Genomic DNA, 144,179 nt, shown 5'->3' on the forward strand with positions numbered 1-144,179 from the left:
CCAAAGTAGGGAGGGGGAAAAAACATGTCGTGTGTCATGTGGGTTGAGTTTATAATTTAGTCCTATGAGGCCTCAGGGTTGGTGACATCATCACAGCATGGAAAAAAAAGCTCCCTCTTCCCAAAACTGTATATTAGATGGATCCAAACCAATTCCTCCATCTTCTCATAATATTCAAAAGGGGAGGAGCAGTCTGGAAGAAATCCCACATATTCCATCATCTTCTGGATTTAATTTCCATAGTTTTCTGCTTTCATATTTTTAACATTAACACCTGGAGACTTGGCGCTTCCATCTGTGCTAAGTAACACACTTAACACTCTACTTAGCTAGATATTACTAGTTATTTATCCAGTGGAACAAAAGTGCTTATAAGCTGTTGCTTGTATTAAAACTCTCCCTAAATTCATGCATATTTTTCTTAACTCATTTCCCCCCATTTAGTTAAAACATGCTTTGTGAACAGATGAAGGCATCACCAAGAAACACTGTTGCTAAAGCTCAAGCTTGACACCTGTGCACAATCACACTAGTTTCCATCTTCGAAGATGATGATGGATTTTCTTTGTCATGCAAATTTTAACAAAATCATACCTTCACTTTCCAGTGTTACAGATGCGCTTATTCCCTGGCAGTATTCTTGAATAGGTCCTTTGTGGAAATTATAACTTGGAAGAACATTTGTTTCCTAAAGGAACTTATGAGTTTATGTAAATTTGACATCTAAGGCAACTCACTAATGTGAGCCTTGACTCGTACCATTTTATGGATGTAATTTTACTGTCAAATTCAAATGACTTATTTATTTCAATTACATGCACATTTCCACAGGATTCTGTGAAATTCGGTCATTTCAGAATAATGGCTAGAAAGAAAACTATCCAAAACAAATCCGTAAATTAAAGACAATTAGTACAAAGGAAATTGATGAAAGTAATTGCACCCTATGAACGTGTGTGTATGTGTCAATGGTAGCCAGGATAATAATAACTGAAAAAGATTTTTAGCACATTTACATACATGATTACAAAGAAAATCAGTTCTGAGTTACTGAACCATTAGATAATCTGGCAGAATTTTTCCTTTTAGTTGATTTGATGTGTGAAACATTAAAGTAAAGCGTGAAAATCACATGGAACATTGTGTATCACTGATTTCATTAATTTCTAAACCAGTTCCAAACCAATTTCTTTGTTTCATTTAGTTTCCTTTCTCCGCAGTTATCAAAGTTCTGCTATTTATTTTGGATTATTATGGACATTTATAAACAATAGCTTGAATTTGAACAGGAAGTGTAAAGCAACTTACAAGAGCGCTTAAATGTTAATCAAAATAACAAGGTTAGAAAAGAAAAAGAAAAGACGATTGTGATGAATGTGAAGTTTGTGGGTTTCAGATACTTGGAAGACAGTTGTAATGTGGTTTAGTACTAAAAAACAATTTGACCGTTTTAGCAATAAACTAGACAATTTCATTACTTTTAATTACAGTGGAATGCACACTTGGGAAGCAATAAAATCGAAGTGTGTTGCATCACTTGACTAAAATGCCACGGTGAGTGAAAAGTCTTGTGTTTGAGTCTAATATGTTGCATTTTATGTTCTGATTTACTGTATGTGCTTCCTGATTTATTGCTTTAGGAACCACAAAGAGAGGCAACATGTGTCTTGGACTCATGTTTGGGATAAGCTTCCTCTCCGATTACATACATGCTTTAGTCTCCCCATAAATGGAAGGATGTGGATTACAACACAGCACCCGCAGCTTTTATAACAAACGCCAAACCAGCACAGAAAAACAGCGGACATGGTGAAAAAAGCAGAGGGGGGATGATTGTGTGGAAAAATTGGCCATGAGGATAAGAGGGGGGAAGAAGAAAAAAGGCCTCAGAGTCCCACGCTGGTACTGGTGCCTGAGAGCATAAGGTGATTTAAAAGACCAAGTAAGCGAGGTTTCTTTTTTAAAAAAAAATCTATCTCTCGTCGAACAGAATAAATATGATCACGGCTTTTTAACCCAGCTCGGAGCAATCAGCGAATCAAAACATGTTTTAAATCATACCGCATTCTGGAAGCAATCAGAACATATTTTCAAGTTCCCAAAAACAGGCAGAAAAGCAGTTTTCCATTAGAGAATGCAAATACAAAACAGCAATGTAGGATGGGTAAACACTGGGCTAACCTCTTAGACATATGGCTCGGCATCGCTAGGATTAGTTAGCGTCCGTACAAAAAAAGACCCAAAAAAAAAACCCCATTCAGCTTGTTTTATTTCACCAAAGCTGCAATTTCAGCTTTTTGTACTATCACTTTGTAAGCTGCTTCATAAATTATTTTTACAATTTAGGAAGAAATTTCCACTGGTGTGCTGTTAAAAGGCACATTTAACAGTTCACATTCAGGATTAACTGAATGCTAATAATATATATACTCTACTGTAACGTGTACCACATCGGCTTTGCTTGTTTAAGGATGATGTCATGAAATCATGACACAGATCACTGTTCACTTCATTAAAAATCTACAAAACGACCCAGCGGATTTTCAGGATTAGAGTTTCTTTTTTTATTTAGCGAGCCAAAAGGGTGTGTACTTTTCTTCAAAAAAAAAAAAAAAGTGAGCTCACTCAAAAAATGGCCCCCAGACAAAGTTATATAGACAATTAAAGCAAAATTGTCCTCGTCATCTTTAATAGCTTTGGTGAGATGCATATTTCTCTGGCTTCTAACGCAGTAATGAATCACACTGTCACTGGGTGTAGCTTTTAGACAAGTTTATCATTAAAAGCGACATGGTGTGTGTGTTCTCGCCGGAGATTTATGGCTTGTTGTTCTACCTGTCTGCCCCTCCCCCGCCCATACGTAGCGTGGAAACGGATGCCGCTACGGCTTCACCCCAGTGAAAACCAAAATCGTATCTCATTTCTTTACAAGCTTATCTTACTTTTGATGAGCTCTGTCATTTGTGGTTGTTTTTTTCTCCCCAGCACACAGAACGCCAGTTAAGTACAAACGCTTCTTTTTTCTTTCCTTAACCCGAAGTCAAATGGAGATCAAGCTGTAAAAACTGAACCTCTGATTAGATGACAAACACAGCTGCTAAGACGTTCCGCAACTGAAAGCGACTAATCTGTAAGAGCCCGCAAGTTTATGTGGATGATGTAAAGCAAAGAGTGGTAAACAAATCAGATTCACGTACATAACGAATCCACGTCAAACAAGTAGTAACCAAATGAACTTAACCATAACGTGACACAGTCAAAGCATTCCATTGCTTTAACCCTGTAAACTTCGCTCGGGTAATAACAGCATTCATAAATACAGCAAGAAGCTTCAGCACAATTCCAGCCCAAGAGAAATGTTTGGCCGTCATCTTCTGGAACATTCCCAGATGTACACTCGCTTCGGGCTTGAAGAACTTGACAGAAAATAAATCAAATTTTGGGTTCTGTGGTGCTCTTGAAAAAAAATGAAACACTCGTAAATCACGTAGAGTAAATTAGAAACCACAGAAAGAGGCCTAATTCTTAATGTCCTCATGGCTGTCTCTGCCAGGAACGGGACTGAATCAGATGGAAATCCCATTCTGAGTGACACAGAATAGGGACCCCCTTCATCACCAAAAAAAAATTATAAAGCAGGCTGAGAAAGAGCAGGAGGTCTTCTGTTGGTCCTGGCTTTGGACAATGAGTCCATTTTCCCAAGTTTCCAGACACACCACATATCCACCCTCCCTCCCCTCCTCTTCACCTCTGCAGCACAGGATAACTAAATAAATAGAAATGGAGATTGAACCTCAGTCCAAAATGAGAATGAGAATAAAATGTGATGGACGGTCAAGATGTTGTGCATAACTCAAATTGTTGCACTGACTTTGAACGCAGAAGGAAAGGTCATCCGCACAGGAGCCTACAAGGTCAAGCGTGAGCTTCTTTGCAGTTCATCCACGTCTTTCTTGCAGTTTCTTGTCACAAAGAAAACACACACACACACTTGTATACTTGCTGACAAGGCATTTGACCTGCATTCACTCATGTGTGACTGATTTAATTGCTTTTCCAGTGCCTGGTATAACACACTCATGCAGCTGAGCCAACAGTTAAACTCCACACACTCTTCTGATGGATAGTTTTCCCTCAAGTCACTATGCTGGAATTGGTATTAAGGATTGTTTTTTTTTTAGGATTCCGGATGACATTTAGGCTGTAGATAAAGTTCAAGTCTTGAGTTCCAGAAATCTAGTCGGTAATACCGGTTGGTTTTGAATTTCCAATAGTAAACAGTAGACAATAGAAATAATAGCAAACAGTATTGAAATTATGTTTCCTAGAAATAATACAGTTGTAAAGACTAAAGGAACATAATCAGGACAGAAAAGACAACATTGCAGTCTCAGCATTTTCAAAAGGATATATACATTCTCTCCAGAGAACAGTAATAGTAATATTTTGAATCCTCCACTTTAAAAAAATCCCATCCATCCAGATAGGGTTTCGTACCTCACTCACCATTAGAATAATATTTTGAGCTGCCTGTTAAGTGTAAGAGAAGGTAAAATGTTACACTTGAATGCAAAGTTGTATCCAAGATCTCCATTTGTACCATCAGTTAATTGGTTAAGCAATTGGAATTGTGACAATTTTTTGTGATTGTTGTTATTTATTCATTTATTTATTTATTCCAAAATTTGCAGTGCAAATTGTGAATCTTTTTTTGTTTTTTATTTATTTATTAATTTTTAATTATTATTATTTTATATTTTAAATTGCAAGCAAAGGATCCTTTCAGACAATGAAGACACAAGTAATGACTTTCTATGAGAGCTGTACTTGTAATCTAGCCATGGGGGTCACAGTCCAGACTTCTGTGCCGGTCCCAAGCCTGGATAAATAGAGTGGGTTGCATCAGGAAGGGCATCCGGCGTAAAACATTGCCAAATTCAATCATGTGAATCGTCAGTACTCTGTATTTCATACCGGATTGGTCGAGGACCGGGTTAACAATGACCACCATTGGCACCGTTGACCTACAGAGCGCCAGTGGAAATTGGGCTATTGTTGGTTGAAGAAGTAGAGAGTAGAGTTGGTTGAAGAGTAGTAGGGAGGAGAGTGTGTAGACAGAGAGAGAAGAGGAAAGGTAAGAGTTGAGAATAGGAACTCTGAATGTTGGTACTATGACAGGGAAAGGTAGAGAGCTGGCTGATATGATGGAGAGAAGGAAGGTGGATATGCTGTGTGTACAGGAGACCAGGTGGAAGGGTAGCAAGGCTCGTAGTATAGGAGCAGGATTCAAGCTGTTTTATTATGGTGTGGATAGTAAGAGAAATGGGTAAGAGAGTGGTGATAGGAGCAGATTTTAATGGACATGTTGGTGAGGGGAACACAGGTGATGAGGAGGTGATGGGCAAGTTAGGAGTTAAGGAAAGGAACTTTGAAGGACAGATGGTAGTGGACTTTGCTAAGAGGATGGACATACAGTGAGGGAAAAAACTATTTGATCCCCTGCTGATTTTGTACGTTTGCCCACTGACGAAGAAATGATCAGTCTGGAATTTTAATGGTAGGTGTATTTGAACAGTGAGAGGCAGAATAACAACAAAAAAAATCCAGAAAAACGCATTTCAGAAAAATTATACATTGATTTGCATTTTAATGAGTGAAATAAGTATTTGATCCCCTATCAATTAAGAGCTTAATAGATTAAGAGCACTCCCCGAGAGTGCTCCTACTGTAATCTCAGCTCGTTAACTGTATGAAAGACACCTGTCCACAGAAGGAAGCAATCAATCAGATTCCAAACTCTCCATCATGGCCAAGACCAAAGAGCTGTCCATGGATGTCAGGGACAAGATTGTAGACCTACACGGGGCTGGAATGAGCTACAAGACCATTGCCAAGCAGCTTGGTGAGAAGGTGACAATAGTTGGTGCGATTATTCCCAAATGGAAGAAACACAAAAGGACTATCAATCTTCCTCGGTCTGGGGCTCCATGCAAGATCTCACCTCATGGAGTTTCAATGATTATGAGAATGGCGAGGAATCAGCCCAGAATTACACTGGAGGATTTTGTCAATGATCTCAAGGCAGCTGGGACCACAGTCACCAAGAAAACAATTGGTAACACACTACGCCGTGAAAGACTGAAATCCAGTAGCACCTGCAAGGTCCTCCTGCTAAAGAAAGCACGTGTACAGGCTCATCTGAAGTTTGCCAGTGAACATCTGAATGATTCAGAGGAGAACTGGGTGAAGGTGTTGTGGTCAAATGAGACCAAAATCCAGCTCTTTGGCATCAACTCAACTCTCTGTGTTTGGAGGAGGAGGAATGCTGCCTATGACTCCAAGAAGACCATCCCCACCGTCAAACATGGAGGTGGAAACATTATGCTTTGGGGGTGTTTTTCTGCTAAGGGGACAGGACATCAAAGGGACGATGGACGGGGCCATGTACCGTTAAATCTTGGATGAGAACCTCCTTCCCTCAGCCAGGGCATTGAAAATGGGTCATGGATGGATATTCCAGCCTGACAATGACCCAAACCACATGGCCAAGGCAACAAAGGAGTGGTTCAAAAATAAGCACATTAAGGTCCTGTAGTGGCCTAGCCAGTCTCCAGACCTTAATCCCATAGAAAATCTGTGGAGGGAGCTGAAGGGTCAGCCACAAAACCTTAATGACTTGGAGAGGATCTGCAAAGAGGAGTGGGCCCAAATTCCTTGAGATGTGAGATGTTTGCAAACCTGGTGGCCAACTACAAGAAATGTCTGACGTCCGTGATTGCCAACAAGGGTTTGCCACCAAGTACTAAGTCATGTTTTGCAAAGGGGTCAAATACTTATTTCACTCAATAAAATGCAAATTAATGTATAGCTTTTTTGAAATGTGTTTTTCTGGATTTTTTTGTTGTTATTCTGTCTCTCACTGTTCAGATAAACCTACCATTAAAATTACAGACTGATCATTTCTTTGTCAGTGGGCAAACGTACAAAATCAGCAGGGGATCAAATAATTTTTTCACTCACTGTAGATGTGGTTAACACTTATTTTCAGAAGAGGGAGGAGCATAGAGTGGAGGTAGGAGCACACAGGTAGACTATATCCTATGTAGAAGAGGCAATCTGAAAGAGATTAGTGACTGTAAAGTGGTATTGGGAGAGAGTGTAGCCAGACAGCATAGGATGGTGGTGTGTAGGATGACTTTGATGGTCTGTAAGAAGAAGAGATCAAAGATAGAGATAGAGAAGAAAACCAAATGGTGGAAGCTGAAAAAGGAGGAGGCTGGCTCTGGGTGGTCAGGTAGTGCTGCCAGATGACTGGGAAACTACAGCAGAAGTGATCAGGGAGACAGGAAGAAAGGTGCTGGGTGTGTCATCTGGAAGGAGGACAGAAGATAAGGAGACTTGGTGGTGGAATGAAGAAGTTCAGGATAGTATTCAGAGGAAGAGGTTAGCCAAGAAGAAGTGGGACATGGACAGGACTGAAGACAATAGACAGGAATACAAGGAGTTACAGCACAGAGTGAAGAGGGAGGTGTCTGAAGCCAGTCAGAAGGCATTTGACAAGTTTTACACTAGGTTAGACACTAGAGAAGGAGAAAAGGACTTGTACATGTTAGCTAGGTAGAGGGATCAAGATGGGAAGGATGCACAGCAAGTTAGAGTTATTAAGGATAGAGATGGAAAGGATGAAGTCAGGAAGGCTTTAAAGAGGATGAACAGTGAAAAGGCAGTTGGTCCTGATGACATCCCGGTGGAGGTCTGGAAGTGTCTAGGAGAGGCAGCAGTGTAATTTTTAACTAGTCTGTTTAACAGGGTTTTAGAGAGTGAGAAGATGCCTGAGGAATGGAGAAGAAGCGTATTAGTGCCGATCTTTAAGAATAAGGGTGACGTGCAGAGTTGCAGCAACTATAGGGGGATAAAGTTGATGAACTTTATAGCCATACAATGAAGCTATGGGAAAGAGTAGTGGAAGCTAGGTTAAGGAAGGTAGAGCAGCAGTATGGCTTCATGCCCAGAAAGAGCACAACAGATGCAATTTTTGCTCTGAGAATTTTGATGGAGCAGTAGGGATGGTCAGAGAGAGTTGCACTGTGTGTTTGCAGACTTGGTGAAAGCGTATGACAGGGTGCCAAGAGAAGAGCTGTTGTACTGTATGAGGAAGTCAGGAGTAGCAGAGAAGTATCTCAGAGTGGTGCAGGACATCTATGAGAGGAGCAGGACAGTGGTGAGGTGTGCTGTAGGGCAGACAGAAGAGTTCAAAGTGGAGGTGGGACTGCATCAGGTATCTGCTCTGAGCCCCTTCCTGATTGCTATGGTGATGGACCAGTTGTCAGAGGAGGTCAGATAGTAGTCTCCTTGGACAATGATGTTTGCAGATGACATTGTGATCTGTAGTGAGAGCAGGGAGCAGGTGGAGGAAAACCTGAAGAGGTGGAGGTTTACGCTGGAGAGAAGAGGAATGAAAGTCAGTCATAGTAAGCCTGAGTACATGTGTGTTCAGAGGAGGGAGAGTGACTATATTGGTAGGAGAATGTTGGACATGGCGCTGCCAGGCAGGAGGCAAAGAGGAAGGCCAAAGAGGAGATATATGGATGTAATAAATGAGGATATGAAGCTAGTGGGTGCAAGTGTTGAGGATGCAGAAGTTAGGGATAGGTGGAGAGAGATGATTCACTGTGGCGACCCCTGAAGTGAAAAGCCGAAAGAAGAAGATGAGAGCTGTACTTGTACTTGTCCTGGCCCAAATCTGTGAAAAACTTTGCTGTAATTTTGAAAATCTCCTTGATCACAAGTCACAAGATTGCTTTATTTTCACAAAATTGTGAAATCTGGGAGCGACTGGCAACCAGTTCAGCAGCCGTGATTATTTGATTCCTAAGCACATTTCTAACAAAAAAAAAGAAGTTTAAAATTTTCTCAACATTGCTGAAGTTCATGCTGGAATTCAGTCCTAATGTTTTATTTCTGCAACAATGCTAGAATTGCTTTGCACTTGAATCTTTCCCTAAATTAGGTAGCTGCTAGGTAGATGACAGGCTGCTTTTATATCTTGAATTATTAGATAGCTAGCAGTAGCTATCTGCATGCAGAAAGTTTTCAAAGCAATACCAACATTCGCTTACATTAGTGCTAGTATTTACACACACCTTTGATCATACATATACAAAAGTGGCTAGCGGTTATTAACAAGTGTAATGTGTTCCCTCAGACTGTGTTGCATAGCAGCTTGTTAAAACATAAAGCTGAACTGCTAATACATTGAATTACCTATGAAAGTAATTAGTGCTAAATACAAACAAGTTTGTGGTTACGCTCCAATTCAGTAAACAGCTATCAGAGTCGGCGTGTTAATGAATGCAGCATGGTTTATCTCGCTGAATTGGTTGATTTTGTGAATTGTGCCATTCTCAGAGAAAGTTTGTGACAGGAATAAAACCAAATTAGCTTATTATCAGATACCAATTCCAAAAAAACCCATTAGGGACACATTTGTGGCATTGAAGTTGGTCTTAAAATTGGTAAACACAAGTCTCACAAAGATGAAGTGATGAAGTGAGGGTGTGTTACATTCTTTTCAAGGCTCGCAACAACAAATAATATTTCAAAATAATTCCTCCACCCTTAGCTAGTATTGGTGCCATACTATTTTGACATACTACATTTTTATTTGGCTTTGTATGTGCTGAAGAAATTTTATGTAACAGGCTTGACTACTCAGGAAACAGTGCTGGTTCAAATGAGCAACTATGTTTTATCAGACTTTAGGAAGGAAAAAAAGGAAGAAAACAACATGATCTTGTCTGTTTGAACTTACATATAACAAAGCCCCAGAATGAAAAGGAAAGATTGTAGAGGGAGGAGATGGACAGAATAATAACAAGGCTGCCATTGCCAACACACCATGCGTTCCTCATTAAACACCAAATGGAACCAATGAAACCACAAAGATGTTGCTTTGTGGGAATGAGAGAGAGAATTGCACCAGGTTGGAAGAGTTCCCATTCATTTGTATTCAGTGCAGAATGATTGTCAATGGGAGGTTAAATCACATGTCAGGCTATTGTCAGGTTAAAATATGTCACCGCAAGGCTGGCTCTGACTCTTCTCTGAGCAGAAAACGTTGCAGCATCTTGTCACATGCAAGCTGATTTACTAAGGAGTTGCCAAGGAACAAAACTCAAAATGAAAAAGAGATACCACAAAAGTCACAATGCAGCCATCTGTCACACTGAGAAGAAACTTTTTTGAAAAATATTATGTTTTAGTTTAGGTTACCATTGGTGATGCTGGAACAACAAATACAACAATACAAAAAAGACACAAGGGTATCTGATACTTCACAATCTCCTGGGTTGATCCTGATCTAGGGTTATTTTCTGTTATTTGTGTGTCTCTGTGGGTTTCCTCTGGGTTCTTTGGATTCCTCCCACCTGCCAATACATGCTGGTAGGTGGATTTCTGATGGCAAATTACCCTTAGGTACCCAAAGTCCCATGTAATGGCCTGGGGGTATTCTTGCCTTATGCAAGGTATTCCTAGGATAGTTTCTAGATCCACTACAACCTTGACCAGGATAAAGCTCTTACTCAAGATTTGTATAAATGATCAAGACTCATTGTGAAGTCCTGAGAATACCATGAAACATTTTATGCAAAATGGTGTACTGTCATGCTTAGCCACTAGTCAGCAACAATAATGTACCTGGAATAACAATACTGTTACAGTTTTTAGCAAGTCATTAGTTAGATGATTGTCAAGACATTTTTACAAGCAGAAAAATATCACTTCTAACATTTTTTCAAAAAGTCCATCAACAGAGACCTGAGTTTCTTCAAACCTATAGCTTTATTTAACCTAAAGCCCAAGTGAAATGTGCTTAAGGTAGATATTTGCACAGACTAACATTAAACAGCGTCTCCCAGCGGGGGAAGGGGGAGTCTGTTTAGCATCTCGTAGAGTGTCCCAGCCTAATGCTTCTGGCCGAGCTCGAGAGCCACCAAAGCACATGGTTTGGGGTCTGGTGAATTTCATGCCTCGGCTGGCCTAATTCCTTCGGCTCGATTTATTCAGCTCGCCCATGTCCTTAAAGACCGAGCGAGGAGGAGGAGGAGAGGCAACAGATTAGTGGTGTCTGTCAGGGAAGTTTAAAAAAATCACAAACTTTGAGGTCATAACATTCAATTGCAAGGCTATAAAACTAGCAATGTATCCTGAAATAAGACAAGAAAGAGTGAATAAATTTTAAAACCAGTGGCAGCATCAGCAATTTGGGTCAGTAGGGAAGAACCTGGACCAGCAAAACAAACAAATGAATCTTTAAGGAATGTGGCAGTTCACATATATTTAAATGTTTAAATATATATATATATTTATATAAGGAAAATCAGTAGAACATGTAGATTTGTAGATGAACATGTTTTGCTGGCTGAAATAGAGCAATGGAAGTGTGTGTGGAAGTCGGTTTAATCATTCCCAGATGGATGCTCTGTGGCTGGAGAATCCAACACAATGCACAATGCGAACATCTCTTTCACTGATTATTAAGATGTGGCTCCCTATATCAATCAAAGAAGGGTGAATCCCCCCCCCCAAAAAAAAACAACAAAAAAAAACAAAAAAAAAACATTTCGTCCTGCATTTCAGACTCATTACCTCATAAGTCAAGAGTGATCTCATAAGTAAGATCCGGGAAGCGTTAAAAAGGACGCCAAAGTTCACATGTGGCCTTTGCATTCTTTCTTTGAATTGTTAGCCAGACACGACGTGACTCACCCACGAGTTTTAATGCAGCGGCAGGAGGCTTTTTAAAAAAAAAAAAGGTAAACATGGCCGCCGAGAAGGATAAAAACTAGGCTGCATGTGGATCGAATTAGCAAAATGCCGACCTCCTAACACCCAAGTGACATAACAGGACACTTTGTCAGTTATCTAAAGGAAGCCGGTGGACAGAAACGGTCATAGTCATTGACGAGCCTTGTTCAAGGAAAGAGCCTCCGTGTCAGAGGGCTTTTCTCTGCTTTCTTTGGCCCGGAGCTTCGAAAGAAAAGCAATAGCTTGTTTATTTTGCCGTTTCTCTTCATTCTCTGTCTGGCCTGGGTTGCAGAGAAGAGCTCAACTGAACTGGCAGAGTCGCAGAGACATGCTGTGCTGGATAGAATCCACACACTCTCTCGCTTTCTTTCTCGAAAAACCTTCCAGTGTTGCAGCGAGACACCAAAAATCAGATGCCGACACAAAGCTTAAGAGCCTTGCCCCATTAAAGACATTGAGCTGAAATATTGCCTCCTGCTCAACTTAAAACCACATCGCCCAAATCAGTGCGAGGAATGTGAGATCTTCTTACAAGAGCGTCCAAGCTCTGGGCTCAGTGTTCACTTCAGGCATTTTTATGAGGTTAGGCCTGTTATAATTTACTCTTTATTCTAGAACTGGTTCGAAGTTTCACTGGCAAGGCTGCAACACCCGATTAAAGCTCTTGTGTGTTTATGAAAAATACCAGTTGCTATGATGAATCGGTCAAAGTTGAAGGGAGTCGAAGATTAATATGTTACATGGGTGTAGTTTTGTCTGTCAAAATTATAGACTTACACCAATTGGGGCAAAAACTACTTTAATCCGTTTACACGAACAACCTGAATTGGCTGTTGTGGCTCTTTCTCTCTCTCTTTCTCTCTCTCTCTCTGACTTTCAGCTCTGTAAATGTTGCTAATTATCTACATTAGTCATGCGCATCCAGGCAAGTCACAGATCGCAGTAACACTATGGCTTACTGTCTTGTGAAAGTCCCAGGAGGTGTTAAAACAACTCTGTGTTTAATTAGCAGCCCTTAATCTTTCATTAAGCAACCTACATAAAGCAATGCACGCTTTCTGTGTCTATGTTCCTGCATGACCAAAAAAACGTTCCTCCAATCATGGTTTTATGTGATTTTTTTAACATATTGAAAAAAAATTAACCCTACTTTTACCTTGCACAAAGCTCTCCAGGTAAAGTCAACGCCCCCTTTGGCATTCCTGCATTTGTCTTCCTCCATTCACCTTTAAATGAGGTCAAGTTCCTATGCTAAATTGTTGTGTTTACTATAACATCAGGCCATCTGTCTGGCCGAATGTGAATATAGCTGATAAAGATCTCCATTGTGAGTCAGGAAACAGCTTTGCATTAAGAGCAACGGTCAACCCAGAAACCAGGCTTTGTTAGTTTAAAGGTTATGTTAAGAGACCTACTGTTGGGTCGGTCTTCTATTCACAAAGCCGTTCAATTAGCATTGATCGGCTGTAATGTTAGCTTAATCAAGTGCTTTCTCATTCACACCTCAGGGCTAAGACCTGCGAAGGACTTCAATTACTGAGCCTGAGAGCCGTTTTACTCTGCAAACGTCAACCGTTTGCCTCAATGTTGTGTCCTGACCAAAAGCCATGCCATTAGTAATGAGGCTTAAATAAATGTCTGTTTAGCAGTAGGGGTTCTCCACAGGGTTCCTTACCCAGGTTTGTATTAAGGAAAGCCTTGATTGAAATATGTAAGGAATAATACACTTGGGGGGGATGGGCTGTCTATTGGAAACTAATCAAGAACAGTGCAGTGTGATGAAGTGGTTATAAGATGATTTTCAATAACAGCATATCCATCAAGATTTTATTTTTTATTCACTTGCTTATTTTTAATATACAGGGCAACACGTTGCACTTTTTACCAATTTATAGTTCATGATAAGTTCCTGCACTATTGTTTCATCACCACAGTCTTTTTTTTTCTCATTAAGTTAATAAACAAAAACAGTATGATATGGTCCAAAAAACTGGGAAGTGTAATGTGCTAATCTTACTTAATGTGCTAACATATTACGCATTAATTACGTAGTTACACATTATTTAAAAATGCTTCACATCGATGCTTTTTTATAAAAACACAATATATAGATATTTATTTAAATATCTATACCTGTTAATTTAAATATTTATTTAAATAAGATTTAAATAAGTCCCTGTGGAGGAGTGTTACCATAGAAAAGATGATGTATTATAATTAAATGGCCTGATTTTAGCCAGAATTCAACAACGCTCTGCTATAATCATTAATATCAGATGTATTTCCCTGAAGTTTTAAAGCAAGAAAACAGATAAAGCAGAAAAAGTGTTGTGTGTTGAAAACAGATGTTAGGAATAAACGGTGTGCATGTGCTCCAGACTCTCCCAGTGTTTGTTAGCACTCTGCTGATTGACTTTTTCAGAATATTTTTGCTTAAGTTTTTTTTTTTTTTTTGGATGGAAACCTAACGATTCATGTGAACGCTTCGCTGAACATAAGGAATCAAATGCTGGAGTGCACAGAAAGTCTGCAGTGTCTCCCCACGCCAAAGGAGACCAAATGTCAAAATATTTAGACTCTATTGTCTGAGAATACATCATAGCCCTACTTTCAGAAAGAGACATGACAACTTAATTGAACACAAGTATATATGTACAGACACTGCACGTTATTGATTAATTAACATTTATTATGAATTAATTAACAGTAGGCGGATACATATTATTATAATACATATTATTATTATTATTATTATTATTAAAACCATATAAATAGCTTTTTTTAAACAAAGGTTGAAAGTCATAGTTTTTAAAATTTCTGCATTCAAGTCATTCATCATTCTAAAGGTGTCAACAAGAATCAAACTATGCAGACAACAATCAACTGCCTATCTAAAGTTTATACATCTTTAATGGTTGGATGTTGCATTCAGTGTTTCTTAAGTTTGAAGATTATTTCTTCTTTTTTTCCAAATACAAAGACATCTGCATTGCCTGGAATGACTTGTTTCTCTCTCTCACACACACACACACACACTTACAACCATCAGGTGATATTGTGGGTTAAGCTGATGAATTGTAATCGATTATTTTTTGTTACACTCTTAAAGCAAGTCTTCATAATTGTAATTGTCGTTTTGTTCGTATTGATCTTTATGCAAAAAATGTGTGTATTTGCATCATATAAATAATTCTTTTTTTTAATAAATGCAAGAACAAAAGAAGTAAACAAGAACTCAGACATTATATATACATATACATTTATTAATGACCCCCCCCTTCTCTCTTTATTGTGTTTGTGATTGTATGTGATTAGGGTGATTTTGACACACCACTCAACAACAAAGGGTTAATAGCCTCATGAGCAAAAACACCGGCTGAGATTGGTGAATTTTTATAGTTTAAACCTTTGCATCTCCTCTTCATTACAGCAGAGGGAGATGAGCAACAAAAATAAAAATCACTACAACTTAACAGATCTATTAGCGAGGCACTTATTCTGTTTATCATTTATTGACATTAAATTAAAGTAAGCTGTTCCTGGACGCGACTTCAACCCGCAGTGAAAAACTAATAAAACAATCTCTAATCAGATGTGCTTTTGGAAAGTGTCGTATACAGAAGATCGGATTTCATCCTGACAAAACACACACACACACACACACACACACACAGACAGACAAGATCCAAGATATTATATCCTTCACTAGTTACATTTTTTGTCACGGAATATCTTGAAATCACAGAAAAGGAGAAAATAACCACGCAACATGCTTGATAATAAAACACTAACGACAACAGCAGCAATAAAGAACTGTTATAATAATAATAATAATAATAATAATAATAATATACGAAATGTTTACTTATTCTGTTTTTCTTCATTTACAGAATAAGAAAAACAGTGTTTTTTTTTCCTGTACCATTTTCACCTCTCGAACATCACGCACAGACTGTACCAAAGCGCACACAACCTTACCATAAACCTTATTAAAGCAGCTTATGTATTGTCTATACAACACTGGCTGCGGTGTTTGAGCGCGCGCGCTGGTGCGGGAGTTTGTCTCACTGAAGCACGCGGACTCAGAAAGACTCCGGTTTACTGAGTGCAAATGGGAAGAGGGGTGCAAATCACAGGCGGGGTGGGGTAACCGTTTTTTCTTTTTTTTTGGCCAGTGTGTTTCATTGGTTCCTCACACACCCAAAAAACGCTGAACGGTTCCTATTGGCCGGCGCTGCGCTCGCGCTCCCCCGCTGTCTCGCACTTCCACTCATTTTTCAAGCGCAGGGGTCCCTGGCAGGCGGCCTTGTGAGTCAGCAGGAGGAAAGCGCACACACTCGCTCTCTTTTTCTGTCTCTCTCTCTCTCTCCCTCTCTCAGTTGAATACTGTCAAGCTTTTAGAGGCAGCCTTCTGAGCTCATTTAAACCACTCATGTTTATTCCTACTGGGGAAAATTTTCTGACCCATTTTGGCTTTACTGACTTAGAATTTTTAATTTGAAGGGACCTGAAATAGGACCTTTTGGGTTTTTTTTTGGTTTTCTTTTTGTTTCTTTTGCAGGAGGACTCTGTACCAGTGCCTTTGTTTTGGCAGTGACTAACATGATGAAGCCGGTGGCATCCTTGCACTTCTGGAAGGCCACCACTGTGCTGGCACTGATGGTGAATCTGGTGCCCCTGAGCCTGGCAATGGAGTACGAGTACGTAGGCTGGAAGACTGATTCGTTCGGTGGCGGGCGAGCTTACGACAAGCCTCCTCAGTGTGTGGCCATCCCAGATGATCTGCGGCTCTGCCACGGTGTCGGCTACAACCAGATGCTGTTGCCCAACCTGCTTGAGCACGAGAGTATGGCCGAGGTGAGGCAGCAAGCAGGCAGCTGGGTGCCTCTCGTGCACAAGGCTTGCCATCCGGGCACACGTATCTTCCTGTGCTCTCTGTTTGCACCTGTCTGCATGGACCGGCCCATCTACCCGTGCCGCTTGCTGTGTGAGAGTGTGCGCCAGGGTTGCGAACCCATCATGGAGGCGTTCGGGTTCCCGTGGCCCGAAATGCTCGCCTGCGAGAAGTTCCCTCAGGGTGATGTTTGCATCAGCACGCCCAACAACACTGACACGTCCCCAGAGAGCGGTGAGTTTTTAGACATCAAACCTGACAATATTAATCTAAATTGGTAGTAATAGAGTAACAGTGAGCACTAAACGTGGGTTCCACCCTAAAACCAGAACACCTGATCCAGATTAGCTCTTATAGGAAGGTAGACATCCAAGAAAAAAAAAGGGTTCCCAACTCTGGTCATTTAGAATCTGCAAATTGTACAGACAGGGTGCTGGGACCCTTTGAAAGGTCTTACTAGTTTTTAGCATCCTCATGTCACAATCTGAGTCAGAATTGGTGTTGAAACTCCAGAGCAGCTGAACACAGCACTCAGAAGAACTGCCTCCTGTTTCATTTGACCAGAATTCAAAAATGTCTTTCAGTATCATTTCCAGTATCTCTTGTGAGTCATGTAGAGCGCATGTTAAACCCACACACTGCTGCTGCTTGCATGTGAGCCTGTTTTTGGAGTGTGTATTCTTGCATTTAGTGTCACTTTCCCCACACTCGACCTTGTCACACCTTTTGCTGTGTGTGTGTGTGTGTGTCAGAAACGACACTTGAGCTCCCTCTTAAAAGGCAGCGTGATGTTGTTTCAGGATCTGGCATCTGTTTGAGGCTACAGTTTAACCACCTTTTGTTACTTCTGTAGTTTCTGCTAGTTCTTCATTTATTCTCATGCATGATTCAATTACAGCTGCATCAGACAGTCGAGCCAGTTTGCTCAAAAAGGCATGAAAAGATTCATATTTGAGCATTTGTTTGCACCTGGGAACAATTGTCAGAAGGATGTCAGCAGCCAAGATGGGATTTCCTCCAAAAAAGCATTATGTGCATTCTTTTTTTTCCTCTTTCGCAATGTCTGCACATGGTTAAACTAATTACTTTGTTAGAAATAGTTTCCCATTGTTTGTTTGAAGAGGGCATTTTTTTTCAGAACTACCTTTAGTTAAGCCCCTGAGAGAACAGACCTGCCATTAGCATATCATAAAATAATGCAATAGTACAGGGCTCTTAATGTGGCACAGGGATGAGGAGGTGGGGCTGAAATGGCTGCTTTTCACTTGCAATACATAAGCAAGAAATTTAATGTAAACATCTAAAAAAAATTAATGGAATAAAATTTGACCCCAGAATACTATGTTCATGCTTGTTTGTTTTAGTTTGCTGTAAGGTAGGTAGAGGTTCTATGGAAAATCGAAGTTGAGGGAGCGTTAGAGAACGGGGGAAAGTACAACCAGCTGATGTAACCATCTCATAAAATTTTGCGGGTATTTCCAAACATTCACCGAGAAGGAGGAGGACAAAAAACAAGCTGTAACAAATTCTAACAGAAGAAAGGTGCAGAGTGATACAACTTTTACATTTGGAAACTATAGTATTGAACCTTCAGCATTGTTTTCTATATATATATATAAATTTAAGCGCAAGGCAGTGAAACTCTGTGATACATTAAGACACAAATTTTGCAATGGATTAAACGTGGTCTTGATTAAAGTTGATCTCTTGTTGGTTTTGCATCACACAGTGAACCCTAGTACGTGGTGCCTAGTGTCAGTCCTGTTTTTTTTTGGGTAAACCTATATCTATATGAATTAAGAGTAAGTTTGAATAAAAGTTGCAATCAAAGTCTTTTGAAGCTCAAGGGACTGGACTATTAATGCACATCTGATTGTTGTGATACACAGAACAGCTTGGAAACCAGATAAATGAATAATTAAATGGAAAGCATTTGACTAGACATTTATGGAAGCCGTGCATGCTTCGGGGCTCCAGGAATAATCTGAGATCTCCAGCCGTTCTGACTAGTTCATGGTGCTGGAGAATAAATAGCATGCTTAGCACTGGATGTGGGGAAAAAATGAAAACATGTGCTCTTGGCAAGAAAAGGACTAGATACTGAAATGTTCGGCATGTTCATATTGGACAGCTATTGAAAATAGTCAAGCGGCCAATGGGAATGGATTCTTGAAGGGAAAAATGCCAGTACTGCAGATTTTTTGCTTTCTACATTACTAGTGCTAATTTGTGTAAAAGACATGAATTTTGTTTTGTTTTAAAATGTTCATAGCAATATGAAAAAACCTGCTCCGAATAAGAGAAGTGACCACACAGTCAGCACAATAAAGATAACTAATGCTAATCAAAGAATGATTGAACTCTTAACAGAGTCTACAGAGATAAGAAGCTGTAATCTCAGCCCCATTTTTTCCCTTTCCATGACCTCAGGGGGCCCCTTCAGCTTAATGTTTCTAATAATTACAGTTGGCCTGGGGTCTTTAGGGTCTTGTCTCGAACCCTGTGCTCTTTTCACAGTAAACCGAAGAACAGCTGTTGACATACATGTGTAAATGATGTGGTTTTGGGTTTGTCTTCTGCTAATTAGCATGACAGAGAGACAGAATGGAGGAATTGGGGAGGAAAGCAGGATTAGCAGGATTTTGATCCTTAAAATTCATCCTTGATTTAGAATTTAAATACATTGGGAGAAAAAGTAGAGTGGGGGAAAGATCAAGTGCCAGATAAAGCTGCATTAACAGTAAATTCCTTCACTGTGATTTGACAAGTGGATTACAAGCAAAATGACAGGCTGAATTTCCTTAACATTTCCCTTCAATCACAAGACTGTAAAGTTTGTCCCCACTGTTTACACTCATACGCAAACTTTCCGAACACTTGGGAGGACGTAAATGAGTTGCTTAAGGAAACGAAGGGAAAAGACATTTGGTTTCTATTACCGTGGCTCACGATGTTGATTGGGTATCTCTGTGCAGCATATTGGCCCTGACATTGTGCATTGCTCTCTGTCTTAGGTTACTCGCCGGTCTGCCCACCATGCGACAATGAAATGAAAACCGATGCAATTCTGGAGCACATGTGTGCCAGCGAGTTTGGTAAGTGCTCCGAAACACTCCTCTCTCTCACACACACACAAACACATTTCGCGGTGAAAACTGAGATGCCACTTTCAAGACAGCCAAAAATGTTACATTCCTGCTGGATGCAGAGCTAAAACATTTTCAGTGCAGTACATATTACCAAATTCTGTTCTTACTTGTAAGCGGAAAGTGGATGTACTTCAGTCACCATCTGCTGAATGAACATCACCATCTGCTTAGTTTTAATTCACAGAACTGAGAAACTCGACTGTAGAACTATTTTCATTGCCTACTTCACAATTCCGTAATTGTGCAATTTGTGTAAATTTACTATAATTTAATATAATTACTTTGGAGGGGAGGCCAACAGCCTGACCAGTACATGTCTAGTCACTGAGTTACTGAGTAAACTTTCCTTCTTTCTTTTCCTTCACTGGACAACCCAGAATTTCACACCCATGCCCAGGTTTATTAAGTAGTCAAGTGGACAAAAAAAGATACACATACATTTGAGTAAGCTTGGAAACATTTACATAAGCACTGCAATATATTAAAAGTGTGCCTTTTCACGCATTTTCCTGAAAACAGTGCAGGATATTGATTGTTACCTTTATTAATTTCATAACTTTCTAAGTACATATATACTCATATATCACAAGACCTTGCACTGGCCCTTTCTGACACTATTTCTCGGGACTGCACGAAGTACACTCATGTTTTACAATAGAACAATACTGCTGTCTTCAGTGCTTAAAATAACAGCTGCAGACTCTTTCTAGCCCTTGTAAATCCATGTCACAGTTTGGATGACCCTTTTAGAGACCACAACTCTGTGACTAATGAATTGAGGTAATTCACACAGGTCTAAAACCCTTTATTTGGCCACTACTCAGAGCTGTAAATCAGGATGTTTGTTTTCCTGTCTGGTCCAGTGGACGTGACAACAGCACCAGAGCTGACCCCTATGCAGGGGTCAAATCAGATTTATCTTGATATTCTTCCAGCAAATAAATGTAGTGCTGTGGTACAGTTTCTTACGAATGGTGCAGATAAATAATACACTGAACCAAATTTAGCATGAGATTTAGCTTGAGTTTTTCAGCAGTTTTTATAATCCCCACCACTCCGACCCTTGTGTTTCGCTATAGATTTGTCACTTTGTTTTATACACTCAGTACTACTCTTTTTGCTGCCAAGGTTTTGCTAACATCTGTCAAGGCTTAGACATCTGTACCTTCTGCATTAACATTTGTTCCAGCCCTCCAAGTTTCTAAGGAAAGCAAAAAAATTGGAAGAATCTATCACTCCTGGGCCACTATTTCTTTCCTATCTTCCAGGGTCACCATCAACAAAGTTTGGACTTCTGGTTTTGATTTTTGTGTTCATTTTTAGTTAATCTACACAGTCTGAGGGATGGCTACTGACCGTAGCTGTTAAAACAGCCCATTACGCCTGCCATTAGGGCCAGTCCCAGCAGGAGTTGCCTCAACAAAAGGAGGGTGCTGCACCAAGCGCTTCCTGCTCTCCTCCCAAGAGGAAAACAAATGCTGGTTTTGGTTTGCCTCTTAGAAAACCATAAAGGCTCATTCAGACAAGGATTCGAAGAGACTAAGCCATCTTTGGTAAGCTTCCATCTTTCCTCTAGACAGCTTTGTGTAAACCAAGCCCACTGGCAACCCCCTCTGTGACCTCTGGGCTGAGCTCTAAAGCCAGCTTTTGTCAGGGAGAGAAAGCGAGAGTGGTTCGTCAGGTTTCTCATTCGTGATGAATTGTCATCACTGACCTGTCACCTGGTTTGCATTAAAATGTTTCTGTTAAATAAGCTGAACAGTTTCATGCCTTGCACCAACCCACTGGATTTGGCTTTACAGTGGTGAGAACAGTTTTATCTAGTATGGGGTTGGTCATGGAATCACTTGTTGATTACTGGAATCGAAGGCTGTGAATCTTTACAAATGCCACTTTTGCTGTTGAGGTTAAGCACAGGCATCCCCCCATACAAAGCTTCAAGCAAGTGATAACAAGCAGACATTTGAAATAGCATGGGAGATAACGAAATCCCGACAGTCTTTCTTAAAGCGTTTGTTCTTGACAAACTGGCCAGACTCACTCACTAACCACTTTGCTAATAAACAGCAATGGTTTTATGGGGAATGCTGTTCATGTCCAGGACTGGCTTTTATGATCCCTCTTCCAAACCAAACCTCATGGCCTTCCACTGAGCACTTCTCTTCTCACACTTCTGTTGGCCGTTCCTTCTGCGGTCAATGGCACATGTTCACTTTTAGAACAGTAAAAGTGTACGGCTTGGCCCTGAGATTTGGATTCCACACACATTTATGCATTTGAGACTGTGAAGGAAGTTGTGTTTGGGACTGTTTTCATCCCAGACGTCCCCTGCTGGGTTTATGACACTATCTGATACGTCTGCATGTCTGCCTCTTGTCTCGTGACAGTACAGAATGCCAAGTCAGGGAACAGAGACAGAGATTAAAAGCTAAATCTCTGGAAACATTTATGGGTACAATACAGGGTTGTCCTGCTCTTGAAGACCCACCAGAGTTCATTCCCAAATTCCACTTCTGAAAGTCTTCCAGACCCTACTTGCAGTTCTTAATCTTACAGACCTCATTCATCTAACCACAGTCTCCCAAAACATCCAAATATTAGTCAGGTGGACTAGATATTCCAGAAGGATGATTTTGGAAACATGCAAGACCTAAATCATTTTTCATTCAAAACATTCTGTGCTACTTATCAGTGTTTGAAGTCTGCTTTTTTTTGTTTACTTTGTAAATGATGTGCTGTGAATCTAGAGGTCACCAGCTGCTGAACTGAAAGTTGAATGAAGAAATATTTATGAGAACTATCAAGGATTATGTACTTATTTGGTGTGACAGGCATGATGTTTGAATAGAGATAAGAACTCTACATAGCTTTTTAATAATTTGTTGTGTCAAATCTAGGTATAAATATTTCTAAAGCTTAGTGATTAGGAAAATTATGTATATTCAGTTAAATTGGTCAATTTATAATGAGTTACTCAAAAACCTATTCACATTCTCTACTTGTCAGTGGTAGACAAATTATAATGTCATTATTTATTTCAATTTTTAGGTTAAAACTCCAATGTGCTTCTCAATGTCCAAACTGATTCCCTGTCACAAGCGAGTTTATCTATCCAATATAGTTTATGTAGATTATGTAACCACATAATGGTGATGTTTGAACTAGCATCTTCATATTTTCTCACTGAAGTGTTTGAATGTGAGGTGACTATGTCTTGTTCTGGTAAAATAGGGTTATATAACATTGATTTGCATAATGCATTTTGCATCTGCATCTGTTCAAGCTCATTAATATGCCTAGTATAAAACAAGTCCCTGCTAACAACCAGACCATGTCTTTAGTGCATTTGCACAGTGCAGTTTTGTCCCAATTGCCTGGGATAACACCCTTCTGATTGCTATGAACCATTGATCTGTCATTTTGGGACACTTGTGTTTCTGAAACATTATTATTAATAGAATTTCAAGAGTCTTTCTTCACACGTTCATTGCACTTGTTGAGCATGAACTCTGTTAACTCTGTTGTATTAAAATGACTGGTCAGGAATAGTTTGGGTGTTATGGGTATTAGCACAGTAAGGCTATATTTCAATTGTGGCTTTGCTGCTAAGTGCACTGCGACTATGTGGATTACAGTTACAAATGCCACAAGGTGCGTAGAGAGTTCAACCAAGAGTTCAGGCCGCATTTAAAGCCCAGAAAGGTGGACTTTCCTGACTTGAGAACTCTGAAGCCTGACCAATGCTTTTATTTCATTAAACATTAAGCCCTGTCAGAAAGCCTGTTTATGGAGCCGAGCCTGCAGATCAAGCCCTTAATCCTTTCCATGTGCAATGTTAAATCCTGAACACTGGACCATGCTTTTCCGCAGTGTTAATTTGGTATGAGCTGCTAAAGCACTTACAGTTACCATTTAAAATAATATAATAAATCTTCTTAATGTGATGCAACACTTTCAACACTATTTTCATGGATCAATTCCAAATGTTTAATGAAGTTCAATAAAAAAAACTCAAATATATTTATAAAATGTTGCCCTGGAGCAGCATGTACTGTTGCCATCTCATAGCTCTAGGGTCCCTGGTTCATTCTTCAGCTCAGGTTACTTTACCTGTGTGGAGTTTTGACATGTTGTCCCCATTTTCACATGGGGTGGGTTTCCATCAGGTTCTCTAGTTTCCACCGGAAAACATGCTGGAAGGTGGGTTTGATGACTCCCTGCATCCACCAAAACCGTGAGCAGGATAAAGCACTTACTGAAGATGAATGAATTCGAGTATTTCCCCAATCTTAATGTTTTTATTTTCTAATTTTTTAAAAATAAGAATTAATTCCAGCTACAACTCTCTTTGGAAACAGTGGTGCGTTTCATTAAAATTCGTCTAGCTACTAATATTCAACACCACACAGGAAGGATTTAGTTTCACTGTGGTCTGGTTGCTGACAGCTGATGGAGAATGATCAGCTTGTTAAAGGCTAATTAGCAGTAAATCATAATTCATATGTTTTTCCATGGAAAGCTTTTTGTATGGGTTTTTGAGTAGAGGGTGTCTAATTAGGATAAATACCTCCAGAGGTTCACAGGAGTGTCAGACATAATTCCAAAGTATTAATTCATGTTATGTTTGCGGTATTACATTAGAGCAAAATGAAGTTACCTGAAATGTTCTTATAGCAATGAGCAAGACCACCCTCAGTGACTTAAGAGCAGCAAAATGTTAAGCAAATGATAAGATTAGGAGATTAATGCAAGGATGTGGGTTTCCAAGAAGCAGAGTTTTCCCAGAATATCAGCACACTTGATCTTCCCTCTTCATATAAGGCAGTTTTAAAAAGGTAGAGTTCAGTCATCAAAATTTGTTCTTGCATGCAAGTGTAGAACTTAAACTTGTATAACAAGTATATGATTAGTAGTGCTAATCTAGTCATATTGCCCATGTTTTTTCAATGACCAACTCTGATGTAAAAATGTTACTCCTCCTGTTCAGTTAGAAACGCTTTAGCTATAGCAGAACTGATTCTTGTCTACTTCAAATATGCTTATAATACATGGAACAAGACTTGCATTGAGTTACAGATCAAGTTACATCTGGAGGACCACAAGGCAGACAGGGCTGCAATTTGTGACATTCCTGCCCCTGGGAAAGCAGAGGGCAGTAGGGGCATATTGATTTACATGGCTGAGGCTTTATCCTGATGAAGACTCTTAAACTTGACAAAGCCTGAGACAGTGATACCTGGGTCATTATGAAGTGCTCTGGGACTCTGTCAACAGGAGCACCTTGGTATTGATTACAACTTCCCTTGTTGACCCCCTCCCCATCCCTTCCTCCAGTTTATCCCCTCCTTTGTGGTCTGGCTCTGACTAGAGCTCTGTGTGACCCCTCTGCAACCCAACTCCTGTTCTCTGTTTAGCCATTCTGAGCCCGGCATACATCTCAAGGGGGGTTCAGTGACTTTCTGCTTCCCAAAATGTTTTGCTGACCCATAAATACTTTAAGAATACATGTTAAACCTTTGCCCTACCTCGCTATACAGGCCTTCCAATGTTGTCTTTTAGGCATGGAGGGTTTCTGAAAAATGGCCCCTGAGGTGAGCCGGTTTGGCGTGATCCCAGATTTGTCCTCTCTGTAGCATGGCCAAGCTTTCTAAAAGCTAAGAGATCAATTTTAAAGTGTCTGGGACCTTAGTAAAGTATAGTTTGCTTGGGGCTCTTGACTGTCAATCATACTGTCTTTCCCAAGCATATATGATTTCGTAAAATTGACTTAGCTTCATCTTTGTGTTCTTTCCTCCAGCCATCAAGACCAAAATCAAGGAGGTGAAACGGGAGAATGCAGACCGCAAGGTGATCTTGCAAAAGAAGAGGAAGGCTGTGAAATTGGGATCCCTAAAAAAGAAAGACCTGAAGTCCCTCACGTTGTATCTGAAGAACGGCGCTGATTGTCCCTGCTCACAGCTGGACAACCTGAGCAGCGCCTACCTCATTATGGGCCGCAAGACAGACAGGCAGTACCTCATCACCGGCATCCACAAGTGGGACAAGTCCAACAAGGAGTTCAAAAAGACCTTGAAGAAACTGCAAAGCCACAAGTGCCCTACTTACGAAAAAGTCTTCAAATAATCCAGCAGCCAGAACAACATTTCCATCCTACTTTTGAATGAACTTGCACATATGAGCAACCAGAAAAGCTCCCATTTGTTTATATACAGCCTATATTATATATTTCTATGTATGTTTCAGACCAACACTTGTAGGTTTATTTTGTTTGTGCTGTTTAAAAAAGAGGACACTAATTGGAGTGATTTTATGATCGTACACTATCCAGCAAAGTATGAATCATTACTAATGTATATAGTCATGTCGTCCAGAATGTGTTCAAGAATGACCAGAATTCCTCACGAATGTATGATTATTGCCTTTTTTTCCTCTGTAAACATATAGCTTATTAGGACCACCCTTCTTGGATCATTTGAAAAGGTACTTATATTTTAAACTGTGAACCCTGCACACAAGATTTTGAGCCTTGAATGTTATCAGATATGTTGAACGTTATGTCTCACATTTTCGGGCAGAACTGTTTTGCTTTTATTGTTTTTTTTTAATCATTATCATACACTTTGTTACGTAATCCACAACATAACCTGTATTCAGTAATCAATCCAAAGATAATCAAGCTGCTTTTGTATTCATTATGCTGTGATTGGTAGAGAGTAGATGTCCTGGTTCACAGTTTCATGCAAAAAAAAGACCACACACTATTCTAATACTTAACCAAGGACAAAAAGCAAGCTTTGTAAACTACAACTATACATTATTATCTTTTTAATTCCTTTTAGATCTACAAGATTCTGGTCTTGTTTGTTTTGCTATTATTTTGGGGCTACGTTTTGTGTGTTTTTTGAAAATTGCAATTCATACAACACCATATTACAAAATGCTTCTTACATAGTGGTTTAAAATGCACAATACACATATCAAACGACTCCTTTTTTTAATTCAGTGTAGCACTATTAGTTTGATTTTCATTCGTGTCTTTTGTAAAATTGTCCTTTGCCAATCATTTTGTACATAAAATTCTAACACAAATATAGAATAAAAACTGTGACACAAACACAACCTGATTCACTTTGCACCTTATTGCTTGCTAACAAATAAATGTTAATTTAATAGCATTATTTTCGATGGTATGTATTTTATGGCACCTGTAAAGCCTTAGTAAACACTCTGGGAAGATTAGCTTCTGTTTAGCTAACACTGTAAGATTTAGTGTTATATCTTTAACATGTAAATACATGTCTAATATGTTCTATAACCTGTCAGGACTAAATGATTAAGATTAGCTAGGTCGCTAGCAGATAGATTAGCCTATAGCAATCAGCTAATGCTTAGTTACAGAATTAGCTCACATTTTTTGCCAGGGCTAGCAGTTCTCCTAGAATCGATGTAGGAGTTTTATTAAGATAGAACAGCTTTTTCCTTCTGTACTCTTTGGAATTGAAAGGTGAAAATATTTGATTCTCCTTAATGTAATTAATTGTCCTTATTATGCTAGTTATTTGACTAGTTCAGCTTTTTCTATCAGGAAGATATGCTAAAATATCTTTTCTATTTAAAAATTCGATATTTTAGATTCTTACTCTTACGGTTTTAAATTTTGCGGCAAAAGTGTTCCAGTAATAGCTTCTACATTTATTAACATGAAAATTTCTGAAAGAATCTAACAATAAAATCCTGCTTTTTGAGTGACTTTATAAAGATCAACTAAATAAAAAGCCTAAGGAACAAGAGACTTTGTTTGACTTTGTTGCTGAATTCCTGATTCTGATTGGAATCAGCACTTTCTAACTTTCAGATCTTATGTCTTTTGGGTTTTTTAAAACATGGGAAAGTCCTGAGGATGTTTATGCTTTTTGCGGTTTCTTTGTAACAAAATCGCTTTTTGTCTTTCTTTTAACAGGAGCTTACTGGACATTCCACAATGGTAAATGTAAGTATAACCGGATTTAAAAAATGATGTTTTTATTTAATACATTTTTATTTTTTAAAATAATAATCGTTGGCAAATTGCTGTTGGGTTGTTGATTTGTTTCCAATAACAGCAGAAATGTTTTATTCCTCCCTTATCCAACTTTCCACCACTACAGTAAAGGCGTTACTTACTAAAGAAAAGTTTTGTGGATTTCATGGCTGATCTCATGCCTGATGAAACGTGTACTCTGAGCTACTCTGGACCATTTCGTTTTTTCCCTCAGTAAAGTCATTCTATTACTGAAAGGATAAATGATACAGATTTACAAATAGATTTCACTCAGAATTACACTAAAACCTTTTGTTCACTTGAAAATAATAATAATAATAATAATAATGTGAATAAAAATGTTTTTAAAAAATGTGAAAATTCCACTCTGAAAATTGTATGTATTTCTTTTTTAAATAATTTTTAAACTTAAATTTAATGACATACTTTCAATGGGAACATGGCTGTTCCTCAGCTTGACAGTTGTTCTGCAAGTTTTAGGAAAATTCTCCTTCCTGGAACAGAAAATTGGTCCCATATCAACAGGAGCAGAGGTTACGTCAACACGGATATTTTACGATCTGCGTCTTAGACGCGGCGTATCCGATGGTGGCCATAAAACAGTGGAGTTCAGATCCTTCAGCAGGTTTTTTTTTCACACACTGTCTCCAGTTACACTTTGGGGCTTCTAATTCCTGTCTAGAATGTTGCAGCCATCTTAAATCCACAAGGAATAACAGCTCTTCAACAAAACCTGCCACTGGCCTGCCATGTTGCTTATGATTTATGACTTATTCTGACCAGGCTAAAGAAATCTTTGTATGAGTGAACCGACAGCCATGTCTCAGATAATTATAGCTTATTTGACTGCAGGCATTGCTGCTGGATATTATGGACATCCCTGTTTTGTTTTGTTTTTTCATCCATCAGTCGCAGCTATTTATTCAGCCTCATGCGTAGCTAAAAATTCATCCATCTGCACCAGCGCTATTAAGTTAACTCGGACGTGTCTTTAAAAAATCTTGCAGATCGAATGCTGATTAAAAGTAAGCCATGGTTTTAATAAGACATCTTTTTTTGATTAAGCTCAAGCACAACTAAAAACATCAAACAAGACGCAATTAAGACCAGCCAGTAAGCACAAATGACGGCATAATCCGAAGACGCCGCTCCAAAACCTCGAACCTCATGTTAACATGGGGCGAGCAATAAAAAACAAATCATAACACTGTCTTCTTTCTTTCTTTCTGTCTTTCTGAAAAGAAGGACGGAAGATACCGGAATGTCGAAAAGGCAAAAAAACCTCAAAAAAAGTTGTCTTTCAGGCCATGTGGTTTTAGTAAAGGCCTGCGATTTGCCAAATATATTTCAGATGTGGTTTAATCTTTGTGACAGTAACTGAAGCTGTCCCGGAAAGTGTGCCTGGAAAGGTTTTTTTTAAAAAAAAAGAAGATGGAAAATATCCAAGATGCAAGCTTTGTGATATGCGGGAATTTATCTTAGAAAAAAAAAAAAAACAACACCAGAAAAGCAGACGATGATTTTAACACAGGAGCCATCTTTTTCCTTTCTTTTTTTTTTTATTCATGAATTTAGTAGCATGAATGAAAATCGTGAACAAGCATTAGTCAGAGCAAAGGGGAAAGAAATGACAAAAAAAATGTTCACAAATTTTTCCTTACAAATTTTCAAATTCTTAATCAAACACTTTTCAAATCAAATGATTTTTTTCCCATTATTCATATTTCTTATTGTTTTTATTAACTCCTATTTTTCATTCAGTTTCTTAAATGTAGTTTATTTACATGAACAACTCATTCAAAGATCTACAGGCCGAGTTTTCATTTCCATGCAAGTTAAAAGATAAAAACGTATCTTGAAATCTGAGCTTTTGTACAAAGCAGCAGTTAATATATCCCATATCACAAATTTGTTTTATTAAATTTAAATAGAAAGCTAGAAATAGTGCAGAATCCTGAATATTACATTTTTAAGATAATGAAAGTCTACTTTGTTTTGAATATTCCAACAATCCATTTGTTTATTTCAATTTTAAATTGATAAACAATAAGAGGCGTGATCTATGAGGGAAGAGTTTTGGGAAAATTGTGTGTGGTTTGTATTTCGAATATATGTGTTCATCCTTAGAAACTGGCTGTTTCTCAGTTTTTCTGGGTGCATTTAATTCGTTTTTAATTACAGATATTTAAAGCACTGAAGAGACACAGAGACTCATATTGTGTTACACCCTGAGTGTTTACTTATTATGGAAATAACTGAGATTGATTTTATTTCCTTGTTTGCGACATTCATAATTAAGTTTGAGGTTTGTGGAGAAACCGTTTTTTTGTTTTGTTTTTTTGTCACCGCCTGGCTTAAGATTAAGGGACTGAAAATAGTGTTTTGAGCAACATAAAAGTAAACATTTCTATTTTCAGAAGCAGATGATTTGAGAAAAAAAAAACCTTGTGTAGACCAGATGCATGTCTCAGAGCCATCGTTTGGTTTTATTTCTAATATCTTTTTGATTGTTTTTATTCAATTAATTGAGAATGAAATCACTACATATGTAGCAGTTGATTCTGTGTAATTAGTGCGTTTTTGTCTTTCAGCTGAATTGCAATTGTATTTAAATGTTATTTTTTTCTCTTTTGTTTTCCCTTTTGCTTCTCAGAGGTGTGTGTGTGTGTGAGTGTGTTTTAAGAACCCTGTAAAACAAAGTGAACATGTCTCCTTAAAAAAAATATTTTAATAAAACTCAGGAACCTCTCGTTTTTTTTCCCACAGCATCAAATTGGATAAAAGTCTAAGCGGAAAGGTTTAAATCAGCGTTCGAGTTGTAATCAGGTCATGAGAGGTTCTTCTGCTAGAATTCATTACATCTCTGTGACAGATGAAATATTACACAAATAAAACGGAGCCGTATTTTCCCCGGTGAAGTGGCACGTACCGGGAATGATTTATTGGCGTATAAAATGGGTCTCCTCGCATGTATAGCAGCAGAGATTTGACTAAATAAAACAAGCTATTTCCAAGGAAAGTCCTTTAAAAGGCTGCTCGTTTTATATAGTTTTATTAGAATCGCTATTAACTGTTCCATTTGCAGCAGCTAGGCTAGTCTTATAGAGGTTCTTGATATTTAAAATTTAAGATGCAATAAAATAGGAATTAAATAAATATGAAAAGGAAACTGATCTGAAGGATTAGTCACTGAAATGTCAGTGAAAATAAAATACTGATATTTTATTTCATTAGTCAAAACACTTTATTTATTTATTTATTTATTTATTAGTTTGTTTGTTTATTTATTCTTCTTCTACTTCTTCTTCTTCTTCTTCTTGTAAAGCTTTTGCTTCCACAACAACTGGTTTTGTTGCCATCATCATTGAATTCTTCCCAAATCGCAGACTTACCCCTAGCATTATTCATGCTATTTATTCTGTAGTATAATTAGTCCAAATTGTGTTTAGAAGAAAAAGTAGATATGAATCAGTAACAAGTCATGATATTTTCAGCTTCACACATGTAGCAGAAAAGCGGCGAAGCAACCAGGCACTGATGTTGGAAGAGAAAACAAAAAGATGGCCGACTCTCTTGCACAATATGCCTTACAGATATCTTCTAATTTAGCCCATGTTATGTGATTTATTTTTCAACATTTTAAAATGTCACCATTTCTTATGCATTATGTTCGTTTTGCTGAAAACTGGCTACTTTGTTTAGTAATAAAGCTTTCGTGTTCTGTTTGAGACAATATTTTCCTAGATGTTAGAGTACATAGTGTGTAGTGAAAGTGTGTAGTATGTCATTTGGGACACAGCCTTAATTTTCCAGGGTAGATTCCCAGGATTTGGTCCATCAGTGTTTCAGAGTCCTGGAGATTGCCCACTCACTTATTGGTTTGTCTGTCTGGGGAAATCTTAAAGAGTGTACACAAAATCCTACAACACAAGGTTTCAAGCACAGCAGCTTAACCATCCAAAGAACCTTTTGTACATTAGAAGAGTGTATACTCTTCCATGCCAAGTTTTCTCTTTGGCTCTCTATCAGTGGAATGGTGTTCAATGGTGTTTTATGGTTGCTGGAGCTTTGCCGTTTCTTGTATCGACCTCTGAACCCCTGCTTTGAAAATGCTGCCAAGCACTGAATAAAAAGCTCCAGCATTTTCATCAGTTTCAACTTTGACCCTTGATTGGCACTCTTGTCTCTGAATTGGGATGGTCAGAAGGGGGTGATGAATATTTTTTAATAAAAGCAGCTCTGACAAGAATGTTTTGAAGAAACCGATATGGTCAGTTTTTTTCTGGAATGATACTTTATTTAACACAGAGGACAAAAGAAAAATGTGTGTAATGGTGGACGAGCTGTCAGATGAGTCCACACCATTAAGTGTAACTATTAATGGATAAAAATGCTTGTGTTATAATTCTCCCAGAAGTCAAAAGTGGAGTTTGCGCCTGTTTTGTTGTGTCCATGTTGATGATGTCCCACTCCACACTTGTGCTTAATATGAAGCTCATATGAAAGTAGACACTCAGGTCTTTAAGAATTTGTACTGTTTCATAAGTATTTCTGTTTTTCCCTAGCCTACTAGGGTCAATATATTCATAGACCAGTTCCAAAACACTAAAACGGTTAATTTGTTTTAGCACAAATGTATCTATCTTCATAGTAAATGTTATCAAATCCATTGCCGCTCTCTTAGATCCTTCAAGCATCTAAAATTTGAAGGTGTTTATCTTCAACCACTAAAGTTCTGTGTAAAGTTATCCAACACACATCTCACACTGAAAGACAACAGACTCCTGATTCATTTAATATCAGACTCACAGCCAGAAAATCGAATGACTTGTTTATAATGATTGTAAATGGCCCATAATTCCATTAAGATGCAGGTACAGATTTGCTACCAGAACTGACAGACCTGGAGATTTTAGGTATATAGTTTTGTCAAAGCTGAAATCTTTATTCGAACATTTTTTCCATCCAGCATGTCATCAAGTGTTTTACCTTTCCAAAGGCTTCCAAAGGCTTTTGGTTCCTTGCACGCAGCAGGTTACGATCCTTCACTGGAAAAAAAAAAAGCTGACATCAAGTGAGTGACCTTATTAATCTCTCCTGCTTAGACTTCTACATGCAAGATAACACGGATTCCTGGCCGCATCTCGGATATGTAAACACCTGGAACTGGAAAGATACTTTGAGATAATGCTGAGTCTGACGCAGAGCCACTGGCTTATCTTCTTGTGAGGGCTGAGGGGATATTCGTAATTTCAGGTTTGGTCTTGCCAATATAGCTAAGGCTTGATGAGTGGACTTGCCAACATGGCTGAAACTCGATGAGTCTCTGAAAGACATCCTGGAAAGGCATTTCCTGCATCTTAGCAGGCCAGAAGGTGCAGCAACTAGACACTAAGCAAAACATCTAGCATCTGATTCCACCAGATTTTCAGATAAGGAATATTTCCATGTAGGACTCATCACCACTTCAGGACACTTCAGCTCCGCTCGGAACATTCTTCAGCTCATAGTTCTTCACTTAGATCATGTCCAGAATTTGATCTTTTTAAATGAATCAGCATGGTGCTTAGCGAATCCATATGCTACTTTTCTTGGACTGTTATTAATTTGGCAGCGTATCTACATCCATCTTAATATTTATGACATCCTGCCACTGCTCAGAAGTGCTTCCGCTCACTCCCGTTGATAAAAACTCGATCTAATGAGCTTCACATTCACCCCGTGCTAGATTTATCACCCATGAAGCTTTCCTAAAACTCACTAGCCAAGCCTGAATTTACAGCACTTCTGCTGAGACTGCATGGCCAGTCCACAAATTTCCATTCACCAATTTCCAGTTGAGGATTTATCATTTGGATCAAACAGTTACTGGCCAGCATGAAACTTTCCTTTCCAGTGAAACTGACAAGCTGCAAAGAGTTTAATGAGATAAATTCAAGAACAGATTCTTTCTCACTTTCTAACTTCCGATAATGGTTTGTCTGATATATAAATTTAGAAACTCTTGTTCTTTCTGGACTCATTACTGCTCATTACTGCTGTTTTATTGATTTCATCTTTCTCGACATTAATCACAGTCCCCCATGCTGTCGTCTTTTTATTTTCTATTTACTGCTAGCTATAATTCAGCATTCTCAACTCAACCTGACAGAAAACCGAAGGAACCTACATGGATAACTCTACTTTTATTTTATTACACAACCAAATTACCAATGAGAATACAACGGATGAAGTAAAGGAAAGCCATCTTACTTTAAACAACAGCACTACAGCTGGTTTCGCTTCATTTAACCCTTTTTCCCAGTATCCTGGCGTTCCTGTCTGCCGATGGAATGGAAATCATTTTAGGGGACGTTTTCAAACGGTATAAACAAATGAATTTTTTTCTGGGTGCAAGTCTGACAGAAAATGATGGCTTTTAGCATGAGAGGTTTTAACTCTGCTGTTTAACCTTCACTTAAGCTTGAATTAATGACCAGCACACATACATACCGAGACTGATTTAAAACAACAAAAAAAAAATTGCAAAAAATGATGAGGCTAAATTTTTTGTTTACAGCAACACTTTTGAATGCTGTCCTTCCTGTTTCTAGAACATACTCATTTCTGCTTGGTACAAGTTCTGTTCATATGATGTTTTTTTTTATTATTTTATTTTATTTTATTTATTTATTTATTTATTTTTGGTCACACATTTTTTGGTCCAACATTCTGGGCTGGTTTGGAATTATTATTTGTATCATTAAAAAATAGTATTATTGTGAGCTGTTTTTGAGAAACTTAGCTTTATTTATTTATTTGATTAGGTTTTTTTTTTTTATGACTGATGTCTTGCTATTGTGCATCTGCCAAGTTTGAAATACTTTTATATTTAACGATATATAAAAATTTAATTGCTCACACTTTTGCCCAAATGTTACTTACAGCCCTCAATAAACGCATGAATAAAATAAAATAATAAAAAAAACCATATCCATAAAGCCTCCAGTTTTCTGGAAAAGTGGGACACGGTACTCTGGCAAGCGGTGAGCCTTTTAAAAAGGTCGCCGGCCATTACGCTGATTTGTGCTTTCGCAAGGAGAAAAATGAATTTCTCTGAGCGTTTGTATGTTCAGCTGAAGCTCTGCTGTTGTAAGGTTCCTCGGGGCATTGCGAGGCCCTAAATGGAAGAAAAAAAAAATTACAGTCTGAAATGTGTTGGTGGAAGGAGGGTGGGAGGGGTGGAGGGAGGTTAAGGACCAGGCTCTGCTGGATTTGTCCATAAACATTAGGCAGAGTAATGAAGTGCTAAGTGATGGAGGAAATTTAGCTTGGTAGCATAAACCTATAGACCTGAGTGAGGCACTTAACATTAAGTAGACGGATTTTGGAAAATTTTGGAAAATTTTGTACTCTCGTACAAACAGTACAACTAGTTCATGTACAAAGGGTATAGTTTAAGCTGATACATTTTTACATCGAGGAATATTCCTTAAACAAAAAAATGATTTACTCTTCAAGTAGTATAAACAGATAAACAGTCACCAGCATCACTTTAATAAGTTAACAGGAAAACATGCTCGTGTGACATACTTCCTACAAGAGCTGACACTGGAGACTCCTTCCATAAATGATTTATAAACATCTCCTTATATAAAAACATTATGAAACGAGTCTGTGATTTCTAGCAGTCTGAAGTCTGCTGTTCTAGGAAATTACTTTTTGACCAGGTCTATTGGATTTTCTGTTTCTTTTAAATCCTTTTTGCCTGCTCAGGTTAATAATTAAAACCCAGACAAATGACCCTAATGACATAAAAAAACAAGGATCACAGAAAGAGCACGAACGAGGGGGAAAAAAAAGTCAGCCAGAAAGAGGTTTAACACTCCATGTTGCTTTATTAAGTGTCTCCCCCGAATGCACTTTCAAGCCCCTTTTGTTTATTCTTCTCGCTCCATCACCTGCTAAGATCCTTCCTGGAGGATGGCCAGGAACTCAGCGGTGTTTGCAAGTGACGAGTCGTGCCTAGAGGCTTTTATACAGATTTATACAAAGCAAAGAAAATTAATTAAAAAAAAACAGGCATGTCTAAAGCTTATATTAATGCATTTTTTTTCTCTCTTACTTCATAACAACCCCAGTTTCACACTGCTTGCTATGGCACTAATGAAAAGGCTTTAATCACTGACTTCCAAGAAGCATGTTTGTTCTTTCATCACACTGAAGTGAAAGTGCCTTTTGCAGTGGCACGACTCCATTGTGGCAGTCTGGAGTTATTTACTTTACTGACTGTAGCATTGTTCTTAAGTGTTATGGATTTTTTTCCCCTCCCTAAATGACGCAAGGCAAAGCAATCAGGATATTCCACAAGGTGCTCATAAGAAGCAAGTAATTAAAGCACCAAGAGCTCTGGACGGGATCGTATTCCTCACGGCTGAATGGAAGAGTGAACTTTTCATTAGCTGAGAGGCATGGGGCAAAAAGAGGGCAAAGAGAAATGGGGAGAGTGTGTGTGTGTGTGTGTGTGTGTGTGTGTGTGTGTTTGGGGGTTGGGTAGATAGTGATTAACACATTTTAGAGGAAAACCTGAAGATGATTGGGATAAACAAAAAGAAACAGGAAAGAAAGTAAAACCAGCACATGTTCTTCCAGGGAAAGAATTAACAAGCAATGAAGCAGAGTTACGGCTCCCGCTGTGAAGTTTTCCAATAACAAGTCACTAAAAACAACACAATACACTTTTATCCATTTATAGTTACGTTTGTGGAACATTCACAGGCTGACCAGCTTCTTTTATTTCTGTCTCTAATTACTATTAATTCAGTGCAGCACAGTGGTGCAGTCACTTTGTTAGAAATCACCTGTCCTACCCCTCCACCTTTCTATCCCCCAGCCCCCACACCCCCTCAAAGCTCCAGGGTCTGGGGTTCAGTCCTGATCTCAGGTTACTGTCTGTTTGTCTGTCTGGAGTTGCACATGCTCTTCCCATGTCCTCTAGTTTCTCTGATTTTCTTCCTCCTTCCAAAAAACAGGGCATTTCAATTCCAAATTGCCCCATGTGTGAGTGCGTGTGTGCATGCAGGGAGCACAGCAATGGGCAACAATGTCCCAAATAACAGTCACGACATTTTTTTTTAAGGATTTCCACACAAGCCGATGTGCATGTGTGTTTAAAGAATAATATAAATTTATTAAGCTATTAAAACGTTCCCCTTTCAATGACTTTGACTAGTAAGTAAGAACGATCAGTTGCACAGAGATGCCTGTTAGGTTGAAGGACGAATGGCGAAGTGTGTTTAGTCTGCATTTGTACCATCCTTCCTCAGGATCAAACCTCAAATTTCTGCAACATAGCTCATGTGAAACAGGCAGAAAATGACTCTGCTGGTAGAGAGAGAAAGAGAGAGAAAGAGAGAGAGAGAGAGAGAGTGAGAGTGAGAGTAGGTTTAGATTCAGGCTAATGAGGCCTAAGTGGACTCATACCTGTGTATGTCTCCTTCAACAATGTCTCTTTGTGAACGCTTTGGAAATGCAGTAATATCATCTTTCCAACTAGCCCACGGTTCCTGAAACATGGAGCGAGAGCAAAAGCAAGTGAGCGAATATGAGAGAGAGAAAAAGAGAGAGAGAGAGAGAGAGAGAGAGAGAGAGGATTCCCATCTGTGTGTGTGTGTGTGTGTGCAGATACCCATCTGTAATGAAACTTTTTCCCCAAATTGGACAAAGAAAGAGAACAAGAGAGGAAAAAAAGCAGATATAGAGACTTCATTGTACCAGAACGTGGAACATGCCAAGTGTCTGGAGAGTTCTGACTCCCCCTTTTGGGCTGAACTGCACTTTAGAGCTCAAACCCATGAATGTCTTTCTGATTTATAAATATGTAAAGTGTACTCTTGTAATATGTAAATCTTTTTTTGTGCATTAACACCTCATCCTTAAAACATCCATTTCCATAAATCCTCCATTACCTGTTATAAACAATATCCATTTAAGTTCATTCACTCAGCACTGTTCTCACTGGAATATTAGCTATTGGACTATTCCACAGGAAGTCGCCTTGTTTCTTGAGGATAAAAGGAAATGAAGTTGAAAAAGTTAAGTTCTTTCATTCGTGTTGCTTTATTTTTGTGATATTTAGAACAATCACCATCTTGTTACTCATTTAAGAGCAGCCTGTAAGCATTTTGACAGAGAATTTGCACATAGAGATTAATGAGGTTAATACACTTTTTAAGTTTGTGTGCATCAGGTTGGTATCCTGTCCAAGGAAATCCTTAAAGTCTGTTAAAAAGCTTAAAAGACAATATTGTCATTCAGACTTTTTATTTAAAACATCTTTAAGTTTTTAAGTAGACTTTGTCACCTATTTATTACTGCACTGTGAAATTCTTTCTTCACATATCCCATCCTTGGAGGGTTGGGGTTGGAGTGGAGGGTCAGGCATGATGCAGCACCCCTAGACCAGAGGGGTTGGTGGACTTACTCAAGAGCCCAAGAGTGGCAGCTTTGCAGTGATGGGGCTTGAACCCAGAGCCTTAACCACTTGAACTAGCATTACCCTTAACATTGCCAGTTTAAATAAGTCTGGGTTGCTCATCAAAAGGTCAGGGGTTCAAACCCCAGCACTGCCAAGCTGCCACTGTTGGGCACTTGAGCAAGGTCCTTAACCATCTCTGCTTCAGGGGAGCTATACCATGGCTCTAAAAAAACATTACATCTTTATCTTGTAGACCGTCTGCTATATGTCCATTAAAAAACCATAGAACCATAGGAATTGTTGCACTAGCACAGGTTTGTAGTGCCATCTAACCTTGAGCAGACATGATAGATTACCTGAACACGCCAGCATTTGATGGTATCTCAGAACTCTTAAATTAGAAGAGGATTTTTGGGAGGGGTTTGGTGTTAAGCCAAAAGCAAAAAAAATATATATATATTTTTAACTCAAGTGCTGACTTAACAGCCCTATTGAAAGCTACAGGACAATGTGATGAAATTTAGTGTCTAACTATCCAGACAATCAGCAAGGCTGGACCTTCAGGGTATAAAGGTTAATAATAAGCCACAATCCAAATATTTCCTGCTCAATCACTACCTAGGATTTTAGCCCTCTTCCGCATGCATAATCTCACAGACAGTGATTGAGATGGGAGAAAGAGTATATCCCTCCCACCCAGAGAGCACATTTTTCTCCAGTAAATTCATTGAGTTTACTGTTTTCTCTAAATGCATCACATAAGCGTACCTACATCTGTAAATCTGCAAATGCTATTGTCAAACTTTACTCTAAAAATGGCAGCAGTTAGTTACTGTGTAGTAAAAATTCAGATATCAGGCGAGCTGGAACGGATTTTGCAAATGAATCACTGAAAGCTGCAAATCTTTCCTTTCCAGGAAGTTAAATTTCTCAAAGCCTGTGCGGTTCAGTTTTTTTTTGCTGGCTTGAGTTATTATAAATGGCGCAAGACAAAGTGGCGTGACACATTAGGATAGTCCTCCAGGTGCTCCCAAAAATGTAGTCTTGTTCCAAACTCTAAAAAAAAATAACTAGTTGCAAATGAATCTGTCTTACAGTATTTGGACATTCCCTGTGTTCAAGATGGCTAAGTGACCTGCATTACACTGAAGGCTTGTCATTGCAGTAGATAAAACTTATTCCACCCTAGCGCTGTTGAATTCTCAGAATTGGTCAGAATTAAATTTTCTAAACAGTAGTGCATCTACTAAACACAAGTATATATTAATGCGCTCATTTTAATAAGCTGTTGTTGCTATAGTAACAGCTTATACTTGTAAGAATGAATGGATCAAAATGTATTTGTTTTAATAAGTATAGCTGCCATAACATAAGTGACAACAGGAAGTAACTTACTAGCATTACTGTGAAACACTATTATAGGAGCAAAATAGTATCTAAATAGTACTAGCTGCTTAAAATGTCCTGTATATCTTCATTTGGCTAAGAATTTTATCATCCTAACAGCTTATGTGGTTACATCATTGCTGTAAAGAATGTGTAAAAATTGTATTATATTACAGAAATGATGGTTAGTTTCAGAGGAACACAGACAAAGTTATTATATATCTGAGCCAAAGTAGATCATTTTAATGGATTCACACAAATTCACTTTTGCCTACAGTGGTAATCATTGACATGAAGCTAAGCTGTACAGGCTACTGCATTGCAAAAAAAATAAATGTCCACCAAAATACATAATCTTTAGCAACCAAAGACTGTCACTGGGTTTTTCTAACCCAGAGGGAAAACTGTAAAAATGCCTTGTGGCCACAGAGCCGGAGGTGAGACATTGTTGGACATTTGCACCTGAACCTGATACTCCTCTTGGGAGAAAAAGACGGGAACTTGTCGTCTCTCCAAGCCTGAGGAATGAGTCAGGACTGATCCAAGACTAACAGCCGGGGGGCGCTGGCTCCAGCTTCACGCTACAGTGCCAAATCCTCCTTGGCTTGTACTCTCTACTTTTTAGGACGCATATTTTACCTCACTGCTCACGCTTGAGCAGGACTTTGGGTATTTTTTGTTTTGGAGAATGAGAATGAGGCATGAAGTTTTGGAGCCAACAACAAGCCGATGCACCCTGCCGTTTAGTTCTTTGCTAAGTACTCTCTTCCGCTCAGTTTCCTCTTCGTTTCCTGCCATGCAGGTTTTGAGATGGAAGTCGTTTAAGCTTTATGGTTTCTCTGTGACATAACAAAGTGAATTTTTTAGGTCTAATTAACTTTAAGAGAGAAAAATAAAAACCTTGGGAAAAGAAAGAGGAGACCCCAGGGCTAGAGAATCCAGTCAAGTCCATCTATTGAGGAAACTCATCCATGAAAGATGTTTTTTTTTTTAAAATTAAGCACATTATTAAAATGTACACAATTGGCTTCTATAATAGTGTGTTGTTGTTTTCAAGATGGCGTTTAGTTCATGGCCCCCTGAGGTTCGAGGATGCCTCGCTGAGATCCATTGCACTACTATATAATATATTAATGCAGTAATATAACATATAGAGTCAACATACATCCATGTATAGAACATGAAGGTTAAACTGACACATGTAGCACTTTCATTTTTCTACTTTACAATATTTCCAAAGCTTTATAAAGCCTTATAACGGCATGAATGCGTGTCCTGTGCAGCCGTGCTTGCAGGTCATAACCACAAGAGGGAGCTATAGTCATATGCATGTACATGACACAAACAAAAGGGGAAAAATAATAATAAATTCATTTGGCTCCGTTGGACCAGTCAGATATTTCCCCTGAATCTGACTTGTACCCATTACATCATCATATTTTTTAAAGGGGGAGGGGGAAGTGATAACACATCTCCTGCTCTAACAGTGCATGAGGTGTGAGGTGAAATCAGACACCACTATACATGTGGTATATTATGGTACAGAAGATAAATCCATTCGTTTATCCAGCACAGGGTCGCAGGGAGTCTGAAGTCTTTCCTGGTGGAGTCAGGAATCGAGCCCCTCAACCCTCAAGGTGCAAGACGAATGTGCTCAAAAGCAGAGGGTTATACCAGTTTTTACCACAGAAACCAGTGTCACTGCTCTAAACTGTAAACTATAAATTGAAATACAGTGTACCCTCCCTGGCCAGTTTAATAGGAACACCTGTTTACTCATGAAGTTATTCGATCATCCAGTCATATTGACAGGCAAAGCTTCCTAGGCTTCAGCTGTCCAGTTTCATTGTATCCACTGGAGCCTCAGTAAGTCCTCTTTATGAATGACAGGAGTGGAACCTGCCTGAAGGTTCTCATAGTTTTGTGTATTCTGAGATCCTTTTCTGTTCACCATGCTTTTTAATCCTGGACTTACAAAGGAAGAACACGTTTGATCCTCCTGACTAAAGCAGTCCAGATACAACAGGACTATTTTTCCAAATACTCAGTGAGAAAAACTCACTTTTATTATGAACTAAAGAAGAATTATAAACATATTTCTTCTTAATGATTAGATTTCTAGTCTTCTCCTAATCCTAAGGACAGTTTATGGAAGGGTGAAATACATGATATTTTGGTGACAATTAGCATTTCATGGTCTCTAATAAGTAGTGAAGTGTTAGCATAAAAATATGAATGCACATGAATTTATATTCGGTTGGAACTAAACTGGTCACTTTAAAATTCTCTTACTTTTTTTTTTTTTTTTTTTAAATCAGGTTTTATAAACTTTATTTTGGCACTTTAGGTATAACAGGGACATAGTGTGCATTTTATTTCTGGCCCTTGTAGATATATAGAGACCTAAAAATGCTGAAATAGAGTGTCCTGATTTACACCATTCTCTGTGTGTGTGTGTGTGTGTGTGTGTGTGTGTGTGTGTGTGTGTGTGTGGGCTGATTACACACTCTGCCCACCATCTTTCCAGAGGCCGATGACTCACACTCACTAAGATCACAGTGTGATGAGCTGGTCAGAGCCCAAGCTGTGAGTCAGGGTGAAGAAAAACCCACAATAATCTATCAGCCGTTTAACTGCAGCCACAGCTTAGTAATGACAGTCGTTATCTATCAAGAAACCAACATTCTTACAGACGCACCGCTCTCAATAAATAAACCACCATCCCAAAAAATACATCAGCTGGAAATGCGGTGGCAGACGTTTTCATTGTAATATTTCTTTAATTTACGCTCCTGTTATTTTATACATGTACCATGCGTTGGCTTTCATTATTTTGTGAATTCTTTTTTTCTCTCAGAAGAAACCACAATGTAATTCTCACAACCAGCTACTAAAAAGTCTCACGAGCCACACAAAGCTGCACAACAGAGTGAATTTGGAACCACAATAACAAATTGAGAAATAAGAAAACCAATTTGTGAGCACACAAGCAACAACAAACCACAATGCCACAAAGCCACAATGACAAATTGAGAAACATGGCAACAATTCAAAAACTAAATAGCAAATAGAGAAGTAAGACGGCAAATTCGGAAATGAGACAATAAATTCCGAAACAAGACAGGAAATTTGAAAACGAGACAGCAAATTCGGAAACTAGACAGTAGAAATTAGACAGGAAATTCGGAAACAAGACAAAAATTAGAAAATGCAACAGCAAATTCAGAATGAGACCACCAATTCAGAAAGTGAGACATCGAATTTGGAAACAAAACAGCAAATTTGAAAATGAGAGCGCAAATTCAGAAACAAGACAGCGGAAACGAGACAGCAGAAAAAAGACAGGAAATTTGGAAATGAGACAGCAAATTTGAAAACAAGACAAGAAATTCAGAAATGAGACAATCAATTGAGAAAGGAGACAACAAATTCAGAAGTGAGACAATAATTTGAAAACGAGACAGCGGAAACAAGAAAGGAAATTCAGAAACGACATAGCAAATTTGAAAACGAGACAGCAAATTTGGAAACAAAACAAATTGAAAATCTGACAGCAAATTCAGAAACAAAAAAAAAACTGGACCTATGACAGCAAATATTGAAACAAAACAGCAAATTTGGAAACACAACAACAAATTCAAAAAGATTACAGAAAAATCCACATCACTCTGAAAGCTGGTGGAAAGCGGAGAGTTAGAGGAGGTTTACATTAGAAATGCTGAATTTAAGCCAAAACCAAACTAATGATGGTGCTTGTTGTTATCAAGAGAGTCTGTATGACATTATTTTAGATACTACATCAACTTTATAGGACTATATGAACACTGTGAAGCCTCCTAAATGAACCTGGGTTATTCTGAAGAAAGAATTATTCCTCACTGGCCTAAGAGTAACATAAATGAATGAGTATGATGGAGCAATCCATATTTTTCATATCAACACTTTTTACTCAGCTAAACAGGGAACAGAGGCTTATGCTAACTCAGGGCCCTCATGTAAAATATACGAGGCAAAATACTAACAATGCTTGGTCTTGCAAAATAATTTGGTGGCCAAACTCCAGAGTTAGCAACAAGACGTTGCTGCTCTGTTGAAATAAAATTACTTGTGGCCAGAGTTTAATTATCTCATCCCGATGCTAGTGTCAGGGTGTCCTGGGCTTCATTATGTTTGTTAACAAGGCTCATCAGCAGAGATGCCAGTTATTTACATCAAACACATGTTTCCCAGATTGACCTCATTAGACCAGGTTATGTATTACACACAAGGTGATCATGGAAAGGTTAATTGTGTTTCTTTAGATAGGAAAAAAGCCTGATACACATTTTTCTGCAAATTTGCTTCTGTATGTCGTTATTGTACGTTATTGTGTCTTTTTTTCACCCTGAGTCACAGCTTGGGCTCTGACCAGCTCATCACACTGTGATCTTAGCGAGTGAGTCAGCGGCCTTTGGAAATACGGTCGACAGAGCGTGTAATCGGCCCACATGCGGATTGGTGTGAATCAGGACTCGCATCCGTTTGGAAGGTTGGAGTGCTCTGTAATGCGGAAAAACACACACATTGCATTTTTGTATGGTTTTAATTCGTTACTGTAATGAGTGATTCACAATCAGCATCTTTTTTTCCATTATCTGTTTATTCCAGTTAATCTATTCATATATTTATTAGTAGTGGTGTATCCCAACATATGATCTGTATGCATAAGTGTATGTTTTAAAAACACACAAACTGGCAAGAAAATAGCAGAGTAGGAACACTTTTCTGCTTCTATTTAAAGCTAAACACGCACGAGGATCATAGTTCCCGAACGTCTGTGAAAATGTTTCAGGAAAAAAGATACAAATCCCGTCAACACATAGATCATCAGCGGAAACGGAAACGCCTCGCGTGATAGCTAGAGGTTTTCACGTGCAAATGACTGCGAAAAGGCGGACAGAATTTCACCTCAGCGTTATCAGCTACGTCTCTAAAGGCAAAGTTCTGCGCAAATAATCCTTCTGTGCACCTTAAAGCATGGCATCTTCCTCCTCGTCGTTATCACCGCCATCACTATCACGCCACATCCAAGTGTGAACTTGATTTCAGAGGATAAGTCATTTATACTCTGCTGGCTTTATGCCAGAGTGGAGGGAAAAAAAAGAACGATCATGGTGTCTTATCCTCCCTCACAAACTTTAATTGGGCTTCTGAAAGACTGACAGTCTGCCAACAAAACCTATCACAGATGACGCCTCTTTCTGTCATGCTAATTAATTAAAAGCAGCAAGTCGCCTTTTCACAGCACTCGGGGGAGTAAATAAGCTGAACACCGTTGCATTAACATGCTAAAAACATTTGTACTTTTTTTTTTAAAGCTCCTGTATATGGAAAAAAAGTACTATGTTTAGCAATCCACCACAAATGACATGCCTGTGATCGTGTATAGTGTCATGGTCAACCCGAGCAGATTGTGTTTTCTATTAGCAACTACAGAGCTCTCAGTGTTACTGGGGTGCCAAAACCTTTGCATAAACAGAGGAAAGTCATTAGGCTTGGCGCTAGTATGATTTAAGAATATAAATAAAACATCCCTTATGTCATTTGTACATGTAACAGAGATAGATATTGTGGATTGAGTTTTTCTAGAATTAGCTATATATAGCTTGGTCTAGGCTTGGTTTCCCTAATATTAGCTAGTTCACTTGGTGTGGTAGCTTAGTGGTTAAGGTGCTGGACGTCTGATCAGAAGGTTGTGAGTCCAAATTCCAAATCCACCATGCTGCCAGTGTTGGGCCCTAGAGCAAGGCCCTTAATTCTCAATTGATCAGTTGTATAAAAAATGAGATCAAATGTAAGTTGCTCTGAATAAGGGTGCCTGCCATATGCCAGAAATGAACATGGTATAAGGTTTTCTTTAACATTAGCCAGCTAGCTTGATTTTGGGTTTTCCCTAATACTAGATACTGAACTTCAATATTGTTGTTGTCACTAACATTACCTAGCTTGATTGATTTGGGGTTTTCTTTAATATTAGATGGCTAGTTTAATACTGTTGTTGTTGCTAGCATTAGCTAGCTAGCATGGTTTAGAGTTTTCTTTAACATTAGCTGGCTCATTTAATTTAGAGTTTTCTCTAACATTAGCTAACTGGTTTGGTTAAGGGTTTTCTCTAACATAACTTGCTTGTTTGGTTTAGGGTTTTCTCTAAAATTAGCTAGCTCACTTGTTTTAGGGTTTTCTCTAACTTTAGCTAGCTAGCTTGCGTTGTGGGTTTTTTTTCTAACATTAGCTAGGTTCTATGTGAAGCATATCTTGAACAGTACTGGCATTTTAACACACCATTTCTCTGACTTCCTGTTTCAAAACTAATCAAACCAGAGCTTTCCAGCTTTGAGAACTTTCACCAGGTTTAAAACATTTTCACTGGCCTTCTTTTGACCTTCATTATGTATTAGCCTGTGCTAAGCATGGCTGGCTGACCTCTGACCCATGCCATGGCTCCGCTCTGACTGTGATGTATTTACATCCTTCTCCCTTCGCACATTGATACAGCTAATGGAAATATTATTAATAACGCTGACAGCTGTGTCATTGAAGTGTCAGGGGTTAGGAGACAGATATATATTTGTACGACGTACGTCACACAGAGGTTGACCTCAATTCTTTTCAAATTAGCATGAGATACACTTTCTCCCACTATGAGCTGCTTCTTTAATGTCTTCCTAAGTACTTGTCATTTTAAGAACACTGTAAGTCTAGTAATGTGTTCATGCCAGAACAACCCTGCGTGAAATCGTTTTCATAGATCGCAGAACTCGCATAGATGGCTGAACTCGATAGAACAACTTGTTCGCTTTGTCTGGACACCAGAATGAATTTAAATATGCATGTAAATACTTAAAGGTACAGTCTGTCCAAGATTCCTAAAATAATAATTAAAAAAAAAACAACATAGAAATACTACGAATAGATCTTTACATCTCTTCAGCAGTAAAATTTAATGGATTACTATCAGGATAATCCAATCCGGAGATTTTTTTTTTTCCTCTGGAAGGAAGTCCCACCATTCTGTAATGGTTATTATCTAATAAAACCAGGAATTGAGTTCGCTATGGTTTACTTGGAAGACTCGCTGTGGTTTAGTGAAACAGCTGGAATTGAGATGCTAAATGAGAAGACGTCTTTTTCATTTTCATCCCCTGGACCGTATTTTACTGCCTAACCATCAAACTCATATTGGATTGTATAATAACTATAACATGCTGTATTAAAATTCTATATTTTAATGGATGCCAGTATATCAAGTCATAAGCATCGCTTTCTCTAGGAACTCCATCTCTATCCATCATGCACATTTACTGCTCTAGCTTTCCGGCATACTGATCTCTTTCTCACTCTCTCTCGCACACAGTCTCACACACACACACACACACACCTGTATCTCAGCTCACATAATCAGTCTATACAGTATATGCACACCTCACATTGCAAGTCTTGTTCGTGTTTCTTCTTGTGTTACAAAGGCCCTGAGGTCATAAATCCGTACTTGGACACTGATAAATCGATTTCACTTCATACTCATGAGGTAAAACATCACTACTGGCATTTATCAACAACAGGACACACACAGGACAGTTTTTTTCTCACGTTGTTTAAAGTAAATTATGGAAAATACTTTGTTCTTTTATATGGATTCTTCAAAAAACTATTAAACACTAGTGAGCTTCGTTGCTCCCTGGTTTTTTTGGAGGATTGTGGGATTTTTTTTAAGGAAGCAAACGTCCCAGTGCACTGATCAGTGCCCTGATTATTAAACTCGTGAGATGACTGAGACGCAGCCTAAGTCTTCCTCATGTCTTTTTGACCCTGAATTCCTCTTCCAGTTTTGTTTTCTTGCCTTTTGGATTCTTTGTCCAATTCTCTAATAAAAAAAGCCTCTTTTTGTAATATCTGTCAGTTATATAACTTCACTTTATCTTGAAATTCCGATCTTCCTTAAAATATGCCAGAAGTCCGTTTACCATCTCATTCTATTCACTCTTTTCAACCAACTCAATCACCCCTATGAAATATTTGGGACGGTCCATAAGTCACATGTTCAACAAGAAAATGAATCAACCAAATTTTCTGAAGAAAGAAAGCTTTTGAAAGGTTTACAACTATTTATTATTTGCCTTTTTTCCAGCAGCATTGTAATATTGGCTGATGAGGTCACTTTCCTGTTCATTATAGATGGAAATTAAATAATGAATTCACTTTAAGTATATCATTTAAATGTCCTCATGGTATAATTAAGCACATTCTGAGCAAAATGTACAATAAACAAGTTACACAGAAAAAAAAACTGTTGTGTAATTGTGTCCTTCTACAAACCAATTAAATGCCAGAGTAAAATTAGCACAGTAAAATTAGTGGACCTAAATATGGGCATGGACAAATCATGCAAATGGTGCACAAAAAACCAAGCAGCAGATAAGTAAACAGATCGATACTGAATTAGCGAATGAAGGATGGCGGAGCTAAATCTTCTCAGAGACTTTCCATGCTTTTTTATAGGCCCGAGGTGTCTGAGAGTCGGGGTAGTTCCAAAGCAAGAACTAATCCTTATACATGACTGCAGCAAGTGTAACAAAAGTCATTAAAAAGTCAACAGAAAAAGTTTAAACAAGATTCTTATGAATTTGTCAAAGAGTTCTGGAGTCCTCCAGGGTCGGGTTCTAAGCTCAGTCAAAGTTTTGTTTCTTCTGGGTTCTCAAAATTCTATCTCCCCAAAAACATGGCAGACTGAACATACAAACCAAGGAATAACATTACAACAGACAGCAAAAACAGACTCTGGGACATATCCTGGAATTCAGTAGCATAGCAATGACAAATCGAAGGCACTCAGGCGATGTGCAGTGCTGCATGATGTCAGCCTGGGAGAAGGGATCTTTTAGACAGTCCTTAATGAGCTGGAAATAAGATGCAGGTGTTAGTACTCTGGGGTAGGATAGGGCGCAGGATGGAACTTTTAGATCTTTACACTTTCATACAATAATTTCACCATCGTCATGGCTACTGACCAGATTGTGTTTTTTGATTTGTAATTTCTGACATTTTCTATCACTTTATTTACTTATTACACCCTCGTGTGGAGAAACATTAGAATATGCTTGACTTCTCTGGAGTGCATGTCTTCTGGCTACAATTAAACCACCAGTAAAGATTTTGGATTTGACCTGAGAGAGCTAGCAGCTAGTTGGACAATTCCCAAGAGTTGCTTTTCCTCTATGATTCTTAATATGCAGCTATTCAAGTTTAGGTGTTTAGATATTTATTTATTTATTTATTTGTTCATTTATCACAGTCACTGTGGACTAGGCTGGCCTGATCACAGTGATTTTGGAGTGGAGATTGGAATTGCATTGAATAATGGAAAGGAACACATCAATGGTACAATCTTTGACCTGCACTTTTTTGCTCTGACTAACCAAACCCAGACCTGTACTGTATTTCCAGAACCTTATCCCTTTCCATATGCAGCCTCAAACTACTGTTCTGGGAGCAGAATCTAATATGGGATCACTCGGAGATGCTTTTCGGCGCAGTATGGTTGCACAGAGTGGTTATTTAAGTTGATCCTATCAGCGTGAACAAGTTTCCCAGGAGATCTTCTTAAACCAGCCTGTCTTGCATTGACAACAATTTTTTTTTATTCTGATATGAACTTTAATCAAAGCTCTTGTCTAGTATGTGCATGATTGTGTGTATTGCATGTGACTGGCTGATTGTATAGCTTGCGTGATTGAGGTTTAGGTGTTCCTAATAATATGGATGGTGAGGGTATAATCTGCTCCAAAATATGGACAATTTTAGAAAACTATACCAGGTTTGACCCTGAGCACCAGACCCAGATGTTGGTGTCTCATCAAGGCTTGAGAACATGATTCTTATATCTATCATGTAAAATTAATATGCGTATAGGTTTAATAATTAATATGGGTATATATTGATATTCATGCATCAGGATCAGATTGCACATTGTATGGGATTGTACGGGTTAATTATTCACACCCCATTCAATTATGCATGCACTTGGAGTCCCGGTGATGAAGCACTACAACAGACGTCAACTTGTACATCAGGGATGCTCTGGCTCTGTGTGGCATCACAGCTGCTGCAGATTTAGCCAGGATTAAATGAGAAAATATTGCTGTAGTATTTCCCTGGGGGTAACAAGCCAGTCGTCCTCTATCTGTCTTTTATTCCTTCTTTTTCTCTGTGAAGTGAGAGAGATAGATGAGATAGATGAATGCCTCAGGAGCGAGCTGTCATATTATTGGGTAACCTTGACATATGTGTGTGTGTGTGTAAAAGTTTGGATCTTATGGGGACATTTGGCTGGTCCCCACTGCTAATAAAACTGAAAATGCTTTTGATCACTGAGCTTATGTTCAGGGTTAGGTTTCAGTACAGCATTAATTAAATGCAGTAGTAATTATGTCCATGGAAAGTCCTCACAAAGTGTGTCTGAGTGTGTGTTTGTGGCCCTTAAAATATACTGTTTGTGTTCAACATTAATTCTCAACAGTAATCATTATGTCAATAAAAAGTCCTCAGTAGGATAGTATGACGTGTGTGTGTCACATCTGGACGCCCCCGCCCTGTGCAGGGCTCGAACTCGGACCTCCGTGGTGGTGTGTGCACCGGCACACCATGGAGACAGACCCATACACAGGATTCCAAGAAGTATAGCTTTTATTCATGCAGACAGTCAGACATGGGGAAGACTAACCTAACACTAACTAAACTGAAACAATCAAAACCTTCACCATAAACTAGGATATGACTTTACCCGGGCCATAGTACATGAAACACTGAACAATAAACAATGACCGACAAAGACAGGTACACAAGGATATCTATTTATAGGGCTACACATTATGGTTAATTGGGAACAGGTGACACAACAGGGTAGGAGAACAATGGGAAAGGTGTGGCACAAAATACACACAAAGAAGCAGGCTTCCAAGGTTTACCTGCCAGCACCCTCTCCAGGCCTGGCAGGGAACTGTCCAGCTTTTCCTGACGGTGTGTGTGTGTGTGCTCATGTCTTTAGGCTTTTGCAGATACAAAAATAGACCAAATGTCCAAAATATCACCCAGGCTTTAGAAGAAATTGTGTTTGTGCTGCATAGCAAATAATAGCATTAATTCTCTACAGTAATTATGTTATGGAGGGTCCTATGGAAAAAGGATATTATGAAAAGTGTGTGTGTGTGTGTGTGTGTGTGTGCATGTGTGAGTCACATCTTTAATCCTTTGTTGGGACCAAAATAGATCAAATGTATGAAAACCATGTTTGTTTGTGAACACATTGTGAGTTATTTTTTGTGGACCAAAATAGACCAAGTTTATGACAAACAAATTTGTGTGTGTGTGTGTGTGTGATTATACATCTTTAGCTTTTCATAGCTACCAGAAATGACCCAAATGTATTCACAAAATGCTGGTCTTCACAAAATATAGAACAGCATTTAAAGAAGGTTACGTAAAACCTGTGTGTGTGTGTGTGTGAGAGAGAGAGAGAGAGAGAGAGAGAGAGAGAGAGAAAGAGAGAGAAAGAGAGTGTATGTGTGTGTACACGTCTTTAACTTTTTATGGCAACCAGAAGTCCTCACAAACCCAAATATCCTCACAATAACCTGGTCCTCACATTATGTGTGTGTGTGTGTGTGTTTTATTTAGCTTTTCATGGCAACTAGAAATGATCCAAATGTCCTCACAATAACCTGGTCCTCACAATATATAGCATAGCATTTAAAGAAGGGTTTCAATATGTCAAGTGTATGTGTGTGTGTCTGTGTGTGTGTAAGTATGTGTACATGTCTTTAGCTTTTCATGACAACCAGAAATGACCCAAATGTCCTCGCAATAACCTGGTCCTCACAATATATATCATAGCATTTAAAGAAGGTCCTCTGTATGTCAAATGTGTGTGTGTGTGAGTGTGTGTGCATGTGTGCATGTGTGTGTGTGTGTGAGAGAGAGAGAGAGAGAGAGAGAGAGGGAGGGTGTATGTGTTTATACATGTCTTTAACTTTTCATGGCAACCAGAAATAACCCATATGTCCTCAGGATAACCTGGTCCTCACAAAATATAGCATAGCATTTAAAGAAGGTCCTCAGTATGTCAAAAGTGTGTGTGTGTGTATGTGTGTGTGTATATCCACTCAAGCATGCAGCCCTGTGTAGGAAGTGTGAAGTGGAACACAATGCCTCAAGCTTCAGGATGGTGGACTCTGGATGTTCTCACATCTTTCTTGTTATTCCTGGTGGGATGATGTGTTGTGTCCATGCATCATCTCCGTCCATCCATCCGTCAGTCTGCATCTCCTTCTTTTGAAGGAAATCCTTCATGCTTCATTTACACTTTATAACACTACATTGACACCCGCTTGGTTGCGTCTCCAGATAATAATGTTGAATTTAAGTATAAGTGGGTGAAGGAAATGATGTAATTCATTCACAAATAAAATATTAGTAGTATTGAGCAAATTGCTTTAGCATGAAAGAAATGACACTCATTATATAGTAAAAAAAACAGTAACTCCGTTCCATCACACCACCACATTTTTGAATATTTTCCTTTAACAGCACACCTCTGAGCTTTTGTATCATTAATAATCTGTCTATAATACATCCCACATAATAAAACACTGGATATTTCTATACATCATCCAACAAACAGATAAACTAAGACACAAGACACCTAAAGCTCCTGAAAATCCTAAAAATCTTATGATGAAGTATGAACTTCCTGAAAATGGTGAATGTGTTTAAACAACATAAAGTAAAAAAAAAAAAATTAAACAAGGCAAAAAATGCAAAAGGCCCAATAAAATATTCTAGCAATTTCTCTTTCTTTCTTTTTCTTTCTTTCTTTCTTTCTTTCTTTCTTTCTTAAGTAGAACTGACAAAATTATTGAAAAAAAGTTTACTAATAAAAATATAAAAATTTTGTCTGTAATTAACTAGTAAATAACAATTTAAAATTTAAAGTTTTTATTAATTAAATGAATTTAATAATTAAATGTTATTTATATCAATTATAATATACCAATAAAATTATAAACTATAATATTAATATAATTATTATTAAGTGATTAATAAAAAAACTTCTACCTCAATGTTAATACCTTAATATTTAATAATAATTAATTAATTGTGTAATAATTATTATTTTGTAAAGTTTTTGTATTTATTTTTAGCAATGTTTTTCATTAAGCTTAAACTATATTATTTGATTTTTTAAGTTAAAATGATTTTTAATGTTACCTTCGGTTTACTTGTTCTACATTGCTTGTTGTGTGATTTATTTTTTATAATTAATTAATTTACTTTCACATTTTTTGCTATTTACCTTTATTTTATGCTTTGTACAAAATTCTAAAAAGACAACATTTTATAAAATCGAAAAACGTTTATTAATAATTTTGCTTACCATTTCATTATCTGTAATCATTTAATAAAAAATTTGACTTGAATACTTATATTCAAAATTCATATTCAATACGTACCATTTCACATGTTCATTTGAAATAACCAGATTCCAGTATATCTACTTAGTTTTAAGATTAGTTTGCTCTATTTATTTGAAAAATTAATGGTGGCTAGTGATGTACAGATGTGACTGAAATGATCAGGAGGTCAGCAAACTAATTTACCTGTTTAAATCTTGATTACATGCAACAAAAAAAATCTTATATGTATATATATATATATATATCATGTGATTAGTTTAACCCCCTCAACTCTGCACTCTACCTCCAGTCCCGAGTGTTTAATGGAGATTGTGTTGATTGCCTTTGTGATGTATTGAGATTGTTCCAGATGGTGAAGTCAATGATTGGCTCAAGTCAGAATGTGACCGATGCTCGATACCAGCGCATACTGTATGCTTAGCCCCGGAGCCTGAGGAGAATACAAATGAGATTCCCGATGGATTGGAAAGAGATGGGAATGAAAAGAGGAATCCACTAGGGACGATCCTGTTTGTCCTGGGAATACTAAGTAGGAGGATGCACAGGTAAAGGTCCTGAAGTGACTCAGTTTTTTCAGATTTCCCTGCATGATGAATAATGCGATTCAGCCTTCTTTGTTTGTCCACCTGATATTATTTATGTATTCGCCCTAAATTGCTTTTTAATGCTCCAGAACTTCTGGAGCTTGTGCCATTGCAATTTTCTACAATTTTCCTAATTACAAAAACTGTAATAAAGGCATGAATGCAGCTGTTAATTGAAAAAAATAAAAAGATTAAAATGCTATTTTGTGTCAAATTACCGCACAAAACCAAGCCAAACAAAAGGTTTGTCCTTTTCACTTATTCCACTCCACTATATTGTCTTCTGTAAAAGGTCACATCCTGCAGCCGTCACTCTATTTCCGGTTATTTTCTACCAACTATAGACGTTCCAGTGTGACAGTTCAGGTGAAAAAAAAAAGCCCTTGGTTGAGGATCACTGAGAATCATGTATCTCCTGCCATGCTGTCACATATCTCCCGGTTTATTTCCGTCTTCTGTTGTATTCTTCGTCTCGGGGAGGATTCTATAATAATTTTGTCAGGGTTGTGGATTAAGGATTGATTCGCAGAGACATTGGCGACAGCACCATAGAGCAGTTGATATGGAATGGAAAAATCTTGATATCATACTAGGTGATGTATGACACCATATGGCGTATTTTTTGTGGTGTTGCAGTGCAGTAGGTTGATGTATTTGGTCCAACGGGAATGCTAAAAGGAAAAGCCATTCTGGTCTTGCTTGATGGGGCCCTGCCCCTGAGTCTAAAACAACTCCCTGAATGCCTTCCTTCAGCACCTCTAACGTGTCAATATTTTGCCTCTCCTGCACTTTTTATATAACCTCAATTTCCTGTGTGAGCGGCGCGCCGAATTATTATGATAGCTCGCGCAAAAAATGGCTGTTTCTGTCAGCAGGAGATTGGACACCATGCATGTGGATCCACAAAATAATTCCACTTGCTCAGATTGTCTTGATTCATACAGTAGCTTCAGACAGTCGCCGGGCCGGACTCTATTAATCATATTAGTGCCACCGTTAATCCGTCGGAGAAGGAAATCAGGTTAGTGTGAAGCTGAATACATTAAGAACACATTACAGTTTTCAAAGTCAAACCCAAGGTCATTAGTGAAATTGGCTTAATTCAGGTCAGTGGTCTGATTTCTGTTTGTCCTGATGGGTGACAGTATAATAATAGCATTTCGGCACAGCAAATAAATCCAAACCCAGGTCCCGGATGAGTGTGAGCTGGAAAACCTGGATGTGAGTCAGGAATATGTCACATTTACACTCTTATTCACGCCTACAGGCAATTTAACAGAGTCAGTCCACATAATAGAGGGAAGCCCAGATCCCAGGGAAGAGCCGAATAACCCTTTTTATTAAATTCTCTTTCTAATATTTCTACATTTCAAATACCAAAACCTTAGCTACTGCTGTGTTAAATTTATATTCAATTCAAACGTAATGTTAGAAGGTTTAACAAAGCTGTTAATATGACCTGACCCAAGCCACCAGTTAACAAACAGGACAAGAAAGAGCTTCTGAAAAAAAAAAACAGGCAACGATCACGGCTCAGCAAAGTGCTGCTCACCTCAGCCTTCAGCACAGATTTGTTTCAGTCACTCACACACACACACACACAGAAAGAGAGGGAGAGAGAGAGAGAGAGAGAGGGGGAGAGACAGACAGACAGCAGACTGGGAAGGTGAGAGAAAGACAGAGAGATCAAGATAGATGAAGTCAAAGAGGGAAAGACAGAGAGCAATGTGACATAAAGGAAGATAGAGAGAGAGTGAGACTGGGAGATGGAGAGAGGGAGAGGCAGACAAACAGAAAGATAGAGAGAGAGAGAGAGAGAGAGAGAGAGAGAGAGAGAGAGAGACAGACAAACAAAGATAGTGAGACAGAAAGATAGAGAGAGAGAGAGAGAGAGAGAGAGAGAGAGAGACAGACAGAGAGGCAGACAAACAGAAAGATAGTGAGACAGATGAAGAGGCAGACAAACCGAGAGACAGACAAAGACAAGCACACTGACAGACAGAGTGGCAGAAACAGAGGGCAGCAAGAGGAGAAACAGAAAGAGAAACAGAAAAAGAGAGAGAGAGTGAGAGAGAGAGAGAGACCAGAGAAGGAAAACAGACAGAGAGCCTGAGGGGAAGTGTGAAGATGCCTTCTGGTTGTAGTGCAATTATAGCAGCTTGTTTAAGCACATTGTGTGTGTGTGTGTGTGTGTGTGTTTATTCATGCTGTAACTAGATAACTGCAGTATCAGGTTCTCTCTGATGACTCATGCTTATGATATATTCATAATGTGATAGAAATTCTAAAATGGAAATACGAATATAAACTCGGATAGAGAGTTAAAGGATGGACACACACACACACACACACACACACACTAGTTCCATTCTGTACTAAACATAGAAACTGTGTGAAAGTGTGCACAGAAAGTGTGTCATGTGGGTCCAGCACTGCAGTTACACACACATGTACATCAGGTTGGATCTGAATCTTAATAAATGTATGAAAACATCCATGTTTACTGATATACTGTGTAAAAACCTTATATTAAGCTCAACTACGTTGGGGAAAAAAGCAGAAATACACCCTGGACATCACAGGGAAGCTTGTAGCATGAATCCTCAAACGTCTCCGAGACAGGAAGGCTTTCGGAAATTGAATATAGTTGCGTTTTGATGGCTGATGGCAGACTGATTGAACTAAGTAGATTAGTTCGGATCCATTTGACGTTTTTATTAGCCGGTTTTGTATAAAAGTTTGATTAATCGCTCTTGTGTTGGTGTTACACATAAATAGTTTGGTTTACTGTGGAGCCAAATCCCTCAAAGGTCCTTCAATGGAGAGCAGATTTCACAGTGCTGCTTTAATACTGCGGGATCAAAGTTAATCATGTTCTTAATGCCACCAAAAATCAATTCACGTGGCCTTGTTTGTTTCACTACAGCTCACCGAGAGTTTTCCTTCTTTCAGTAATGAAACCAAAACGTTTAGATTTTACTGAATGTCAAAAGTATTTGGACGAATACCACCACTTTTCTAGTAAGGTTTTCCACTAGATGTTGGATTGTGATCATTCAGCTACAAGAGCATTAGTTAGATCAGACACTGATGTTGTAAGGAGGTCTAGGGTTGAGTCTGTGTTCCATTTACATTTCTGGCATTTGACAGACACTTTTAACCAGAACAACTCACAGTTTATCACATTCTGTACAGCTGAACAATTGAGGGTTAAGCACCTTGCTCAGGGGCCCAGCAGTGGCAGGTTGGTGGACCTGGGATTTGAATTTACAGCCTTTTGCTCTGTAGTCCAAAACCCTAACCACTAAACCACCACATCCCGAAGGTGTTTAGTGGGGTTGAGTCAGAGTCAGGGCTCTGTGCAGGAGACTCCAGTTCTTCCACTCCAACCTGCACTTCCACACCATGACTTCATGGAGCTTTGTGCACAGGGACATTGTCATGCTGGAACAGGATTTGAGTCTCCACTGAAAGGAAACTGTAATGCTACGAAGATTTTCTTTACAACAGTGTGCTTCCAACATACTGGCACCAGTTCGGGGAAGAAGCACATACAGTGATGGGCACATTCTTTTGGCCATATTGGGCTATAGTGTAAGAATAAGAAAGAAAGTACCTAAATCATCCCGTTTACCGATTCAATGCAGAATAAATAAATACAGGAATAACAGGTAGCACTGCATGTAATTCATGTTCTAAATTTTGTTCCTGGACCCGGGATGACCTTTAAACATATCAAACAGCCCCTTTAATGAGCTAGATCAGATGCATGTTGCAGCACTGACAGAGCCTTTGCAAATCAGTTCTACCATTCACGTGCAGCCGCGCTTGTGCGCGTGGAGCGAAAACAAAAACAACTCTATCCCGACGGCCAATGAGACGCGAGCGGCGGGGCGGAGCGTTTGACCCCCGAGCGAAACGGCAGCGCGCGACCCCGCTTTCCACCCGCCAGTACCGCACGCACGCGCTCCACCGTTGCATGGATTACGCCGTTTCCCTGCAGCTTCAGCACGAGCTCGCCGAGCCCCCGACGCGTTTACACCGCGACTACACTCTGCAGCTACAGGTACGCGCGCATTCACTTGCACACACGCATGCACACGTGCACACGACCATGCGCTCGCGTTGCAATGCATTGAGACTTCTTTTATTCTCTTATTGCGCGCACATGTCCTTGTCTGAGGCAAGACACGCGCGCCGCATGGTGTTCTGTTTACAAGCATGAAGATAATGACAATGGACATCACTTTCCACGTTGATGCACTTTTATTTATTTTACAAAGATTATATGCAATACACAAAAGCGATAAATTAAACAGCATGCATACAAGGATTTGTTTTTCTCTCGTGCATTAAATCTCTTGGACAGTAGGAACACAGACGTTGCATGCACAGGAAGTGCATGCAATAATGCACAGCATCACAAGCTTCATCTCTTCACCCCACAGGTGCTGGAAAGTGTGTATGATGAGTTGATAACTGGTGATGGTTATATGTAATGTCTCTGGATTGTCCACTATAGCACTTATTTGGAGCAGGAATAGGGATACAGTTGTATCAGTTCAGTTGAGTCTGTGAATAAGGTTAGCTTCGTGAGACAAAATTCCCTGTTTTAGCAAGATCAGATAATGCTTTGTTTTGTTTTAGTCCAACAAAGCACACTTTCTAGCAAACTGAAGCATTTTCTAATTACATAGCTGCTTTTACATGAAGCAGGGATGTTTATCAGAATTCTGTGTAATGGACAGTTAGATATGAGATATGAACAGATGTGAATAATTGATGTCTTGTTGACTTTTTTCCTGCAATGAGAGATGCGAGGATGGCCTTTGATTTCCTTTTGAAGGGTTTTTAAGCATGGCTGTTTGCTTTTTCTCAAACCCCCAGGCAGAGCAACTTTGGGATGGTTTGCATCTTCACTCATTCATGATAAATAAAGCCCAGAGAAAGCTTTTTCTCTGTGAATCTGTCAAGACAACATGAAAGACTTATAGCTCTGTAATGCTATTTGTTCACTGTAAGAAATAAAACCAGCAAACTTTTCTTTTCATTCTGGTTTGGTACTATTAGGAAAACATCCTTTGTACCATTAGTAACCTGTAACACTTTATGTTGCACAGAAACTTAAAGGATGAAGGTAAAAATCCATAGAAAACATAGCAAGGATGTACTGTGAGCTGGCTAGTTTATTGTCTTCTTGTAACACATCTCCCAGTAAAATTGTTTCGGAATGTTCTGGGCTATGGGTTTGTCATCTGTAAAAGAAAATAAGTTTAAATATAGCTATATAACACTTTTGTTTTAGAGTTGAGGAGTAAGGTCCTCTTTTCCGATGTTGTCTACTTTGACGCAAAATTTGCTTGTCCTGGCTTCCCAGGCTAATGATTTGTTCACTCCTAAATTAAGTCTACAAATCCAAATCTAATATTGCGTAGGTCCCCATTGTGCTGCTAGAGTGATTCACAGTGTGTTCTGACACCTTTCTGTTATAACCAGCATTAGAAATGAGCTTTTCAGGAATTTGTGCTACAGTAGCTCTTCCGAGGGATCGGACCAGACAGACTAGCCTTTGCTTCCCATGTGCATGAATGAGCTTTGAGAGTCTGTGACCCTGATGCCAGTCCCTTCTTTGGAACTTCTTTTGATATCTGCTTACCACTTTAATACCTCGAGCACCCCACAAGACCTTTTCTTTGGAAGATGCCCTGACCCCATCACAAATTCAGATCAGAGTTGCTCTGATCCTTACACTTCATGCTTCCAACTTCGAGAACTGACTGTTAACTTAGTGCCTAACTTATCCCACCCCTTGACAGGTGCTAATGTAACACGATAATAATGATATTAACGTCACCTGTTAGTGGTTTTAATGTAATAAATGATCAGTGTATATTAATTTACTTTATATTAGCATCCATTGACTTCTACCTACAAACATTAGGCCACCAAAGTAACACCCAACCCCATGAGGACGACCCTCGACTGAGCTTTATGACATCGTTTTTTCCCAATGTTTCCTAAAGGGCTGGTGGCTGGTGTGCGATTATTTATGCATGCAGTTGGTACAGTACTAAACTTGAGGCTGTTATTTGCCAACAATAATTTTTCAGCTTCCGAGCAAAAGTAAAGAAGCAGACATCAGGCTGATTGAGTGCATTTGCATTTATCTCTCTGAGCGCAAGCCCTTTTAATCCTGTACTACTGTACGGGTGAATTTTAAATAAAGACGCACCTTGAGGAACTGCAGTGCTGTTAACAGGAACCTGAATCTTTAGTGGCAGGATGTTCATAGATCATCTCTTCATTTTTTTTTTTTTTATTTGACTTTTTTCCCCGATTCCATTTTTAACCATGCATTTGGCCTCAGAGGACCTCACCGTGCTGTACAGTCTCTGTGGACACTTTCCTGCTTTCCTGTCCGTGCCTCCCTGCTAATGAGAGGTTATGTGGCATGACTGTCACATCCTCGACACTGTTTATTTTATGGTTTTGCCATGAAATGAAGTTTAGGACCGTAACTGCCTTATCCACGCAAGCATACAGTTTATTTGCATAAAGTTGTGCTTATTAATTAGAAAGATATAACTAGATCACAAAGTTGGGTCATGCTACCTGATCCGTAGGTGCTGGGATACAGTATGGTGTGAAATACATAATAATCAACCTTCTAGAATGAGCTATCTTGGCTTTAAGAGCTCTGACAGCAGCTGATATTATTAGACACCATTATTGATGACTGGATGTTTGCTTTGTTGTGTTTTGGCCAAAATTAAACCTTTTGTCTATGAACATCATCATCATATATGGTGAAAAGAGAAGGAAAGGCTTTGGGGCTGGAGGCAGGAGAGTTTTGTTGCCTTGTTGATTAGTTTAAGACTGGGTGGGTTTTCATTAAAAATAACAAACTCAAACATGCAACCAAATTAATTCTGTGCCCAATGTAGCCCTAGATTCTTCTTTATGAGAACAATGGATCCCAAACATGTTCGTAGCATCTCCACTTCAAGCTTTTGTGCCTTGTGAGATTCTTTTCTCCTCACCTTGGTTGTAAAGAGTGGTTATTTGAGTTACTAAGGGTGTCTGTCAGCTTTTAACCAGTCTGACCGATCTCTTCTGACCCACAGAACGTTCACTGAAAGTTTCTGAGATTCTGAACTTCTCAAACTGGCACCAAATCTCTGAGATTACATTGTTCTTTATTCTAATATTTAATCTGACAATTATCTGAACATCTTGCCACATAACTGCACGAAACAGCAGATTAGGGGGAAAAGACTACACTACCCAAAGTGTGTTTAAATACAGAGAGAAAATTCCTTCATCTTCAGTAACCATTTCATCCTTTTAATACTGCTTTTGAAAACAAAATACATAAAAAAGTTTCCTCTTTTAATATGCATCTAACCATTTCTGTCACGTCTTATATTTACCAGAAGACCAATTTTTCTGCCTCATTTAAACATAAAAATATTTCTATATATGACTTTTTAACTCCTTGGGGCTTTTCCATTTGATTTTTATATAAAACTCAGTAATGTTTGACTGTCTTATACCCTTTTGGATTGCATCAAATGTAGCATGCTTGTGATTAGCATGCTAAAACTAGTTGGGGAAGATTGCTAGCATGTGAGTAAGCTAACATGATTGTTTAACAGATGGAAAGCTAATAACAGTACATTTTCACAGCTACAGATTTGTACATTATGAAATGAGAGGAGGTCATTTTCTCTTGGATATGTGTGTGTGTGTGTGTGTGTGTGTGTGTGGGGTGGAGACAGCTGGGCTAATATCCTCCTGCAGTGTTCAGCTACAGCATAGATTAAAATGGCAACTGGGGGTCTCTGAAAAGCTCCAAAACTCAGTTCCACAATTTGGCTTGGGTGTGGGTGTGTGTGAGAGAGATATTGGAGATGTAAACTGGTCCTTGAGGTTCATCCCTGCATATTTGTGTTTTTAGATGTGTGACCGGCTGGCGCTGGCAGCTGGGGATCTGTCGCTGTCGCTATTGGACAAAGAAATCAAGTTTGATAACTTACTACTGACCAGCTGCTCTAGCATTTCACTAATAACTTATCATCTGCTCATCATCTGTCTGTAATCGCTGCTTCTGTTCATGCAGAAAATTGTATTTAAGTATGCACTTTCTGCTTGGAGAGTGTTTCTTGGTTGTGCTAAAGAATGAGGTTTGTAATTAACACCTGCCCTTGAGCATCCATTGCTGTGTGGCTGCCAGTGGAATCTGTAGATGGTGAGAAAGTCTGAATGAGAGAAGTGAGCTAACGGCCGCTAATTACGCCGAGCTTAATTGACTTTGTTGCTTGCTTGGTGCTTGCCAGCATACGTCTGCTTTGTGTATGAAAAGGCTCGCCAAGAATATTTGGAATTTGTTAGGAATGACAAATGATTAGAATTAAAAACAATTTTGTATTTTGGTCTCCATGCAGTTGGAGCAAAAAGGCTAGAACTTTCACACTTCTGATGAGTTGAGTGAAAACGTCCGTTTATAATTTTAGCCACACTGGCTTTTCGGCCTCCGCCATTTTATTCACGTTTACTGTAAGATACCTATGCAATGTTTGCTTGTCCTGGTTAGATGATGTTAGCTTTGTAGCTAGCGTAAGTCTGTTTAGATATTAGCTTAATCCCATTAAATAAGCCGTGGGTTTAAGCCTGTTGAAGATGAAGCTAACTTGGCTGAGTAATATCACTCAAGTCTATTATATTTTATATTTTGTTATTTTATATATTTTTGTACCCTAATTTGTTTTTTTGTTTTTTTTTTATGGTATTTTTGTTATATTCCCTCCTATTTTATATATTGTCTATGGTTGTGGTTACTGCTGGAAACTGTGAATTTCCCTTTGGAATAAATAAAGTATCTATATCCATCCATCCATCTATCCATCGAGCCCACCAGACAAGAAAAAACCCCAGTAAACTCTCCAGGCTTATGTTTTGGTTGCATAAATATAATCACTGACATCAAGCTAGTTACCTTGTTCACTTTACTGTGTTTTAGATCATGCAATGTCAATCGCTCCATTCTCATGGTTGGTAGCATGATCTCAGCTTTCTCCCAGCATAAAATATGACGCGTGACTCCACTGTCTGCTCTATGACAAACAAACGAAAAATCTTCCCTTGTGGTTTTCAGAGTCCACAGGTGCTACAAATTTAAAATTCATGAAGCCAGGACAAAGGGGACATTGTTCTTGAGTACAGGCATCATCCCCTAGATAAGAAAAAACCCTAATGAGGAGAAGATGAGCATCTAACTGCTGGCTCGATGAATACTAGCATTTCTGACATTTGATGAATAGTCTATAGGGTTACAGGGGGTTGATGAATACGCTGTGGAGTAACTGAGTGCTGATTGATGCCAAAAGGGTTCCTGGGAGTCGTATAAATACTTTCTGGGGGTTGAAAAGTTGCTGTTAGACATGGAATAATGCTGCACTGCATTTTTCCTAGTCTCTATACAACCTGTACATTACCTGAATAATATCTGGGAGGTGTTGCTATGGCTGAAACCTTTTTGGAAAAGAAAAAAATACAAGACAGTAAAGAAAATAAAAGCATGCAGTGATGGAGGGAGATTAGGTTTTAGCACTTTGCTGCATTTCTCTGCATCTTAACATGGTAGGGTTTCAATAATGGTAGAAAGCTGATGTGTTTAGGAATGCTGTATGGATGTGGTGTGCATTTATAGAATTGTCTGTGTGTGTGTGTGTGTATGTGTGTGTATTTGTATATGTGCAGAGCTATGCTGAACTGGCTGACAGCTCAGACTGAGCATCTTTATTTTGAGAATTCATAAATGCTTTCCGAGGACACCGAAGGTTCATTGTTACATTCCTTCCTTTTCTATCTTCCTTTATTACTTACCTGTATCTATATCTGTCTTCATTCATGCTTCCTTCCTCTGTTGTTTGCTTTCCTAGTTCTTTGTCCCTTTCCTGCTTATCTGTCTCACGCTTTGTTTCCTTTTCTCTTCCTCATCTTCTCATGAGCCAGCTGACACAGTGCCTTCAAGTTGTGAAGGCTTCAAGTTTAGACATCTGTCAAAATTTCGGTGTTTCTAAAAACTTGCCTCAGAATAATTTGTCTTCCTCATAACTTAGAACACTTTTTTCTGCACTAGTGACAAGCAGAGTTTGCATAAAAATTGTATTGCTTTGTTGTTACTGGGAGGATGTTTTCCTCCACAATATGCATCTCTTGGATATTTTAAGTAAGGAATAAAACACTTCAGGAAAAAAAAATCAAATGGTGAAATGGAGTCAGTGTTACTGGTTGATTATATTTCTGTAGCAGCATATCCTTTCTGAACTGCTCATCCTATGCAGGTTTGCAGGGAGCCTGGAGTCTATCTCAGGGAAATCTATGGACAATGTGTGGGATATCTGCTCCTGTTACCAGTCCATCACAAGGCACAATCACACACACCCACTCACAATCTATGGACAATTTAGAGATGCCAGTAAGCCTACCATGCTCTTTGGACTTGGAGAGGAAACCAGAGAACCTGTAGGAAACCTCCACAGCACAGGGAGAGCATGGAAACACATGGAGAACATGCAGGGCAAAGGCAGGAATCTAACCCCCAACCCAGGGGTGTGAGGCATATGTCGTAACTGTTGTTAGCTGTACTACAAATGAACACAATCTGACCATCAGAACTGAAAATTTAACCTCTTCCCCAGTATACTTTTTTTCCCTTCCTTCCTTCCTTCCTTTCTTCCTTTCTCCCTCCCTCCCTGCATCCGTCAAGGTTGCATGTTCTACCCATGCTCTGGGGGTTCCTCGTACTGTGGATTCTTCCCCCAGTTCAAAAACGTGTTGTGGGCTGATGGGCATCTCTTTAAATTGTCCGTAGTGTGTGAGTGGGTGTGTAATTGTGTCTGCAACTGTGCCCTTTGATAGGTTGGCACCCTGTCTAGGGTGTCCCCTGCCTTATGCTCCCAGTCTCCTGGGGTAGACTCCAGGCTCCTTGTGATACTGTGTAGGATAAGCGCTACAGAAAATGGATGGATAGCAGGATGGATAATTCCTTCATGAATATTCTCAAACCCTCATCAAAAAGGGTAACCCCAATCCACCTCATCTCTAGTTGTTTAGGCATTATTTAAACGGTCATTAAACTGTAATTTAAAAGATCCAAAAATTCTGAGTGATTTTTAATTCTATTTCATTGAATGTACCCATTTTTGCCCAAGGAGATTACAACTTCCAGGGAAAAAAAGTGGTCTCATGAATTATTCATATGACTGAACTTGGGCAACAAAAAAACATTAAAATCCTATACAAAGAATTATTTTTTTCCAAAATGAATCACTTTTTTCCCCCAAAATGAATCATTCACCAAAAACGCTATTAATATAGTTTTATTTATTATTCAGTGGTTGAGCAGAGATCTCAGTGGGTTTTTCAGACCAGCTAAGCTACACCAATCATATTCTTGCTTGAACTGTGGTCTGGGGCCAGTTCACCTGCTGTGTACTGCAATTTACCACATATTTATATCATTTATACACAGTCTGAAACCACATTTATGAGGTATTCCCTTCTTATTATTCACTATGGGAAGCTTATAGAGACGTTGTAAAATAATGGTGTTTCAGGTTGATCCCTAAGGAAACAACCTGGAGCCAGATGCAAAAGAGTATTGATATCTGTACCACTTTACATAAAGTGACAGTATGGTCAGAGGGGCTACTCGAAGCCCAAAACACAAGGTCTTTTTGAAATCCAGGTTATGAAATTTGACAAAACTATGCTAGATTGTTTCACAAGATCCCAAATAAAGTACACCAAGGTGCATTTATCAAAGAATAAATTGGTAGGTGTGTTGCAAGTGACTTAGAAAGAATAGCTGAATAAGTTACCTTATCTATGTGCATAATTATGTGTCTAGCAAAATCTTGTCCAGTGCTTCGAACAGGAAATGATGGTTCCTGCCAAGTAGTGCAAAGACCCAATGGTGTTTCAACCCAGTACTTTGAAGGGAAAATCATGGTTCCTGGGGAATTGTGTCTTCATTTCAAACTCTACAAAGGGGAAATGGGAGTTCCTTCCTGGTACTACTAAGGGGAAATGGGAGTTCCTTCCTCGTACTACTAAGGGGAAATGGGAGTTCCTTCAAAGGGGAAAAGGAAGTTCCTTCCTGGTGCTACAAAGGGGAAATGGGGGTTCCTTTCTGGTACTACAATGGGGAAATGGGCATTCCTTCCTGGTTATACAAAGGGGAAATGGGGGTTCCTTTCCGGTACTACAATGGGGAAATGTGAGTTCCTTTCTGGTACTACAATGGGGAAATGGGGGTTCCTTCCTGGTTATACAAAGGGGAAATAGGGGTTCCTTCCTAGCCTAGTACTTTAAAAGGGAAATGGTAGTTGTGGGTGTATGACAAAGATGTACTGGTGTCATGTAACCTTCCTGATTGGCTCCTGCTTTTATTGTCTCCAAACCTGACAGGTGCTGTCTGAATGTCTTATTAGGTTTCATCCCCATTGTGTGTGTATATTGCCTTTGCACAGTCAGTTAGATCTAATTTACCAATTCTAAGCCATGGGTCGCTTTCAGTTTTCCAGTCAATCAGCTTTCATTTCATTTATTCTAGTGTTCTCTGGATTTTACCCATCTGGTTCAGTGTCACAATTTTCATTTTGTTTTTTGTTCATTTGTGCCTCTGTAGTGGTAATTATTTTGATCAGTAGAAGACTGCTAGGTCTTTGATTTTTTTTTTTCTTTGCTGTCCTTCTTAGTCCCACTTTTCACTTTATTCCTTCTGTAATGTTATGCCACAGAATGCTAATGAGCTCAACTGGGACACTGGGACATCAGCAAAAAAGCCAAGAATCTGTGTATGTGTCAGAAAGAGGCACACAGAGATCTTCACTCGGCCCAGCAGTTGCTTTCACAGCATCACAAGTATCACAAAGTAGAGATGGTGTATCTGTGTGGGGGTGTGTTTGTCCTTCTGTGTTTGAGCCTTCCACTGATTGCTCCTTGCACTCACAGCTTTCTTCACAGCTTCCTTGGCTGGTCTTCTGTTAATATGATTTTCAAGGCCTCTTTCAGAAACTTTGCCAAAAATGCCATGAATATCTAAATCCAAACCTTCCCTCTTAAACCATTTTTTTAAAAAAGGAATCGACGTCTGAATGTTAATTTATAGCTAGCTATCTAAAATAAAGTGTAGAGAACTACACTATGACTTCCAGATACTTCTAACGTTTGTATTTGTATTACCCCAGCTGTGCTCTGTGTATTTTATTATCAAATAATTGTCATTTTTAGTGCTTGATGGCAATCATTAATTTTCTATCTAAACAATTTTACTACTGGCTAATGACACGAATTCCCCAACCAGTTTAAATCTGTCGTAGTTTAAATCATAGTCATAGTCTGTCAGAGTTTGCAGTCTGATTTCTTTTGTGCCTAAGGTAGGTCCGTGATGACGGTTATATCTGAGTTAGTGTATGAGATATGAGTATAATTTCCCATCCGTTTCCAAAACAGCAACCCTGACACGGAACTGTCAGGGTGACTTACAGCAGCTCAGAAACATTGTATTATTGCATGTAAATGTATTTTTGTTCTATGTACTGTTGCTTTAAAAGGAGTGACCAGATTTAAACAAATGTTTCTCCCCCAAACACATAATCATAGAGTCATTAAAAAGACTAAAAAGTCAGCTTTCATCAGCTTTAATGATGCAGGAACTTTTTCACCTAAGCCAAGTGTAGGGATTTTTTTTCCATTGGATGTCTAGAAGGCAGAAAGTCTTGTGAACATCTGCCAGCTCTGCCATGCGCTTTCTTGCTTCCTTGCTGTGGTATCCACATGCACTTCTGACGCTCATGCAAAGGGCAGGACGGATGAAATATGCCATTTTACTTCGCTGTTTATATCTTACTTTGTTATTGCTTTGGCCTCAGGGTTACAGTGGATCTAGAGTCTATTAAAGGAACCGGAAATTGGCGCAAGATTATGGTAAGATACTTAGAATGGGGCAGCAAACTAAAATTTATACACATATTTCATACCTTAAGGACAGTTTAGAGTAGCTAGTCCACCTGTTAGCATGTTTTAGAATAATTTTGAGGCATTAACAGAAAGTCTTTGCAAATATATTATAATCTTGCTTGATGTGTTATCGTATTACATTACCTACCACTTTTTAGCCTTGTCCATCTGGTACCCAAGCAACCGAAATATAGGCTTCAGCATCACCCTGGAGCTGCCCCTGTGGGCTAGCTAATACATTTGTGATTTTTCCACCTCTGGTAATGTGCCCAGGATCCACCAGACACCAAACAGAATGTTGTACCGAGAGAAAAAAATCAGCAGAAGCCATATGTTCTCAATAAGTAACACCATTCCTTTTCCTTTCTCTAAGCGACAGATGATTTCTGACTTTCTGTCTTTTCTTTCAGATGAAGTCAACGGAAGTGGAGCAGGGCCTTTTCACGGACACCTACTGCAAAGTGTGCAGTGCACAGCTCATCTCCGAGTCTCAGAGAGTGGCACACTACGAGGTCAGGACTCTTCTCTTCCAATCTGTCCATCATTCCGACTTCCCATCTGTTAGCCTTCTTCGTCTTCTGTCTGTGCCATTCGACGATGCGGTGCGTTTCCCGTTTCCAGACGGCTGGGCTGATGTGTCTTTGCCATTGATATGTGTTGACAGGGAAGTGTAATTTAAGGCTTGCTTTTCATCTTGTCTATGTTATCCGCAAACAAACAAGAAAACGTATGCAGATTTTTACCTCTTAGTACTGGAGTTGACTTTGTCATCCATTCTTGAATTATTAATACACTTCAGATCTGTTCCTTGGAGCAAGGATGTGTGGTTCAGATATACATTTATATATAGATCTCATATACTGTATATCTCCATTTAAAAGAGATATAGTGTATATTAGGGTTAAGTGTCTTATGAATAGGGTTTAAGATGCTGTTATAGAGGCTTCTCTTGCTTTTGCATTGCTCTGTGCTTGGTTTGTAGAGGCTTGTTGCAAGATCTCTCTCACACACACTTAAGTTATAAGCCTACTAACTCGTCACTCAAATGTCAGGTTGTGCGCCCAGTTTTCCTTTATAACCGATTAACATTAGCATGTACTCAAGCCGCCGTGTCTTCTAACCCTTTCATCCCTTTCAGTTTTGCTGCAGAAAATCGTTTCGTTTTGTCTTGTTGCTCAAGCAGGCTCCTAGAGGTAGTACTCTCTTCAGGAACATCGAAAATACACTGAAGCTACACATTTCTACAGTATATAACGGATACACTTCTGTCTGTCTAGCTTTCATTAGCTGGTATAAAGTTACGTCACTTCCTGTTGGAAATGGTGTACAAATCTATTTAGAGCGAAGGCGCCTTAAAAATCTTTTCTCCGGACATCTTTCAGTCATTTCTGCAGCAGACAACAACAGGCTGCGATTTCTTCTGACTCACGTGATCACTTAGCCTGTGTCATTAGCCTGCTGATGATCAGTGTGACTGTTTAATCGTCCTCCCTAAATGTAGCTGTGATAATTAGTTCCTTCACAATCAATGAGGAGCTTCCCTGAATTCCTGCATGTATAAGCTGACTGCGCAGCACATTTAATACAGTCGTAATAGCAGCACACTTTCACTATGGTCTTCGCCTAAAGCTTCATTTGGATGGGACTCAAAAATCATTTGAATGCAGCAGATGCACACGTTATTTTCCGCCCGCGATGTTAGCAGCAGAGCCAAAAAAACTGAGCTTTATACAGAACAAACCAGTGATAATTGGGGTTCTTTCAAAGCCAATGCTAATTTGGAGTCAACAAATCCTCAGTGTTGTCTGATTTCCCCGATGCCATGGCCAGCTGAAACGTTTAATGCTCTTCTGATTATGCAGCAGCATAAAAACAAATTCGGTTAAAATTTTTATTAAATGTAGCTTATATTTCCAGATCTGAGTTCCCAGAAATAGTAGTGCAGATTGCATTTATATTTTGCCTGAACAGGATACTTACATCTCTTTGTTTTATCTGTACAGACACTTTCCCCAAGCAATGGCTGAAAAAAAAAATCTGTTAGTGTTTCAAAACACACACACACTCAGATGTCTCCTGCAAAATGATACTGTAGCAGCCTCTGATTGCTTGAATGTGAAAAAAGTGACAGCCGAAGACCGCAGAATGAATTGCTTTAGGATTTGTAGACAAAAGACATTGTATGACCTTCACTGAGTATGACCTACCTTTCAGACAGATGAAAGCTAAATTACAGTGGAGTGTAAAATAGCATTTATAGTCTTTAAAAAGGACATTGATGTTTGTTTAATATTAATAAAAATAATTATAATAAATATCATATTATGTTGTATTGGTCCCCCTTTTGCTGCCAAAACAGCCCTGACCCGTCTAGGCATGGACTCCACTAGGTACCTGAAGGTGTGCTGTGGTATCTGGCACCAAGATGTTAGCAGAAGATCCTTTAAGTCCTGTAAGATGCGAGGTGGAGCCTCCATGGATCGGACTTGTTTGTCCAGCACATCCCACAGATGCTCTATTGGATTGAGATCTGGGGAATTTGGGGTCCAAGTCAACACCTCAAACTCAATGTTGTTTTTCTCATCAAACCATTGCTGAACTATTTTGCTTTGTAGCATGGCACATTATCCTGCTGAAAGAGGTCGAAAAGAAAGAGGTAGGGCTGCACGATTGTGACAAAAATCATAATTGTCGATTATTCCCTTGAAATTGTAATTGCGATTATCACAATTTACATTATTTACATGTTTTGAATAGCTTTATATCATTGTTTAAAGCAACTGCATGCCATATTTTATAACATATAAATATTTTTTATCTTGGTGACTTTTCTGTCCTATTTCTTTGTGGGTGGAATCATCAGAGAGTACTTGAGCAAAACGATCAGTTACAATACTAGTATTTGTAGTGCTGAGAAAAAGTATTTTAACTTAAATACTGCATTAGTTAAATAATAGAAAGTCATGATGTTCAGAATGTAATGTCTTAGTGCTTTAACAGTTTATATTTTATTTAGATCTATGTTTAGGCTTTTTTAATTTAAGGCTTTTGTACGTCTTGGGTATGGAATAATATTCAAAAGGGTCCTATATGTCAGGGGTTTTCAGAATCAAAGACAGTGGGCCTCCTTTTTTACGCAACATACATTTGTTAGCCGACTTTTATCAACTGTGTTAACATTAAAAATTAGGCTATTATCTGGATATTAACATTGCTGTGTTTTCTGACCGTTTTTATTGCTGTTGTGCTGATAAGGACATGCCTACAGACTATTAGGCCAATTAAAAGTCTTTATTCGCCCCTCACAACATAACATGCAATAAACACCCCTTAAGCACGCAGAATAATGTAAGTAGATTTTTTTTGTAATCGCAGCTTTGAACGATTACGTAATCATGGCATCTGTAATCGTAATCGTAATCGCGATTTGAAAATTGATTAACTGTGTAGCCCTAGTCACAGGCATCAAGGAATACCGTTTCCATATAAGGGTGTACATGGTCTGCAACAATGCTTAGGTAGGTGTACATGTCAAAGTAACATCCACACGGATGGCAGGACCCAAGGTTCCCAGCAGAACATTGCCCAAAGCATGACACTGCCTCCACCAGCATGCCTTCTTCCCATAGTGCATCCTGGTGCCTTGTGTTCCCCAGGAAAGTGACCTGGCCATCCACGTGATGTTTAAGAAAATGTGTTTCATCAGACCAGGCCACCTTCTTCCATTGATCCGTGGTCCAGTTCTGATGCTCACATGCCAATTGTTGGTGCTTTCGGTGGTATACATGGGTCAGCATGGGCACTCTGACTGGTCTGTGGCTATGCAGCCCCATGCACAACAAACTGTGATGCACTGTGTATTCTGACACCTTTCTATCAGAACCAGCATTAACTTCTTCAGCTACTTGAGCAACAGTATCTCGTCTGTTGGATGTGCATCAATGAGCCTTGGACCACTTTTGATAGATACTGACCTCTGGAGCCTGGGAACACACCAAAGATCTGCAGTTTTGGAGATGCTCTGATCCAGTGGTCTAGCCATCACAATTTGGCCCTTGTCAAATCTCGAATCCTTACGCTTGTCCATTTTTCCTGCTTCTAACACATCAACTTTGAGAACAAAATGTTCACTTGCTGCCTCTAATATATCCCACCCACTAACAGGTGCCATGATGAGGAGATTCACTTCACCTGTAAGTGCTCATATTGTTATGCCAGATCATGTAAATATATATATATATATATATATCTGAAGTGTGTAATACTTCATAAGCCACAACAACTTTCCAAGCATTCATTTATTTTTTTTTTATATATTAAAATACAGAGAATCTCACCAATACCTCCTAGTAGTCACTAGCTAGAGAGTAAAGACCTTCACTACTGGCTAATGACACAAATTCCCTAAATCAACCAACTGTTTTTCAAAACAAATAAATCTTTTGTGCCTATATTTGGTGCATGATGACATTAAAAAAAATAGTTAGCAATTCCTATTTATGGTATTTAAAATTTACTATATTCAGATTGATAATATTTTATAGAATTTGAACAAAATGTACACATTCAAATTGCTTCCTCCTGAGTTACAGCAGCTATAAACAGATGTTCCCTTACCAGCCTCAACACCACCAACAAAAAAACCTGCATCATGTTACAGAAAAACAGTAAAGTACATAGTCATCTGGAAGAAAAATAGTACAAAACAGAGTAAAAAACGAAGACGCATCTGAAAGATCATCATCACCTCATTACTTTCTTTCCATTTTCATGAATAATGAACACCCTGAGCACATTAGAGCAGGGGTGGACTACTATTTCACATCAAATTTTCAAACTATACAGCAAGTCGCTTCAACGCCTGCAGCACTGGCGAAACTTCTTCACTAATTACATTGACCCGATCTGTATTTTCCGTCAAGCGCTCTTTTGAAAAAAGTCAATTTTTCGGAACGGTTTTCTTTCGCTGAGCAGCTTTCCATGCAAATATTGCTTTTGTGAGCTCGCCTTATGGATGGTGGAAGGGCAGAAAATGCATTTTGCTGACTAGCAGCTGGTTGGAAAGCTTATTAGCCAGCTCTTCGCATGACAGATCGCTAGCATAGTTATGCCGTTTGGTTGAACACTGAGCTTGCACATTCCTATTTTTTTTACATCAACAGCAAGAAAAAAAATGTTGCATTAAAGTCATCATAAAGTGCCTTTTTAATACTGACTTATGCTTATACACTTCAGGAAACCTCGCAGGCATAAAACAATTCCTTTCCATTTTTGTATTGCTAATAAGCCCTTTTTTATCCCATCCACCATTGGAGGCTAAGTGTGAAACAAATAAAAAAGAGAAGGAGCTATTAAATGGAAAACGATCCCCGAAGCCACTGGGAATAAATAGCAAGTCCCTTGGCATGGTGGTGGAGTTTTGTATGTCCAAGTCTTGCATGGAATATTAACCAAGATGTTTCTGAAAGCCATTTTTCTCCTCAGCAGTCTGCGTGAGGGAACATTTCCTGCTGCTTCTCTGTCAGCTGTGGAGACAGATTTAATGTTGGATTATCACTAACTGGAATTAATTAAGAAGAAACATTTTTTTTTTGCTTTGTTGATTTCAATCTTGTTGAGATAATCTGAAAAACAAAATGGTGAAAAACTTTCCTCTGGATGTAGTTGAAGTAAAATATGTTTGAAATGCTCAGGCTCTTTATATTGAGCATTGCAGTGTTTTCTCTTGGGTTGAAACCCAAAGCAATCGAGGAAGGTAAATGTCAAATATGTAGCTATTGTGGCCTAATTTTCATGGGCAGCTCCCCTCTGGCTATTAAAAAAACGAATATAATACATGATTGTACACTAGTACATGTTCTTGTTTTTTATAGATGTTGCTTTTCAAATGATTAACATAAGGTATAAGACCTGGAGGCTTGCTATTATATGAAAATAATCAATTATTTCCTGAAATGATGTTCTAGGTATAAAAAAAATACTCATTCTTATAAAAAAACACCAATTTTCCAATTTCAATTTTTAATTTATTAATAAACAACCCACCATTCTTTTTATCCATTTATAGCTACATTTAATATTATGGAACGTCCACGAATCAGCTTACTTCCTGTTATCACTTGCATTAAAGCAGCTATAAATTATGGTTTCTTCACCAGCCTCTTGTTTTATTTTTCACTTTTGAAGATCTCTTTATAAAGAATTTACATAGATTTTTTAAGGTCGGGCTTAAATTATAGAATGTCCACCATACAAGTTCCTTTGAATGAGCAGTTAATATAGAAATGTTAATGTGTTTTCAATTTCTAAGTACAATAAGGCCCCTGTGGATGGAATGTCCCACATTTTTCTGTGGTCACTTCTGCAATGAGCAGGACACACAATTTTTCAGCCTTGCACAATTTGTACTCCAAAGACTAAAACAAATGTACTCCATGTGATCACACATTTTGTACTGAGGTAGTCCCACGAGCAAACAGAACAGGATGTGTTTTGAGAAAAGAAAAGTGAACACACTCCGAAAGGCTAAAAAATGCAAAGGCTTTTACTCTATAGATATAGATACCCATTTGCTGTTTTTTTAGGTCACCACCACGTGGTAATTAAGCAAGGCATGCCTGTGTTTATTTGTATGCTTGTTCTAAGTGGCTCACTCTAATTTGGCCACACCCACCAGCAAAATGGTTGCTCAAATGGATGTAATTAAAGGACTTCCCATAGTGTCCTGATTCAAACCCAAACTCATTTATCTGATCCTTTTCAGGTTCTGCTTTCCTTATTTGGTGTTTGTTTCCTGTTTTGTTTTGCTTTTTAATCCACAAGCAATCTAAGCCTTTTCCCTCAATTGGATGTTTTTTCTTGTGTAAATTGGTTTCCTGGTATGCTGAAATGTGCTTTTTACTGTTTTATTATTAAATCTAGTGTTGGTATATGATTACTTATTGTGGATTCAGTTCCTGTTTACTTGTTGCACATTTTATTGTGTTGTGGATTTGATTTTGGAATGGATATGATTTCCAATCTACATTTAATGAAATAAAATAATTGTGGTCAGGTGCATCCTCTTTTAATTTATTTATCCTTGAGATGTGTCTTTTTAACGCAATTAGATTAGTCCATCTGTTGCAATGTGAATTGATTGGATGCCATTTGGAAAGGCGCACGACAAATTACGCTTCATTATTAGGACATAAACCGAACCCAAGTCCAAGGATCTGTCTGTGGATCGGTGTGATCAAATTTTGGCAAGGCATAGATCATGGCAAGGATACAAAACAATTCTAAGGGTTTGAGTATTCCCAGAATCACAGTGGCCTCAACAATTTGTAGAGGTATGGCAGACGTTTTGAACAACTTTGAATCTTCCTAAAGTTGTCCTTCAGGGAAAGATAGGGAGGGAAAGTGAGGTAAGAAAGAAGGGTCACTCTAGAAGAGCCCCAAAGGTCCTGGGAAAAGATGGGAGAACCTGCACATCACCATCCTGACTGTGAAGCTTGGTGGCAGCACCATCGTGTTATGAGGGTCCTTCTCAGCAGCAGGGACAGGGACACTGGTAACAGTTGAGGGATAGATAAATGCCACCAAATACAAAGCATCCTTGATGAGAACTTCCTCTCAAGTGCATTTATACTCAGCTTGGAGTGACAGTTCACCTTTCAGCATGACAATGACACAAAGCAAAGAAGCAAAACAACACTTGCGTAGCTTTAGGGCAAATCTCTGAATGACCATGAGTGGCCAAGCCAAAGCCTAGATCTTAGACCTCATTAAACATCTGCCATTTGAAGATGTCAGTTCATAGGTACTCACCATCCAATCCAAGACATAAATTGGCCAAATCTAGGTCTGCAAAGCTTGTAAATTGCTGCCACAGGCTTCTACAAAGTATTGAATACATGGTCTAGATACTTTTGGGAAGTTTTTGAATGCCTTCTGAATCTATTTTCTTAGTCTGCCTACAAATCGTCCAGCCTAGTCTCAGTCTCAGGTTCCATTCCATGGCCAAGGAATATCTGAACATACCTGTTCATTGGTTTGAAGGTTGCAGTCTGATCAGCTATATGTCCAGTTTTGCCAGAGGTGTGGGTCTGCTGGGAAATGTCATTCATGGTCTGAAATGTCATTCAAACTTACTACATGATTCTAGGCCATGTTTTGTGATGAAAAGCATTAGACTCTTAAGTAACAGCCGTTTTGCCAGACTAGTCTGATTCTGACCCCTTTCACTACCATAATATGAGCATGTCCTCACCGTGTGATGCTTTTGTGTCTTCGATCGTTGTCACTTTTCTGTCGTTAAATGGTGCTCATATCATGAAACTTGCTTGTTCAATGACTTGACGATTTTTGTGAGAAAATGGAAGTGGGATAAAAGCGAGTGATGTCTGGACAAAAACAACAGTGCTCACTGAGCTTTGATGAATTGTATGGATTTATTGATGAATTGACCTCCAGAGATACAACTTTCTGTTTACAAGGATGCTTTATTTTCAGACTACAAAAGACTGCAGTTTGCCTCTTGGAAGGTTGTCAGATGGATCTCGTCACGAGGGCACTTTGACCGTGTCTTGTCAATTACAATTCAACTGCTCTTAATTTGTGCATCCTGATGTTTATCCTTCTTTAAAGTCAGAAGGGAGTGTGTACCATCTGATAGAAACAATCCTGTGAGGCCTAAATAGCTGACATACAGCATTTATTACCTTTATGGTCACTGTCACTGCGGTCGGAGTTCATAGGAAAACAGATTTCAAAATAGCATCAGCAAAAACACTGGTTTGAGGACAAAAAGATAATACTTATGGCCTGTGGAATATAACTGAGACAACTGCATTAGAAGAATGTCATCCAGGCTACCAAAACACACTCCTCAGAAACTTCTCAGTGTAAAGCACACTCTTGTAGCCAATCTGCCTCAAGGTTCGACATAATACACTTTCTGTGATACTTTTTCTACTTACCGTTATTTGAGGTATGGTAGCCATCCTGTCAGCTTGAATCAGCTTGGCCATTTTTTCTGTACTTTTATGAACAAGGTTCTTGCCGAGCAGCAGAAATACTCAAACTGAGTGGGTTTTATTCATTTGTACACAGTTATACTGCAGAATAGATTTTAAATGCTTTCACATTTTTACCGTTTTTATGTTCTGAGGCATCAAAAATGAAGTAACTACGAATTGCTTTTAAACTAGTCCAAACCCAGGGGCAGCTTTTTTGATTCCCTCAGTTTGTCAGTCTCAATAACTTTCAGGGCTACTTTTCTTTTTCTTTCTTTCTTTCTTTCGTTCTTTCTCTTTTCCATTAAATAAGCAACCTCCCTATCCACATCTCCCAAGAGAAAAGAAAATAAACAGGAAAGTTCTGACAGACTTTCAGTTATCTATAAAAATTTGAAGAGATAGTGCCAAGCTAGTCTGATCCTTCTCCAGCTAATGAGTTCAGTTTAGAGGTGTGTGTAGGACTGTGTTTTTTTTTTAAATCACATACAAACCCACTCCCAAAGGAATTCTGACAAATCCCATCTGTTCCCAGGGGAATTCTGACTAATCCCAACCACTCTCACACCCACCTGCAATATTTTCTAATGAACTTTTTGGTGGTTTTATTTCCTAGAAATATTAATAAATTGGTCTATTAAACCACTTTTTTTGTTGGATCCTCTTGGCTTCTGGTCCTGAAACACAGCTCTAGCTCTGTCAACTTTATTTTATCCACCCAAACACGTAAAAATGACCTGTGTATCACAGTCAGCATCACCTTCCATGAAATTGATGTAGATAAAAAGTTGGGGTACCTAAAAAGGCCTTTTTTAACCTTAACTGTGATTGAGTCTTCCCTCCTCTATCCAACAGCTTTTTTCTCTTTCACAGATGGATGTCATCTGTAAAATGTGAAAGACAGACGGTGGCTTTTTCGCAATGTAACAGCTGCATCAGGCAACAGGCAGATTGTTGACTCAGGCTTATGAGTTTTAGTGGCAGCAAAATAACTTCATAATTCCTTCCTTTGTTCAGTCTGGTTCTGTTCTGGTTGTTTTCTCAGCCTCTATACCTGAGACCTGCTTGTAATCAGCAACAACTTGAATGTTACTCCCAGTGGTATGGGGTATGTGATTAGAAAGCTCTTTCCTCAATTAACAGGGGTAACTGTTATTATCTGAGATATCAATCACAAAGCTTTGTTTCTGGATATACTTTATCCCTTCCAACACAATTCCAGCTAATTCCAACTGACCTGCATCAAATAACCAGACTTGATATGCCAGATCAGATCTATAGGATTGCAGTTCAAATGAAACCCTGTAGGAAGGTAAATCTCCAGAATCAGGGTTAGCAGTCAATGATCTAAGCTAGGATTACACTGGATGCAGAGCTTTGCTAGTGCCAATGTTTACACACTTGCCTTTAGTACATCTGTTCACTGATTAAGGCTTCAGGGCAAAGCTGAAACATCTAGTCGGAAGAGAGTCCTGGAGTACCCTCTTTGACCCTTTGAACAGGAAAAGATAGTAAGGTTATGATGGTTATGGTACGATCTTGAGAAGCAGCAGCAGCAGCATGAGTGTCAATGTAGATGGTATATAAAGCTATTAAACCAATCTAGCCAAGAGTATATTTGACAATGTCTGGCATGGGGTTTGATGCTCCCACTTTTGCACTGGTAAGACATGTGCATGTGTTGTTACGTCTCACGTATTTATTAGTATATTTAAAATATGCTGCCGACCTTACTAAGCAGCATCCATAACTCGTAAGAAAAACAAGAAAATGTTTGAATGTAATTCTTTGAGTATTTGACTCATTACCAATTGCTTGGTCCTGGCTGTTCCACAGCCCTAGTATACATCTCCTGCTCCATCGCCAAGGACAGTTTCCTTTTTTATGCTGTTTGTGTCATGGCAACTGCTGTGGTATTGACAGGACCATTGGGCGCTACACCATCAACAGTTCTGCAGGCTCTGTAGCCAAACCCACGCCAGTTCCTGATCTGCTCTGGGCTAGTGGCCCCCTTGGCTCTACTTCCTGGACCGCACTTTGACAACCACTGTACTCCAAATCCACATGCCAGAGAGTGAAGATGTGTAGCATCTGATGGTTTTATGGCCCTTGCATGAGGCCCTTGCTTCAGTTTTTGTATGTGGCATTAGTTCCCAGTCATTTATATTTGTGCAGGTTATTTTTCTGGTTTGGTTTGGTCTGTAGCCTTTGGTCTGTTAAGTGATTCAAACTTTACTAAACTTAATAACTTTGCCTCTCTACCCAGCAGCCTCTTTCTTTCTTTCTTTCTTTCTTTCTTTCTTTCTTTCTTTCTTTCTTTCTTTCTTTCTTTCTTTCTTTCTTTCTTTCTAATTCCTTATTATTCTGCCGCCCTTTTCCATCTCTCTCTCTCTCTCTCTCTCTCTCTCTCTCTCTCTCTCTATTTGCCCTAACACAGTGCCCATCCAGCCCTTCTTGTCAAATGGCATCACTTCTACATAAACTGAGGGTGTGAATCGATAGTCAGCGTGAAAGCAGCCATGCCATCCAGCTGAAGGCATCGATGGATTTGTGATCTATCATGTTGTAATAGTGGCTGCGATAATAATTTATCATTTTTCTTTTTTTCTTTTGTCTCCCACCTTATCCCCTGGCCAATGCCTGTTCCAACTGTGCATATTGTCTATTAAGGCCCGGTTAACAGAAATAAAATCATTATATTAGTAAAGAACAGTTTATTTTTGTCATTTTCACAGTGTCAGATAGATTGTTTCACACTCCACCAGAAGAAAAGTCTGGAAATAGTGTCAGATCGACAAGCTGCGTGTGGTGAATCGGTTAAGTCTAGCCTTGTCATTTTGCTCTGAAGACAAGCTGCTTTCACTCTAATCTGCCTTCACATTTGTACATTGCACTTGCATCATGCCATCCACTCATATTTCTTATAATATGTATAATCTACAATCCAACTAGCAAGTGACCAGCAAGTGTTGTTTGTTTCTTGTAGGTGTGGCCTGTCCAATGTCAGTGAACACGTTAGCAACTATATACATTTACGGCATTTGACAGACGCCCTTATCAGACTTAACATTTATCTCATTTTTAAAAAAGGGAGCAATTGAGGGTTAAGGGCCTTGCCCAGCAGTGGACCTGGGATTCAAACTCGCAACCTTCCGATCAAGAGCCCAACACCTTAATCACTAAGCTACCACATCCCTAAATACAGCTTCTAAAGCTAAAGTTAGCCAACAATCTTGGCTACTTCCTTCCTTCCTTCATATTTTTCTTTAAATTGTCTACTACGAGACAAAACCCTGGGTAAAAGTTTTTCTTTCTTTTTTATGAGTTGGAAATCAATTGTAAGTTGTGATTGGGAAACTGATGAAAAGGAAGGCTTGCTATCCAGGATGAGGCATTTTGCTTAGACTTATTGATCTAGTATTCTGAAAGTAAATGATATAAGAAGTCTCCAGTGTGGTGGGTGGTAGAAATGGGTGATGAAGGAATTGATTTATTAAGTGATTTATAGCTGCTATAACATAAGTGAAAACAGGAAGTAACTTGTCTCGTAAACGTCTACAACATGGATAAAAGTGCAATGTCCACTTCGTGTCAGTTTTCTTCCCTACTTGAAGCGTGTCCTGATTTTTATTTCTTGTCCTTTGCAGAGTCGAAAACATGCGAACAAAGTGCGTCTCTACTACATGCTTCACCCAGTGGACGGAGGATGTCCGGCCAAGAAACTACGGACACACAACGTGAGTATAATTATTTTTATTATTATGATTTGTTGTACTGTTACTGAAAGGAGAGAGATGATTCCATGTACACGTGTGTGTGTGTGAGTGTTGAATGGATAAACGGCTTCGTTTCTGGCTGGCTGAACGTACGAGTGATGCACACTCAGAGCAATTTAAGCGTCATTCCAATTTTCTTTCAAGCGAGAGAAGAAAATGCTTCAAGCTCAAAGTCAGACAGGGTACAATTCACGTTATGACAGTGGGAACATCGTCGGGTTGTCAGCTCATAGCCAACAAAGGGTGAAAATTGGGTGGCAAACGGAGAAGCTGTGTTTTTCTAGCAAGGACAGTTTACACTAGTGTTGTGTTGAATGATAAGGTCCGAATTTCAGTCGGTTATTTATTTAATTGGAATCTTAATCAGACCTGATTAGACCATTTGTTGTCTTTGAATCATTTAGCATTTTACAGAAGAGTTAAAGGGGCAGTGCTGGCCGAAGTGGTTAAGGCTCTGGGTCGTTGACCGGAAGATCGGCACCGCCAAGTTGCCACTGTTTGGCCCTTGAGCAAGGCCCTTAACCCTTTCTGCTCCAGGGGCACTGTATCATGGCTGACCCTGCGCTCTGACCCCAACCTCCAAGGATGGGATATGCGAATAAAGAATTTTACTGTGCTGTAATGTATATGTGACAAATGAAGGCTATTTTTTTTATTTTTCTCGCGAAACCAAATTAACGTATGTCGATATAATGTTTTTATTCATTATAACAGACAAAGTTGATTATGTTTGCACAAAAATGTAAGATGTTTGAACAGATAAATAAATAATGGACTTTTGAATTTCAAAGTATATTTCCGGAAAAATATTATTAGAGATCTGCTTTCCAACAAATGTTGGTGGATTTATAGTTTCTGTAGTAACTGATGTCTATGGTAACATCTTACAAACGGCATTCTGGTGTCGTTTGTTCTTATAATGTAACATTTCGCTTGTTCATAAAGTAAAACAAGTGATCGTTAATTACTGTGGTATAAAAAGAATAAAACATAAATAAATCATTCACTATTCTGCTAGCTAAAAGTTGTTAGAACTGGTATAAATGTTGATATTGTGACATATGTCTTTGCTTTTGATCTTTTCAGTGCTCCATAACCAACAGACGACACACCACCTGAGAGATTCATTTTAAGTTCAGCAAAAAAAGCAGCGTTCTTCCTAAGCTTTTACCGAGGCGTTAAAAAACATGGCTGTGTTTTAATTTGTTGGTGTTTTTTTGTGGTTGTTGTTGCACTATTCTCATCCTCCTGCTCTCCTCCCTGTGTTCCCGCAGTGCGCGATGCCTGTGGAGTTCGCAGATGCTGCGTTTAACATCCCATTGCCTCTAAACACACCCACAAAAGAGCTCTCTCCATGTGGCCTAGCGTGTCCTTTAAATGTTGATTTGAGAAGAGAAGCCCTGAGATCCAAACTGTAATGCGATTCAATTAAGAGACTTTAAAAAAAAAGAAAAGTTTTTGAACTTCTTATGGGTTTGTGTAGTGACTAAAATGTAGATTGTTATAAACAATGAACGTTATTTCCGAGCCACTTGAAAAAAAAAAAAAACAGATAAACCCGCTCTGACAATGAAGACGTAGCACTCGGGGCTGAATGGAGCATTGAGACTGAAATCCCTGCGGTGTTTAATCTCTATCTGCCATCTGTTAACGGAACGCTTCGGCGGAAAATCAAATTTCCGCTTCAGATGGAGTCAGTCAGCCAAGACATGATTGGTGTACCAGAGCCGTGATGCTAATACAGCTAGCATGGGATTTCCCCCCCCCCTTTCACTAAGGTGTCTTACTGTCAACTATATAAAACTTGACCGTGAAGGTGTGGTTATGTTGCCTGGCAACCCGACTGGATGAGAAAAATATTTCATAATGGCCGACGACATTCTGGCGGACAAGACGTCTTGAAAATTTGAATTCATTTAAATTTTTTAGCATATTCTGCTACTTCGAGTTAGGTGTGTTTGATGTCATTAACATTAAAATGGAAACTGCTTGTAAAAACTATTAGTGTTCCATAATACGACCATTCTGAAATTCATACACTATAGTGCATAGCGTATAATAAATCATTTGGGACACAGGTTCTTTGTTTTTTTGGGATAATGCCAAGTGTCTCTGGGCAACATTCCTTTTTTATAGCGTTTATTTCTTCTGGATTTTAACACACGCATTCTTTCAGTCATGATCCCGGTAGAATATAAAGTCAGCACTTTAAAGGAAAGCAATGTTGAGGTGGAAGCAATTATTTTTTCAGTCACATCTGTGTTTGCATGTGTGCTGATAGAAACAGCAGATTATTATTATTATAATACGTTTTACTATGAAGCTCAAGGTTGTTTTCTTCTTGGAGGCAAGAATCCTGCTTATGTTTCCACAAAGTACGATTGTAAGAAGATTAAAAAAACTCTAAATACTTCTTTTTTTCCTGCATCTTAATATTTCCTGCAAATGTGTCACTGGAGATCTGCTTTCCCACACGTGTAGGAGGATTTTTGTTATTTATTATGCCACGTTCGCTAAAGGAAATCGCTGTCATGTTCTAGTTTTGTCAAGTCGCAACTTTCTGCATGATGAAATACCGTGATGCAACACACAGAGACCTGGTACAGACTCCACACTGTACAATCAGCACTGTTTTACAGAGTAAAATCAACATTTAAAACTAGGTTTCCAGCAGAACAGCATTCTAGAGACAAAATATTTGCAAACCGAATATAAAAAAAATCATTGCAGCATCATTGTGCATCAGCATCGTCTCAGTAACAGAGCCTCAATGAGCCAACAGTAAAACCTCCGTGAATCAGCACTCGCTCTTTCTGCACTGATACGGATACCTACACCGCTCCCAGAGGATGTGTTACAAACCACCAAACTGCTAAAACTCAAAGCAGGCCTGTTAAAGAAGACACAATCAGCATCCAGGGACGTGTTTCTGAGTCACCTAGATGTCCCGTCTGGGGTTTAATTAGCAATCTAATTAGCGGTGTTTAAAATCGACCCGAACTTAGAGGAAGAAAGGAAGCCGATATGCTGAATTCTTTACTTCAGGCCCGTTTACATGCTGTTTCTTCAGGTCTGTAGTGCAGGGACAACATGTCAGAGTCTACATAATGCTGTAAATTGAGTTTGAGGCAAGACACAATTGTGATTAATTGTAAGCAATCCAGAAATAGTGTATCGTGTAAATGTCTGGCTTAATACATGATCATTTATAATAACAATTACAGGAATTAGGTGAGAAACAAAAGCAGGGTGTATACCAAACCCGCAAACTACTCAGAGCTAACACAGTACAGGTGAACACAGTAAGGTAGCACAAGAGGGAAGAAAACAGAAAACAAAGCCACATGGAAAATGAAACAAAAGTGCAGGATGTTAACTGAAAACGAAACAACACAAAAGCGTAATTGTGCAGGGACAGAAGTGGAATATGAAATGAATTAAATTATTCAATATTTTCTCTCGTGAATGTAAGTATTATAAGGATCAGCTTTCTTTACGCCGATTCATTTTTTGTTGCTTATGGTCTACGATCACTGCATACCTTAAAATACTCACGTTATCAGTAATATCCATGTTTGTTATTCAAGCTAGAAGGCTAAAATTTCTAGGATTATGAAAATTGAAGGAAAACTTCAAAGCTTCAACAGAACATACTGTTTTATTCTGTACTAAAGAATTCATTTTGATTTAATCCGTGCTATTAGGTGAACGTTCTAAGCTAAATTGTGAAAAAAAAAAATGGTTTAAAGACGTAACATGGTTAAGATTTCTTTATGGGATAAATTTTCTGTGCTTTGTAGCAGTCAGTATGTTTCTCCTCAATAGAGAGAACCCTATATAATGTATTTCACATGTTGTTTATAAAGCAGAAACACATCGAGTACCTCAGTAGCTGCAGAAATGTTTCTCAAAACAAATATTAAAGTTGCAGATGGTGCATTAAAGTGGCTGGGGTTGGTTTAATTCGAAAAAAAAAAGAAGTTTGAAGAATAAAAGCTTTCGCTGGTTTTGTAAGCACGGTAATTACTACAGAATCAGAAAGTGTGAAGAATAAAAATGGTGTAATTTTCTGTCTTTAAGTACGTGTTACATATTTTAATTACGCTCACTGGATGTAATGGAGCTGAATGAAATAGCCTTCATTATGATCAAAGAGCTCTCAGAAATCCTAAAGCTCCATATTTATTCTGATTTAAAAAAGGACATCCAGCATGGCACGACCTACTTCCCAGGAAACTGCGTATGGAGCGTGTGATGTCGTGATTTTTGAAGATGATTGGAGGCAGATGCCGCTCTACAAACACCTGGCAACCGGACAAGAACTCAGGCCAAGCAGTTCTCCATGAAAAGGAGTGTTTATTTCTGAGCAGAATCCCGCCCTGATGTCTCCGAACCCGCTGCCGAGTTTAAATCCGACTCTAATTGAACACACCTGATCCACGCACTCATCTTCCAGCTCATCTAAAGATTATACAAAGCAACTACAGTGGACTTCAGTTCTACATGTAGAGGAAGGATGGAAGTAAACAAGGAAGGAAGGCAGGAAGGAAACAAGAAAGGACGAAAACAGGAAAGGAAGAAAACAAGGAAGGAAACAAGAAAGGAAGGAAAGAAACAAGGAAGGAGGGAAAAAAACAAGAGAAGAAGAAAGGAAGGAAGAAGACACGGAAGGAGAAAACATGGGGAAAAAAAGAAGGAAACCAGGGAGGAAGGAAGGAAGGTAGGAACGAAACAAGAAATGAAGAAAACAGGAAAGGAAGGAAGGAAGGAAAGAAACAAGGAAGGAAGGAAAGAAACAAAGGAATAAGCAAGGAAGAAGACACGGAAGAAGAAAACAAGGGGGGAAAAAGAAGGAAACAAGGGAGGAAGGCAGGAAGGAAACAAGAAAGGAAGAAAACAGGAAAGGAAGAAATCAAGGAAGGCAGGCAGGAAGGAAACAGGAAAGGAAGAAAACAAGGAAGGAAGGAAGGGTGGGAGGGAGGAGAAAAAAAAGAAGGAAACAAGGAAGGAAGGAAACAAGGAAGGAGGAAAACAAGGAAGGAAGGAAGACAGAAAGAGAGAAAGAAAGAACAAATTTTACTTTCAGACTAAAGTGAGTGCGAGTGCAGTGACAGCAGATATCCAGTCTTCTATAATCCTATATTCTATAACACACACACACACACACACAGATGTCCTTGTACTGAAAGTGAACTTGCAGCCTGCATTGATTTTGCTCCTCAGTACATTGTGAAGTACACAGTGAGTCGTTGCAGTGATCTGCTTCACGCTCGTCTGTCACCGTGCCGCTCTGGAAGGGTGCCATTATTTCTGCTCAGCATATGGAGCCGTGAGAACCGAGACGTCTGTGCAAAATGTGATGGATCTCGTCTCACCTCAGCTCCAAAATGTAGCTCACGTCTGCTGTGTTTCTGAAACGACCGATTACTGATGCACAGAATTACACAAAATACACAAACATTACAGACACAGTGTACTGAAAATACAGCTCTGTGTGTGTGTGTGTTTCCTTTGTCTGAGGACTATATCTTATATCTCTGTGTGTGTATACTGTGTGTTTGTATTTTACCTCGTTTGAAGACTGTGCACTGTGCATTGTGTGTGCGTGTGTGTGTGTGTGTTTTTGTGAGCACTTTTCATTTGAAGAATGGGCTTTGTATCTTGTGTGTGGGCGTGGATTTTTCCTTGATTTGGAGGCTGTCTTGTTTAAGTTTGTCCCTGTGTGTGTTTCCTTTGAAGACTGTCCTATAAATGTGTGTGTGCGTGTGTGTGTGTGTGTGTGTGAGCATGTGTGTGTGTGCGTGTGTAGGATTCCTATTTAACAAGTCGCAAGTTGGACACAGTCCATGAGGCAGTGTGTAATGGGTCTTACACACACACTCCACACAGGGAGATGATGGGAGAGCTCTTCAGGCGCTTCACAAGTCAGGAAGTGCTAAATTGATGCCACACACACACACACACACACACACACAGCAGGTAAATGAGCTCTTCCTAAGTAGCACTCAGCTTCTCTCCATGTCCCTCTGATGTTATATCATTTCTCTCTCATTTATACTCAATTATATCATTCACACCACAGCGCAGCCGGATTCTCAACTATGATTGGTCAGAAGGTGTTGATTAATTTCCTGTAACAGCTAATATTGGTTCTAATATCATCGTCGTTTCTATAGTAACAGCTCATACACCGGGCCTTGTGTAGCGGATGGAAAGTATTCTACCTGATTTCTTTAAGTGCTTTGGAGAAGACACAGGTGAAGTAATCTTTAATAAAAGTCCATGTTTTGGTGTGTGTGTGTGTGTGTGTTTGTGTGTGTTGCAGGGCAGCGAGGAAGGAGACGTAGACAAGAATAAGTGCTGCACGTTGTGTAACATGTCCTTCACCTCAGCTGTAGTTGCGCAGTCGCACTATCAAGGCAAGATCCACGCTAAGAGACTTAAACTAGTGCTGGGAGAGCAGCCTAGCATCACGGGGAAAGGTAAACGTGCACACACACACACACACACACAGAAATACAAACCTGAGGGGAATCATTACAGCCTGGTAAACCCATTGAAAAATTTGACCTTTTATCATGAATAAGTTCACATTGTTGTTTGTTGTTGTTGTTTTAGCTAAACAAAAGCTAAATCTCTCGCACGTCCTGTTGTGTGTTGTGTTTTTACCAGGAGATCTCATATAAAACTTCAATTTCTGTCATATTCACCACTTTCTCATAACTCTGGCCCCAGTTAAAAGTTAAAATGACCCAGTATGGCGACTCCCACAGAAGTTTAGTTAGCGCTCGATGCTAAGAGCAATTAAACTGTAATTTTAGTTGTTCTGAGTCTTTTTTTTAAGTAATTTAACAACACATCTGAGGGAAATGTTAATATTTCCTTTCATTTTGTCGCGTTTCTACCTAGCAGCGGGGTTCCCAAAGCGTTTAAAGAGCATTCGAGGAGTCCGTTTTGAAGGAACTAATGATTTTTTTATGGTGTTTTTTAGCTCAGCTTGCACAATTAGCACAACCGATTTAGCTGAATTATGGTTTTACAGGAAAAAGTAAATTTAAGCAAAAAGAAAATAGAGATGTATTAAGACTTGTGTCTGTATCTATAAGTGTGTGTGTGTGTGTGTTATGGTGTGTGTGGTATTCTGGGATATGAGATATTGCTGGATGAAATCGATACACTCATCATGTCCTGCTCTTATTATATTTCAGCATTGAACAATAAACTGTGAGGTGTTTGTGTATGTGTGTGTGTGAAATACTAAGAAAAGGTCATGAGAGCCACAAACACTGTGTGTGTAGATGAGAGATACGTCAGTGCTGTATAGATGTGTAAGATTGTGTGTTAGAGTGAGTGTGTGTATACTATGTGCTTGTACATCATTGTCTGTGTGGCAGCGTGTCCGATCAGGTCATTGTGGGTCATCCTTTTCCAACGTGTGCTACCCTACAGGAAAAATCGACCCACTCTGAGAAGTGTGTGTGTGTGTGTGTTGTGTATTTCAAAGTTACAGGACCTGAGAGAGGATGTAAGTAGAGCTTAAAAGAGCCACTCAGCTGGAAGCTTTCAACAAGACTAGCTTCTCTTCTCTCTCTCTCTCTCTCTCTCTCTCTCTGAGGATGCATGTGTACAAATATACAAATTTCGCTAATACTTTCAAGTAACAATAATATGGTATCTACTACACTAAGAAAAAATGATTATAATTTGAATAATAAAACTGATTATGGTGGTTATTTAGCATGGTTAGGTGGTTAATTAGGTGGTTTGTATTTAGGTGGTTAACACTGTATTGGGTATAATTATACTGAATGAATATAGATCACTATATAACTCTGTCTTTCATAATGAAATATTTTGTAATATTCTAATGAGCAAGGTGGGTCTGGCCATTCCTGTAGCAGTTATGGGTTAGCCTCCAGTCGCTGTCAGAAACCTAGTTCATAAAGATCCAAGAACATGGATGTTGTTAGCTAGCTGACTTGCATGAAGAGAAAAGTCGTGTGTTTACACAGTCATTGAACTTTGCCTTATTAAGATTTCCTGAAATGGTCACCGGACCACGTCACATGCAGCCGACATTTAAGGCATCTACGTGACCCACCTTGAATGTAGGAGTTTGGTTGATTCTCGGAAGCAGGATGTTCCAGTGTGATGTGTGTTTTGCTAATGCGCTCAGATTGAAGATCGATATCAATCACTGCACAAAGCGTATTATAAGAGGCAGGGAAGGCTGACCTCTGATCTCAGGTCCAGTTTGGGACACCGGGAGAGCACCAAAGTTCACGGCTCTTGTTTCTTTATTTCGAGGATAACTGAATTAGTACTGTAGGAGATGTTGAGAAGCAGAATTACGACAATTACATCTTACAACATAGCAACACATTTTTATTTATTAATGAACAACGTGTACTTTTTATCCCTTTATACTTAGAACATCTGTTGAACAAGTGAGTTCCTGTAAATGTTACAATTTCCACTTCACTACAATGCAGTGTGTTTCCTAGTTTTGTTTATGTTTAGCTGTGTTTTCTCTAAATCGTTGTCTTATTGGTTTGTTGACCTAATGTGTTCACCTGCACCACGTATTTATATCTGGTTATTTTTCTCCTTTCTTTTTTAACTCTTATTGAATCATGCATTTCCCAAGCTTTGTTTACTCTGTGTTTTTTTTTTTTTTTTCATGGTTACTATAGAGAAGATAACATATTAGAATGTGTCTATTAATGTAAATATTCATCTATATAACCTAGATTTTTACTGAAGATGTTTTTCAGGGGCAAATTCCTTAATCTTCAAGTTTGTCTGTTCACCAGCTGCTTTTGTTTGTTTGGTTGATACAGCAAGCTTTAGCCAGACTGCAGAAATAAAGAACAACCGCATCTCCAATAGGAAGCACAGAGAAAGAATAAATAACTTATATAACAGATTCATAAACGACTTTGATCGCCTTCTCTTTGATCGTGGTTCTCTCGAGTTTATACCATTAGGCGAGTAAAAAAAAAAATGTTGAACACTTCAGCACATAACTTTTTATGATTTCCATTCCAACATGTTTGGACATTTCAGAATAAAATGTTGGGTCTTAAAGGCACTGAGGATGAAACATGTCCTCCGGCACATTTCACATGGCGAACGTTACAGAATGGAACATTTATAAGTGGAAAAATGTCTCTGGCAGACTTCAAAAGTGGAGAATTTCTTTTCCTTTTGCAATAGGGCAATAAAAAAAGAAGGTTTACAACATAGGGACTCAGAAATGAAGAAATATATTTATATTTAGATATGCAGTATGTATAATAAAATCCTTCCTCATTTTTATAGGAAGTTGTTATTACAGTATGTGCTTCACAATCCAGCGGGTGCCTCATTTGTCTGCTGGAAGTCTCCGGAAAAAAGTTGACTTTCTCTTCCTGAGCCTCCTGATTGCCTGAAGTGTCACTCGGCGTTTACCTGGAGCTCTTCTGCGACTTCCTCTCGCTTAAAGAGACTCATTAAATTTACAAATCCTTGACATGCAGGTGTCACTGGATGATTATTTTATTTGTCAGAATGTGGAGTGCAGAGGGAAAAAAAAACATCTTCTTCCAGAAAGTCATGCAGAGGCCAAGTGCAGCATTTTTCCATATGCGGAAAAGTTTTATGTCTGCACTTTAGATGAATGTTTGTATAGGATCGATTTTTTTTTTTTTTGTGATTGACATTTAATCACATAGTTTGCTTCAAAGCGTCTGTCATTATCAGCCTCTCGTCTGTCCTTGAACGTATGGTTGGAAACTTTCATTTAGATTTAATCTCTGCTGTTCTTTCCTCAGCTCTAATCCTGTTCCTTAAAATATATATAGCCTCAGAGTTTGCTAAGTGCTTCCAAAGTGCTTTTTGTGCACAAGGAGCCTCAGCGTGAGTTCTCCAGCCAGCAGAGAGAGATGGATGATAATACCTCTCAGGCTTCCGGAAAGCACTGGGTCTTTCGCTCCCATCTGCCGGGGAGTCGAGGAGAAAGCAGCGTGTTGCTAATGATGCTTGCCGTTTTAGGATATTATTTATTGGGATCTTCATTCATCTACCTGAATCCTCGCTTTATGAAGAAAATCTTGGGGTTGAAATGCTTACATGTTGACATATAAGTAAGGAATCAAAGATAATAGAGCGTGTTAGCTGTTAGAGGATCGATTACTAATGCTAGTCGCAGCACCACAGGTTTGATCCCCATGTGGGCTGTTGGTTTAAAGCTTTGATCAGGGGTTCAAGTCCCAGCACCCTTTAACAAGGCATTTAACCCTTTCTGCTACAGGAGTGCTGAATCCTGGCTGACCCTGTGCTCTGAACTTCCTACCATCAAGAATTTCACTCTGCTGTAATGAACATGTGACAGATTTCACTTTTCTTCTTCTGCTTCCTAGAAATGCATGTCTCTTCCTTCATGGACGCAATTCTTTAAAATTTGATCAGATCACACACTGGAGATTCCTTCTGACCAATCAGATTCGAATTTTTTGTTTTCGAAGTTTGAATATCCATCATCACTGAGTCATACTTTCAGTATCAGCATAACGGTGCGAAAAAAAGAATCTGCCAAAAAAAAAAAAATGGCAGCGTCCGTCCCCCTGCTGACCATAAGGACATTAACACAAAACCGATTTGATACTAATGGATCCTTCAGCGTCCATGGAGTCTCCGTGCAAAGAAAGGGAACTTAATTTGGGACCTCTTAAGGGCCATTAAAGCAGAAGTGAAACTCTTCTAATTCCATCGGGTGAGATAGTAGAGGAGAGGGAAGACAGCGATGATGACAAATAACACCGGGCAGAAGCGCTGCTCGAGAATAGCGCTTATTTTTGGAAGGTTTTAGGCATTTACTTGTAACATATTTGCAACAAACAACTCACCTTTTGGAGAATGTGTAAGATATTAGGAATGTGATGACCAGTGAGGTGATTAAACAATAAAAACAAGTCGCTGAAGTGACTTTGAATTTCAGGAAGTGTCTAGGAAATTTCACTATCCAGATCCTGGAAGGAAACTTGCAGATTGACTTCCATAATTGTCAGGAACAGCTGGACAGTTCCCTGCCAGGCCCAGAGAGGGCGCTGGCAGGTGAACCTTGGAAGCCTGCTTCTTTGTGTGTCTCTTGTTACGCCCTTCCTATTGTTCCTATCCTAATTGTCACCTGTATCCCATTAGCCCTAATGTCTATCCCTATAAATAGGGATCCTTGTGTTTGTGTCTTTGTCCATGATTGTTATCTGTACCGTGGTTTCTGTTGGGGTTTTGTTTGCTAGGTTCCATGTCTAAGGTCTAGGTTTTGTTTAGTTTAGTTAACCACACCATGTCTAGTGTTACGTTTGTTTCCCTATATCGCGTCTTAAATGTAATAAAAGCAGTGCTTCGCTGAATCCTGCGCATGGGTCTCATTACACCGTGTGCTGGCGTGCGCACACACACCACGGGCGTCTGGGGTCGAGCCCCGCATAGGGCGGGGGTCCCAGACGTTACAATCATGTTCATGTTCAGAATTTTTGGCACCCCCTTTTTTTTAGCATGTGGTAACTGATGATGTGATGTGTGACCTTTAACTTTTAATTTGACAGTCAGCCAGTTTGGCCACTAGTCAGCTTCCTTAAAAACCTCCTCTTGAGTCTAAGTAACCCCTTTGTTTTATGAGAGTCAGGAACTGTTTTTTATTAATTTTTTTTTTTTTAGTTTTTTCACTTATTCCCTTTGTACAATAGCAATATGGTGTGTGCCCGATACACACACACACACACACACACACACACACACACCAGACAAAACCTGAGACAAGTACAAGCGAACACCTCAGATAGCTCATCAGCGTGGAGCTTGAACTCCTGTCGCAGTCTGAAGGATGACACGGACTTGACACTCGGTTCAAACTCATTTGCGCCTCTCGCTGGATCCTCTGATAGATTTCCCTTGCCTTGGCTAATAAAACCTAAGCTTTCATCTTCTCTGAAATAAAACATAGCTCACTCGGAATTTTTTCCAGGAAACAATGGTCTCCCGTTTTTTGTTTTTTTTTCTGCTTAATAGATCTTTTCTAGAAAAAGCCATGCGTCAGCCATGCTTCGCTGCTAGCTCATGCTGCTCCTGCTGCTATTAAAAAAATGGAAGTGACACCGAGTGCAGAGTCTGCTTTACTCAAACACAGTAATAAATCTGAGCTCTGTGTTTATAAAGTGTTTGACACAATAACACAACACAAAATACCGGTACAATAAAGTCATCAAACCAAGCTAATTTTTTTTTAGTTTTGTGTTTCGGTGCATCAGAAATAAGTCTGGTGCTTAAAAGAATTATTAATTTCCATATTTTCAACACTTCCGAACATTTCCTGGTTCTTCCGTGGTGATAATTCTCATTTTATTAAACTGCTGTTTTAGTGAAAAAAGTCAACAATATGATTTTTGAAAATATTTTGTTTCAAAGGTATGTTCCTTTCATATGACAGAAATTTGTCAAAAAATATTATTTTTCTAAGAAAAATTGTCATTTTTATCTATTTATACATTTTCATGTGGTGGAACATCACTGAAACATGTTCTCATTCACATTAAAGTATCTAGAAAAAAAAGCATAGCTTTTCTTGTCACCGAGAAACTGGAAAGTCTGATGTTTTTCTGATGCAAAACTTAAAAATAAGCTAACATTTTAATTAGGAAATTTATCAACAGAAATAAATGGAACTTTGGTAGAAAATAATATATTCGTCGTATGTTTAATAGTAAAATTTAATTCAGTGGCATCTCGACAACCTAGAAATGGCAGCTGCTTGAATTTCTTGGCACAAAAAGGAGTTTGTTTTTTTTTTGATGAAATGATCTTCCAGTGAAATGAATCACTTCGCTTTTATTTCCTTCTGTTATATTGTCACGCTCCAGCGAAGGCAGTAAGCCATGTTTCCCTCTTGACTCTTCAGTTAATTCACTTTCACAATTCATCGTCATCTCATTTGCAGAAGTTAATTACCCGAATTAAATTTTGCCCAAACCATGAGCGCGTCATTTCAGAGTCTTAAGAACAATAGCAAGGGGGGAAAAAATGCTGTTAAAAAAAAAAAAAAAACAGACGGAAGAAAGAAGTCTCAGCTCTTGGCATGGTGTGATTATCTCAGTGGGATGAAGGATATTTTTGCGTGCCTGCTGTTTACGGTTGTGTCCCAGATTTCTGAGCTCCTGCTGATAAATGAAAGCATTGTAGTAATCAGCCTGGGTATTGTCTATGTGATGATGAAAAAAATAAACATTAGTTTTGCTTCTCTATTGATGTTGAGTGGCATGAAAAGTCTTCAAATCGGTTTTGATAACAAATTCAGTTTGACTCTATTGGCTTGTAATGATAAACAGCTGGAAACTGTGAAGCCGGTTATGTTACCTTCTTTGGAGGACATACTGTCAACACCAGGATCTTTGGGGTCAAAAATCATCTACAAGTTTGAGCAAGAGAACAGAATTGATGTGTTTCCATGGCTGGCTGCTTTATACCAGTACAGGGTCAGTGATGTTAACAGTCAAGCACACTAAAGATAAGCGAGCAGCAATAAGAAGATTAGGGTTCAAGTTTTTTTTGTTTTTTTTTTCACCCAGGCATTCTTGCTTATGCGACAGATTAAGGCAAGAACTCATTATTTCCAAGCCTGTGGCGATGCTGCAGATGGCAAAATCAGGCAGAAGGAGCCATCACACACAATTTCTAGTAATTGCTGGAGTCTTTTCTAACTTTAACACCAAAAGGACAAGGAAAAGAAAAGGGAAAGAGGAGAGGGGAAGGACTCACAAAATATGTAAATGTTATTCAAGCACTTTCCTAAGAGATAAAATACTTTTCATCCTCTCTGTCCTCCAGAAGAGATGAAGGGAAGGGAAGGGAAGGGAAGGGAAGGAGTGGGAAGGACAGGACAGGAAAGGAAATGGAAAGGGAGAGAGAATGGTAGAAAGGTCAAAGAAAGGAAAGGAAATGAAAGGACAGGAAAGAAAATTGAAGGACAGAAAATGACATGTATGTAAAGGACAGAAAATGAAATGTATGGACAGGACAGAAAAATAAAAGGACAGGACAGGAAATGTAAGGACAGGACAGGATGGGAAATGTAAGGACAGGACAGGAAAAATAAGGACAGGAAATGAAAAGGAAGGACAGGACATGAAATGTAAGCACCACAATGGAAATGGTAGAAAGGTCAAAGACAGGAAAGGGAAGGGGAGTAAAGGAAGGGAAAGGAAAGGGGGAAAAAGCAAGAGCTCTCCATTCTCATCTTTAAAGAATACTGACGCTTGTCATCCTCTCTGTCCTTTAGAGGTGGCACCCAGTCCAGTTAAAATGCCATCTGAAAGCTGGCCACAGCTGAACGGGGACTCAGATCGGTACTGCCAGCTGTGCCATGCATGGTTCAACAACCCGGGCATGGCGCGACAACATTACGATGGCAAGAAACACAAGAAGAACGCAGCACGTGCCGACCTGCTGGAGCAGTTGGGCAAGACACTGGACATGGGCGAAATGAAAGGTAATGAAGGACTTCCTGGTTACTAGCATGCTTTAAGAAATAGGGTCGGATCTTTAATTCGTTGCTCGGCTCAGGCATTTTAGTGTAGAAGTCACAGCCATCATTCACTGAGACTGCTGCTTCATTAATTGCTCCTTCATCACTATAAACAAGTTAAGCAAATTGTTTGTATTATTATAAATGTGTTACTATCTGGTTTATTTGGTACATGACCAAATAAAATTTGTTAGGATGTTAAAATTATGTTAACAGGAGCGTTTATTAAAGCAGTGCTAGGACCCGGCTTCAGTGAGCTTTTAACATTTTGCCTCACATAAATTGCTTCACATTTAAAAACTAATTCCAAAAAAAAAGTGTTCTACAACACAACAGTTGTACAATTTCCACAAATTAAAGGACTGTAAATATGATCAATCCAACCTTCTACCAGGAAGTACATAATTTATTAGAGTGATTCTTTTGATAGTTGACCCCCTCAGTGATTAATCCTCAATGATGTTTTCAGAAGTAAATGGCGTGGAAGATGGAAGATGTTTGACCAGGACTTGAGGTTAAGGTGCTTTTTCACTACTAAGTGATAAATTTCACCCTACTCTCAATATTTCTGACATAATTATTCATAATGATTTCATACTAGATTTTAGGACCAACAAAAGGTATAAAGGTAAAGGTGTCCAAGTCCATGTGAACAAGTCCTAGTAAGGTCACTTGGTGCTTTGTGACTGGAAATGGTGTAATTGGTTGTGAACTGGTTAGTCTGGTTCCAATAAGACCACTTGAAAATAGTGTTGAGAAATAATTGGGACAGTTAGATCTGACCTTGAGTTATCCTTGAGCTAAGGTATGAACTGTATAGTCGGAGGTCAAGGCAAATGGAGTTGGAGTGAAATGACATGGCCTTTAATGGCAGATTTCTGGGTATAAACAAAACTCCACTTCAAATGATGCTTAGATTCTGTTCTCCACCTTTACTAGTTCTTATCTCTGACTGGGAATGCTTCCAAAAAACCACAGTCCTGTTTTTTGGGGGGATCAATCAGTCTCTATAAGCTTGTGCAGTTACTCAACTAATACTGTATCAATAATAATTTCCAAACCCACTCATTTGTTAATTCAATGTTCTGCTTCAATAGAGCATTTGGACTTCATATGAGCATTTTATTTATTTATTTACCTGTTATTTATTTAGGTGTTGCTTTAAGGCTATCAATCCTTAGAGTACTTGGAAATACATCAACATCTAATCGTAGAATTTTACGTTTGATATTTACTCATTTTATTTGATTTGTGATTACCTGATCACAGTAATTTGAAGCAATTCAGATTTATTTATTGTCCATGAAAATTATTTATTTTATAAAATAATTATATTTTTAAAAAATAACATGTTGTGATTTAAAATTTCCATTCAAGTTCTAAAATTTTATTTCATCTAATTCCTGCAAAATTCATGTAACAGCTAATCATTTTTAAATGTGGATATCTTCTTTCAGAAATGTGGCAAAAATATTGGCACTCCTAATAAACATATAAAATAAATGCAACAAAAAAAAATGCCTTTGGCTATTTTCAGTTTTTCTGACATATGTCAAATCATGTCATCCATCACTGTGAAAAAAAATATAGATTTCAGCACAAATGAGGCTGATGGTTGTAGGAGGGATGAATTATTAGGGATTTGGTGTGGCTGGTAGGCCATGGGCTCTTTTTAATAGATTAATAGCATCATGAATTCTGATAATTACCAGTGTCAGACTAAGACCTGGCTAGGTCAAACAAGATAATGACCGCAAACATACACCAAAGTCATCACAGAAATGGTAAATGAAAGACTTTGTGGTTTCCACATGCCAAGGAATATTACAAAAATGTTCTGCATAAAAATATGGTCAAAATTCCTCCACATACTGTACATCTCCAATCTTTTTAGACATTACAGGAAGAATAATAATCTTGTGTAATATGACCCTAACAGTGGCCATAACTCACCTTGACTACATTTGGTATTTTGTGCACGTAAGGAGTTTTCCCATTTTTTGTGGGGGAAAAGCTTCTGCTTGTTTATAGAAAAATTTACCTGCACGCTTTATTATTAATTACTAAGATTTTGATCTTGCTTTGTGGCCCTGTATGGTAATGAATGATTTATGATCTAATCTAAACCATGCTGGACTGAACATCCATCCCCGAACAATGCGCATTGAAGATTTTATTGAAGAACCTATTCAGTGCAAACAAATCAAATGTCTTGTCGTAACTGCTGACTATCCCCCCCTTTCTCATTCCTAATAAGAAATTCTGTGTTTGTCTGGGCTTGCTGTTTGTTAAAGTCATGCGGCCATTTCCTCAGGCTGTAAATGTCAACGTGGTCCTAATGAGGGAGCCTCGCCATCGCAATTATCAATTAGTAATGATGTTGCGAATCATTATAACCTTTAAAAGGAGAGCGAAACAATGGCGTGATGGCTGAGCAACTCCAGGAGAAGGATGCAATGGGGTTGTGTAATTCGTCGGATTGCTGGAGGCAGTCTCATCTTTCACACAATGAGTGTACAGTCAGCTGCAAGATCAGCTTGTTCTCGCTCATTGTCTCTCTCACCACCCTTCTCAGCATTCGTATTTTGCTCCTTGCCTGCCCATCCTCAGCTCTGCAGTGTCCTTTCAGTGTTTTGAGAGAGTTACTGCGGTGCAATGGAAAGATGGGAGAAGACTTTGAAGATTGCCGGATGATAAAATATTCATAGTTCAACTCACCCTTGAGTTTTTTTTTTTTTCGTTTGTTTGTTTCTGTTTATGTGTCTGTCTTTCTCTGTGTGTGTGTCTCAGCTTTGATCTCCACATATCCCTTTCTCTCAACTAATTTTCAGAGGTTTGCATTGCAGGTAGTTTTCTATTCCTGGTTTTCTTGGACAGTCCTTTTCAGTTGGTATGGTACTTACATTGACCTTGATGAAGTGTTTTAATGGAATTTTCTCCCCTGGTGGTCCAACAGCAGCAGATTCTCAATTGCTGTGGCCTGGGTTCGATTCCCAGATCAGATTCAGATCCGGTCCCAAGCCAGAATAAAAAATGGGAGGGTTGCATCAGGAAGGGAATCCTATGCCAAATTAAATATGCAGACCAGATGATCCACTGTGGTGACCCTGAACAGGGAGAACAACAACATTGAAGCAGGTGTTTCTCAAGACCAACAACCTTGAAGTTACGGAACAGAAACTGAGAATTATGGGAAATTATCCTGTAGATCCCATGCTATGATGATCTCCTTTTGTGTTGTAGATACAGCCCCAAAATTAGCAGAGTAGAAACAAATTTCACCACAATAGTCACTTAATGCAATAATAGAAGCAGCTTGACACTGGCATTAAGAGAGCAGAAACTCTTAATATAACTGCCACCTAGGGGATTCTGGGAGCAGAATCTCCCAGTGCTACAATAGCAGAAGTATCAAAACAGAAATGAAAAGCAGACTGAAATTTTTGCTTCAAAATCACTGCACTAGATTCAGAGGTGGAGTAACTCTCTTAATGGTAATGGAAGCAGAAACATTCTCATAGCTGCTAACGTAAAATTATGGTCACAAATGATCTTACTTGAGTGTTGTACTAAAGTTTGGAAGAAGAAACATTTCTACAGTTAGAACAATCAGGGGAGCAGAAACTCTTCTAAAACTTCACTCTGGACTCATGGGAACAGATACAGTTATACTACTGCTAAAAATGAGTAAAGTAGAATTGGTTTTCACACTCAAATCAAGGGAGCAGAAACTATTAACATTGTTCCCAATGCTGGAGTCACAGGAGCAGAAACCTTTACAGACTTTTTAAACTGAAATCTGTGGAGCAGAAACTGTTCCATCACTCACACTCTTGGATCAGGGAGCAGAAATCTTTTTAGAATGATAACCATATTGGAATGATAGGAGAGGAAACGTTTGCATAGCCCCATCACTACAATCAAGGGAGCAGAAACTTTTACATAGTTCCCACAACTATAATTAGAAGAGCAGAAACCTTTACATCGCTCCCACATTGGAATCACAGGAGCAGAAACCTTAACATAGCTTCCACATTGAATTAAAATCGTGGGAGCAGAAACTTTCACATACCATACCAAAATTTTCTGGAACTGTATCTCTAGCTGCCACAAGGAAAATACAAGGCAGAAACTATTCATTATGTGACTTGTGGAGCAGGAATTTTTCCCATTTCTGCTCTTCCAAGCCTTTGGTTTGCTATAATCAGCATAATGGAATTATAGGAGCAGAAACCTACTGTTACAAGGACAGAAGTTATACCATACCCTTCACACTGAAAATTTCTTGAAAGCTGGCAAATGGGAAGTAGTGGGGCAGACATTTGCTGATAACCTGACACAATGAAAAATACAGGAGCAGAAATTTCTCAATACCTGACACTACGGGAACAGAAACCTCTACACTGTGCTTATTGAAGCAGAAATTCTAAGCTTTTAAGCTGCTTTTTTTCCTCAACTTTCTGAACCTGTTTGTTCTCATTTTCTAACAAGAAATGCTGTGATTGCCGTAGCAACTGTGTCCCTTTTTTTTCCACCCCAGTATTTTCATTTAGTCCAATCTTTCTGCCTGTCTGTCAGTGTCAGTGATGAGGCATTTACACCTCTGTAATTTGCCATTTTTGTTTATCTGTTTTTTTTTTTTAATCACCGGTTTTCTGGATGACATTAAACGCTTTGATTTTTCTATCCTTGACCTGGGAATAAAAAAAATCTGTTGTTCTTTAAAATGTCAGCCAGAATGACAGGAATATTCTTGATCTGACCTTTTCTTGACTTTAGCCAGCCTTTAATGGCATTGGTAATTATTCATTGGATTATTAAGATTGTTTACTTTTGGTGACCACATGGACACCGACAGTAGTTTCTCAAGCATTAATATGACTTCAGTGCATTCTTCTTCTTCTGTTTGGTTCAATACTTTGACGTAGAAATCTCAGAGTGCTGCAGCTGTGATTATCTCAAGGTCGTGGCCTATAGACCTAATATCACTAATCTGGAGCAGTCCTAAGAAATCCTCAGTGCGTAAGTCTTCCAATATTTATGCTCAATAAGGTGAGAAACTAATTATACTGTGTCCTTCCCATCTGCTAGAATCGGCAATAACAGATCAACGTGCCGTGATTATTATTTTTACACCATCTGCCTGTTCCTGAACAGATGTGAGTGGTTAAATCTCATTCATTCTTTTGGAATCACATTATGCACATCTTAGTCTGCGCTGATCAGCAAATTGGTTATACAAAAAGCTTGGTGATTTTAGAATTTAAACTCACAACCTTTCCGATCAGCAGGCCAACATCTTAACCCAGTTTCACGCAGAACAATAACATCTGGACAATGTTTAGAGAATCGATGGCTGTAGATGTTCTGGACCTGCATCTGATCAAGAGCGACTTGGAACAGCCACACAATCCCCTACAACAAGCACTTCTTATAAAGGTTAAAACAGTCATTTGAAATTCAAATCAGATGTATACACAATACACAGTACACAAGGATGCACGGAATTGATTATTGTGAAAGCTAATCCCACCCATATAAGGTTTAACACTCCCATGTGTATATATATATATAGGTTATAAGGTTAGAATACTGTACTGCACAAGTCAGTGGATATTTCTTAGTAAATAGTAACAGATGTCTGTGATAATGTATTTGTGTGTGTGTGTGTGTGTGTTTGTGTGTTCCTGGTGTCTCTACAGAGTCTTGTTTATATTGTGCGTGTTACAGCAGCTCTCACATTTACACCAGTGATGGATCATTTTCCCCCCTCCATTTAATCACACTTATGAAATAGCGCATTATGGAAATAGCTCTGGATTTAATATTCCGTGACTTAATTCCGTGTCTCTTAATGACCTCTGATGTCACATTAATAAAGATCTCCCAACATCATACATATTAATTATCTTCTCTCTCTCTGTGTGTCTCTCTCTCTCTCTCTCTCTCTCGCTGTGTGATTCTCCAGGGTCTGAGCCATGCGACTCGCTTGCTTATTATTTTGTGTTGTGTTGTGTTGTGTAGAGCTGTGTGTTCTTTTGGCTAAGCGGGTGTGTATTGTTGTTGCAGGTCTGAAGCGCAGCTACACTTGCGACGTGTGCAGCGTCACGCTCAACTCCGTGGCACAGTACCACGCACACCTGCAGGGCTCCAAACACCAAAACAAGTGAGGATACAATCGCACACTACACTACATACACACTAGTGTTAAAGCACTGCTGGATTTAGAATCCAGAAGCCAGAATAACTATGGAGATAACTATAGAATAAATGTGTGTGTGTGTGTGTGCTGTCTGATAAGCCCCAGTCTGGGCTTTTGTGAGCGTACGTGTGTGTAAAATGTCAGTTCTTATATCTGTCACACTGTCCCTGATAGATTTTGGCTCACAGGTGGTGCAGATTAAATTCTCTCATGCTTCAGCAGCCCTATAATGCAGCTTAATATAGGAAAACTTTCTTCTATGCATAAATCAGTGACAAGTCACATTCGAGAGAGAGAGAGAGAGAGAGAGAGGATGTGATTGTGAAAATTGATGATTGCTGCTCTAATTGAACAATCCCACTATATCTACAATGCTGAAAAATAATCTACACTCACATTCATCATCTTCTTACTGATATCTTCCAACATGGTGGTTAAGTTCTTCCTGTATTGTTCGTCTGCTGTACAACCACACAACACGTCCATAGCATTTCCTCAATCTCTCAAAGCCTTCCATGTTCAGCATCCAACATGATACATGAACTCCATATCTATCTGTGAGGACTACTGGTACACTGGACCTCCAGAACCTTATGTTCAAAATAAATGTGGATTATTAGGTGCATTAAATGCAGTTGTGTACATCACATGACATTCATTCCATAACATCAAATCACACAATCAAGGCCTTAATGTGCCTTCTTCTCCTTCTTCTCCTCCTCCTCCTTCTTCTTTTTCTTCTTCTCTTCCTCCTCCTTCTTCTTCTTCTTCTCCTCATTCTTCTTCTTTTTCTCCTCCTTCTCCTCCTCCTTCTTTTCCTCCTTCTTCTTCTCCTCCTTCTTCTTCAGTGCATGAACCTGGGCTGGTTTGTGTGGAATTTACTTATGGAACGCAGTTCTTCAGTTACTCATGGAGTTCCATCTTACCCTTTTAGGGTTGATGTTTTTTGATGGCCCTGACCCTAACAAACAAAAAAAAAAAACAAAGCTATATATTTTTATATATGACCATTTTTCCAAGTTTCTACCCAAATTGTTGTAATTTCCAATCAACTAGCAACTAACAACTTATGAAAGTGACATTTTTGTTGAAACTTTGTAGTCGAATGATCTATCAGATAAAGTTGATCCAAGAACATTGTATATGTATAAATACCTCATGCTCTGTCATGACATTGCTCGCCTAAAAATAAGCTTTCTTAACTTGCTGGAAAATTCTGTCTCCCATTATAGCCTACTCTCAATTTGGAATGTTCAGTGGAGCCCTGCAGTTTATCCATGTGAAAAATAAACATGTCTCCACAGAGAATAGAGACAAAACAAGCAGTATCGATTGTTACTTTCACACTAGCCCTCAACTGCCAGCACATATTCCACATGTAATCCTACGGGAAGAGGCCGCAAGGTGCGCCTCTTCTATAAAAAAAAAAAAAAAAAAAAAAAAAAAAAAGCACTTCTGTCTTATTTATATATTTATTTATTCTTGGTCCCAGAAGATCTTCCAAAGTTGAAAAAGTTCAGAAAAGTCTAGAGCGATGCCAAGCGCATTTTTACACCCTGACTGAAAAAAGGTCTCATGGTTTGGGGACATGAACCTGAGAAGATTTTAAAATAAAATATCCAATATTTGAACATTGCAATTTCTGGTTTGTGAGCCACATTTCTGAAATATATACAAAAAAGAAAACATAAGTATGCTAATTATGCTAATTCAATTTCAAAGGCTATCAAGAGCAAAAAAAAAAAAAGTCTCTCAAAATGAGTTTAATGCTAAACTGGCAGCTATGAGATTCATTTTTTGGCTTCCTTGTGTCAGAATGCTGCAGAATGTGACTCATACTCACAAATCCACCTTTATTCTGCCTGCTTAACCCTCCAGCTTTGGTGAAAATATGAGCGTTTGATGTTTGACTTTGATGGATGTAGCTTGAGACTCTGCGATCTCTCTAAAGCCCACAAGTGTGACTCAAATGTGCCTCAGGATGGCTGGTTTATCGCCAAACACCGTTCCTCATTTCCCAGGTTAAAACTTCTGCTCATAAAGTCATGGAGAGGACAGGAAGCTGAGTAGAAAACAGGAGGTGATGAGAAAGGGTGGATGGAGACATCACCGCAGCTGGAGTTGAGTGTGTAGTATAAAGCTGTCAGCACTATAGTGCAGTGGTAATCTGTAACGCTAGCAGATGTACTAAGGCTAGAATAATATAAATACTATTAAAGCTGGAAGCAGGATTTTCGGGAGGGTCAAAAATCCAGACTTGTAGAGCTGCACATTCACAGACGTGTTACACTTTTTGCCTAAGCTGAGCTATAAGATTTTATTTCGCTCATTTTCTCATTGCAAATTTAAAACATTTAAGGTATGCTAAAGTGTTTCTTCTCATCAATCTTAAACAATCTGCAGCAAAGATTTTATCAAAGTTCCCATAGATTCTATTCAGACTGGTCTCAAGATGATTGAGCATGTTATTGTAAATTTTGAGTATTGTGGTGCTATCACGAAGGTGATAATTGGACAAAGGTTTTAGGAGAATCATGAAAAACACATTTGAGACAATATCCGACATGGCAGAAAATTTTAATTAGGGCAGGAAATGACAGCATATAGTGGGTCTCAACTTGTCAACTATAAACATAATTTAAACAAACTTGTTATTTTAATACAAATTAAAATAAAGAAAAAAAAACAATTATAATATGCTAAACAACAATACACAACCACATTAAAAGAAGCATAAGGAAAGAAGTAGAATATTGAAAGATAGATCTACCCGACCTTAAGTGACACCAAAAAGTGTCTGTTAGGACACACGAGTAAAAAGCCTGGTCATGTTTCACTGCACGGATGCTGTTATTCAAGCTCGTCGCATCAATTAGCCTTCCACTGCTTTTAATTTGTGCATCTCAATAGCTGACTGCTCTGCTTCCTTGTACACACACAGCAGGAAACAGATAAATAAATAAATAAATAAATAAATAAATAAATACCTTCACAAATTCATGAGCTGAGGAATGTTTGGGTCACCTGGCCTGATTTATCATAGTGTTTAACTGGAAAATAAATAAATAAACAAGCAAATTCTCTCTACATCAGAAGTATTGTTCTTAACATTTCCTCTCTCTATCTCTGATCCAGTTTAAGATATAAAATCTAGTTTAGGATATAAGCTCAATACAGTATAAATAAATAAATAAATAAATAAATAAATAAATAAATAATAGAAAAATAATTAACCATAAAATAAATAAAGAAAAATGTTTTTTAAAAATTGCTTAAGAAATGTTGAATGTTGCAACAAATTCATTTAAAAAACAATACATAAAATCTACTTAAATAATTTTCATATAACAGAGAGCATTAAATGAATGAATAAATAATAATAATAATAATAATAATAATAATAACAACAACAACAAATTGGTAAAGCAGAAAATTGTAGTTTAGACAAATACGAATTTTTTTAATATTGCAAAAAATGCATGAAGCAATGAGAATAGCAATTATAAAGAAAAAGAAAAGACAGCCTAAGGAAAGAAGCAGAAAATAGAGAAAATCAATTTTCAGAACTCTCCTGAGAGTCTCATCAGGCAAGCATGGCACCATTGCGAAAACCCGCTTACATGCCCAGTGAATCGAGAAGAACCAAACAGCTGGGGAGGTTCCCCTGACTGTGCCACAAAACACAAACCAGCAGTGGACAAACAGGAAAGAAAAAGCTTTCTCATGTCTTCACCAGCAAGCTTAGAAGAAAAGAAGTATAAAGCTGTATAGGGCTCTAAAGTATCCAAGATGTCTTTTCATCCTCCATAACGCAGTAAGCGACCGCAATACGAGTTTCACCTGCTAATAGACACCATCTGTTCCATCTTTCCCTTTTAATTCGTGTACAAAGTCGACCTGCTTTCCCTCGAGTAATTAGATATTCGCTTTGTAGTGAGAGCTAGCAAAGACCAAAGTAAGCCATATGGCAAGTGAATCCTCCAAAAACTAACAATTCCGCAAAGGTTCAGTGAAAGTTGCACCTCAGTGAGTCCATAACTAAACACCGAGAAACATTTTGACTGCTGAAATTTTTTCTCAATGCATTGATGTCAGAACAAATTATTCTATGGGCAGTGTTTGTGTTGGATTTTAGCCGTAGCTTAAACAAATCATATTCTGTGATTCCAGAGTTTTACTTACAATTAAACTTTTCACAAAAGCACCAAGTGGCATCAAGCTCTTATTTAGTCCAAGCATGAAAAGAGTTGTTGAAGAGCCCGAAAGTGGAGGACAACTTGCCAAAGCACAGAATTGGTGACAGCCATTGCATTGGAAGAACACCTACAGTGGAAGCAGCCTCAGAATACAGATAACAAGAGGAACAAGCAAACAAGCAGGAAATATATATATATATATATATATATATATATATATATATTCCAGGCTTCAATAGTTTGTTTGAACACCACTACTGCACATTGCTAGGACACACCAGTGGAGATAACCATGCCAGCTCGTTGATACGATACATTTAAGCTGGTCTGTAAGCCAGCGCAGCACTTCCAACAGCAGCTTATCCCCCAGCTTTCTGGTGGGAATTGGTAAGAGTCAGCAATAGATAGTGCTTGCAAATTCCTCCATCTTTGAAGAGACAGAAGTCTTGTGGCACAGGCAGGAATGCTCCTTGCTCATGCATATTAATGAACCCTAAGCCACAGCCCAAGGTACCTTTTGACTACAGTGAACCGGGGATCTGAATCTCGTACAGCGTATTAATATGTAGATGGCACATGCTGGGAATGAGATGAATAATCTGCTCCCGTTTCTCAGACCAGACTAGTTATAAAATTTAAAAAAATTGGGATGTTATAGGGCATTTGCCTTGTTTGAAGGATTGTTGAAACACAGGAATGGAACTTTTGAAACAATCTAAATCTTTTCTCCTGAAGTATCTCTGAAAACTGAAAAAAGAGGAACACCTCTTTGTGTTTTGGAAAGATGGCCATTTTTACTAACCAAATACTGCCCTTTAAGCTTGGCATTTTAAAAGGGATGAACAATTGCCTGGGGTCTTCAGTTGCCAAGGTAATGGCTAAACAATGGCACTCCCTGTCTCTCACCCACCATAAACAGACCTTCGTCATACTAAGTTACTGATGCTTTGTTTGCCATCTTGAAAAATAGAAACACCTGCTTTGGCAGTGCAGGATGTAGAATAATTAAAACCCTGAAGTGGATTGTCTTCTTTTGGAATTATAAGTGCCATTGCTTCTATAGTATGCAATACTGAAACAAGCAAATTGCCCAGATACAACCCTGACCAGTTTTCATCCAGTGCATAGATAATAGGTTGTCTTGAGGTCTGAATCAAAGCTGATGGCTTCTGTGTTTAAAAGGAAACCAAAACCTGGCAACAGGTTAGGTTTAGGGCATCCACAACACAAAGATACAGCAGAAGTGGTGGTATCCTTGCTGCCTAACCACTAGAAGGGCCCCTGGTCCAATCCTGAACTTAGGTTACTGTATGTGTGGAAATTTACTTGTTCTTCTTGCATTTTGGTTTCCTTGTGATGTGGCCACAAATGGCCTTGTGATGGACAGCATCAAATTTGGGGTATCCTTGCCTCAGTGTTGCTGTTAGACTCCTGACGAACACTGTTTGTCTTGCCTTACTCTTCTGCATCTGTATACTGTAATGATTTATAATCGTACTATCCAGCATCACCCAGAAGAGGATGTCTTCCCCTTTCATTCTGGTATTCTGATCTTATGCAAACACTTGTGAGTTTCAAGAAAACCATCAGGAAGTGAAGTGCAGTATAAGTAATAGATGTTGAGAACCGTAATGAGAATCCCTGTTTCTATGATAACCATTTGAGCAAGCAGGAATCCAAATAGTTTTATATTGCAGTGCCCAATTCATGGTCCTGCTGCTGCAAATCTATAATAATTCACATCTACAAATGCCTGAGGGTTGAATAAGAGAGAGCTATTTACCCAGAGATTCTTGGTCGATGGATTTATTACTGATCCCACCACCAGCACTGAGGTACATTGAACCGGTCAACTCCTTGTGTAATACCCGTCCAATACCCATACCGTTCCACCCACATATTACACTCATCCCTCTATTGACATATTGGTCTTTATCCATTACGGGAAAAATGTAAAAATCCAGCTAAACAAAAAGGTGTTCTGAGTCTTACTCAGTCTTTTAGCGCATCTATATGCACTGTTTATATCAAATGGACCTAAAGCTGTCCTTGGAGTTTTACAGCTCTAGGTCTTCAACTCAGCATTCCAGCCAAGGTGCCATTATCCTGAGTACACATAAATGACACTCTATTAACCTCCAGCTACTGCACAAGGACTACAAGGGCCAGTTTTTAAGCTCCTCATTTGCGATAACAGGTTCGATAAGACAGATGTTGTTAACAGCAACAAGACAAAGCTTGAGAGTATGTCCATATAGATAAGACACAAGGTTAGCTTGTGTAGGTGTGTCATCAGTCCTTCAGTCTGATTATATCCCATGCACACATTGACCTCGATTTAGCATAACTGTTGGAGCATGGTGTTGGATAATAAATTGGAAATGAACTGGATGTGCTGGATCAAGTGCTATTTGATAAGCTATCTTTAGTACTGATGGAGAAACAGCAGATATATAGAATAAATCACTGCTTTGAGGTAACATGCTTTCTATATACAGTACATGCTAATATTTACTCTACGTCTCTTTGTTTCTGTCTTCCTCTCTAACAGCTTGAAGAATCAGTTATGTGTCCAGTAAAAGCTGTGCAGGAAGCTAACTGTCAGATTGATTGATGTCACACGGGCTTTGATCAGCTCGCCCTGAAATCTCTGCCTCTTCCCTTCGTCTGTTACTTTCTCAAGTTCCGCATTTTGTAGTCACCGTCTGTCCGTCCCAACCAGAAAGACCAAATGATTTTTCTTTTTTTAGAGAGAGAATTTCATTTAAACCCACTGCATAAGAAATATTTTGTTTTATTGCCCTGACTTTGACACATAGATTGCATTTTTTCACGTCATGTTTGTAGGATTATTTACAGAACCGTATCTTGCGTATCGTCTTTGTACGTTTGCGGGTTGAACGACTTTCATTGCGTTCTGTCACCCAGGTGTTGCGATGATGCATGAGCGATTTTTTTTTTTTTTTTTAATTTTCAACCCAGCTAAGCAATATGTATGAAAAAATCTGCCAAATGTATTATTGATGAAATGGTTTCTGAGTTCATAGCAACACTGAAAGAGAAAAATGACAAATAGTACTTTAAAGTCAGATGTACAACAAGGGCATTGTGGGTATTCTGATAGGAGATATGGCCATATCATCAGGGTTTGAAATACAAAGATTTCACCAGTTCTTTCGTTATATTAAAAGGTTTAAATTGACTAGTGCAACACATTTTCTTCCTCATTTTACCCCAAATATAGTGGATCAACCAACATTTGGTGTCAGATGTTTGCATTTTTTAGTTTTTGCCCTGGAGCTTCATAGCTAACGAGTATGAAAAAGCTTCAAGCCTTCAGTTTAGCATCATTTATCTGCATGCCCAAGCAAACTTCAGACCAAACCATGTTAATCAACTATATTTGAGCTAATGAGGAAATGTGTGTAAATTTTGACATTCAGTCTAGTTTTAAAAGTATTGTGACTGTGTGTACTTTGTAATATTACAAAAAAAATATATACATCCATTTTCTTTGAATATATATAGTATATACTACATTTGTAAGTGTGACTATTGAATTCTTATAGGTATTAATCTAAGGGAGAAGACCTACATTGTCATTTTATAATGATTGAATTAGATTATTTATTATTAGGGGGAAAAAATAGCATTTATTTTTATTGTCATTAATGACTTACTTGTGTATGTTTGAAAGTCATTTTATGTTGCTTATGTGTCTGGGTATTTGTCCTTTTGTTTGTTTGTTTGTTTGTTTTTTTAATCTGACGTTTATTTTATTATAAACAATGGATGCGTTATATAATATTAAAGAGGCTGATTTGAGTTTTTGAAGGAAAAGTTCAGGAAAGGAAATGACGCATCATTTCTCTGTCTTTAGTTTTTACACCCGAGTTATGAAGCTAATGTAGACATTGTAAAGGTGATACATTATGCTAGCAGGATTTTTGAAGTGGAGCTATAAGGCATTCATTGGCTCATTTGTTACAATCTGTATGGGAAAAATGTGTAAATTTGCTCGGTTTCCTGAACTTTTTCTTTAACACGATTCATCTCCTTAACTTTAGGGAAAAAAAATGAATAACATTCAGTATCGACGATGCCGATTCTGTGCACGAACAAGTCAGCATAAATGTTCTGAAAGTCTGAGTAATCTGGTTTGCTCATTGTTGCACTGAAGCCGTGTGTGAATGGTGGCGTGTTCCCTTATAGAGAGCAAGCTTCAGTTCTACCTGAACACACTCCCTCTTTGTGCTATAGATCATGCGATCAACTGTAAATATTGAATAAAAGACGCTTGCAGCCCTCTTAAGTGGTCTGAGTTGTTTTTAGAGTCGTCATCTGTCCCTGTTTTGCATTCTGTTGTGGGTATATTTTGCTCTTCGCATTTTAAATTGCAGGACCAAACAAAAAGACGTTATCGAACAGAACCAGTCAGATTCAATAACTACAATTTACTCAGGTACATTCAGAAATTTTCATTTTATTGAAGCAATTACCTTTCCCCGGCAATACAGAAGACACCTGAATGCCTTTTCAGCGAAAACAGAGGTCAAATAAACAACATAAATTAAATCAGAAAAGCCAAGTCACTAAAGAGGAAATGACACAGACTGTGAAAATCACATTTGCTTCAGTTTGTGGTTACTTTCACATCACAATGTTTTGCTGTTGTTTTTTTTATTCAAGGTGACCTTTGAATTCACAGAGACAATAGCATCCAAATGGCTTGGGACTCTAGTATCTGGACCTTTGGCCTCACTTTGTCTTGCTTTTTCTACTGAGAAAAAAACTTGCCGCTGATATACCCTCTGGTAAAATTCTGTTGTTTTTTTTCTTTCCTCCTCTCTCAACTATGACAGATGGTATAAAATGTCTCTTACTCTAAAAGTCATCAGCAGACTTCGAGTTCTCCTTCACATCAACGTCAGGTTTTCTAATTTTACCCCATGAATTATTCATAGATCTATCAATCTATGGCCTGGATTTCTATTCATATTTCAGTGACATATTTCACTGCCATAGTTTCCAAGCTCCTGTTAAATGCTTTCACCTGTTTAATTCTTTATTATTTTAAAGGCTTTATTGGGTAATTTAGGGTTGCTAGCCTCCTAAATGGTTGAGGTTCTGCTACACCTTGCTGCAGGGTCTTCTAAATATTCTAATTCTGCTTTCATTTTTCGTTGATGATAGAGAATAGACCAGACTACAAGGTGGTGCACTAACCAGTAGTTATGTTGTAGGCTAAATACATCAGACTATATTGATGCAACACATAGCTATTTTTCCGTTAAATATTTTTTACTTCAATGTAATTGTCAGAATTCTTTTGGAGATTTTTTTATGAATATAGATCATGGAGTACTTTCTGGCCATGCTATCCCGGACTATGCTTCCTTGATTAGATCATATAAAGAGACTTGCCTACTGTAACTCACTCTTGGCATACCCCCCTTCCTGCCATCTGACCTTTGCAACTCATCCAGAATGCAGTCGCATATATTCTCTACATCTCTCATTCTCTACACCTTGCTGCCTGCATCCGATTTAATCCTCTGATTCATGTCTGCAAAGCTGAAAACGGACCAACCTCAACTACCCGAAGGCGCTTATCGCACTCCCCTCGGCACCGTCCTCCCTTTAAGCCTTTACAATGGCCCCACCATCCCTCAAGGGACAAGGAAGGCATGTATCAATACTCTTCTCTATACTGGCACCCAGGAGGTAGCTGAATTTCTCCAGCCTGTTTTTAAACAAAGACTAAAGTCCTACCTTTTCACCAGTGTTTGCTGACCTTCTCCACAAGCTTACTGTGACCTATTGAACTAGCATGAAGATATGTTATAGATAGTAACTATAACTAACTTCTGTCAGTTGTTCTGGACTTCTAAATGCAAAAAAAAAAAAAAACTATAGACTGAAATAATTAGCTGAACCAGATAAACCAGATAAGTTGATTGTAAGTAAATCATTGGGACTTAAACAACAATAAAGTTCATACTCCTTGAAATTTTTGAGCCACTATTGACCCTAATCTAGTTATCCTAAATGTATTTATAGCCCTTTATTACTTCATAGAAACTCAATTCAGTCTTTACTAATTCAGTTTTTTTCTAACAGCCACAAAACCCTGTGAAGATTTATAGACATTACCCCAAAGCAATAGACTGAGTGTATGTGTCTCATGTCAATTACAATGGCAGTGTTTTGTTTTTTTCTCCCCAAGGTTGATGTGCTAGCTTTAAAAACTTAAACCTTCCTACTAATTTTTACCTCTTCTCCTCTTCTGCTATGACCGTTGATGTGCTAGCTTTAAAAACTTAAACCTTCCTACTAATTTTTACCTCTTCTCCTCTTCTGCTATGACCGTTGATGTGCTAGCTTTAAAAACTTAAACCTTCCTACTAATTTTTACCTCTTCTGCTATGACCGTTGATGTGCTAGCTTTAAAAACTTAAACCTTCGTACTAATTTTTACCTCTTCTCCTCTTCTGCTATGACCGTTGATGTGCTAGCTTTAAAAACTTAAACCTTCCTACTAATTTTTACCTCTTCTGCTATGACCGTTGATGTGCTAGCTTTAAAAACTTAAACCTTCCTACTAATTTTTACCTCTTCTCCTCTTCTGCTATGACCGTTGATGTGCTAGCTTTAAAAACTTAAACCTTCCTACTATTTTTTACCTCTTCTCCTCTTCTGCTATGACCGCTGATGTGCTAGCTTTAAATATCTAAACCTTCCTACTAATTTTTACCTCTTCTCCTCTTCTGCTATGACCGTTGATGTGCTAGCTTTAAAAACCTAAACCTTCCTACTATTTTTTACCTCTTCTCCTCTTCTGCTATGACCGTTGATGTGCTAGCTTTAAAAACTTAAACCTTCCTACTAATTTTTACCTCTTCTCCTCTTCTGCTATGACCGTTGATGTGCTAGCTTTAAAAACTTAAACCTTCTTACTAATTTTTACCTCTTCTCCTCTTCTGCTATGACCGTTGATGTGCTAGCTTTAAAAACTTAAACCTTCGTACTAATTTTTACCTCTTCTCCTCTTCTGCCTCTTTGCGTGTCACCATCTAAGCCACGGAGGTAGAGTTTTCTGATTAATGGTGGCAGAAATGTGGCAGCTCATCAACAGACTGGAGTCATTAATTCCCCCACACTTGGGGACATTTAAATAATGGAATATAAATGGAGAGACATTCCAATTTCCTCGGCTGGACACAGGAGAATACGAGGATGTGGTTTAGGTAACTCTACACGTCTCAGAGGACTCTTAGAAGAGATGTTATGTAAAAAAATAAAAATAAAATAAAAAGCAGAGAATCTTCAGGTTTTCACAGCTGTCCTGAAATGAGTCCTGGGAAATCTTTGACATTCTTCACAAATGCAAACAAATTTACCTTTAATTTGTTCCTATCAGCCTAGATATCAGAGCATTTCTTGTCAAACATGGAATATTTTTTGTATGCTTAAGCACATCAAGGTCAGTTATGCAGTGGGAAGTCAGGAAAAAATGAGCAGATGGCCTCAGGAAAAAAAGGGGGAAAAAAAGAACAAATTGATTGGAGGTGAATCCCACTGAGAGCTTTAGAAATAAAGCATAAAACCTTAGATTGAATCTGTGAACCGGTGACAGGATTTTAACACTGAGGTGTTAAGTTCATATTGAAACAGTTAGGACTTGTGCATCCACATGGACTTATAATAAAATATAAATTTGTACTAAAATAAAATTTAGTGTGTAAAAATTTCAAAATGACTTCAGTGTGGCTTTCTTTTAATGGACATCTTTACTGAGTATGTTTCAGTCATGCTAAATATGCTCCAACATAAGAAAATGTATAAAAACAAAATAGGCCCTAAAATAGAACCCTGGGAATAGAAATTTGTTTTTCTAATATATGTATATATATTGTTTATTGACCAAAACTTTTTTGGCAAATGGAATCGGGAAGATTATCCGCCTTTATCCTTTATCCTGAACCATTTCATCCTGAAATGAGCCGAGCCATGGAAAAAAAAGGTTATCTCATCCATGGTATGAAAAGCCAAGCCTTCAATTCGAGGATCACCAAACCCACAAATGGTAAATTCATCGAAAAGCCTTACCTTATTCAGTAGAAACCTGTAAAAAGGTATAATTAGGCTTATTTTCCTACAGTGGCAGGGATTAAGACAGTGATTTACGGAAGCAATGTGCCTGAATTTATCATACATGAGCTCATTTTTGCAGTACTGCTGTGAGGATTTACAAGTTATTATTCTGCAGTGGAGCATGACACAGCTGGAGACTCACTATTAGTCATGCCCACGTTGGTGATTTATTCAAACCGAACGTGGAAAATGAAGGAAAATAATGTTAATCTTTAAAAGAATTTGTAAAATGTCAAATGGTAATGACAAGCCAATGAATCTCTCAAACATTATCATCACAATAAAAGATCAACCGTGCGTATTTTTATTGATGCATTTGTACGCCATCAAGATCTTGTAGGTCATAGGGTTATATGTTTATATTTATATTTATACATCCTTGAATTATTTTTTAATGATTTAAATTGGCATAATTAGGGTTTAGGGGTTACTATTCAAACCAAAAATTAATTTTGATATTTTTAGGCTGCTGCACAGAAAAGAGTTTTATATATAAAAATAGTGAAATGCTGATCACCTGAAAGGATATATTTTTCAAACATTTCAACACCTTCTAACCAATTAGAACTGCGTATCATATTTAATCAGGCAAAAAAAAAAAAAAATCACATTTCTAATTACATCTAGATGTTTTGCCTTTATTTCCCCCACTACACTGCAGATGCTCTTCTCAACAGGGTTCTTGATTCTTTTGTTGTTCCTGGTGTGTAAAAAGATTAAGCTTGAATATAGGAACAGAGGTTCAGTTGTGTAGGCTCTGATCCAACTCACAACTGACTGAAACATCAAAGACAGGGGAAACAAGGAAACAAAGAGGGGGATAATTGAACATAGCATCTAGAACGTAAGTGAGGATCAGACTCTATCGAAAACATGGCAAGTGCTTGTATAGTGAGAGAGTGTTCATGGAAGGAGTTTCTCCACTTCCAGAAATGTATCAACGCATGTAAATTATAGTGGATCACTGAACTTCCAGTCCTTTCTTAAGATACCTTGCCAACATTCTATACCTCAGGATAACATAGCCAATCAAAACAGGTGTCAGTTTCTTACTTTACCATGACTGTAGATTTAAGGAGCAGAGTTTACTTATCCATCCATCTATCTATCTATCTATCTATCTATCTATCTATCTATCTATCTATCTATCTATCTATCTATCTATCTATCTATCTATCTATCCATCCATTTTCTATACCACTTATCCTACATACTGTAGGGTCACAGGGAACTTGAAGCCTATCCCATTGGACTCAGATCAAAAGGTAGGGGACACCCTGGTCACCCAGTCAATTACAAGGCACAGTCACATACATTATAGTCAATTTAGAGATGCCAATCATCCTACAACTCATGTCTTTAGACAGGGAGGTACCTGGAGGAAAGCCACAAAGCATGGGTTAAAAATTCTAAGCAAGAATTTAACCCACCCAGTTGAAGTCCAGGGGTGTGGGACAAATGTGTGAACCACTAAACTAACCTGCCCTCTTGAATTGAGTATACATTATTATTAGCTTGTATTGATCTATTTGATCTACTAGGGTAGTGGTAGCTTAAGTGGTTAAGGCTCTGAATTGTTGATCAAGGTTCAAGCCCCAGCACTGCCAAGCTGCCACCGTTGGACCCTTGAGCCCTTAACCCTCCCTGCTCCAGGGGCACTGCATTATGGATGACCCTACACTCTGATCACAACTTAATTCCTAAATTCCACCATTATTTAAAGAGCACTAGATAGCTTGAATTTTTAATAAAATGGTTCTCCAGAGCTATACCACAAAAGCTCTTTATCAACAAGTGAGTCTTTATGTGTTTGTGTTACTGATTTCCTTTAGACAATTAGAGAACAAACTAACAAACACATTTTTTTAACGAGTAAGAGGTGAGTTCATGCGTTATTCATTGCATTAAACACCAGCTGTTCTTCTAAAGCATCTTCTGAATCAGACTGAAGGTGCTTCTCTGCATGGGGTCACCATTTTAATTCAATTGGAGAAGGAAGGAGGAGGAAAAGAGCCAGTCAGATCTCCATGAAAATAAGAGAAGGCTGTGGCCAGATGATAATCAAGGTAGGTCTGAATTCTTGTATGTGTCTCATTTGAATTATGGGTAGTAATAATAATACTACAACTAATAATATGATGGCTATTTTCTAACTTGCAAACGTTTATGCAGACCTAAAATTGGAAGAAATTGCATTTTGCGTGCTTAGTAATAATTACATCATTTTATTTTTCAACACTCATGATGGTTGTATTGACTGCATGCTAATATAGAGTCCATGTTGCATGCTAATATGTGTTACTTATGTAAAACCATGTGCTCTTCCATCCCAGTTCCCAGGCTTAGTTGAGGAATGTGCTAATACTTTGCTAGGGGTGAATATTTTACATGTTTTTATGCAAGCAATTGTTAGCAAGACAGCCTAGCTAGCATAAAAGCTTGTTGTAATTTGTGGTGGTATAAGAGGAATAAAACACAGTTAAAAATTTCAAACTGATTGTTATTTTCTGCTTTTATTTTACTACCCTAAGTGTTTTATTCCTTAAATAACACCAGCTGCACATGCTTTCTTCATGATGGAGCTGTGATTACTGTGGTTGTTATAGATAATGTGTGTGTGTGTGTGTGTGTGTTTGATTTATTGATCATTTTCCCCTTAATTAAAAGTGTCTTTAGGGGCAGATTTTGTCAGTGTGACAGAGTGTGTCCTGAATAGTCAATGGGTTATGAGGAAGGGCTAGTGAATTTACAATTCATTAAGAAATAAACTTTTTTTTTAGCCAAATATTTCATTAAAAAATAATTATTTCTAAAATTCTATAATGTATAATAAAGCAAAATGAGCAAAGAAGGCCTTTTTTTAAACAAGCAATATTTAAACAGAAATAAATTCAGTCTAGATTTCCAGTAATTTCTTTATTTATTGTGGATTTGGCACTTTTCTTTGAAATTAATCCACCACATAATGTATTTCCTCCATCTGATTTCTCCATTTGAGAATCCTGATAGGAACCTAATTCTCTCAAATTTGTTCGAAAGCTGGTTGATCTGCACTGCATGCACATTTGGTTTACACAAATATGCTATGTGTATACCCCAATGATTTTTTTTTTCGCACTAATCTCCAGTATGCTGTGAGGTGGGACTGTTTCAGCGAACTGTAACAGATGGTGTTCTGTGTAATGGACCATCAGGTTAGTGGTTGTGCAGCTTGTTTCATGCTTGCTCTTTAAAAAGCACTGGGGAGTCACTGAGCCAGCTGTGTAATTCTTTGGTACTTTGTAATTTTTTGATAATTTTTGTAATTTTTGATCATTATAGGCAATATTACTATAATATTTGTGACCCAGACAATTCTACAGTATTCTTTAAGCATGAGGTATTTAGTTGGAGAATGTGTTCAGTCTTACTTACTGATAGTTGAATTAAAGGTGTCATATATTGTAGAATTTAGAGTTGTAGTTATCAGTTTTTGATGCCAGCTTTGTCAAATACCCATTAGAGACTGTTTAAAGTTTTCTTCTTATTATTATTTATGTATTTATTTATTCATCTAAACATTTCCAAGCTTTGGCAGTATCTTCAGGGTCATTTAAATATTTTTCTAGTTTTGCTAATTTGCTAATAATTTATTAGTAATGCTACCACCACCATGCTTTGCTCTTCAAACGTTGTACTCAACCCGATGAACAGTATTGGCTTTCTTTCAAGCCTTTTCAATCACTGTGTGCTAAGGCTAAAAAGTAAATATAAATATTTGATTTGAATTTGGTGGATAGTCCTCTCTAGCCATTTTCTTTCCATTCAACAAGTGTGTTTTTGTTGTTTTTTTTAAATAATCAAACCTTCTGTTACAATTTTCTAGATGTCTTGCGTTTATTTAGAGAGCTCCTTGAAATTCATGGTGCTTGTTTCTCTTACAAACTCAAGGGACTTCAAGGAACAAATGTAATTATATTGAGATCCTGTGGCACTTTATCTACACACAGGTCAATACCATTCAATTAATTATGTAACCTCCAGTGTCAACTGGCACAAGGAGGAAATTCCATGGTTTTGCAACTCATGCAACCAAAAGATTTATATTTATTTTATTTGTAAAATGTTTAGATGAGTACTTGTGTATGGATGGTCCTGTATAGCACAACATCATTTAAAACTAAGAACGTGTGCCGTTGGCTATGTAGAAACGTGTTGCAGCGTGAAATACTCTGAGGTTGAACAGGAAATCCATCAAATATGTTTCTCACATAAGGTTTCCAAAGCAAGCCTCTAATCATAGCAGACTGAAAATACAAGAATGACTTCGGAAAATATTAACCAAGAGCTATATAAATCTCACCGGAGATTCATCATGCAAAATCTCTGGCTAGAACTAAAATTCGGTCTACTTTCAATCCTCATTGCAGCGCCAGACCATTTTGTTCTGGCTGAATATTAATATTGGTGGTCTGAGCTGGCCTAGAATAAAAACCTGACAGCATCTAGCATCAAGTTTCCTGAGTTTACACTTTGCACTGTTTTTTTTTCCCCTCATTCCTCCATCGTGATCCATTATTCATGCTTTCCGTTTCCTCCAGCACTCGCAAACATTTTTGACAAGAGACGTGTATATATACATCAGATACAGCAATAATTTATCATTTTGTCAGGAGTACAGGATGGAGTTAGGGTGATTATATGCCTGATTGACAGGAACAGCATTATGGAAAGCAAGGAGAACAGATTTTTTTAAAAATAAAGCCATTTCTGCATCATGTAATGCAATTTGTAATAAGTTTCCGTTCTTAACAGGGAACGTCTAATTTCAATTTTAATGCATGTTACTGTGTGATATATTTTACCCTCAATTCCTGACAACAGGTTCATTTGTCCTGATTGATTCTTTATTAATTTTGCTACTATTTTAAAGTTAATAAAATCATATTATTTTCTAAGCAAGTGAGCTGTTCTAAGACAGTTTGCTTAAAATGGCTAAAAATGCCACTGCTTGTTCTGATCAAAGACAGTAGTTATAATATTTGAAAAATATAATACTGGAGCTTAAAATTGCTTATGCTGTTTATAAAGTGTGGGAGAAATTTTGTGTAGCTACTTTGCTGTTTTAACATATTACAGGCTTCTATAAGTGCTGAAAAAACTTAACGTGTATTATTGATTTGTCATTTGGCTAAAAGATAGACGTCTGAGAGATTTGGTATGACTTGGTCATTTTTTTTTGCTCTTTAAACCTATGGTAAGCTCAAGGTAAGTCTTTTGTAATCTCAGGTCCATGCAGATTATTATCCTGATAAAATAACATTCTTATCGTTATCCTTTATTACTGTGTTCTTTAAACAGTTTTAATCCAAACCTCAGCAACTGAAAACCTAATAAACTTCCTGTCCCTCAAACCCCTGTTTTATCATCACGTTATTATTTTTCTGACGGCCTTAGAATATCCTGTATTTAATGTTGATATGTAAATGGTTCCACTGGTTAATAATGATTCATCGAGTGCTTTATCGATATTGGTAACAGATGTGAGAGGACATGGGTTGTTGAAGCTGAATTATGAAGAACACAAAAGTTAAAAAGCAGCATAAAGCCACATAGTTAAAATTCAAGCGAAACCATGACAGGGTTTATTGTTTGCTCATGGCCACAAGCTTCCGAATGAATGCTGAGGTTTCTGCGGTGTTTAAAGATGACTGATGCGATAGGATATCTGTCTCAATTGAGTTCTTTTTATGGCTCTTCCCACAGCAGGCTCCTCTGAGGAGATCCTCTCTCTCCCCTGACCAAATAATTCTATCGAACCATTACAGTAATGGAGATTATTATCTTCCTGTGAGCTTTTGTAAAAGAGCTCTATTAATTGTCAAAAAGTGACAAAGCGATTAAAAAAAAAAGCCACTACAATAAAAAGCCTTGAGCCGTTCCTAGTATTTTGCTTCCACTGTCCGATGCTATCAAGTTAGCACCATCAGATACTAACCGTGCTGTGACCTTTCCGTGCTTCCAGTCCTGATGATAAAGAATGGTTCACAGGATGCTTTTATCAGCATGAAAGAGGAGAGGAACCAGCCAAATTGTCAATATCTTCTCCAGAAACCACTTTCAGCTATTCGCCGTAAGGCGTTTTATCAGTAAATAAGTCTCAGACGTCTTTATTTTCTTCACAGTTTGTCCAGAGAGAAGTTTAAGAAGAGCGGCTACTATAAATTCTTTTCCTTTCTGTTTCCTTCTTGTAGCTTACTGATAAAAACCACACTGGCTGAACAGCAAAGCTATGAGATGCATCAAGTGGAAATATCTGGATAGGGAAAATTCACATTAATAGACTTTAGGTTTTGTTTAATGTGGAACAAACTGGTGTGTCTGTCTTTACCATGACACCAAACTATAAGCTTTTTTGTGGGGCCCTATCTCCCAACACAAAAAAAGCCTTCCCCATTGGGTAGTCCTTAGAAATTACGCAAGTTTTATCATGGTTGCTTAGTGGTAACCTTGCTAATTCTTTTTATTTCTAACCCTCATGGTTAGAAATCCATTTGCATTAGAATAACAATGCAGTCCACCAAATTTCAGCTTGACTGAACTTGCTCTTTCTGAGGAAGGGCGGGTTGAACTTAACCCAGCTCCCTACACCATAACCTCTGCAGTCATCATGTGAAGACCTGCAATTAAGGTTGTAAGCTCCATCCTTTTTAGGAGTGATTGTCATTGTAAGGTTTTTTTTTTTATTATTATTATTATTGAAGTTCATAGGAGCCAAACTCCTTGGACAAAGATCTAATCAAGATCTAGGTGTCAGTAGCTAAATGAGGCTTTTTGGTTAGTTGTTTGGAAAAACTAATCAAAGTTTCAGGCAAAAACCTCTGGGCTAAGCAAGCTTATCTTGTTTGCCTGAGTAGTAGGAGAAAGTACTAGAATTATTTTTAGAGCAGAAGCAAAAAATCCTAGTAGTAACAATAGGGTTTCACCATCCAAATGCAAGCAAGAGGGTTCCAAACCCTTTGGTAAGAAATATTCAATTAAAACAATAGGCCTTTAGTGCTTGGCCCCCTATGTAGCTGACAATGCAAACATTCCAAAAGTACTGTAACTGTAACACATAGAAATCCTGACCTTTTTTCCTGTTGGACTCCTAATGGAGCTAATGATTCTCCTATGCTTAGGTTAACCCGACGTGTTCGCTAGTTGTTTGTCTGATATGCTATCATCTGTGAACTGAGTAGTATTAGATGATGCTTGCACGTGATATTGGACATGACCCATACAACTGACCTGCTTAAACCCCCCCACACACTGTCTGCTAATCTCCCCATTAGAGTTCAGTTAAAGTGTCAGAGCTTTCATTCCCTTTTATTGCTGTTGAAAGTTGTATCTGGTTACAGAAAAGATCTTAGTTCAGATTACAGCAGGTGCGTTCTCTGATAAATAGCAGGCAGCCACAGTTTAAGACGAAGAAATAAATGCAGTTTAAAAAATAATATTGGGGAAAAGTATTTTATTTAATAGAATTATTTCATTAAGTAGCTTATTGAATAGAAAGTAACATTACACCTCGCATATTGATAATTTTCCCTTGCCAACACACCCTTTATTGTTTTTATTCCTTATTTAATGATTCATTCTGAATAACAAACCTCTTGGCTGTATAAAAATAGCTAATAATCATTTCGTATTTAAACTATAGTGTGTGTGTAACTCTTTATTCATATACACTATATTGCCAAAAGTATTCGCTCACCTGCCTTGACTCGCATATGAACTTAAGTGACATCCAATTCCTAATCCATAGGGTTCAATATGACGTCGGTCCACCCTTTGCAGCTATAACAGCTTCAACTCTTCTGGGAAGGCTGTCCACAAGGTTTAGGAGTGTGTTTATGGGAATTTTTGACCATTCTTCCAGAAGCACATTTGTGAGGTCACACACTGATGTTGGACGAGAAGGCCTGGCTCTCAGTCTCCGCTCTAATTCATCCCAAAGGTGTTCTATCGGGTTGAGGTCAGGACTCTGTGCAGGCCAGTCAAGTTCATCCACACCAGACTCTGTCATCCATGTCTTTATGGACCTTGCTTTGTGCACTGGTGCACAGTCATGTTGGAAGAGGAAGGGGCCAGCTCCAAACTGTTCCCACAAAGTTGGGAGCATGGAATTGTCCAAAATGTCTTGGTATGCTGAAGCATTCAGAGTTCCTTTCACTGGAACTAAGGGGCCAAGCCCAGCTCCTGAAAAACAACCCCACACCATAATCCCCCCTCCACCAAACTTTACACTTGGCACAATGCAGTCAGACAAGTACCGTTCTCCTGGCAACCGCCAAACCCAGACTCGTCCATCAGATTGCCAGATGGAGAAGCACGATTCGTCACTCCAGAGAACGCGTCTCCACTGCTCTAGAGTCCAGTGGCGGCGTGCTTTACACCACTGCATCCGACGCTTTGCATTGCACTTGGTGATGTATGGCTTGGATGCAGCTGCTCGGCCATGGAAACCCATTCCATGAAGCTCTCTGCGCACTGTTCTTGAGCTAATCTGAAGGCCACATGAAGTTTGGAGGTCTGTAGCGATTGACTCTGCAGAAAGTTGGCGACCTCTTCGCACTATGCGCCTCAGCATCCGCTGACCCCGCTCCATCAGTTTACGTGGCCTACCACTTCGTGGCTGAGTTGCTGTCGTTCCCAAACACTTCCACGTTCTTATAATACAGCTGACAGTTGACTGTGGAATATTTAGGAGCGAGGAAATTTCACGACTGGATTTGTTGCACAGGTGGCATCCTATCACAGTTCCACGCTGGAATTCACTGAGCTCCTGAGAGCGACCCATTCTTTCACAAATGTTTGTAAAAACAGTCTGCATGCCTAGGTGCTTGATTTTATACACCTGTGGCCATGGAAGTGATTGGAACACCTGATTCTGATTATTTGGATGGGTGAGCGAATACTTTTGGCAATATAGTGTATATATATATATATATGTATATATATGTATATAAACACTGGTATTCAAGACCTAAAGAAACAGCTTGTTTGAATACTGAGTTTAAATTCATACATTGTGGTAAACTTTAAAAATAAATAAATAAATAAATAACTTGCTTCCCACATTGTTTTACAAATGAAAGAATTCAGTAATTCAGTCAACAAAAGAGAGTAAAAGAGTTACTGACTCTGATGTCTATAGTTTCATTCAATTCAAAACACATTCGAGGTAGTCAGGGTTTGATGAAATTTAACTGAAATGAAAGTTTTAGAAGATGACAAGCACTTGACAGATAAACATATAAAAGACTGTGTGTGTGTGTGTGTGTGTGAGCCCTTTTCTGCATAGCTGTTTACTCTTGCTGATATGTGGAATAGCTCAGTCCAGTGGCAGTGACCTGAAATAGACTCTTTCACCTTCATGATTCATTCATCTTCACTATCCAACTTTATCCTTGTGTAGAACGGAGGTGGATCCAGAGCATATCCCTTAAACATTGTGTATGAGCTAGAAATGCACACTGGATGAGATGTAGTCTAGGAGGAACTGACGAATTCATTTGCAGCTACTCCATTAGGCCATTATCGAGAGCTTGTTGATCTCTCTTTGGTCTGAAATGGATGAGTAATGATTCTGGTTCTACACTAGAGTCTGAAAACAAAAAAACAAAATTGCTAAAATGTACACTCCCCTGTACATCCAGTCATTAATTTAAGCTAGCCAAGCAGCATTGTTTACATTAAAAGTGTTTAATTTGGACAGTGGGGCAGATTTATTAAGGCCATTTACAGCTGTAATGAGGATCTTAACTCACTATTACACCAAAGGGCTTTTTTGTTCATGGGGCAAAATCCAGTTTTCTCCAACAAAAACAAAGTAATTATTAGGCTGGTCCTGGGAAAATTGAGATGATGGAATACATTGGACATTTAAACTGTTCATTTATTTATTTATTTATTTACAAGATCTAATGTTATTTGGGGCGACAGGTTTGTTTCATTCATTTATTTTTTTTCCTTTCCCTCTTTCACTCTCTGGCTCTCTGTTGCTTTAGGATAACATTATGCAACAGTGCGTGAAGGATGTTTCAAATGGGTCAAACACAGACGTGTGTGTGTGTGTGTAACCCAGCATGACTAGCAACCTGACAGCGGATGCACGTGGCTAGAACTCTAATTTACCAGTTGAAATATTTTGCTATCTGTCTAAATAGGTTTTCTGTAGGTGTGTGTGATATAGGTTACACAGACTCCGCGATTCCTAGAGCACATTTCATAACGTTAGCTTCATTCAATCATGTATTAAGATGGATTATATTTTTTGCTATTTTATTGACAAAAAGGATTGTAGTTTGACACCAAAAAGTTGATTTGTAAAAAATTAATTTTTGTGCAAGCCCTTCTGTGTGGCAGACATGTGACCAGAAAACATATTCAAACCTGAATACATTCACTGCATTCATGTCAAATGGGAATAGCATTTCCATATACCACATTATACAGACTGAGGGAGAAATTGTTCACCTCAAATGCAAGTATGAATTCAAGGTCATTATGTTAATGAAGAAACCCACACGTGAGGCAACTAGCTAAATGAACATGCTGGGAGACATAAAATAAAAGTTCATTTTATATTCAAGGTTAAAATATACTAGAAATGTGAGATAATGATAAATATCCACAGTCATTCACCCACATGACCGTCCTCAGACTATGGATATTTTCAAATCAATTTTTTTCATCAATTACAGCCTTTAAATGAGCATGAATATGTGATTTGGAGGAAGAAACATATCAGTTAAAGAAGGAATTAAGTGAGTAAAGTTTCTTAATGGCTCTGGTATGCTTGTCTGTGTGTACTCATGTACATCTATCTATCTATCTATCTATCTATCTATCTATCTATCTATCTATCTATCTATCTATCTATCTATCTATCTATCTATCTATCTATCTATCTATCTATCTATCTATCTATCTATCGCTGTGCTTGCTGATCCATGGCAAGCTGATTGTGTGTGTGTGTGAGAGAGAGAGAGCACATATACAGTATTTATTTTCCCACAATGACCAAATGAATCAAGATGAGCTGAGGATCATGACCTTATACTTTTCCAATTACAAATGTCTCGGCTATTTCTGGCCGAGCAGCAGTGCCTTCTTATTAACGTTTGCTCAGGTATTAAATTCACATCATGTAATTTATACCACAGTGCTGGAAAATTCTTGCTTGTGATTGGTCAGACGGTATTGATTTTCTATAAACCCAAGCTTTCACAGTAGTATTGATGCAAATTGTGGTCTGCTCTTTTTACAGGCTTGAAGTAAACCTACGTCTCATTCATTATAAATAGAGAGGATTCCCAGGATGAATATATGATGGAGCAGATAAAGTAGACAGATGGAAAAGTACAGATTGATGATGACTTTTGTTTTTTGAAACGTTCTAATACGTTCAAGTATTTTACTCTAGCAACTAGCAAGATTGTGTGGGTTATAATCAAGCAGAGTGACCATGATGAAGGGCGGAATGGTCTAGCCTAGGGGTGTTTAATCATCTTCCCAAAGGGATGGTGGGAGTGCTGGTTTTCATTTCTATTATGCAGAAGCTACAACTGAGTCTATTGAAAACACAGATCAGCTGATTAAATGAGTGGAATCAGGTGTGGTTTTTGCTTGTTTGGTATGAAAACCTGCACCCACACTGGCCCTTTGTGGATGAGATTGGACACCTTTGATCTAGCCAGTCAGTAGGTTCTACTCAAGTAAATACTAGAAGCACTAAATTTATTAATCTCCCTTTGTATGAGACTTGTTAACCAACCAATAACAATTAAAGGCAAACTGATGATATAGTACCATTTATGGTGGCACCACAGACGATTCGGCTTTCTGAGTTTTATCCTGTCATCAGTTTGTTTTTTTCCCCCACTTTATTACATATAACCTATCAGCCAGCTGGAATCGAAACATTAGTGGCACTCTGAGGCTCTTCCCGAATTTCCAGATCACTCCAGCACTGAACTGACTAATTTGTTCTCCAAACATTGGACTGCAACACCAGCCATCAACAACAGTGGTCCACTGGGAATCTTCCAACATCTTACAACACTCCAATATTGCGCAGAGAAATTGTCAAAACAATGGACAGAAGCTTGTAAAAGTTAGAAAGTAAAGCTCCAAAGATATCCTCCCATCACTTCCTGTAAGAGCAGCCATTATTTCGATCCATTTCACTGAGGAACCCTGGCAAGTCTACTTGTTTTATTCTCTTTTGAACTATAACCTAAGACACAGAACTGGTCTGCTCTTGGTTTCCTCCATCTGCAAGAGGCACCACCATGCTGGTAAGATCCTCATCTTAGCAGAGATTACTTTTGTTTTACTCCACTTGCAGCAGAGATACTATTCTACCCTTCAGGTCCCTCTAACAGGATGGAAACCCCCTTTATCTAAAACAGACCATGTAGCATATAAGAACTCTCCTGTTCTGGATATTTTGATTAGTGTGTCCCACTCACAGTTCATTGAACACACAGGAAAGAACCTTGGGATAATTCTAGGATCATATAGTGGTACAGTGGATATTGTATCTCCGGGTTGCTGCCTCACAGCTTCAGTATCCTGAGTTCAATCTTGAGCTTTGGTTTTCTGTCCTGTCTGCTGATCAAAGCCCTACCGAGTTTGCATTTCCTGTGTTGCACCCTTTTGTCCCTAGATCCACAATTCTGGATCCACCATGACCCTGGATAAAGTGGTTACTGAAACTGAATGAATGAACAGCAGAAGAATACAATCTTTCTTAACTTCAGAATCCAGAATTTTCAGACTACTTTACTGTATCTTTACTTCCTGCTTTTCCTTCATATGCATCATCTCTCTGTATCTGGTTTACAACCTCCCAAAGTTCTCACACAACTCTCTCAGCCCTCTGTGGCAGCAAGAACCAACCTCAAAACCTGTGTTCTTACAGTCTATGTAACTTTTTCCACATGTACATCCATTGGTGTACTGATGAGGTATAGTTTTGAACCAAAGACCCTTTCCTTCCCCAAACATCTAAAACCCTATCTTCAAAGCACATCTGGGGCAACAGCTCTTGCATTTCTTAGAACTGGCTTGTGTTGTAAGAAATGCTGTAGAAAGCTGACTTAGCAGACTTCTCAGTCCTTCATTGGCTCCACAATGCAAGAATCAAATTTAAATCTTTTCTTCTCACTTTTCTTTCCAGACCTCAGATGACTCTGCACCACATTGCTTGCATCTATAGACCCTGGTTCAGAACCACACACTAAGTCAGGTCTTGATAGCTGAGCACAGAGCAAATCCAAATGGGCATGTATTCGCATTCCTTTCCTAAACCTCTACATCCTCATACCTCATCGAGGACAAGTTTATATTTCTCACCACTGGAATTTATGGTAAGAAAAAAGGTAGAATCCTGGTTTCCATACAATTAAATTGTATTCTAAGACAAATGACTGGCCTGAATATCTTTTTTACAGCAAGAATCATTTCATTGCTGCTGTTTTTACATCCCAGTCCTCAAACAGCTCTGCACCACAGTGTGTACAGCAACATAACTTGGGTCAAAGCTACTCACCCACACGGCAACTCCATTCAATCCCTAAAGGCCTAAAGACTTAGTGCTTCATACCACATATGGAGCAACAGTTCTTGTATTTCTCACCACATATTTCCCAGAAAATCTTCAGCATGCTGACTACTAGATTCCTGCATCTATCAAATTTGAACCTAAGGCTTCGGACTGGTCTGAATTCGTCCCAAAGGCCTCTCATTCCTCTTGCAGCTAAAATCATATTCAATGCTCGGTATGTACTGCACAACTATGTACTAGGGTACATACACCATTCCTTCTCCAGGCCTTGGTCTTATGTTTTCATTCCTTAAATCTAGGGCAACATTTCTGTATTTCTCAAAATTTTGTCTGTTTGTTTATACCTGGATTAGTTTCCCTTTTTTATAGTTACATACTAGGCCACTCGATCATCGTGCCTTTATCTGTTTGCACTTTTTGTCCATGAGTCAGGATAAGAGCATCTGCCAAATGACTAAATGTAAATGCTGGTAAACAAACTGAGTGTGAAGAGTGCCTCTCTGTCTATTTCACGTCCTCTCTTGGCAAAATGCTGTGTGAAATGCAGGAGGGAGGTCTAGGAGTGCAGTAATTAGCACAGCATGTTGTCAGAGTCATAGTGATTCAAAACGCCCATCCGTCCATGGCCTGAAAATAGACTGCATGTTCTCCGAGATGATAAGAGTGAAGCTCGAAAGATCACAGCTAAAGCTGTAATGTGAACTTTTCCATCAGAGAAAGGTCTTTGAGAGAGACTTTTTCTGGTTTCTTCGTAACAAGCTGATACTGTAGGCTTCTTTAACTCTAAGAGAAAGTGATGGAATGTTTATAGCTGCTATAATGTAAGTGATGAGTGGAGCTAACTTGTGGAAAACAACTAGAAACAAATAGTCTGTCATTAATTAAATAATGAAGTGTTTTATATCACTTACGGCTACAAATACCAATGTCTACTGTACATAAGTTATATATTTTCATTGTGGTCATCAAAAAGGGTTTGTTCTACGCCTGATAGGTGACAAAAAAAATCAATGCTTTCTCAATTCCAATCCTTGGGATATTTCCAAAAATAAAAGTAGTGCATTGATTTGATAGCATTTAGGTATTACTCTTTAGCTTCTGTCTAATTTAAAGCATTGTAAATGGCTCTGCCTTTTTTTGGTTTGAATAAAAGGTCAGTTTCAAATCTGGATTGCAGAAATGTCACGTCGCGCTCCAACTGACCTTTCAGAGTCATGGCCCAGGAAATTCTGCGAACTCACCAGGATCATTATGAATGCATTCAAATGTCGTTCCGAATGCTGGGCCATTTGGTCAAATCCCTATCTGCTGTGGCTGACTGTAAAGTAATGAAGGGAAAGTTAACCTTATAAAACATTTATATATAAAATATGGATCGGAAGATGTATGTTATAGGATGTCTTTATTAAAAAGAAACATAGAAGTGGATTATGTGATGTAAATGTGGTTGCCTTCATCTAATAAAAATAAATCAGATCCTTATGTAATATGCAATATATTCAAGAACTTGAGAAAAAAGTCAGCTCAGGTTAAGGATGTTTCATTTCAAACACATTTCATCGCAATGCGTTGCTGAATCAAAATAATGGATGGATCTGGCAGTCAACAGAGAACCGCACCATTAATCTTGATTTATGGCTCAGGATGGCCCATCTGGCTCCAACATGCATCACTCTTTATCAAACGCAATCAACACACTGTTATACAAAGACAAGTAAAACATCAGCATGGCCATTAATAACAGAGACGGTAATGTTTCACTTTAAACAGCTCAAAAAAATAAATTATTGGCTTAAGAGCTGTGAAATTTATGGGAATATCTGATGACTTGCAGATTTTGGGGGCATGCAGCTCAGGTGTGAGTTAAAGGAGACATTTAACTGGATTAATTAAACAACTTCATGCGTCTTTCTTACGGCTGCAAAAAATTGAGTAGAAAATGCATTGTCAGGGTTTAGCCTTTGGGATAATTTGTGTTTATATGTTAAGCTTTTTTTATTACATTGCTGTCTTATTTGCATAGTCATACATTTTCCCTAAGCCGACAATAGATGCACATTTCCATCCATTAGAATACACACACTGAGCATGTCCAGCGAACTGATAAGAACCTGATAATTATCTGTATTTTTCTCCTCTGACCATTTCTGGGAATTTACCCTCTCTCTCCCATTACTAGCTGTTTCCAAAAAGCTTTGCAGGGCATGTAGAGGCATTTGATTGTTTATCAAAGAATAATTGCACGGCTTGTAACGATGATACATTTTTGCTGCATTCTGCTAAATATATCCTCTATGAGTATTATGCATCACTATCCCTTTTACCATAGATTATTTATTGTAGAATGTGCACACAGAAATATCTTTAAAAATATATAATAATAGAGGCTGTTTCAGGAAGTGAGATAGCATGAAGGATTCTTCCTCAATCTTTCTTCCAGTGAAGATAAATGAAGATCCTAAAGTCTAGGCTTAAAACAAACCTAATTACTGAGTGCAAATTCAAGCTACTTTCCATGCACAATATTTTCCATTGCTGACTCTGCTTAAATCCATACTTCTGTCACATTTTAACTCATTTAGAAGACTGTGTAAAAGTATTTTTAGCTATGTGTTTATTTTATATATCAATCACCAGACAGGTCATAAGATGTTTAGTCATAAATTTATTTTCTCAGTGAAACTGGCTGGACATTTAGTTTCTGTACTTATTGTTGAAGGATGTCATTTAATTCCGTAAGCAAATTTTCATGCTACTGAACAAGAAGAGTCTGTCTCTCTCTCTTTTTTTCTTTCTTCCTTTTCCTTTTCTCTCCTTGACCAATTGGAAGACACAAACACAGAATTTTCATAGGTTTCACACAAAGATGCAAATATTATTTAACAATTTGTGCCTATTAAGATATTAATGTGGCTTTAATAACTGACTGTACTCCATTAATAAAGCAGCAGCTGCTCAGCTAAAAATAATGGGGACATTTTCAAATGCTGTGATTTTTTTTATTTAATTTTTATTTATTTATTTATTTATTTATTTATTTATTTTTTAGCTCTTTACACACCTGATTGTTTCTGTCAGATACACAGCAGGCTTCAGTAGACTACTTAGGCGAGAGTCAGAACAACTCTGAACTGTAGACATTCTCCAGCTACAATAAATAAATTACCCATCAGGGGGCTGATTTATTAAAACGTTTACAGAAATGCTCATTCTGAAATTGATTAGTTCTTAAGTGTCCTAAGAAAGGTGTTCACCCAGTCGTCTGGAAACTGCTGAGTTCAGTTCTTGAAGTATTGTTTATGTGGAAGAGGGTAGATGGACCTTTCCTGTGAGTGCATTACACTGCCATGTGATGCAGCATGAGCAGCAGTTTGTAAAGAGTTGGTTGGTTGGCTTCATATCTCTCAGAAGAAGAACGTGTTAGCCTTCAATTTCCTCAATTGGTAGTTACTGTATGATAAAGTATTTACAGTAATCTAAAAGAAAAATAATGTTACTCAAGAAGCAATAGCAGTAGACTAAGTAATGTAATTGTGATGTAACTTCATCACAATGCGATGGTGGTCTTGACAATGTCTAACAATAAAAATATCCCAAAAACCCAGGTGACGCAGGTATTTCACCCAGAGTGAACACTTTCATCTTGAAGCACCTAATGCAATTTTTCTTGCAATCACATAAGCAAAGGTGTTCATGAAGAACTTTCTCTCATCACACTGGAAAAAGTTTTAGTCATCTTCCTTGGAATGCATCCCATAACCCACATGGAATTCTTATCACACATCTTATTATTATACTATAGAGACTTGAATATATTCTAGTTTAATTACTAATCCATAAATATTTCCTGTTCATTAAAAGGTAGAAATCCCTTAATAGGGATTCCAACATTCCTGAATGAATCCAGTAGAAATCCCACAGATGAAAATCAGGCCACATACCAATTGGCAAGAGATAAAAATATTGTAGAAATCCCACAGAAATTGGACCATATTTCAGTTAACAATAATCCTGTAGAAAAGGATTGGACGGCATTACAAATGACTCCAATCCAATAGGAACCCCACAGGAATTGGATTGGACCACGTTACAAATGTCTAATGCATACAATTCCAGTAGAAACCCAACATGAATTGGATTAGACCGCATTATAAATCACTAACTCATAAAATTCCAGTTGTAATCCCATGATATTCAGGCCACAGTCCAATGATTTACTTATAAAAATTTCAGTAGAAACCAGACCATGTTCCAATTACTAACCCTTAATCCCACCAAAGTCAGGTCACATTTAGGTGACTAAACCATTAAACCAGAAAAAAACCTTGCAGAAATCAAACCATATTCCAATCGGTAAACCATAAAAATCCATAAAAAACCATCCAATGGACTGTCAAATCTGTTATGAGCAATATATCCAGTTCCTTATAGAATTCTAATTGACTTCTCACTGACATTTTCATTGGAATGCCTTGTGAAAGGCTCAGGTGGTTTTGGAGTTAAAGCAAGCCAGCTCTCCTGTCGTGTCCAATCTCACGCTCAATAAGCTCAACAGACGGTTAGTCAGCGCTGGACTACAACCAGCTAATCAGCTAATATGCTGCCTTCACCTGCCGGTCATCTCTGTAGCTCCATTTAGGAGAAAGGGCATGACCTCCATTACTGAGAACACGAGCTGCAGTTGTGCTGATAGGCTCTCAGAAACCAGAGAATACAAATATTAATGAAGTTTCTTAAAAGTGCTTGCTTGATTGGAAAGTTTTTTGTTTGCTTGCTTTTTTAAGAGAACTTTAGAAAGTTTTTGCTTCTTAAAATCCCATCAGAATGAACTTAAAACTAAAAACAGTGAGTAACTGTGACTCATTTACTGATGAAATGCCTCAGAGATTTTCATCTGAGCAAACAGACTGCTGTCTTTTCTGTAAAGAACACTTATTTTGCTTCATTGATTCCTGCAGAAGTTACAACATTGATTCAAAAAACAAGATCGAAAAAAAATGAAGGATAATTATAGCAGGTAAAGACAAAAATTTATGAACAGTATATCAAACTCTAAGTGTTTGTCAGAGGATGGGTTGGTTTCAATCTGATGCCATAAAAAGGTAACACGTATTCTAAGTACACATCTATATTATACTGCACATAAACCATCTACAATTCTAGTGAAAGAGATTTACTCACATATCTGTGCCTAAAGTCAGCATGAAACGAAAGTAGTGGCTGAGAAACAGTGAATTTTATTTACATTATGGCTGACTGCTGTGTCAGTATTGCCGTAGCAAGAGGTCAATAATCATAGAGGCTATAGCTAAACTGTAATTGTTGGCAACTTCATTTCTACCATCACTTTAAGGTCACCACATGGATACCATCTGACCATGTCGGTGAAATATTAAAAATGAACAGAAGCTTTTCTTCTGTTTTTTTTTTTCTTCTTGTTCCTCCTCCCACTCATCCTGGCCTTTTTGGACTCTAATTTCATGGTTTCCATCAAATCTGCCAAACAGATCTGTCCTGTCAGGTTCTGACAGTTAATTTTAGAGTTTCAGCTCTTCTCCAAGTGTGCTCAGTGTGGCCTCACAGGAAGATAATAATCTCTGTTATCATAATGTTTCGGTAGAATTATTACACTGGGAGAGAGAATCTCCTTGGAGGACCCTGCTGTGAGACGGGCCATAAAGAGAGCTAAATTGAGATGGATACCCTTCTGCATCAATCATCTTTAAACACAGCAGTCACAGCCAAAGGCAAACAATAAACTCTGTCCCGCTTTGGTTAAACTTTTGTTGTCACTTTTTTTTTTCTGTGCCTTATAACAGAAATTCGGTAGTGATTCCTCACCAGCCTGTATCCTCTTGCATCTATTGCTAATGCCAGGTAAAGGAATCATTTAGTCATTATCAGCCAGAGGAGCTTGGCAGTACATGTCTCACTGCTGGCAGTGAGTGGAAATAATCAGCATTAAAAACTAATCAGGGCTTGCCTGGGTACATAACACAATTAGGACAAATGGATTCATGCCTGAGATGAACATCTAAAATCCATATGTACTCAGTTGGCACAAAAGCAGTAGGAGTCTATAAAATGGATAAATGGTGACCCTTTTTTCATGAACAACTGTCAATCACCAGGACAAACTGCACTTGAAGGGCACCGGTGCAGAAACTTCCCTTAGATTTGCAATCGTCTACATTTGGGATTTGCAGTCTTTGCATTATTCAAGAACACTGTCAAATGTAGAACAGATCATCATCCAGATAATCCTGCAAAAGTCTTGACAAATTATAGCCTGTCATGTACATTACATTTATTCATTCATTCATGTTCAGTAACTCCTGTATCCTGGTCAGGGTCAAGGAGATCCTGAGAATGCTGGATGTGAGCCAGGAATATACCCTTGTAAAGGACCATGCAGACATTTGGTGCAATTTACCTCAGCCAGTCCACCTATCAGCATGTTTTTAGGAGGTCTGAGGAGATGAAAGAACCTGGTAAACGTTCAAATGGACATTAACTTGAGGTAAAAATTGAACTGTGTTCCCTGGAGCTGTGAGGTGGCAAAGCGGTGTGCCTATTTCTTAACTCTGCTTTGTGGTTAAACTACTGTGAGGTGATGCCTCAATGATGGAAAAAATTGGTAGTCTTGGCTTTAGCTGGTTTTCACCAGGCAATGGAATAGCTCATCTCTTTTGTGCACATTTCTGGCTACAAGTTTCAGGATCGCCTTTTAAGCACACTTGTTTATACAGTAAAGCAAAACTTTGAGCACAGTGACACAATGAGCATTTTGGAGCAAGATTTAGTCTGGACTGGAATAAGGTCTGTGATTGGTTATCTACTATATCAGTGAGTTGCTTCTTTCTGATAAAGGAGCCAGGTTTAGATTTATTGACAAACCTGTAGGAGAATCTATACTATTTGAGCCCAACTTTGCACATGGTTCTTTTTGTAAACTTGAAGCCTGAGGCTGAAACATTTTTAAATTGCCCTGAGGTGTGAATGTGTATGGTTTTCTGTAATAGACTTTGTCCTCTCCAGAGTGTTAAGGAGTGTGTTAAAACCTATCCACCCCCAACCCCCTGCCCTCCAAACATAGTCTTGGATTCAACATGAACTGAACTGGAATGAAGCAGTTAATGAAGATGAATGAAATGTCTGTGATTAAATTGCTGACACAAAGCAAAGACCAAATTCTCTCTATCTTCTAGCTCTGCTTGACCAGTCCCGCCATTTCACAATGTACAAGGAAGGTAGCAATCAAGATTTCTCTGTTCTGGAACCAAGGTGGTGGAATGACCTTCCCCTAACTGTCTAAACAGCTGTTTTACTGGTGGTCTTCAAACAGCCTACCTCTTCCTGTGATCTACTGATCCAGACTCAGCAAGAATTCCTTGATTGTGCCTTCAAAGCCCTTCTGTAAGTCACACTGGATAAAGTCGCCTGCCACATGCCATAAATATAAATGTAATCAATAACAGTCACTAAATATCATCTGACATCTTATGTGCATTTTCCCTTTTGACCAGCTTGACACAATGAACCTTTTAGGATCAAGATATAGTCATTAGTATATAAATTCTTTACCAACATTGAAATATTGTGGGATTGTGTAATGTTTGAAGCCAGGATTATGCAATTGCTTAAGATGAATGAATGAATCAGTCAGTGATGATTATTTTTATTGCTCCATATTTGCAGAATTGGACATCTAATGCTAAAACATAGATGGAATCTAAGATCAGGATTGTTATCAGTGGGAGGTGAGTCATTCCCACTCCAACGTTGTATTATTGTTCCCCCGCAAGCCCTGTCATTTTTATCTAGGAGTGCGGTACCTTCTGTTTTAAATCACTTATTTTTAAAAAAAATTACGTAAGCGTATCTTTAATAAAAATGAATCACTTCTCAAAGCATTGGCTTTGTGTTCTAAGCATTTTTTCTTTAAATTGGGCTTGGCTATTCATGCTTGGTGTTAAATTGCTACGTTGTCAGTAACAGCAGCTCAACATTTGCTAGAACAGAAATAATGGGTTCTTATGCGACTTCAAGTGTTCATAACCTGCCATCATATCCTTCAACTCTGGGTGGAAAAAGTGAAAGAGAAGAAGATGGAGAGTCCATTTATACTCTTAGAAAAACACATTTGTCTATCACCTGTTGTTTAGTTGTCTCTTTGGTAGAAGGTCTAATGCTGAAAAGGTATAACACACAGGTTTAAACCTTATAACGAAGGTATGATTGAAAGAACTTCTGAGGAACCCTCATATTTAAAAGTGTGTGACATTGTAGACCTGTAGGTCTGGTTTAGAGATAATACTACAAGGTTTTAATGTGTTACTTGTTTCCAGATGCATTTTCCCTCTTCTCATAAACTGCATTTTCCCCCCATAAGGCCTGGGGCACAAATAATGACCTTTTTCCAAATCCTGTACTGAGTGAAATTCTACAAGAGTTGTGCATTTGTGCTCTTAGACAATCTAATGATTGCCTTGATCTATCTTAAAATAAAGGCAAGAGATATCCAAGGTTTGGGGGACAGGAAGCACCTTGTTCCTTCTCGGTAATGTCAAATAATTCCCAATTCTCCCTTTTGCTCCTTAGGATGGAGTTTCCAGTCTCTCCAGGTTGTCTCATCTATACTTTTAATCTAATTCTTCTAGAGACTCTTCAGTGATTCTGAAGTTGAAGCAGACCTGCGAAAGTCCCCTAAAGGTTGATGACCTATGCAATAGGGTGTATATATAAAATGTAGTTGAGTCAGTGGCTCAAGGTTCAGAGCAATATGAAGCTAAACTCTTCATGGGGACACATTGTATTGAATAGGAGATGTAGATTCATGACCTAGGACCGGATCATAATCCATAACAAGTCGTGCTTAAAGGAAATAAGTTACAGCCAAAACCTGTTTTACAAGCAAGTACATTGAAGAATAATTTTGTTCTAAGACATGCCATAAATCTGCTGCAATGATAAAAACCCTGTTCTGAACTAAAATATTTCCCCATCGCTCGTGTCCTGAATTAGAACAAAAAAGTTTTACATGGGGAAACCTCATTATGTGTTTATTCTTCGAAGACCAGCAAGTTGTTCCAGTCTGTGATCTCGAAGAGTTCGTCCTAATTACAAGTTGCTAAAAATATTGTCCCCTTTTTGTTTTGATTATGCCGTTTATGATGCCTCGCCAGCTCATTAATGTTGCACACACTGTGCTTAAACGATCTCAGAGCTAATGATTTTGAGCCAACAACACAGATTCACGCTGCTTTACGTTCCTAATGCTATCTGTAAAGGGTTTAACGACTCCTCAGTGACCCATGAGAAGTATCCTTGTCCTGGGATGCTGTAAGACGTCTGATATAATGCCATTATATTACAGCGTTGTTGAAATCTCAGTTCTGATTGGTTACAATGCTTTTATGAATTTGTTATTTTAAAAATCTATATATTTTTTTAAATCCCATGGATGACTAATAGCTAGGTTCACCTAATTATCTTAAAGCTTTTTGATTGCCCGAGTCTTGCCCTAAAGCCAGAAGGCTGGTGTGAAAATATAAAAGAAAACAAGACTGAGCAGTGAATACAAATGAAAAATATGGAAGTGCACATTAGCATGCAGTGCTGTCTACACGCTAGCATGTAGCCAAGAACCCCTGCATTACAATTAGGCTAGTTATCATGCTAGCAGCGTGTTTGTCCTAAAGTGTGGCTCTGAATGTACTGTAGGCTGCTGATTACAGCTGACTTAATTATTTATTTATTTTAGCTTTATTCATGAAGAGAGCACAAGAGAGCAAATATATATTAAAATGTTTGGGCTGTGTGAATATATTCAGCTCACGGTGAACACGAGTGAGCTGAGCTGCAATACAATCAAACTCTAGCAAACATGACTGCAGTTAATTTGATCAATTTCATAAGAAACATAATCAGTGCAGAATCCATGGACCAAACCGTGTCTAATGAATGTATCTGGGAAGAGATGCACAGATCCTGAGAGGAGAGCATGTGTAGCAGGTTTGAACTCCATTAACATGGCAGTGTTCTTCTTGCCCTCTGCGTTTGTCTGATTATCATTGTGCTGTCACAGCAATTTTTTTCTCCTTCTAAAGAACTGCAGTTGTTCTCTATTGTATCTATTTTCTTTTCCTTTCTGCTCTGCTAAACCAAGACGGTGACATCCATACGGAAAGTCTGCAAATAAAGATGTGGAAAAAGTGTTCAATTTTCAAACTATTAACTAATAACTTTAATGATTTTACTATAGAAAAAAATGTGCATTATATAAACCTGTCAAATCAAAAACAAACACCTGACCAATCAGATTCAAGCTCTGCTGTTTTAATGATCTAGAAATTATATTTAGGTTCAGAATAACTAGATGAATTCAAGCCTTTTTGGGGCCAACATAAAAACTTAAGATGCCTTAAAGTATATTTGATTTTTGAGTTATAACCTCATAATATTTTGAACAAAAACCACATTCATAATATATATATAGTTATGATGAATATGTCTTAGTTTTGCTATTTTCTCCTGTTCTGTGTTAGCTCACTAACTAGTTTCGCCATGTAAAGTACTGTCTGACTAAGTAAAGGATTTTATTTGGTGACAAAAATTTGTAACATTTAGAAATGGCAGGTCATATTATAATCTGCGCAAAGACAAAAGAGCAAGATGTCATTATATATATCTAAATGAGGGATTTGACAAAGTTTCACTAGAGTTTAGGCTTCTCAAATATGGAAATATAAGGGAAATCCTGAGCACAGGGAGCTCTTGCAAAGTCTTTCCTCATTTGTAAATTGATAATTATGAATATTTTCATAACCTTGCATCATCCATCCATCCATCCATCCATCCATCTTCTTTATTGCTTATCCTAAACAGGGTCAGAGGGAACCTTGCGGGAAACACAAACATACACATTCTCAAACTACCGACAACTTGGAAATGCCAGTCAGCCTTTGTAATGCGGATGGAAGCTAGATTACCTGTTTATAAACTTTCTTCACAAATCCCAGCTTCCCTGAGTCCAGGGTCAGCCATGATGGGATACCCAGAGCAGATAAGGTTAAAGGCCTTTCTCAGTGGCAGTGCTGAGGCTTTTAATATAAGCTTATTTCTCTTTGATTTTTGCCTCTCTTCTCCATGAAGACTTTCACATGATTGTGAAATGACAAATTTACTGTATGCTCACCATTATAACTGTTGTACATCCAGCAAAATGTTTACATTGTGCATTGTTGAGTTACATTACATTGGTTCTTTATTTACATTTATAAATGTCTTTATTTACATTTATAGAGAAGCATCATGATGCATGTCTTGAGGGATGCTGAGCCTTGCTCTAGGCTTGAAGTGAAACATGAGCGTCTTCAGGCAGTCAGGGGTATGTTTGTCCTTGTAGGCCAGGATTAATGATTTAAATCTGACAGTTGAGGGAGTACAGCAATGAGGTGATGTGGGAGAACCTTGAGGAGAGAGTAAGCAGTGCAGATGCTTTGTGGATATGATGGTGTGCAGGGGAAGACCTACCCGGTGTGAGGTTATAGTATTCCAAATCTGAGATGACAAATGTTTGATGGAGCATCTGAGTCAAGTAAATATGAAATCATGCTGATAATATAACATTTGCATGGGGCTCAGGGTGGTTACAGTAAATCCACTCCATTCCATCCGTCTTGAATTGATTATTTTCCTGTAACAGCATGCTGGTCATGTTTTCCCTTCTTATAGACCACTTAGCTTGATTCAATCATCAAAGACGTGAACTCTTTCTATACTTCATGGGCCGTCATGGTCTCTGAGCATGAGAAAGATTAGAGTTAATGGACTGAGGGTTGAGCAGTCAAACACAGCCAAGGGATAAATTTACACCCCTTTTCTGGTAGTGAACAAATACACACTGACAGCCAAATGTCCCCCAACTAAAGACAAAAAGGTGAAAAAGCAAGGATTGTAGGTTTCTTCATCCATGCTGAAGTAGAATGGAACAGACTGCTAATCTCTTGTCTTGTTGTTCTAAAACCCTTCATCACAGCCAGCTGACAACACAGATTCAGCCTAGTGATAATACAAGCGGAAAACGTAAGCAGTTATGTTATGGCTGATAAAACAACTGCACCACAGCTGTTTATTATGACTGATGGCTCCATCATGACTCAAAGCTAATGCCATGGGGAATGTACGCTGTAATGATGTGAAAGCTAAAACTACAAATACATTCTTCTCCTGTGACCAATGTTTGTAGAATGACTCTGTTCCTTTGACATTATGCAAGGTTTCTTTTATTCAAGAAGCCTGTGGTAGGTGAACGCACATTATAGCAATTAAGGCTTTTCCTTCAAATCAGTTCTGATGCGCTTTTGAAAAGACATGAAGAGTGTTTAGGATCCTGAATTAAAGTGGTTGAGTTATTTTACACTGTAGGCTGAAAAGCTCATTTCAGCACCATGGAGAGTGCACTATTTTTGAACTGGTCTGCATTGCAATAAAATGTTTCTCAAGGGGTCTTTGGATGCCTCACCTTAAAAAAAAAAGTGAAAGTAATAAAAGTTCTTTTTTTTTGCTCCAAAATATTAGTTGCAACCCAAAAATCCTCCAGGATGCTTGTTTATGAACCCTACTTCATACTATAGCAGCTAAATATATTTTTCTTGAAACACATGTAGGAAGGTCGGTATAATCAGTGAGTTTGGGCTTGGCATGGATGTTGGTTTGAGTAATTCAGAAACACAAAGAGCAGTCGAGTTTACATAGAATAGTGTTTAAAAAAAATCCAGTTCTGTGGGTGGAAATTCTGTGTTGAGAGATGTCTAAGGATATTGGCTCGACTGGTTCAAGCTGACTGGAAGGTTCTAGGAACTCAAAAAACAAGGCTCTAGGAACCCATAAAGCCACTCTTTACAATGCATGTCAGAAAGCACAAGATGTCAAGGTGGAGGTATATGGGCTTCAACGTTCAGGTTCCACAGGTTCCTCTCAGCCAAGAACAGGAATCTGGGGCTACAGTGAGTTTAGATTCACAACAGAAGCCAGGTGATCTTTTTCCAAGCTTCGTCTGCCCAGTTTATGAATCTGGAGGAGAATTTTTCTTGGAGTGTATGCACATGAAATCCAAATTGCTTGTCTGCTTCATAGCATACTGTATATTTCTTTCCAAATGTAGCACATGCATGAGTCATATGCTTTTGACCTGGTTAAATTCTCCTAAACCGCTCACACACAAACATATTCTCCTCCGTTCCCATCCCAGCCTGTGGGGACATCCCTCCATTTCCATTCCATCATTTTATGTTTTTCCACGAGTGCGAGAATTAATGACTCGAGCTTGTTGATGAGCTGCCGAGTGCCTGCCATCATTAATTACTGCAAGCTCCTGTGGCTTAGATGGTGACACGAAAAAGATGGGAATGCTTGAGAGGGAAAAACTGCAGAAAGTTGATTACGAATGCAGAAAGTCATGTTTGTGGAAGAATTGTAGCAGGCAAAGTGTTGTGCTTTGTCTGTAAAATGGATGGAGTGTGTGTTAAGTTAAATGACTATTCAGTAAGTAAGGAAGAAAAAAACTTATGGGTTGTGCTGTTTTGGGAAAATAATTTGTGATGAAGCGAACTTACTGTCACCATTCTGAATTATTTCGCTTTCCTTTTCGGCTCTTGTCCTAACATAAAATGCTGCAAAACAGCCTGAATGATTACACAGTACTCAGAACTCACACTGGAGGTTAATCGAGTGTCCTCTGGAAAATGCTGCCTGTCTAGAACAACACCTCTGCACAAATCTCTCTGACTGGAAATGTTGTGTTTGTCATGTTTATGTTTCTTTAATGGAGGCGTTTTAGACGGCGCATGACTGGAAGCCAAAAGTAAAGCACACTATGGCTTGTTTTGAAGTCTAGAAAAATACAAAAGATTGTATGTAAAGTCTATAAAGATTTATGGCTGTGAGCAGCTATGAGAGAAATCTGAACAATATAAAAATTTTTTAAAAATCCCAAAACATTTTTATGACTGTATGTGCCATAGTTCAGATGTCTTCATTCACAGTTTTTAATACTTAAAACTTGGTTCTTTAGATGTTGTTGTTTTTTTAAATAAATTATTTCAGTGTGTGAACATTCAGCTCTAAATATTTAGTGTTACTAACCAACATAACTTATTATACTGTTGGACAAAATGCAGCTGAGGAGGTTTTTTTTTATTTAATATAGCTTTTTTTTTTTAAATGATCTCAATTGATTTAATTGATTTTCATTAAATAAAACCCTGGAATTTTCCAAAAATACTCTTCCTGTGATCAAAATTTGCTTGTTTCAATGTTATATCAGAGACGTGCTGAATTGAGAATGAAAAGTAGTCTAGAGATACAGAAATCAGGACAAGGTTGAACAAGGTAAACCAAAGAGGAAACACTAATCAGTAACTTCATAATTTCAGAGTTTTTGTCTGTAATAGAAGCAGAAATGAACAGACAAATACAGCAACTGTGTATTTACAAATTGGCGTTTTAATCTGTAGTTGTCTGTATTTAGTCTTGATATAAAAACTGCAAGAGAGAGAGAGAGAGAGAGAGAGAGAGAGAGAGAGCAGAGTCAAGGCAACTCCAACACCTTAAAAAAAAGCTACTGGTTTGAGGACCTCCGAGACCTGAAAGCAGAGAAGTGGCACAGTACAGTAGGTCAGAGATGTAGGGCAGTGCTACCCCGGTCAGAGCTTTAAAAAACAAACCTGATTAGTAGAGCATTAATATAGCTGATTTGCCAGTAATTATAGTCCAATATGAATAAGCTGTGAATATATATTGTGGTGGTCAGCTCTGGTGTATTCTCATGGCTTGTTTTTAATCCAGTGACCAGAATATTTCCTCAGACTTTCATTCTCATTTTTCTTTTCTGACAGTGACTTTGAACTCTTTGTGCAATTGTGAAGCATAAAAAAATGTTGTTTATACTGCTGCATAACGCAATTGTTTTCATGCATAATAGCAACTAATTGGACCTCAAATGAGCACAAAGAGATGAGTACATCAAGGCCGATGTGTCCCATGACAAATTACAGCCCACCAGCAGAGATGACAATCAGCAGAAAGTAATCAGTCAGACCACAGACATGGTTAATGATTCACACAGCTTTTAATCAGTAGCTCATTTACTCACAAACTCACTTTGTGTTCGCTTTTGCAAAGTCTTACCGGTTCTCTTTAGCAGCTTTTCTGTGTTTTGTTCATTGTGGTGTCTCATGAGTCTTCATGATATTTTGGGGTTATTGGTAAATATTGAGTTGTGTTTTAAGGTCCACAGTCAGTAGGTGGGTTTAAGTGAGTCAGGTAGCTGGGTCTGTGACGCAAATTGGGTTGATGAGGGGAAGCAAGTATGAAGGGAAGAGACACATTAGGTCATCAATTTTCTGAAATTATTCTATAATCGCGACTGGGCCAAAAAAAAAAGTTTTGTTCACCATCAAATTCATTTATAGTTGAGGCAAACCTATTCACTGAGCATTATGCAGGCGATAACACTACAATTTATTCGGTTATCTGCTAACTGAATAAACAAATGTCAAAGGAAATGCAAGGAAAGTGGTATATGAGACGACAATACGAGTAATGCAGCCAGAGAAGAATTTCAATCAAGTGATGGAGGATAAAAGAGCAGAAAGGTGTTAGTGCAATTTATTTTAATTTTTTTTAATTTTTATTTATTTCATTTTTTTGGTGTGAGGGTAAGTTAGAGGTCAGCGAAAAAGTGAAATGTGGGTCATTTTTTAAAATTAATTTAATTATTTATTTAATTATTATCTATATAGCATTGTTGGTTAATTAATTAATTATTATTATTATATTATAAAACAAATTAAATATATTGTCATTATTTTATATCTGTACTTTTGATGGTCACCAACACCCGGTACCAAATTCCTTCTTCTTTTTTTTTAATGGCCAATAAACCTGATTCTGAGTGTGTTGAGGATTGTTGGTGCTATGCTTTTTTTTTCTTTTTCTTTTTTTTAAATAATAATGCTCTCATAGGCTTAAAATAAGAGAAAACTAGAACTGACATCCTGGATCGACATCCACCTCAGTGGACCCAGTACTGGATTTCAAAATAAGTGTTGTCATGGTTCTACCTATAATCTAGGTTTTGGATTGGTCCTAGGATGCTACAATTTAATACCAACCAACCCACTAAGTTTGTTTATTTTGCTTCTTAACGTTGAAATCATTATTCCCCTAAATTGTGCAATGTCACTGCTGCCATTGTGCTTCAGTTCTAATGGAAGGCAATGCAACATGAGCTTTGCATTTTAATATACGTTTGATCCACTCAGGTTACTTCAGACGTGAGAATTTTAATAAGCGTCCCCATTTTAATGTCCGCTTTGATCCATTTAGATTGAAGAAACTTTTCAAACCGCATTAGCAGATCAGCCGTTGACTTTTGTTGGACGCTAAGGTCAGTGTGTGTTTAATATCTGTTGTGTATTTCAAGCTGTTAGTGTAACACTGTGCAAATTCCAGCGGATTTAAAAAGTGCTTAATAAAAAGTCAAGCCTGAATAATTACACTGAAGTCACGTCCGATTGTGGACACCAGGACACCTGGGGTTTTATTTACAGTCTGCGGCCTCAGTGCATGTCCTAGTTTTCCAGTTAGATGGTCATGCATCAGTGCGTTAAACCGACATTGTTAAGGTCTCTCTTGCGTGATATCGGTTTGAATGAGGCACATAACTTATTCCAGCTGTAGTGTGTTTTCACAATATATCATGCTGAAATAGATGGTTTTGGGCTATAAATACACTCAGAAAGCAATTTAATTCCATTCAAGGGCAATTTTAAATATGAAAT

At 38.4% G+C, this 144,179-nt stretch overlaps 2 protein-coding genes across 4 annotated transcripts; both read left to right on the forward strand.

The window, feature by feature from the left end:
- Positions 1 to 16,005: 16,005 nt before the first annotated feature.
- On the forward strand, positions 16,006 to 26,979 carry sfrp1a (secreted frizzled-related protein 1a). Of its 2 annotated transcripts, XM_058375463.1 has the most exons (4): positions 16,006 to 16,116; positions 16,370 to 16,936; positions 19,717 to 19,797; positions 25,649 to 26,979. In XM_058375463.1, the coding sequence occupies exons 2-4, from the start codon at positions 16,411 to 16,413 to the stop codon at positions 25,972 to 25,974; spliced, it is 933 nt and encodes a 310-aa protein (XP_058231446.1). In that variant the 5' UTR covers positions 16,006 to 16,116; positions 16,370 to 16,410; the 3' UTR covers positions 25,975 to 26,979. The 2 variants fall into 2 exon arrangements, with proteins under 2 accessions (XP_058231446.1, XP_058231445.1); XM_058375462.1 differs by lacking the exon at positions 16,006 to 16,116 and having other exon boundaries at positions 16,123 to 16,936; positions 25,649 to 26,978.
- Positions 26,980 to 57,707: 30,728 nt separating this feature from the next.
- Positions 57,708 to 109,886, forward strand: zmat4a (zinc finger, matrin-type 4a). Of its 2 annotated transcripts, none has more exons than XM_058374420.1 (7): positions 57,708 to 57,892; positions 68,265 to 68,456; positions 80,498 to 80,587; positions 86,952 to 87,108; positions 94,941 to 95,150; positions 101,256 to 101,352; positions 108,136 to 109,886. In XM_058374420.1, the coding sequence occupies exons 1-7, from the start codon at positions 57,806 to 57,808 to the stop codon at positions 108,161 to 108,163; spliced, it is 861 nt and encodes a 286-aa protein (XP_058230403.1). In that variant the 5' UTR covers positions 57,708 to 57,805; the 3' UTR covers positions 108,164 to 109,886. The 2 variants fall into 2 exon arrangements, with proteins under 2 accessions (XP_058230403.1, XP_058230404.1); XM_058374421.1 differs by having other exon boundaries at positions 57,716 to 57,892; positions 68,265 to 68,366.
- The last annotated feature ends 34,293 nt before the right edge of the window (positions 109,887 to 144,179 follow it).

This window comes from Hemibagrus wyckioides, linkage group LG22, assembly GCF_019097595.1.
Source record: "Hemibagrus wyckioides isolate EC202008001 linkage group LG22, SWU_Hwy_1.0, whole genome shotgun sequence".
Lineage (NCBI taxonomy): Eukaryota > Metazoa > Chordata > Actinopteri > Siluriformes > Bagridae > Hemibagrus > Hemibagrus wyckioides.

Excerpts from the sequence above, each read along its gene's own strand:
- sfrp1a (XM_058375463.1), top strand. The coding sequence starts at position 16,411 with ATGATGAAGCCGGTGGCATCCTTGCACTTCTGGAAGGCCACCACTGTG. Across the intron at positions 16,937-19,716 it reads TGACACGTCCCCAGAGAGCG|GTTACTCGCCGGTCTGCCCA; the intron begins GTGAGTTTTTAG and ends TCTCTGTCTTAG. Across the intron at positions 19,798-25,648 it reads CATGTGTGCCAGCGAGTTTG|CCATCAAGACCAAAATCAAG; the intron begins GTAAGTGCTCCG and ends TCTTTCCTCCAG.
- zmat4a (XM_058374420.1), top strand. The coding sequence starts at position 57,806 with ATGGATTACGCCGTTTCCCTGCAGCTTCAGCACGAGCTCGCCGAGCCC. Across the intron at positions 95,151-101,255 it reads GGACATGGGCGAAATGAAAG|GTCTGAAGCGCAGCTACACT; the intron begins GTAATGAAGGAC and ends TTGTTGTTGCAG. Across the intron at positions 101,353-108,135 it reads GGCTCCAAACACCAAAACAA|CTTGAAGAATCAGTTATGTG; the intron begins GTGAGGATACAA and ends CCTCTCTAACAG.